Source organism: Lissotriton helveticus, chromosome 3_1, assembly GCF_964261635.1.
Source record: "Lissotriton helveticus chromosome 3_1, aLisHel1.1, whole genome shotgun sequence".
NCBI classification, from domain to species: Eukaryota; Metazoa; Chordata; class Amphibia; order Caudata; family Salamandridae; genus Lissotriton; species Lissotriton helveticus.
This window is the reverse complement of record NC_136061.1, coordinates 575,925,133-576,069,311: the sequence shown is the minus strand read 5'-3', so window position 1 is coordinate 576,069,311 and position 144,179 is coordinate 575,925,133.

Below are 144,179 nucleotides of genomic sequence, written 5' to 3'. Positions count from 1 at the left end.
CCCACACAAGTACAGTGCGATTGCCATCGCAAATGCAACTCATTCAATGGTGAAACGAGCCGTACACACGCACGTTCAATCGGGGTACCCTCTGCTCGCGTATAGCTACAATGCAATAGGGAAACAACCCGTGCACGTGCATGTTCAATCGGGGTACGCTCTGCTCGCGTATAGCTACAATGCAATAGGGAAACGAGCCGTACACACGCACGTTCACTTGGGGTACGCATTGCTCGCGTATAGCTACAATGCAATAGGGAAACGACCCGTACACACGCACGTTCAATCGGGGTACGCTCTGCTCGCGTATAGCTACAATGCAATAGGGAAACGAGCCGTACACACGCACGTTCAATCAGGGTACGCTCTGCTCGCGTATAGCTACAATGCAATAGAGAAACGACCCGTACACACGCACGTTCAATCGGGGTACGCTCTGCTCGCGTATAGCTACAATGCAATAGGGAAACGACCCGTACACACGCACGTTCAATCGGGGTACGCTCTGCTCGCGTATAGCTACAATGCAATAGGGAAACGACCCGTACACACGCACGTTCAATCGGGGTACGCTCTGCTCGCGTATAGCTACAATGCAATAGGGAAATAACCCGTACACACGTACGTTCAATTGGGGTACGCTCTGCTCGCATATAGCTACAATGCAATAGGGAAACGAGCCGTACACACGCACATTCACTTGGGGTACGCATTGCTCATGTATAGCTACAATGCAATAGGGAAACGAGCCATACACATGCACGTTCAATCGGGGTACGCTCTGCTCGCGTATAGCTACAATGCAATAGGGAAACGAGCCGTACACACGCACGTTCACTTGGGGTGCGCATTGCTCGCGTATAGCTACAATGCAATAGGGAACCGAGCCGTACACACGCTCATTCAATCGGGGTACGCTATGCTCACGTATAGCTACAATGCAATAGGGAAATGACCCGTACACACGCACGTTCTATCGGGGTACGCTCTGCTCGCGTATAGCTACAATGCAATAGGGAAACGAGCCGTACACACACACGTTCACTTGGGGTACGCATTGCTCGCGTATAGCTACAATGCAATAGGGAAAGGAGCCCTACACATGCACGTTCAATCGGGATACTGTGCGTTTGACATGCTCAAGTGAATGCATGTGTAGGCTGCGTACATAAGCTCATTCATGTCAACATTGGGAGAGTGATACCAGGAAATCACATGGCAGGGATGTAGGTGTAGGCTCATGTTGAGGATGTGGATGTCTATATTTGCATGGCATCCTTACATCAGCAGGCCCTATGTGTGGCAGACAGTCATATAGCACAGGGGATGTGATATTGTGGCACAGTGGATGTGGGAAGAGCTGTTCAGACATGTCATTAATCACGGTGCACATGTGTTCCACATACATTCAACACTTCTCACCTGAGTTACATCTAGAACATATTGTGATGCACATCAACACTGGTATGGCACAACATTCAGTACAGTCATCTGTCACATGATGACAGCAACATGCCCACTGTCACAGATGTAAAATTGACGCCCAGCATGACCGTGTGTGACCACGTCATGTGTGTGCCATGTGCGAAATTGTGCATGCTGTTTGTATACTGTCAAGTTCATCTGCTGTAGGAGCATCTATGATGGATCTTTGCCGTGATGGCAGGGTTACACATGTACGCACACCATGCCACTGGTGCAAATCATCCGCTCATATGTGTGATGGGATTATAGACCATTTGTCCCCAAATATACATATCTGCAGTCTGATAATGTACATGTCGTAGTTGTAGCAAATGTACACCTCAAGCACAATATGTCTGATATGTGCAAATGATGGCACATGTGATGTTTGTGTGTGCATTGCTGTCAGCTGTCTGGATGTGCAGATAACCTCCTCATGCAGTTCACATGACGTGTGTCACTGACATGAAACATGGTCCTGCTCACTCAGACCAGCCCAGCAGATCATTTGTATGCATGTCATGTCCATTCCACAGACAACAGGTCTATCAGTTATCATGGAGGAGTGGCAGCCAGCTGGCACATGTGTCCTCAATGTGTAGCCCACGCCAGACTCATAAATGATTAGATGTGTTGAAGCAGTGTTGCATGTGCCATGTCCATTGTAATTGTCTTTGTCTGAAAGTTGTACCCTTTTTTTCCTTTATATGTTGTGCAGGGCATCCCCTCTGGCAAGGCCATTGCCAGACTTGGAAGCCTTGAGGGAACGTGATTGCATACGGCGTTACCGCTTCACAAGAAAGTCGATTCAGTACCTGACGGACAGGCTGGAACCACATCTCCAACCACGACACAGGTATCCAACTGCGCTGACACCCAAGGTAAAGGTGATGGATACGTTCCAATTTACCATAGCTGATGTGGAGGGGATGTCCCAAACAATGTGCAGCAGGGTTTTACATGATGTATTGGCAGCCATGTTGGTGCACATAGATGAATTCATAACATTCCCTACTCCTGCACAGTTGACAGATGTCAAGGGGAAATTCTATGGCCTGGGACGCATGCCACATGTAATTGGTGCTATTGATGAAACACATGTTTCTCTGGTTCCACCACAGGCTTAGGAGCAAGCGTTCCGCAACAGGAAACATTACCACTCGATAAATGCCCTGGTGGTGTGTCTTGCCAACATGCTGATCTCTCATGTTTGTGCACGTTTTCCAGGATCGTGCCACGATGCATTCATCATGAGGCGTAGCAGGGTACCACAGATGATGCTGCAGCTGTGCAACCATTGGGCATGTCTTGTTGGTGGGTAAAGTCTGTTACTCATGTATGTCTGTATGTCATTATTTCCTTAACTGCATCATATTACACACTCATTTCAATGATGTCAATTTGCAGGAGACGCAGGATATCCAAACATGCCGTGGCTCATGACTCCGCTACGCAACCCCAGAACGGCTGCAGACCAGCGGTACAACAATGCTCATGGGCAGACCAGGCGGGTGATAGAGCGAACATTTGGACTCCTGAAGAGCCGGTTCAGGTGCCTCGACAAGACAGGCGGATTCCTCTCATACACCCCACTCAAGGTGTGTGACATCTTCACCGTGTGCTGCATGGCACATGGCAGTGGAGGAGGCCGTGCCACTCATCCTAGATTCTGATGAGCTGGAACATCCGCCTGTGGAGGATGAAGGACTTGGCCAGGATGCCAGTGACGAGGAGGTTAAAGATGATATCCGGAGTCAGCTCATCCGCAACTTCTTTTCATAATGGTGAGTCCTAGGTGCATATTGTTCACGCATGTACCATAGAGTTGAATGGGTAGCATGCTGTGTGTCCAACTGACTGTATGCAATGTCACTTTGATGTTTGTTGTGCAGTGTCACACAGGTGCAGATGTAATGCCCCACACAGACATGCTATGTGTGAACTTGGAATGTACAAGTGTAGTACAACCTTAGTCTATTCAACATGACCATGTCTGAATGAAATTATTATGTACTTGACCCCTTGTGTGCCTCTCATTCCCAAGTCGCCCTGCCTGTTGTCCGTTGGTGTCATCTTGGTCAGCCTGCTATTGCTCATGATGATAGCATCGTCAGCCAAATCAACGGACCAGGCACGGACATGTGGAAATGTCAGTTTGGGTAAGGACTCATATAAGGCTTTTTTGCGTTGGTGTGGTTTCAATTATGTGGTACATGTTCATGCGCAACATCAGGTTTCCAATTCCATGTAGCCCCACTCCCATGACAGGATAGTCATCTGTCGTTGAGTTTTGACTCTGGTGAATGAATCAATGTGTGTAAACATTGACACTGAAAGATTGCATATACCATGGTTGGACATTGTGTGGGAGATCACAACCACGGACTCTGTGGGGGATTGCAGCCTCACTGTGAGCAGCAGGATGTGTCTGGATCATCCCCTCAACCCTGTGGGCCAGTACACTTTGGTTTCCCAAAAACCATGTCGTGTAGGTGTGGGCCGGTGTATGTCCCTCATGTTAAGACAACTGTCGTGTGAGTCTGTATGCATGGATGCATTGCACCTAGTGCCAGTATGTCATGTCACTGTCATGTCGTTACCTAAGTGCAGGTTGAGAATACTGCTACGCTTGCTTTCACAGTGAGTTGAAGTTCACTTTCCATTCCCATGATGCCAGGTATGTTGGACTGATGACATTAGAATGGTGGGCTGATTCACATGTAAATTATTCCGTGGCACCAGTGGAGTGAGGTTAATCACATGATTCTCTAGTCCCGTGCAGCATCTCACGGTGACGGTAGGGTTCTTTCTGTGGCCTAGCTCCTCATTACTTGCTGTTGACTTAATTTCCAACTGCTTGTCATGTTTAGCACAGTGAGGCTCATTTGCAAGTGCAACAGACTGGCTCCAGAGGGGCTTCATTGGATTTAGGTCATTATCTTACTCATCATATGAGATGCTTACAGCTGTTGTGGGTGATGTCAAGTTTGCCTTCATGGCCCTTACGGATACACAGGGCCAAATACAAATATTTGACTTTGCGTAAGTAGCACTGCCATACAATTTGATGTCTTGTTTTGGGACACATCATCATACACTGTGACTTAATTTTTGTCAACATGGATCTCATTGCATAGTAGCAGACTTGTGAGCGTTACACAAGATTCTAATAGGTGACAGACTGGACTATATTTTATGTGTCTGTATACATGCATCTGATCTTATGTCATAGCATTATGTGTGATCTCAAATAGGGTACAGTGGTTACACTTCACAGGTGTGACTGGTACAGTTTATCTCATGAGGTATTTGTTGAAGCAGTGACATAAAAATGCAATCCTAATGCTTGTTTGTCTCTGATTCAGAGCTCCCTCCCTGCAGTTCCCATCCTCTCCTTCCCTCGCCTGATCACCCTTTTGGGTCTGTCATTTGTACTCAGACCAAGGGGCTATTTGGAGGTGGAACCCTTTCAGCATCGCACCACTCTGATGATCAGAGGTACGGACAGTCCCTGGCAGTCGTGTGGAGAATCTTTATGCAGCAATACAGGTGACATCATTGCATGACTGTTATTGTATTCAGGGCAATGCCAATGGCCATGTACATTGGATAATTCTGCATGGCCTCCCAAGGAACTTCATCATGTTGTGTATGACGTGTGATTCCCACTGAACATTGTGCCTCCTTGCTGTCAATGCACATGTCTTTCTAATGTGCATGTATTCAATATGGCCTAATGTCAATTAAGAGTTCATATGTGGATACGTGTACAGTGACAACATGCATTGTGTTGGTAAAGGCAAAAGTTCAATATTGTGCATGAGGCAGATGGCTGTGTAAGTGCTGTTTACCTTGCTACCCACTACGTGCAGACTACACCTGCTGACGCTGTGTGTCCTGTGCCCCACTTGGCCCTAAGGGGCCTGATCCTGTGACCGTGATATTTGGTGATTAGTCTGCCATTTTGCTTGCAGTGACCCAGAGTCACCCAGACACATCCACAGCCACAATGCAGCACCGAGTGGCCAGATCCTGGACACCACACACCTACAGGATACTCCTCCTTCCATCCATTTGTAGAGCATGCTCCTGCCAGCCTACACACAGAGAACATCAGACATTCATCCACCTGGTATCACGATACCTCAAACTCACCAATCACAGCTTCTCTGCCTGTGTGTGCAACACATACTGGCAAGACTATGCTGCCCCACATGACAGTGTGTCTACGTACAACCAGGCAATATGCCTCGTACAGCACACACACACCTTCCATCTGCACAATATTGATCTGTGTTACCTTGTCAACACCACAGCAGCACACCTCGCCTTCCTTACAGTAACGTGGCAATACGCAACCTCAGCACATCACTTCAACATGTCCGTCACAGACAGTCAAATAGCCACCGGGAACACATACCAAAACCACATCTCTTGGGTGTGGTGTGATGTGGCCGGTCTGGTGAAGAGATTTCTCAGACGTGGCAAGGCGTTCTGGATGCGTAGCACCCGTCACATGGGTTTGGTTGTTGTAGCTGCATAGGGGGCGGTCACATGAACAGGTGAGCTTGTTGAGAGTGCAACAGGCCATTGCCCACAGTTTGTCCTGCCACCCTTGGCCTGTGCACCATTCATCACATCCACAGTACAGCTGCATGCTGATGATAGTTCTCATACATCAGGACACAGATGTTGGTACTCCCTACGTGGACACCTACATTTTGACCCTGATCTATACACCTACAAGTGACTCTCCTGTGCCTGTCTGTAATTGCAGTATTTCAAGCCAAACCCCCCTACAGCATTTAGTAACCATCACGGGTGTGTATTGCCATCCATGTATCTTGTTATTTGAAAACTTTGACCTATGTGTGTCCTCAACCGGACTTAGATCCAAGTGTGTGGATGGCTGCGGTTTGTTAATTTGTCTAGCATTTCATACATTTCCACACACATATGTTTCAGACTCTGGGTACAAGATTACTACACCAATGCATATGATGTTTCACAGATTTATTTGGTGATCATGTGCAGGAAACGTGAGTAGGTGCTGTACAAAAATGGGGGAATCCAAAGTTCACAGCTGGAGATGAGATGCCTTACAGTTTCAGTCAAATGAGTCAAGGCCACAGTGCGTGGCATCATTGGGCAGACTGTGACCAGCAAGTCCATGTGGGAGAGTCAAATAGGTGATGCTGTTGCATCCAAGGGCAATATGCCAGGCAGGTGTCCTGGGAGTTGTGCATGGCCCATTGCCTCTCAACGTCTTCGCTGTGGACGACCCACCTTCCTTAGGGGACCCTCACATGCAGGCCTTGACGATGCATGGGACGCTCCATCAGACAGTTCCTCCTCCTCCTCCCTCCCTGTGGCTGGAGTAGAACTTTGCCTCGAGGTTTGTGGCCTGGTGACACAGGGAGGGTGATGCATGTTGGCAGACATCTGACGGAGAGATTGGCTCATATCCCGATGCACCGTCAAGAGCTCAGCCAGTGTTGCCTCCACCCATCCATGATGTCGTACTTGCCTGGCATGTTGCTCGGCCTGCTGTTGTTTCAGTTCGTTGAGGGCGTCCACTACCTGGCTGACCTCCCTGTCGTCCCGCCGATATGCCTCCAGGATGGTACTCAGTTGAGCCATACTGGTGCCTGCAGTTTCCTTGGCAGAATCTCGCCTCCGCCTTGCACCACTCCCACCACCCTGACCCACATGAGCATGGCCTGCGCTTGTGGGCACATCGGATCGACGGGACCCCCGAGTGTTGGCAGAGTGGATGCTGTCTGCCACCTCCAGGGTGCCCGCCAAAGGGTGTCCCTCATTTTCAGACTGGCTCTCTGGTGGATCATGGGCAGGGCTCTGACCTGTCTGCTGGGATGTGGTGGGAATGGGTCTGGTGGTTGCACAGATGTATCTGATCCGGTTGCTGCAGGGGTTTGGGATCCAGAGTGGCCAGGTTGGTTGGGGTCATCCACGGTGTGTTGTGAGGCGTCGCTGTCGGTGGGCTCAGGGTCCTGCTGAGCCTGGGACTTGGATCCTCCTCCCCCCTGGTTGGGGGGGGTTTCCACACGTTGCCCTGTGGGTGTGAGAGACAGACACTGTTAATGCACTATCATGACACATATTTTTTTGTTCTCCATTGTCAGCATCACAGTTCAACCTGCTTTATATTGTTGGCATTGTTCACTTGTGTATGTGTATGTAGTGGGATCCAATTAACAGGTGCTCAGGGGTATTAGCCATGTTCCATTTTCTTGAGAATTACTGACACAGCCATTGCTGTGGCTTGTGTTGCCGGCACGACACAGATACAGCAGTGCTCGGTTTGATGCAATATTCACAATACAGTGTCAATCCTTATGCCAGCGTCAAGCATGCACAGGGTTTGACAAGTACGTTGCTAGAGGATTGCGCCCACAGGGCCCGGCCCCCCGGCACCCGCCCCTTCATACGTAATCAGGTGTGCGGGCGGGGGGCCCTGGAGGCCCCCAGCTCGGCCAATTGCTTCTGGGTCTAATGACGCACTTCCAGGTGGGAGGGGGTGGAGAACGGGGCCTATTTAGATTCCGGTCACTGTAGCCCCGGTCTCTTTGTCCCCCTCCTACTCCGGAACGGCTGTGCTCGCTCGTGGTGCGACCCACACCCCATTCCTAGAAAGTGTAATTTAACTTTAACTTGTCCCAGTCCCTGTGAGCGGCGGAGTGCGTGCGAGCGTCGAGCCGGTACAGCTGAGTCCATGAACGAAGGAGACGGCGGTGAGAAGCGTGGCGTGACCGTCCAACTTGCAAGGTGCGGAGTTATGTGTGCTGGGGGGCCAGTGGGCAGCCGTGGGGAGCGGGCAGGGTATTATTGGTAGGGTGTCTGTTGGGTCCTTGGCGGCTGCTGGCAGGCCCCCGGGTGCGCTGATTCCTTGCCGAGCTAAGTGGCGAGTCTGGGAGGGGCCGGGTGCAGGCTGTGGGTGCGGAGCAGCATCATTGCGGGGCAGCAGCGCTCGGACATTTCAGAGTTTGTTTAGCGCGGGACACACCGGAAGGGAACAGGCAGAGGCGCATAGGGCGTATATAGCACGGGGCTGTTGAGAGAGGTTATTTTCAGTCATTTTGGTGCCAAGGGATAGAAACAAAGCTTGATAAGCAGCTCAGTAACGTGATAGGCACCAGGGCAGTGAATTACAGCGCTAGAAGAGCGGGAGGACAGGGCTATCATGCCAGCTAAGAAAGTGAGCTATAAGAGAAAAGACAAGGTCCCTGAGATTGCCCAGCTCCTTAAGTTGGTTCTGGCAAATCTGGGCAATAACAGTGACGAGAGTAGTGATGAGGAGACGGTGAGCCAGGAGGAACCAGTGCCAGGGGGTTTGGGGGACCGCCCACGCAGGGAGGGAGTACCACCCAGAGCAGCCTTCCCCACTTTGGTAAAGAAGCCTAAGGTACAACGCAAGGTGAAGGGGGCTAGTAGAAAGAAGGACAGAGCGCAGGGACCAGGAGCTGTGGATGCGAGTCCAGTAGGTCCCATAACCCCCCCGCCCCAAGTGGTAGGGCCGCCCCCTCGCCCCCGGCACCGTTGGCAGAACAGGGGATTAAAGGGGGGAGCGCCCCGGTAGACCCGGCGGGGTCAGACCTTGCTGGGATTAGGGGAGCCCTGAGGGCATTAGCGCCAGTCCAGACATCAGTAGTGCAAACCAGCAGGAGTACGGGGGGATGCCATGTTACTGTAAGAGACAGAGTCGAATTGTTCAGATTCAATTCAGCTACTTTTGATAGGTGTTGCTGTTCCATGATGGCCAAACCATGCCAACCCCCCATGACCTGTACACCCACTTCTAGCTCATGTGCAGTGTCACACAGGTGCAGATGTAATGCCACACACAGACATGCTATGTGTGAACTTGGAATGTACAAGTGTAGTACAACCTTAGTCTATTCAACATGACCATGTCTGAATGAAATTATTATGTACTTGACCCCTTGTGTGCCTCTCATTCCCAGGTCGCCCTGCCTGTTGTCCGTTGGTGTCATCTTGGTCAGCCTGCTATTGCTCATGATGATAGCATCGTCAGCCAAATCAACGGACCAGGCACGGACATGTGGAAATGTCAGTTTGGGTAAGGACTCATATAAGGCTTTTTTGCGTTGGTATGGTTTCAATTGTGTGGTACATGTTCATGCGCAAGTTGTTGGACCATGCGTACATGCAACAACATCAGGTTTCCAATTCCATGTAGCCCCACTCCCATGACGGGATAGTCATCTGTCGTTGAGTTTTGACTCTGGTGAATGCATCAATGTGTGTAAACATTGACACTGAAAGATTGCATATACCATGGTTGGACATTGTGTGGGAGATCACAACCACGGACTCTGTGGGTGATTGCAGCCTCACTGTGAGCAGCAGGATGTGTCTGGATCATCCCCTCAACCCTGTGGGCCAGTACACTTTGGTCTCCCAAAACCATGTCGTGTAGGTGTGGGCCGGTGTATGTCCCTCATGTTAAGACAACTGTCGTGTGAGTCTGTATGCATGGATGCATTGCCCCTTGTGCCAGTATGTCATGTCACTGTCATGTCGTTACCTCAGTGCAGGTTGAGAATACTGCTACGCTTGCTTTCACAGTGAGTTGAAGTTCACTTTCCATTCCCATGATGCCAGGTATGTTGGGCTGATGACATTAGAATGGTGTTTAGAACGTGGCACTTCTCCAGGACGCATCACCTTGTCAATACCCATGTCCATGGTGCAAGTTTAGTGCATCCACAACGTTCATGAGATGGGTCAAGTGCATTGTGTGAGAGGCACAATGGACTTGAGAATCAGCACTGTGCATGTTAATTTTGTATGCGTAATCAATTCAGTGATTGTTTTGTTCTTACATGACAATTGTGACAGTGTTGCACTCCATTGCCTGTCCCTAGGGGATAAGTTTCTGTAAGGGGTGTGTGTGACAAGCCATGCTAGTTGTTTGAGTGTGATTTGCAAGCGTCCATCCTTCGTGGTTTGGCTGTGCCCCCATGTAGAATGCTGCCATGATCATGGTTGTGGGTTCCTACACAGGATGTCTGACCTTGTCCTGGTGTTTGTGTTAGCACTGGTCACAGGAGGGCCTTGTGCTGCCTACACCAGGGCCCATTGTCTGCTATCATGTGTGTAATTTCACACTCCCTGTGCATTGGGCATTGTGCTTGGGTGTGTACCTGGGACATATGGGATGAGGGCAGCCTCCTACCCTACACCTTCCACACTATCACCCTCCCCCTTACAACCACCCCAGGGCACTGCTGGGACTCATATCCACCCCACCCCCATACCGTTGGGCACTGCTGGAACTCATATCCACCCCACCCCCATACCGTTGGGCACTGCTGGGACTCATATCCACCCCACCCCCATACCGTTGGGCACTGCTAGGACTCATATCCACCCCACCCCCATACCATTGGGTACTGCTCGGACTCATATCCACCCAACCCCCATGCCGTTGGGCACTGCTGGGACTCATATCCACCCCACCCCCATACCGTTGGGCACTGCTGGGACTCATATCCACCCCACCCCCATACTTTTGGGCACTGCTGGGAGCCCCCCCATATTACATGAGTTGTTTGTATACTCACCAGGCTCAACGGCTCCTTGTATTCCGTGAACTCCCACCGGTGGTAGCAGGCCCATGACTTTCTCCTCCCAGGGCTGGTATTGTGGAGGTCTGTGGGGACCACCACCTCCAGTGTGGTGTGCACAGGCGTAGTCCTGGTCCATCTTCTTCTTGACCATCCTCCGCAGATCATACCACCTGGACTGACATTCCTGCCTGGTGCGCCTGATGGGTGCAACAGCGTGTTTTCTAAGCTATGCTGGTCTGTCTGACCAATGCGCCAAACAGCTGTGGCTCCACTCTATTGACTTCATCTGTAAGGACCTCCATCTCCGGGTTAGTGAACTTTGGATTCTTTGGTGCAGTCATGGTGTGGGGTGTATGTGATTGAGGGGGTGATGGTGTGTATGGAAGGGGGTGTGTGGGTCTGATTGTGAAGGGGGTGTTGTGGGTGTAGATGAGATAGGGTGTATGTGTGAGGGTTAATGGGTGCAGTTGTTCATGTGCTGGCAGTGTCTTCTTTTTGCAAATAGGTATGTTGCAAAGGATGATGGGTTGTATGTGTGGACCCTTTTATTGGTCACTTTGTGGGTGTGGCTTATTTTGTATTAGTGGTGGGTGTGTTATATGGGGTGGGTGTTACTTGGGCCCTCTGTATGCCTGTTTGTATGTGGCCAGGACATTGTTTCACAATGAATGTACACAGGAGACATGTTTTGTGTTGTTGTGCGACTCATTTGCGGACTCCTTGTGCTGGTTTCGGGGTTCATGTGCGCTCTATAATTGGTATTGTGTGCGTGTCGTACTTGTTGGTGCATGTGACTTATGCGGGTCGTTGGGGGGGTTCGTGTACGCTTGATCGGGGTGTGTGCGTGTCGTACTTGTTGGTGCGTGTGACTTATATGGGCCGTTGGGGGGGGTTCGTGTACGCTTGATCGGGGGTGTGCGGGTCGTATTTGTTGGTGCGTGTGACTGATACGGGCCGTTGGGGGGGTTCATGTACGCTTGATCGGGGGGTGTGTGGGTTGTACTTGTTGGTGCGTGTTACTTATACGGGCCGTGGGGGGGGTCTTGTACGCTTGATGGGGGGGTGTACCAGTCATATTTGTTGGTGCGTGTGACTTATACGGGCCATTGGGGGGGTTCATGTACGCTTGATCGGGGGGGGTGCGGGTCGTATTTCTTGGTGCATGTGACTTATACGGGCCGTTGGCCAGTGGGGGGGTTCGTGTATGCTTGATCGGGGGGGGGTGCGGGTCGTACTTGTTGGTGCGTGTGACTTATACAGGCCGTGGGGGGGTCATGTACGCTTGATGGGGGTGTGCGGGTCGTATTTGTTGGTGCGTGCGACTTATACGGGCCGTTGGCTGGTGGGGGGGTTCGTGTACGCTTGATGGGGGTGTGCGGGTCGTATTTGTTGGTGCGTGTGACTTATACGGGCCGTTGGGGGGGTCGTGTACGCTTGATCGGGGGTGTGCGCGGGTCGTATTTGTTGGTGCGTGTGACTTATACGGGCAGTTGGCCGGTGGGGAGTTCGTGTATGCTTGATCGGGGGGGTGCGGGTCGTACTTGTTGGTGCGTGTGACTTATACGGGCCGTGGGGGGGTCGTGTACGCTTGATGAGGGGGTGCGGGTCGTATTTGTTGGTGCGTGTGACTTATACGGGCCATTGGGGGGGGTACGTGTACGCTTGATCAGGGGGTGCAGGTCGTATTTGTTAGTACGTGTGACTTATACGGGCCGTTGGCCGGTGGGGGGGTACGTGTACGCTTGATCGGGGGGTGTGGGGGTCGCACTTGTTGGTGCGTGTGACTTATACGGGCCGTTGGCCAGTGGGGGGGGTTTGTGTACGCTTGATCGGGGGGGTGTGCGGGTCGTACTTGTTGGTGCGTGTGACTTATACGGGCCGTTGGGGGGTCATGTACGCTTGATGGGGAGGGTGTGCGGGTCGTATTTGTTGGTGTGTGTGACTTATACGGGCCGTTGGGGGGGTTCGTGTACGCTTGATCAGGGGGGTGTGCGGGTCGTATTTGTTGGTGCGTGTGACTTATACGGGCAGTTGGCCGGTGGGGGGGGTTTGTGTATGCTTGATCGGGGGGGGGGGGTGCGGGCATACTTGTTGGTGCGTGTGACTTATACGGGCCGTTGGCCGGTGGGGCGGTTCGTGTACGCTTGATGGGGGGTGTGCAGGTCGTATTTGTTGGTGCGTGTGACTTATACGGGCCATTGGGGGGGTACGTGTACGCTTGATCAGGGGGGTGCGGGTCGTATTTGTTGGTACGTGTGACTTATACAGGCCGTTGGCCGGTGGGGGTGTTCGTGTACGCTTGATCGGGGGGTGTGCGGGTCACACTTGTTGGTGCGTGTGACTTATACGGGCCGTTGGCCGGTGGGGGGGTTCATGTACGCTTGATGGGGGGTGTGTGGGTCGTACTTGTTGGTGCGTGTGACTTATATGGGCCGTTGGCCAGTGGGGGGTTTGTGTACGCTTGATCGGGGGGGGTGCGGGTCGTACTTGTTGGTGCGTGTGACTTATACGGGCCGTTGGGGGGTCGTGTACGCTTGATGGGGAGGGTGTGCGGGTCGTATTTGTTGGTGCGTGTGAATTATACGGGCCGTTGGGGGGGTTCGTGTACGTTTGATCAGGGGGGTGTGCGGGTTGTATTTGTTGGTGCGTGTGACTTATACGGGCCGTTGCCCGGTGGGGGGGTTCGTGTACGCTTGATGGGGGTGTGCGGGTCATATTTGTTGGTGCGTGTGACTTATACGGGCCGTTGGGGGGGTCGTGTACACTTGATGGGGGGTGTGTGGGTCGTACTTGTTGGTGCGTGTGACATATATGGGCCGTTGGCTGGTGGGGGTTCGTGTATGCTTGATGGGGGGTGTGCGGGTCGTATTTGTTGGTGCGTGTGACTTATACGGGCCGTTGGGGGGGTCGTGTATGCTTGATCGGGGGTGCGGGTCGTATTTGTTGATGGGTGACTTATACGGGCCGTTGGGGGGGTCATGTACGCTTGATGGGGGGGTGTGGGTCGTACTTGTTGGTGCGTGTGACTTATACCGGCCGTTGGCCGGTGGGGGGGTTCGTGTATGCTTGATCGGGGGGGGGTGCGGGTCGTATTTGTTGGTGCGTGTGACTTATACGGGCCGTTGGCCGGTGGGGGGGGTTCGTGTACGCTTGATCGGGGCGCGTGCGGGTCATACTTGTTGGTGCGTGTGACTTATACGGGCCATTGGGGGGTACGTGTACACTTGATCGGGGGGGTGCGGGTCGTATTTGTTGGTAAGTGTGACTTATACGGGCTGTTGGCCGGTGGGGGGGTTCGTGTACGCTTGATCGGGGGGTGTGCGGGTCGCACTTGTTGGTGCGTGTGACTTATACGGGCCGTTGGCCAGTGGGGGGGTTCGTGTATGCTTGATTTGGGGTGTGTGGGTCGTACTTGTTGGTGCGTGTGACTTATACGGGCCGTTGGCCGGTGGAGGGGTTTGTGTACGCTTGATTGGGGGGGTGTGCGGGTCGTACTTGTTGGTGCGTGTGACTTATACGGGCCGTTGGGGGGGTCGTGTACGCTTGATGGGGAGGGTGTGCGGGTCGTATTTGTTGGTGCGTGTGACTTATACGGGCCGTTGGGGGGGTTCGTGTTTGCTTGATCAGGGGGGTGTGCGGGTCGTATTTGTTGGTGCGTGTGACTTATACGGGCAGTTGGCCAGTGGGGGGGTTTGTGTATGCTTGATCGGGGGGTGTGCGGGCATACTTGTTGGTGCCTGTGACTTATACGGGCCGTTGGCCGGTGGGGGGGTTTGTGTACGCTTGATGGGGGGGTGCTGGTCATATTTGTTGGTGCGTATGACTTATACGGGCCGTTGGGGGGGTCGTGTACGCTTGATGGGGGGGTGCGGGTCGTACTTGTTGCTGCGTGTGACTTATACGGGCCGTTGGCCGGTGGGGGGTTCGTGTACGCTTGATGGGGGGTGTGCGGGTCGTATTTGTTGGTGCGTGTGACTTATACGGGCCGTTGGGGGGGTTCGTGTACGCTTGATCAAGGGGGTGTGCGGGTCGTATTTGTTGGTGCGTGTGACTTATATGGGCCGTTGGCCGGTGGGGGGGTTCGTGTACGCTTGATCGGGGGGTGCGGGTCGTACTTGTTGGTGCGTGTGACTTATACGGGCCGTGGGGGGAATCGTGTACGCTTGATGGGTGGTGTGCGGGTCGTATTTGTTGGTGCATGTGACTTATACGGGCCGTTGGCCGGTGGGGGGGTTCGTGTACGCTTGATCGGGGGGTGTGGGGGTCGCACTTGTTGGTGCGTGTGACTTATACAGGCTGTTGGCCAGTGGGGGGGTTTGTGTACGCTTGATGGGGGGGGTGTGGGTCGTACTTGTTGGTGCGTGTGACTTATACGGGCCGTTGGCCAGTGGGGGGGTTTGTGTACGCTTGATCGGGGGGTGCGGGTCGTACTTGTTGGTGCGTGTGACTTATACGGGCCGTTGGGGGGTCTTGTACGCTTGATGGGGAGGGTGTGCGGGTCGTATTTGTTGGTGCGTGTGACTCATACGGGCGGTTGGGGGGGTTCGTGTATGCTTGATCAGGGGGGTGTGCGGGTCGTATTTGTTGGTGCGTGTGACTTATACGGGCCGTTGGCCGGTGGGGGGGTTTGTGTATGCTTGATTGGGGGGTGTGCGGGCATACTTGTTGGTGCGTGTGACTTATACGGGCCGTTGGCCGGTGGTGGGGTACGTGTACGCTTGATGGGGGGTGTGCGGGTCGTATTTGTTGGTGCGTGTGACTTATACGGGCCATTGGGGGGGTACGTGTACGCTTGATCGGGGGTGCGGGTCGTATTTGTTGGTACGTGTGACTTATACGGGCCGTTGGCCGGTGGGGGGGTTCGTGTACGCTTGATCGGGGGGTGTGCGGGTCGCACTTGTTGGTGCGTGTGACTTATACGGGCCGTTGGCCGGTGAGGGGGTTCGTGTACGCTTGATGGGGGTGTGTGGGTCGTACTTGTTGGTGCGTGTGACTTATACGGGCCGTTGGCCAGTGGGGGGGGTTTGTGTACGCTTGATCGGGGGGTGTGTGGGTCGTACTTGTTGGTGCGTGTGACTTATACAGGCCGTTGGGGGTCGTGTATGCTTGATGGGGAGGGTGTGCGGGTCGTATTTGTTGGTGCGTGTGACTTATACGGGCCGTTGGGGGGGTTCGTGTGCGCTTGATCAGGGGGGTGTGCGGGTCGTATTTGTTGGTGCGTGTGACTTATACGGGCCGTTGGCCTGTGGGGGGGTTTGTGTATGCTTGATCGGGGGGGTGTGCGGGCATACTTGTTGGTGCGTGTGACTTATACGGGCCGTTGCCCGGTGGGGGGGTTCGTGTACGCTTGATGGGGGTGTGCAGGTCATATTTGTTGGTGCGTGTGACTTATACGGGCCGTTGGGGGGGTCGTGTATGCTTGATGGGGGTGTGAGGGTCGTACTTGTTGGTGCGTGTGACTTATACGGGCCGTTGGCCGGTGGGGGGTTCGTGTACGCTTGATGGGGGGTGTGCGGGTCATATTTGTTGGTGCGTGTGACTTATACGGGCCGTTAGGGGGGTCGTGTACGCTTGATCAGGGGGGGTGCGGGTCGTATTTGTTGGTGCGTGTGACTTTTACGGGCCGTTGGGGGGTGGGGGGGTTCGCGTACGCTTTAGCGAAGGGTAAGCGGTTCGTATATGTTGATGCAGCTTGCTGTTACGCGATATTTTCCGTATGAATCAATGTTCATGCGCGACTACTTTGGTCCGTACTAATCGCGTACTGGGTTGCCGCAGTGCATCGTACTTGTCAGTTTGTACGCCGGCTTTACGAATCGTACGGTTTGATTCCCGACGCTTATTCGTACGGGTCTCCGACTGCGGTTTGTACGGATCCCTGAGAATCGTACGGAGAAAGACGGAAATGGATCGTACTTCGCAGTTCGGAGGGAATTTTCCCATTCGTACGGAATCGGCTACCAATACGAATCGTACGGCGGTATTTTTACCAGGATCGGAATCGACCCCATAATGTTAAAAATATATTTAAAAAGTTAATAAATGTTTAAAAATTGTAATCAATGAAAAATAACATTTAAAACTGTACAATAAAATACAATTTTACAAATATGTGTGACTTTTTTATTGTACTGAATTTGGAGACAATCTTGGACACTAAGGGGCTGATTACGGTGGGGGGTGGACCATAGCGGAAATAGGACCGCCCGACAGTCTGTTAGCAGTCCTGACATAGGCATAACTACCTCCACGGTGCATTCCTGTGGTGACGGGCTCATGGTGCTCCCTTTCAAAGAGAGCCTTAGAAAGACAGGTGGGCCCTCTATAGCGCATTCCAGCATGGTATGGAATGCAAAATCCTGTAACTGTGGGTGAATGCCGAAGGAGGGCACTCTGTGTGCATCCCTACGCCCAGAGGGAACAGGGGGCCCTGTAGGGTCCCCTAAGTTTCCTGACTGCCAACATTTTCATGGTGTGAGTACCGCCATCACACTGCTGGTGGTGAGGAAACTGGCAATATGCTTGGTGGGGCCGCAGCGGGACCACCAAGCATATTACAGAATTAAGACTGCTGTGCCAACGCCAGGGATCGCGGATCCCTGGCAGTCTCAGCGGTCCAATGGAGGTAATGAGGCCCTAAAGGTGTGACATGTACTACTCCCTCTCCAACCCAAACCAACTTGGCGAAGTCATTTGGGCACTAAAGGGGTGAGATTTACTAATCCCACTCCAATCTATACTAATTTGAGGGAAGGCACTAGACACTAAAACCTTCAAATATTATGAATCCAGTTCAAATTAAAATGTTTTACCTAGATTATTATAAAATTGAATTGTAACATGCTAAATTAATACTACATATTCTCACGTTTCAATAAATTACAAAGTTAACATTATTATTTAAAAACACTCTAAAAAACTGCTAAACATTATATATTTTTTTACATACAAATAAAAAATGTATATTTTAATTATTAATAAAAATTACAATATGTTTATAAATATTCTCTACCATTCAAAAACTTTAAAAAAATACAAAGTCATGGAATTAAAATAAACTATGGGCCAGATGCCGACTCACCAATTTGCGACTCACAATGGTCGTACATCTGGCCCTATATCTTATATTTTTACATTCTAAATGTATTGTAAATTGTTTTGTACATTTTCCAATTTTTGCAATTATAATGATTGCATACAAATATTGTAATATTTTTATTCCAAACATCAAAACAAATATACTACTTTATAAAATTCTTTAAAAACTTTATTTCATATTTTAAATAATTAATGTGTTCAATTAAAAAATTCTATAAAAATAGATCTTATTCATTATAAAGGTCAAAATATTTTTTTAAGTTCAATAAACTATAGTTAAAAAATTAAGCAGTCAATGTACATATCTTTCAAATAACTAACTTAGAAATTTTAAATTTAAGTACACATCTTTTTTAAAACCCTCCCCACCCTTACCCTCTAAAAACCCATCAAGCTACTAAAAAAATCAATAAGTAATTAAAAACATTAATACAATTTAAAATACAAATTACAAAAAACTATAAAGAAATATAATTATCAAAAATAAAAACAGATAAAAAAATTATGAACACTTGATAAAAAAAACAATACATTACATCCTAAATAAAACTAAAAAAATATATTTTATATACAACAATATTCACTGCATTGATATTTTTTACAACGATATTAAAAACAACACTAAAAATGATATGTTTAGCTTTGATTTTCCTGGCAAAGATATATTTGAAGTCCCAATATTCTTGACACGTTATTTCTGTAGCATGATATTTTTCATCCAACATTTTGTCCAAACATAGGCATAGACAGGTAAAAAAAAAAGCCTGGCTTGTTTCCAGTCCAGGGAGGACCTGGCTTGGCAGTTCGGGCTGGACTGTACCCATGAGGCACAGGGTCAAGACTGATTTGCATATGGGTGGGTTCAAACTGGAATGGCATGGTGAGCAAAAAAACGATGGATTTAGGCATAGATCTTTGTACTGGGGTGAATGTATGACATTGTTCTGCATTCTCTCCATCAACTATGAATTTGAATTTAAAAAGCTTGTATAGCGCAACATACACCATAACGGTTTCTTGGCGCTTTTGGAGGCACGAGGAGCAAAAAAAGAAAGGAGCCGTTAGTGTGGGAAGGCCTGAGCAAACAAGAAGGTTTTCAGGCCCTTGCGAAAGAGGGAGTATTGTTTTATCGCTCGTAAATGGTCAGGAAGGGAGTTCCAAAATACGGGGGCCAAAACTGAGAAATTGGAACCTCCCCATTGTTTCCTGGTATAGTGGGGAACCTGTAAAAGGGACTGAGAGGAAGATCGGAGTTGTCTAATGGGGACATAATCTGTTAAGAGGGAAGAAATGAAGGCCGGGGCCGTTCCCTGCCGTGCAGGTCAAGGTCAAGGACAAGGTTCACCACTTTTTCTTCCACTTCATCATCAGGATCATCTCCTGATCCCAACCAAGGTCAGCAAAACAAAAAGGGTTCAAATCAATCTTTTTTAGGAAGGGGCGGTCAACAAAACGTCCGCTTCAAAGCACCATGGGAAATGCGGACAAGGAACAGGTACTACAACAATTAGATGTGTCGACAATAGTCAACCTTTCCAAAAAAACCCTCACTGAGGACGAAAACACTATCCTGAAGTTGGGTCTCAAATTTGTACCAAATCGACGGACGGATTTCACAAAGCTTAAACTTGAAGCGTTGGATTTTTGCCGGAAAATCAGACTATAAACTTTTTTTGCTGGTGCTGAAGTCACCACGAGTTTTGAAGCTACAGGCCTCAGGGCAAAATCTAAATTTTTGCCTACTAGCAATATTCCTAAACAGGTGTACGCTTTTGAACAAGCGGTCCTGTCATCCCTTACAAAATTGGAAAAAACTAAATCATTTATTCATCACAATATCAGTAAGGGTCAACTCAAAGCCATAAAAGACTTGAAATCAGATCCATCAATCATTATCAAACAGGCCGATAAGGGTGGTGCGGTGGTTGTCTGGCCCCGCCCAATGTATCTACTAGAAGGTAGGAAACATGTAGACAATTTGGAATGGTATCGAGCGGTGAAAGATGACCCGGTGGCAGAAATCCAAGACAAGATTGCGTGCATTACCAAGGAGGCATCAGAAAGTGGGTTCTTGGGTCCAAAAGAATTTGAATTCTTAAACAAAAAGTCACCAAGAACACCTGTTCTTTACTTCCTACCGAAGATTTACAAAAACAACACAACACCCCCAGGTAGACCAATTGTCTCCGGTTGTGATTCAGCCCTTGAGCCGGCATCAAAATACATTGATTTTTTCCTGAAGCCTTTTTTGCCTGAGGTCAAATCGTATCTAAGGGATACTATTGACTTCATTAATAAACTCAATGAAATGACATTTGACTCAGAAACGCAATTGATGGTAACGCTAGACGTTACCTCTCTTTATACTCAAATTCCCCAAGAAGAGGCCCTTGAGGTGATGGAAATCTATTTGGAACAACGCGAAAGACCACATAGAGTTCCAACCGTGTTCATTCTATCTTTGGCCCAAATCACATTGAAAAGTAACTATTTTAAGTTTGAAAACGAATTCTTTGTCCAGGTCAAGGGCACAGCTATGGGTTGTCCCTATGCTCCTGAAATGGCAGTGCTGTACATGTCACAGTATGAGGAGAAATTCATTTATAAGGATAACCCCTACAGCACAAACATCAAACAATGGTTGAGGTATATTGACGACGTCTGGCTCCTGTGGCAGGGGAGCCAGACAGAGCTCATGGCCTTTCATGAATGGCTAAATCTGAGACATCCTGATATTAAATTTTCCATTGATTGTAGTAATCAAAGAATGACATTTCTCGACGTGGCGGTCTGCACTGAAGGGGGTAAGTTCACTACTACCCTATTCAAGAAAGCAACAGACAAAAACACAATCTTACACTATAAAAGTGCACATCCGCAGTGTTTGAAACAGAACCTTCCTTATGGTCAACTACTCAGGATTAGACGTAATTGTTCTGAACTCGATGAGTTCAATGCACACGCAGACACCTTTTGTGACGAATTAGCCAAAAGGGGTTACCCCCAAAAACTTCTGAAGCATTCTAAGAAAAGAGCTCGCTTTACTCCGCGAGAAGAATTGCTGAAAGTAAAAAATAAAAAGGAGTTGGAGAAACTTGTTTGTGTCACCACCTATGGGGTCCACACGAATAAATTTCGACAAATCATACTGCGTAATTGGCACTTGTTGGAGGGATTGGAATTTCCCTTACAAAAGCCAATTTTTGCAATGAAAAAAAATCCGAGCGTTGGCCAACAGATCATTAAAGCTGACAGTCACATACAGAAACCAAAAAGTGATCTGTTGGCTAAATGGAACCTTAAACCCATCACAGGCCACCATAAATGTGGTACTTGTGTGGCCTGCAATAATGTTGTAGAGGGAGATGAATTTTGCCATAATGGTAGGAAATGGAGACATAGCTTACACACAAACTGCAAAAGCAAAAATGTCATCTATGGGATTCTGTGTGCATGCAATAAATTGTACATAGGGAAAACATGCCAGCAAGTAAATGTCAGGATAACGCAACATCGTTCACGACTAAAGAAAAAAGTCCAAAATGCCCCAATGGTCGAGCATTTTTTGGCCGCTAACCACAAAGAAACAGATTTCAAATGGACAGTCTTAGCTGGGATGGACCCACAGCACAGATCGCCTAATGTTGAGAAGGCACTGTTGCGCAAAGAGGCCTATCTAATACTTCGCTTTGACACCATTAATACTGGCCTCAATTCAATTAGTGAAATCACCAGACTTTGAACGGTGCACAGCTACCTAAACTTCAAGTCCCATAATGCACCTTTTCGGAAGACCAACACGTGTTACTCGTGATTGGTCAAGAAAACAGCGGACCTTTTAGATAGGCCGGTGCAATTGAATCCCATTCACTCTGTGTGATGGAATGAGGAAGTGGAACGCGCTGCCAAACTGACAGGTACGTGCAGACAGTCCGACTGACTAAGGAAATGTGAGCCGGCGCAATATAACACACAGCGTCTGTGCCTCAGTAACAGAGAGGCAGCCTCCACATTATTTCTCAACTTGAGAGTGCCCCCGTTTCATAAATCCATTCTTAGAATCTGGATGTGAAAGTGCTGCCGCGCCGTTTGTAAACAATTCTACGCGCGCCTTTCATTACAACGATTTAAAGCCAAGACTCGTGTTCGGCTTCTAACGTTTGACAAGCCTTTCACAAGCACATTGAAAGATTGCATTACAAATAATTAGCGCCCGTGTTCCTTCATGTAGGATCACTGAACCCGATGGCAGCCTAAAGGGGGACCGGACACAGCCCGGTACGTCAGGAAACGAAGACGTTCTTGAGGGGCCCGCGAGCCGCCCACACTCACAATTTCAGACGACCATAAAAATAACGCAGTAAGTTACCCTATGCTCCGGCATACAACATCTGGGAGCAAGGTGATACCGAGTACTAAAAGTGAGTAATCCGCATTTAAAAATTCTTTTTTCAGTGCTTCATGTGAAAAAACGAGTGGCAAAATTTCAAAATAGGAAACGGCAGAAATACAACAGGCTCTCCCCTTATTTTAGATTCAGGTACGAGACAATTGGTCTTTTGTCTTTTCTATTTGTATTTTAACTTGCTAAAACTGCACACAATCAGTACCTGATGTGAAAACACGTTTTTTTAGAAAGGCGCACAGACTCTACGAATCCATGAAAGGTGCTTTGGATGAACTGAACTTACCTCAAGTCCCCTGAGGTATGTTCCATTTTAAAAGTTGTACATATGGGGGAGGAGCTTGGCGGGCATCCGAGATGGCCGCTTGAGCACAGCGCTCTCCGGACCCTCGCCGCTCCCGGCATTTTATCCTGACTGAATCCTGATTTCTTGCAAGAATCCGTGTGGAGGACGTTTGGCTGATCAGCCTGGCACCTTTCAGAAATTGATTTGGATCTCTTATTCCTGAGATATGATGGTCTGAACTTTTGGACTCCGCCCTCGAGGTGCGCCCGGGACGGGGTGCGGTTCTGTAGCCGTCCTGGAATTGAACAACAACGGCAGGAGATCTGGCCTTGTGGGTCCCCCTTCCTAAGTTTCGGTTTCGATTCTGTTCCGACTTGGGCCACGGGTGTGACTATCGAGTTGCGGCTGAGACCTGGAGGCGGATCGGCTGTTGGGTTTTCCTGCGGACTATTTGCTGGCTTGGCGACCTCTACCCGAGTTGTGCCCCTCATTTTTATGTACTTTTGATCCTGTGCTTTGGGTGTCGGGCCCGTCGACCCTGGTGGCTTGTCCTGTGACGCATCTTCAAAATGGCGGGCAGAGGGGACAGAGAGACGCGCAAGACGAAAGCACCTCTGCGCGGAGCTCCGGTTCAATCAAATGTCATGGACCGCTATACTCATTCTAAGGGGTCCCCCGGAGCTGCCCTGCCTGGTTCTAGTACAGCGTCCGAACGAGTTTTGGAAGAGTCGGCGGAGCCCTCCCTACAGGACATCATGGGCGCCATCTCGGGCGTGAGGGAGTCCACCGGCCTACAGTATGAGGCCTTGGCCCATAAACTTGACACCGTGGCTATTGAGGTTAATCTTATTCGTGCTGATCTCGGCAAGACGAATGAGAGGGTGCAATCGTTGGACATTAAATCGTCCAGCCTCACGAAGGACGTCTCGGAGCTCCAGACAGAAGTCGGAAATCTCCGTCGGGTGAACGACTTCATGACCCGACGCCTGGAGGATTTTGAAAATAGGGCACGTCGCTGCAATGTTCGCCTGGTTGGCGTACCGGAGAACCCTGAACCCCACTCGGTGGATCTCCTGGTTGAGGATCTGGTCTTGAACCATCTTGCCCCTTCCGGCCTTACGAAGTTCTTCACGGTGGAACGCGCACATCGTGTTCCAGGGGGCAAAGTTCGGCCGGGAGCCCCGCCGAGACCCATTGTAGCGAAGCTTTTTCACTATAGAGACCGGGACGCTATCCTGCAGGCCTCGCGGGTGAAGGGCCCGGTGGCCTTTGAGAATGCTACGGTGAACTTTTACCCGGACTTTTCTCAACAAGTTCAGAGACAACGGATGGAGTTTCGTGGGGCCAAGAAACGTCTTCGGGATCGGGGCTTACGCTATGCTATGCTCTATCCCACCAGACTTCGGGTCGAGTACAATGAGCGTACCCTTTTCTTTGATCGCCCAGATGCTGTTAATGACTGGCTGGACTCCTTGCCTGACCGTACTCCTGAGACTGAATCCGCCGCTCACCCTGGTGGTGCCGAAGGTGGTGTGGAGATCTGACTGTTTGGCTCACATGTTTTATTTTGAATACATTTTCAGGATTGTTGACCGGCGTTCCTCTGCATTGTGATTATTTTCTCTTTCTTTTGTTACTTTTCGTTCTTGATGTCTGTCAGGGGCGGGTGGAACGGAGACCTTTCCTCCTCCGGGGTCTTTGTGTAGACTAGGGGTTATGGGGCGACAGGCACACTGCAGGTTGGGGTGGCTCTTTAGCTTTTTGCAGGGGTGCAGGGTGGGGGGTGTTTCCTTTCAGTTTGGGGGAGGTGGGCTGGGAAGTTCTTTCTTTTTTGTGTGTTGTTTTCAAGGCGAATTGCTCCTGTGTCTGCTGCTGTTTCTGGTGTCTTGCAAGTGGATGAGGGGTCTTGGCTCGGGTGGATGGGATGGGGGGTAGAGGGTTGAAGTTTGTTTCCTGGAACGTTAATGGCCTGGGAGATCGTATTAAGCGCAGTGTGGTCTTAAATTGTATACGACGTTTGTCGCCAGACATTGTTTTCATGCAGGAAACCCATTTGATTGGTAATGTTTGTAATGCAATGAATAGGTGGGGCTACCGCCTTGTGGCGCACTCGGGGTTTACCTCCGGATCTAGGGGTGTGGGTATCCTTGTTCGAACCTCCCTCCCCCTAGCAATTGACGAGGTGATTCAAGATGACCGTGGGAGATATACTGTATTGGTGGGTAGATATGAGGGCCGCACCCTATCTCTTTTTAATGTTTATGTTCCCCCGGGTTTACAGACTTCTACTTTCACTGATTTGGGCCGTGTTTTGTTAGATCTCCCTGAAAGTACTCTCTTCCTGGCCGGTGATTTTAATTCGGTGCTTTCCGGCCTTCACGATCGCCATCCCCCTAGGGATACTCCGCAGGCTCAGCAGTGGTTGGGTGGGTTTCTAGATACCTTTGGTCTTGTGGACTGCTGGCGACTTTTGCATCCCACTCAGCTCCAATACACTTTCCATTCTGGGGCTCATGGCAGTCTGTCTCGGCTGGATTATTTCCTGATGCCCGCGGCCCAGTCGTCGGCGGTTCGTGAGATTTTGCATTTGCCAAGGGGTATTTCTGACCACTCGCCGCTCTGGCTTCGTTTCGAGGTTGGGGTGGAGGCAGCGGGCCGAGTGGCTCCAATTAACCCATGGTATCTTTCCTCCCCTGAGACTCGTACCCTCTTGCTCAAATCCATGGATGCATATTTCCTGGAAAACGAGGGGTCGGTCCCTTCGGCTGTGTCCCTGTGGGAAGCCTTTAAAACTGTGATTCGTGGACAGGCCCTTTCCTTGATTGTTGAAGCCAAAAAAGCCGGGAGGAGGGAGGTGGTGGACCTTGAGGGGGAGATCTCTGCTTTGGAGGACGAGTTGGAATCTGGTGTCACGCCTGAGAAACTCCATGCCCTGGGTCTAAAACAGTTTGCATATAAATCCCTGGTCACTGACGCTGCAAAGGTGATGTTTCGTGAGCAACAAGGCAGATTGTACGATGTGGGTGATAAGGCGGGTAAACTCCTAGCGTGGTTGGACAAGAAAGAAAGAGTTAATCGTGTGGTGCCTGTGATTCAGTCTGAGAGTGGTGAGAATGTGATTGATCCGACTGCCATTGTTGATCGTTTTGCGGAATATTTCCGTGTTGTATATGCTCCCGTGTCTGTGAGGGACGTGGCTGACTCCCGCTTACTCTTGCGCGATATCACTTTGCCCCGTGTCACCGACCTGGACCGTATTGCTTTGGACTCCCCTTTTACGAATGATGAGATAGCGACTGCTATCCGTTCGCTCCGTTCGGGCAAAGCGTTGGGCCCGAACGGGTTGCCTATTGAGTTGTACAAGCTACGCCCCGATAAGATGGCGCCGTATCTTCGCGCCATGTTTCTAGAATCTCGTGAACGTAACATCCTTCCCTATGATCAGCGCCTGGCGACAATTGTCGTCATCCCTAAAGATGGTAAACCACGTGACCTCTGTTCCTCATATAGACCCATATCCCTGTTAAATGTTGAGCCCAAGGTTTTGGCGAAACTTTTGGCGACCCGTCTCCTTTCGGTTCTCGGGGATTTGGTCCATCCGGATCAGTCTGGCTTTATCCCGCATCGTAACACTGCTTTGAATCTGCGACGCCTTCACGGCGTGATGGCGAGGGCGGGGCTTCTGACTGAGCCGGCCATTTTGGCGTCCCTGGATGCCTCTATGGCCTTTGATACTGTGGAGTGGCCCTATCTATGGGCGACTCTTGAGAAATTTGGATTCGGGTGCGAGTTTATTAGCTGGATTCAGTTGTTGTACGCGGAACCTCTGGCACAAGTTGTGGTAAACGGTAGAGTGTCGGCTCCCTTCTCCTTGGGCAGGGGTACCCGTCAGGGTTGCCCCCTGTCCCCGTTGTTGTTTGCGCTCGCTCTTGAACCATTAGCGGCCTGGCTCCGGTGGGAACCGTCCCTTAAAGGGATTCGCTGGGCCCCGGACTTCGAAGACCGCGTCTCGCTTTATGCGGACGACATCCTTTTGTACCTTACTTCCCCTCGCAAGTCTTTAACTGTTTTATTTGACGTTCTTGTGTCCTTTGGCGCTAACTCAGGCCTCGTCATCAATTGGACTAAATCCTGTGTATATGTTTTATCTGGTGTCTTGCCTCCGTTGCCGAGCAGACTTCCTCTTCAGGTGGCCAGGGATGGCTTCAAATACTTGGGGGTTTTTGTTACCTTGGACTCGTCCCTTCGTTTTGATCGTAATCTCCTTCCCCCGTTGCTTAGGCTACGTTTGGACGTTGCCCGTTGGCGCAAACTTCCCCTGTCTCCCCTGGGTCGGGCGGCCCTGTTTAAGATGATGTCATTACCGCGGTTTCTCTATGCTCTCCAGAATTATTATGATCCTATCCCTAAGTCCTATTTTCGGGAGATTGAGAGCCTTCAGAGGCAGCTTATTTGGGATGGGCGTCCGCGCATTGCTCTCGCGAAACTTTCCATCCCGTGGTATGATGGGGGCATGGCGCTCCCCGACATTAAGAGATATTACTGGGCTTCCCATCTGTCCGCTATCAATCACGCTATGTTTTCGCCAGGTCGTAACCCGGCGTTTGAAATGGATAAACTTCAGCTTCCGGGAGGTGACTTTAACAGAGTGCTTTATTCTCGCTCCGCTGGGCGCCATCTTGTGGGACCTACATTGACTGCTTTGACGGTGTGGCGTGCCGCGAATGTGAGCTTGGGCTGGGAGGATCGCTTGACGTTGGCGACGCCGCTTTATGCTTCAGAACGTCTGGGCGGTCTTTGGTCTTCCAAGGGTTTCGACCGTTGGGACATGATTGGGATTTCTAAGGTGGGGGATGTGTACTCTAAGGGTTCTGTGCGTTCGTTTCAGGCCCTCCAGGCTGACTATGGCCTGAGTGGTCGGGAATTCTTTCGTTATTTACAGCTCAGGCACGCCCTGGCTTCGGTGTTTGCTCCTGGTGAGATTCCGCCTGACTCTTCCCCCCTTGAGGACCGTATCCTTGATGAACATCTTCCTGATAGCACTATCTCCCTGATCTATAAAAAGTTGATTAACAATCGGACCGACTTATTGGCCCGACTTCGGGAATTGTGGATGGGAGATGGGTTAGAACTTGATGATGAGGATTGGCAATCAGCCCTCTCCTCCCCGAAGGAGGTGGCTATTCCGGCTCGTCTCCGTCTGGTCCAATTGAAGATCCTTCATCGGGTGTACGTGACGGGACCGCGACTGGTGGTGATGGGCTTTTCCTCCGATGGATTGTGTAAGCGTGGGTGTGGTTTGCGTGCTACTTTCCTGCATATTCTTTGGGAGTGCCCGATGGTGGCTGCTTATTGGGCGGCCGTGCTTGAAGTGATGGCTGTGGTGACAGGTGTGTCCTTGCGTCCGGAACCTCGTCGATGTCTTTTGAATGTTTGGGAGCCCACGGACTACTCGGTGGCACAGACTAGATGGGCCACCCTGGGCTATATGGTTGCGAAGCGAGATATTGCGCAACTTTGGGGGGCCTCCAGGCCCCCTGACCTCTCGCAATGGGAGGATAACATGGATTGGTCCATGTTCCGTGAGAAAACTGTCTATGTGGCCAGGGGCAGGCCCGGGGCATGGGTGAAGATGTGGGGTCAATGGAACGACTACCGTGGCGACATTTGTACTCCTCCCCTTGTGGGCACTATCGAGCTTGCCCTGTCTCCTTAGGCAAGCGTTCTTGGAACCTTTCATATAGGGGTTGTGCTGGTGTCTCCGGCCCTCCCCCCCCCTTTTTGTACTGACTTCTGTGTCCCTCCCCCCCCCCCCGAGCTCCTTAGTGCTTAGAGTTTTGCTACTGTACTTCTGTTGCTGTCCCCCCCCTTACGTCCATTGAGCTGACCTTCAGTAATACACTTTCGCCTTTTGTGTGTGTTTGTTCTTTTATATAAATAAAATCTGTTTTTGTCCTGTAAATAGTGATGAGTATTGCATTGTTGATTGACTTTTACCTCTGCGGGCATATATGATATGTGTCTACTCCTCTTTAGCGGCCGGCCCGTGTGGTTGTAGGCCCATCCTTGTACTTTTTTGCTTACTCAAATAAAGGTTTTTAAAAAAAAAAAAAAAAAAAAAAAAAAAGTTGTACATATGAGAAGGACGGAGTAGGTTGAGGGGAGCAATTTATAACGAGTGTCCACAATTTGTTTATGTTTTCACCATTAGGTTTAAGAAACGAAGGATAGAATTCATTTGGCCCTGAAGAGAGTTTGTGAAGAATCCTCCCAAACTCGAAACGCGTAGGCGAACAGGATCAAGTCCTAAGTCTTGAAATATAGATAAACCGCTTAGGAATTTGAAGCCTACTAACACTTCTACCGAGTGGTGGTTGTGTTTTCAGCAGACTCATTGGAAGTCCGCTTGTCGGTCAAATATTGTGATTAAGTGCTCATTATGATGTGATTGAAAAATACTTTGACATTTTCTTCCCTTTTGTGTGATATGGTATCACTTTTTTTGCACATTATTTATTAGTTATATGTTTCCACATTGTATATGTAATTTGATTTATGTTTCTACGTTGTGTTGTAAAAATTAGACATCGCGACAGTCATGGTCAGTACATGAAAGGCAATGGTATTTCTCTTGACTTAAAGAATATTCAGCAAAGGTTGTTTTTTACTGAATAAAACGGCGCAATTAATTGCCAAGATAAACATATTAAGTTTTGTTTATCTTTTTTCATCCGAAATTGAATGGTGTGAAATGTGAAGTGTGGGTTTCTTTCTTTTTTATAAAGTGCCTGGAAAACCATGCACCCAGTCTTGAAAAGAGACCGTTGCAGAACAGGCAACCAGTGCAGCGCCTTCAGCAGTGGTGTAGAGTGGTGGAAACGGGGGAGGCCATACACCAGCCGGGCTGCTTGGTTCTGCACAAGCTGGAGTTTACATAGGCTGTATGCCGGGATGCCGTTGTACAGGGCATTGGCATAGTCTAGCCGGGAGATCACCAAGGCAGACATGATAAGTTTAAGTGCCAGAGGGGAAAAAAACCGGGAGACTGTGCGGATAGTACGGAGCATCAGAAAGCAAGAAGAGACGACAGAACTGATTTGTGAGTGGAGGGTAAGTGGTTGTTAATTTTTATGCCAAGAGTCTTGACAGTGGAAGAGGGAACAGGAGGGGAACCAAGAGTGGAGGGCCAGAAAGAAGAGTTCCAGGGACTGGAGGAGCCACCAGTGAGCACCAACTGGGTTTTATCTGGGTTCAGCTTCAGATGGTTGTGGCTCATCCAGTCCCTGATGAAAATCATAATAGTTTGAAAATTAGAAATAGCGTGAGGGGAAGAAGAAAGGTTGAAGACAAGCTGGAGGTCATCCGCATAGTTATATACAGTGACCTCCAGCTGCTGAAGTGCAAAGATAAGAGGATAGATATAGAGATTAAACAATAGGGGGGACAGAGAGGAGCCCTGGGGGATACCACAAGTGATCTTAAGAGGGGCTGCCGTGAACTCTCCCAGCCGGACCACCTGTGTGCGATCCCGCAGGAAGGACGAGAGCCAGACTAGTGCTGAGCCCCCGATTCCTGCCGCTCTGATACGTGAAAGCAAGATGGAATGATCCACCGTATCAAAAGCGGCGGAGAGATCGAGGAGCACCAGGGCTTGATGTTTATTTTGGTCCAGGCCCTCCCTGAGGTTGTTCAGGACCGACACCACAACGGACTCAGTGGAGTGCTTGGGGCGGAAGCCCGCTTGGCAGGGCGCCAAGCCTCCCGTAGCCTCTACATGGGCACTGAGCACCGAGGCGACATAGTGCTCGAGCACCTTGCCCAGGTATGGCAACAAGGAGATAGGCCAATAGTTGGTTAGAATAGCTGGATCGGCACCTGGTTTCTTCAGGATGGGCACAATGGTGGCCGCTTTAAGAGCCGGGGTCACAATCCCTTGTGAGAGGGAGCTGTTAAGAAAGGTGATCGGGGGCTGCATGCAGACTGAGTAGATTTGTTGTAGGATGCGTGCCGGACAAATATCAGCAGGGGAACCTGATTTGACTTTAAGAAGTGTTTCCCGGAGCACTGCTTCCGTGATGGGGGGAATTGACATTAAACAAGGTGGCAGGGTTGGCGGGCGGGGGTCAACATAAGAAGCAGAAGGAGGGGGAATGTTGTTCTTGATATTAGAAATTTTATCAAGAAAATAAGAATTCAACGAATCACAGAGGGATTGAGTGGGAGGGGGTTTGGACATGCTCCTTTCTGAAAAAGCTAACTCGTGGACAATAGAAAAAATTTCTCGCGGTTGATTTTCTGCTGTTAAAATTTTCGCTGAGAAATAGGTGGTTTTAGTTTCTACGATAGCTTTTTTGTACTCCTGCCGTAATGTTAGATAACAGGTTTTCAGAAGGGGGCAATATTCCCTTCTCCATAATCTTTCAGCGCGCCGGAGAGACAATTTCTTTTCCTTTAAGTCTTTGTCAAACCATCGATTCGCCTCCTTAGCTCTTTTGATTGATATCCGGCGTAGGGGGGCTGATAAATTACAGCCTCCCGCAAGCCAGGTGTCAATCCCAGTGGCTTGTGATGACGATGGTAAGCCGGCTAAGTCGGGTGTAGAGGCTAGGAGGGAAGATGACAGTGAGGTCAGATCGACACGGTTCCAGTTCCGAGCCCAGATGTTTTTTTCCCGCGAGATCTTAACTGATGGACTAGGGTGAAGAGCGGAAAAAATAAAATCATGGTCAGACCATGAACAAGGGGACACTGTTATGAAGGAGATAAAGTAGTTAAGGGACCAAACTTGGTCTAACACGTGTCCACCAGTATGTGTGGGGACATGAATGCGGGAAATAAAATTTAACGAGTGGAGCGAATCGGTAAATTGCTTTGAAGCCGGGCATTCTGACGGATCGTTGGGCCAGTAGTTGAAATCACCCAATATAAGGATAGAGGCATAATTGACCGCCAGCGTGGCCACTAGGTCCTGAAATGCTGATGTGAAGTGGGGAGTGTTCTGGGGTGGTCGATAAGTAAGTAAACAGATAAGTGGGGGGGAAAAAGTGATAGAGCGAGCCACCAGGTACTCAACAGAGTCAATAGGAACGGAAGGGAGAAGTTGAAAGTTCTACTCTGATCTGGCGATGAATGCCACGCCGCCTCCTTTTTTCCCTGCAGGGCGATCGACCCGAAGGGCCGCGTAAGCAGGGGGAAGAGCCTCTAAGAGAGAGGGCAAAGACGAGTTGCAGAACCACGTCTCCGTTAAACACAATATATCTGGCTTCTGAGAGTCAAGTAAGATGAACAGATCCTGGTGGTGTTTCACAGCTGATCTAGTGTTCAATAAAATGAAGGACAGGGAGGAAGGGGGAGAAGGAAGGGAAGGGCGAGACACCGAAGTAGGAGGGCTGAGGCCGAGGGCAGAGATGTTACTGCTAATGTCAAGCGGTAGTGGCCAATTACCTTGTAAACGTTTTAAACTCTCCGAGGAGTAGGTGGTAAGAATGGCCGGGTGCCGAGCCCCTAGCCCCGGTCGGCCGCGGATGGGCGCAGACGGGCTTAACTCAGGCGCAACTCCGGCGCGCCTCCGTCGCGCCCGCTGCGCTCATCCGCTGCGCTGACGCATGGGGGACGTTTTAAATAGGCTGGTGACCAGGGTGGGCGGGGTCAGCAGGGCGGGTTGGGAGGGGTTTTAAAAAAATGTAGCGTTCACCGCTAGTGGTCAGCGGGACCAAGAAGCTGAGCGGCTAGTAGTCAGCCAAGGAGCAAGAAGGTATTTAAAAATTAAATTAAATTGCGAGTGCCGCCCGCGAGCAAGTCCTCTGCCACAGGGCTGCTCGAGTATAGCGAGAAAAAGAGGGCGGAGCCTAAATAGGCTGGTGACCAGGGTGGGTGGGGTCAGCAGGGCGGGTTGGGAGGGGTTTTAAAAAAATGTAGCGTTCACCGCTAGTGGTCAGCGGGACCAAGAAGCTGAGCGGCTAGTAGTCAGCCAAGGAGCAAGAAGGTATTTAAAATTAAATTAAATTGCGAGTGCTGCCCGCGAGCAAGTCCTCTGCCACAGGGCTGCTCGAGTATAGTGAGAAAAAGAGGGCGGAGCCTAAATAGGCTGGTGACCAGGGTGGGCGGGGTCAGCAGGGCGGGTTGGGAGGGGTTTTAAAAAAATGTAGCGTTCACCGCTAGTGGTCAGCGGGACCAAGAAGCTGAGCGGCTAGTAGTCAGCCAAGGATCAAGAAGGTATTTAAAATTAAATTAAATTGCGAGTGCCGCCCGCGAGCAAGTCCTCTGCCACAGGGCTGCTCGAGTATAGCGAGAAAAAGAGGGCGGAGCCTAAATAGGCTGGTGACCAGGGTGGGCAGGGTCAGCAGGGCGGGTTGGGAGGGGTTTTAAAAAAATGTAGCGTTCACCGCTAGTGGTCAGCGGGACCAAGAAGCTGAGCGGCTAGTAGTCAGCCAAGGAGCAAGAAGGTATTTAAAATTAAATTAAATTGCGAGTGCCGCCCGCGAGCAAGTCCTCTGCCACAGGGCTGCTCGAGTATAGCGAGAAAAAGAGGGCAGAGCCTAAATAGGCTGGTGACCAGGGTGGGCGGGGTCAGCAGGGCGGGGTCAGCAGGGCGGGTTGGGAGGGGTTTTAATAAAATGTAGCGTTCACCGCTAGTGGTCAGTGGGACCAAGAAGCTGAGCGGCTAGTAGTCAGCCAAGGAGCAAGAAGGTATTTAAAATTAAATTAAATTGCGAGTGCCGCCCGCGAGCAAGTCCTCTGCCACAGGGCTGCTCGAGTATTGTTTTTGCATTTGTCACCCCGAGTGTGAAGGGCATGCCCAGACGTGGGTCCTGTGCCCTCCATGTCACTGGAATCAAGCTATCCTGGCTGTGTAGTGTAGTTCCTATATTCCCAATAGGCTCTGCGCATTGGAATAATATAAACAGCAGTGTAGACGTAGGACTGAGGTCGACTAGGTCTCTACTGACTATATTAGACTGAATTAGTTTTACCAGCTAGCTCAGAGGTCACTAGAAACTTTCTCGAATAAACAAGGAGGAGTTTAACATCCCTGGATAGACAAGAAGGGATTAGCTTCTGACAACCATAAAACATGACAACTTTGCTCCCTCAGAATAAGAGTGTATCTCTAGAGTCGTGTGAAAACAATAGACAGCTATTTTACTCAGTCAATCGTGCATACTTAGTTTCACCAGAGTGCAGAGAATAGAGAGACGGGCGTTTTCAATAAAAGGTGTTATTTATTGAGCAGTATTCTTTCTCATGCAAGAGAAATGAATTGCCACAATTGCAATACTTAGTATAAAGTAAAGTGCGTACAGTAAAAGGAGTATTATAAAATAATACTGTAAAAGCATTAATTTGGTTTCTTAGCCATATGATACTTTAAAATAGATAAAATATATACATACATAAATACATTGACTAACGTATTCAACTGGTGCTTCTAAATACGCCTACCCCAGTGTACCTGACCTAAGCCTAATACGTGGGAAGGAGTAAGTAAGTAGCAGTTTAAGTTAAGTTGGTTTTGCCAAGAATCTGAATCAAGAATTCTCTTTAAGGGTTTAGTCAGCTCTGTACCTGGGTAATAGAAAGCAGGAGGTCTGGTATCTCTTTCTCAGGACTCGATATCCCAGCAACCCGCAAGGGCAGCTGGAAACACCGGAGCTGGATTTCTCGGCTGGAGAAAAGACAGCGTCTCTCTCAGTGCGTCAAAAGGGAGGGGCGGCGTCCGTGGGCTCTCGCATCACCTGGGCTCTCGGGCAAGTAGATAGCCGCTCTGCTCCAAACCACCGTGTGTTTGCTTAAGGCAATGTTGGTATATTTATACCTGAAAGGTGCCGGGTTTGACGTAAGGTTGGACATAAGACGTCAATAAAGATGTCACTAAGAACTGGCCGTTCTTTCAGTGCTCACAGTAGTTCTAGGACAAATCAAAACAGAAGCATGGGGAATTCCCAGGTTGCTGGAAGTTTGGTTTGTTTAAAGAACGCATTGTACTTTCTAGGAGTCTAGGGGAAATAGTCTTGCTTAATTTGGACTGCATGGGCTATGACTAAATATGGATATGATTCTTATGCCTTTATAAGGATATTATTTATTATAGCCATACAAGGGCATAAATTAGGAATATTGAATTAGGGTCCTAGATAGAAATACAACACCCACTCCACGATCTAATGTCCCTCATTACTAAAACTAAGCAATAGTAAACATATAATGGTGCATGTGTTTCCCAACCCACCCCAAAATACATAATTTGCATTTGAAATGGTATATGGTAAATACACAAAAATGAGTATTGGTACTGTACGCTTTTCAAGCAATGGTATCATTCAGTTAAAAAATGCATATATATATCAGCTGAATGAATTGCGAAAATTACACTTGAAATGGCTCCAAATACAGAAGAGAAGGTCGAGACCATTCCATCACATATTAATACAAATGCTGTACATGTGCTAGAGGATGAGGTAAAATATTGTTTCTAGAGTTCCTAAAATAGAAGCTCTGTTCTCTAAGAATAGTTCTACTTTAAACAGAGTACATGTGCCAGAAAAAGGTACATATTTTGGAAGTGAAAAAAAAAATGTTGCTTTCAGGGGAAAAAATAGTTCCAAATGTTTTCAGTAGCTTTTGTTTATCAAAGCTGAAGGCTGAATTCAGAGTTCAGGGAACGCTGTGTGCTTGTTGCTTAAAAAGTTATTCTTTCTGTTCAGGGGAGAACATCATTTTAGACAGACTCGCAAAAAATTGGTCTATGACATCAGGTGAAAGTTTGACAAAGTTTGAAAATGCTGTAACAGTGCATGTGTGCGAATGTACCTGTGTGATGCTGCTCTCATCTCGTACTCCACTGCCACATACTCGTAGTGGTGAAGTCTCAACGAATGCCGTCATCAGAATGGGTAGCCGCTGGGGACAACATGATGCATGAGCCGTTACAGGACCTAGCAAGGTATCTGTATCCATTGGTACTGCTGATGGTAGTGTAAGACAGACGTCCAACACGCATTCTTCTCCGCATAGCATACATCGAAGCACAGGTAAGATGCAATTTTGCCAGATTGGTCTGAATGAAAGAAACCAGGTCATATTCAGATCTCTTAGCCGGGCTAATCCAAGGACTTTAGTTATGCGGTGCCGATAGCGTATAGCTAGGATCGTTTCTTCCATCGTTGCTTGAGTCTTGTCTGCGACTTGGCTTGCCATATCGGAGCAGAAGGATCAAAAATAAAATTCCTGCCACGAGTCCCAAAAGTAGAGGTAGGCCGCCAAAGACAGAATGGGCAAAATTGGGAAAAATGCCCAGAACTGTTTCAAAGGGTGTTAACATTCCCGTAAAAATTGTCTTAAATACATGTGCGATGCCAATGGTATCTGACATGTTTAGGATTTGGCTCAACATTTCTACGAAATGCACGGGGCAATTTGTTGATAAAAGGGAATGTATCTCTGCTGTTGTCCTTGCGACTTGCAGATCATACGTTTCCTTGGACGAGGTCAAAGGCACAGTTGTCTGTAACAGAATAGACTTCATTCTGCTTAAAGTATCAATTCGAATAGAAGAGATATTCAAATAAGGCCATAATGCCGCCTCCATGTCTGGAGTGCTGTTTGGATACAATACTTGCATACAGCAAGTGACCATGGAACTAACGCTTACGAGATAGGCTTTCCCTGGCACCATGCCACAACAGCTGTGGTCATTTATTAGAATATAGCTCCCGTTAGAAAACTGTCTAAAGAATGGCTCTATCTGTGTTGCAAGAGTGCCGTGCAGGTGACATGAAAGGTTATTCGAAGACCCTTCGCAGGCTCCATGCAAGTTAATACATTGACACAGAAGTGTACTGCTTAGTGATCTTTTACAATTTTTACCACTAAGAAATACATCTTTTTTCTTTTCACTTTAACATGTGTGTGTGTAAGGTAATTTCCATGTTGACTTGATGTACCCTTTACCCAACCTTTCATACTGGCCCGCTGGTATATACTCTTGGCAATATTTAAATTGGAAAGTTGTTATCGGAATTGTAATTATTCAGTGTATTATCCATTCAATGACAGGTCTTTCTGACATTGTCAATGGTAATCTCTCAAGTTTTTCAATGCTCAGAATCGTATAGTCTGCTCCTTTTTGTGCCAAACTGATTTGTTTATCAGTAAGGTTAAAGATAGAGAATAATGACGTTGTGTTGATTAAACGCCATGGTACGTAGCCTGAACGCAGATTTTGCAACGTCCAGCCAAGCTGTACAATAGAACGTAATTGGGACCGACCATGTTCTAACATTAGTAAGTCCTGCTCTATTATATCGATAGCAGATGATACATTGCTGTCCAGTGAATATATTCTGGAGGACAGAGTCGTTAACCCATTGTCCACAACAGAAAGTGATTTTTCCAAATTAATACGATCAATTTCTCGTATTTTTTCTGCTGTTTCAATTTGCATTACTTTCCAAGCTTCGTTGTACGCTGCGTATATACCGGCCGCTATGAAACGTTTTTGACGCTGTTTGCGTGGTCCCAGAATGAAATCACGCAAGTCAGCACTGTCTTTAAGTAAAGTCAAGTGTTGCTTAATTTCTGCCAGTGTGGATTTTTGTAGCCATTCGAGGCATAGTTCCCCTACACTGTATGTTGTAACTATCCCTGGATGTTATCTCTGGGAGTATCTTGGGTCTGGCCTGGTCATTTTGAACCCCTGTATTTTGTTCAGGAATCTATCTTGACAGTTATTTGTGTCTGTGGGCCAGGTCAACCATTTTTTCCAATCAGGATGTGTTCTGTTTTGGTATAAAATATGGGATACGTCTATCTCCATATCAGTAGTGCTATTACTATCAGATATGGGCTTTGGAATAGACGGTTTGTTTAAGTCTTTAATCTTGGCCAGGCCAAGACAGGTAGTCTGTTGAATGGTGTCATTCAAAAATATCATTTGTTCTGGGATCATGCAGGCTCTAAATAATGATTCTAAACCTTGGACCTGCCAGTCTTTTGTACCTCAGATGGTTTTTGTTTCAATGTTGTTTTTCCAGAATTCAAAACCAAATGTAATCATTTTTTCATAAAATGTTTCAGAATAGATCAATTTAGTATTTGTCAGTATTGTTTTCGTTCCTGTCTTATTTAACATTTTAAAATAAAATGTTTCTGCATCACTTGTGTTAAACCCTGAGAAGTATGGGAATTTCTCATAAAACGTTTTTGTGCTGTTTTAGGTGGTGTTGCACAATGTTCCCATTGATTATAACTAAAAACATTTCTAGGCTGTGCAGATTTATGCAAATAGTGATGACCAAAGTGATTATAGCAGTACATTTCTTCATAATTTGATGAACCCTGTAAATAATTATGTTCTGTAAATTTTGCTGACATTACTAAATCCGACATCATATTATTAATATTTTCAAAGTCCCAATCATCAGAAAAAGTACTTGGTTTTACAAAGTCACTTAATGAAACCTTAAACTGGTGTGGATATTTCAAGAGCTCAATCGGGTCAAAAATGTCAAATTCAGTTCTGTCCCATGCTACCCCCACCGGGTATTGGATTGGCTGGGACGTTCACTGATGATAGTTCTGTTTTCTCGATGTGAGATGACTTGTGAGGCTTTAGGGCCAAGTTGATGTTCTGACTTGCTGTGTCCATTGTACTGTATTTTCCTTCAATGAATTTTCCCAAACAAAGAACCATGATGAGCCAAAGCAGGAGGAAAAGTACACCTAACACAATCCAAAATTCAATCCATGGAGAAATCAGATAGATTTCTTTGAGTTGATGAAAGAGTTCAGTTACTTTGTCTTTGAAAGTTTTTTTTGCTGGCGTTTCTTCATGTTCACTTGGATCATCAGAAAAGTCATCGAAATTGATGAAGTAGCCAGATGCAGTCTGTCAATTGTTGGAATTGCTTCCGAATTTTCATTTGATTTTGGATTTTTCTTTGTTTGATTAGCATAGTCTGAGGCTACATCGTTGTAGACTGGTGTTTCTTGACGAACTGTTGCAATTTGGGTTTCAAGAGGCATAAGTTCCATGGCTTTGTTGCATAGTCCTTTTGCATACACTGCAGGTTTATCAAATGTGATTAGTCTCTCAGTTTGAACCTCTTGTTTTGTAGCAAATTTTGGTGTTCTGCTATTTCTTGGGAGTCCACTGGGCCTACTACTTATAATTGGCCACATGATTGTGGTTTTACCAGGTCGATGGATACAACTCGGTTCTCCTTTTTACCAGCAAGGGGCGGTAGTACAACTGATCTTGTTCCGCTGACAGCTAAGACAGGTACTGCTTTTCTTTAAGAAGGCCCAAATTCCTTCTTCACCGCGATCTTCTCTCTGACCAGATCCCCAATCTTTGGAATCCAGACAGGTCTTGCTGGGACAGGTGGTTTTTCTTCAGTGGCTGTTGGCTGTTGCTTTAACTTTATGTTGCTCAGGTTTCGTCTTGTTTCATTTAAGTCCTGTAAAACAGCCAAACGGTCTTCGATATCAAAGCATTTTTCTTCTACCACTGAAGTGTGACTGTCCTGAATGTGCATTCTAGTACCGAACAATAGTTCGTACGGACTGAGACCTTTTAGAGAATTTCTTGGCAGATTATTAAGACTACGTTGGACACTTGTTAAATGTTGGACCCACCCGTCACCCGAACCTAATACCCTCGCCGTTATAGAGTGCTTTATTTCCCGTTTTTTTCTTTCCACTACCGCATTTCCCTCAGGATGGAATGGACAAGAGTACTGCAATGCAATGCCCATGCTGGTCATGGCCTCTTTGTAAGCTCGAGAGCTAAACGCAGGACCCTGGTCAGAATGTAGCATGCCAATTGCGTATGTGCCAATAAAGACTCGCAAATCTTTTATAACAGTTCTGGCGAAAGCCGAGCGCTGGTGTCTACATTTTAAGTGAATCTAGTCTTAAACATAAATGGGATGCATTTCTCCTACTGGATTTCTGCGTATAGATAGCCTTATGCTTTCTAAAAGAAGGGTCCTGGCAATACTGCGATCTCTGTTGCAGTTTGGACAGCCCATTGCAAATTTGTTATGTTGCAGGCTCATCCCCGGCCACCAGTATTCTGATTGTAATTCTTTCAGAGATTCCTTGATCTCTCAGTGCCTTAGACCCAATCCCATGTGTGCGTCTGATATTAAAAAGACTCTCCTGTTCGTGTTTGGAATTACTCTATCCCCACTCCAGGGATTTGAGCAAAAGGAACGGAGTTTGCATCAATTATGTATGTATAATTGAGTGGATAGTTCACAGGTAATGCTGCACAGTCGCCTTTCAAAGATGCTTTTACCGCCAGCATTGTTTCCCCGTCTATGTATTTTTCTGAACTTTTTTTGTGGCTACGGAAGCCGGTTGAGCTGCTTCCGCTGTGGCTCTGTGAGCCAATGAATTCCCTGCAACGTGAACGCCATCACGTTGATGACTCAGTGTATGTATCACGTGAGTCTTTTGTAGTTCTTTCTGCAAAAGAACTACCTGTTCCCAACGCTTTTTATGCTTTATTGTGGCACCTGTGTCATCTTTGTAATCGTTTTGAACCCAGTTCTGCAAGTCATTATTGTAAGACCTGACGCAGTAATGCAAATCGCACACTATTAGTGTGGGGAATTCGCGATCGGCATTTTCAAGCGCCATCTTTAAAGATCTTATTTCAGCTCGCTGAGTTGAGCAGTTTCTGAGTGATTCAGTTTTTGCAATCATCGGTCTGAATTTACCTAAGCGCCAGCGACCTTTAACAATCGTGCACGCTGCGTTGTAGGATTTTTTCTCTACATCGTAATGTTGTGCAAATCTGTCCATATAGATTACACATGTGTACTGTTCGAGAGGCAGAATTTCGATTGGCAGAGGATATTCTTCTTCATATTCTAGATTTTCTAGTTTTTTCATTTTCGGGTCAAAATAGTATTTCACGTCTTCTGCAGCAAGAGAATTTTCCCATTGTATCCATTTTGGATCTAATGCCACAGCAGTCAAATTGCGTGGGCTTGTTTATGCCTCAAGGGCTGATTCTGCTGTTAAAACAGTTATCCTTCTGCCTTGGGCTTGGGCTCTTTCTTTTGCTACAGCAGTTTGAACCGCTATTAGAATTTTTCCAGTAGAACTGAATTTCATTTCAGCTTGTGTGTACAAGTGTGATTTGTAAGCTATTGGTACCGTTTCTCCCTCATTAGAGGTCAGGTACGTGAATCCGCATCTTCCTGGGATGACTCGGATTACAAGGTTGCGTATGTTTTCGTGTGTTTGCAATTTTGTTTTAGCTAACATGTCTGTTTGCAATGATCTTAAAATTTCTGTGTGTTTCTGAGTCCTTTTGATTGGTTTGAAATCAGGTTTTATTAATTCATAGAGAGGTTTAACCCTCTCTGCATAATTTAGAATGTATGTTCTTCCGAAATTCAGGAAACCTAGTATTGATTGTAAGTTCTTCAGCGTTTTAGGTGCTTGGAGTACAGCGCACTTCTCTAAGAAGTTGTCTGCTAGGCTTTTGCCTTCACTTGATAATTCATATCCTGAAAACAGGACAGTTAGATGGGCAATTCGTGACTTTTTAAAGTTGAATTTGTAACCCTCAGCTGTGAACCCAAGTATTATGGTGTTCACTCTTTTCAAGTGAGTATCCAGGTCGTCATCTGTCAGATAGATGTCATCGACATACGATAATGCTTCATCATTATATATTTGTAGTAACTCTGTTACCCTTGCTGAGAATAATCCTGGGCTGTTCTTGAATCCCTGTGGGAGTCGACAGAAGTGTTATTGCGACCCCATTATTGAGAACGCGGTCAAATACCTGCTCTCAGGTGCTATGTTTTGACAAAAGAATCCATTAGAGATGTCTAATGTCGTTTTGTATTTTTTGCGCATTATGTTATTCATTAGTGCTGCATTGTGTGAGTTTTGTACTGCAAATGTTTTGCAACATGAGTTAAGGTGTCTGTAGTCCAAAACTAGACGATATGAATCTTCTGGTTTGGAGACAGGAAACAAAGGATTGTTCATTTGTGAGGTGCATGTTTCAATCCCCCCTTGGTATTCAAGTTGATCTAAGATCTCCCTGACTTGCTTTTTAGCTTCTTGTTTAACTGGGTACTGCCTTTGTGCAGTGGGTTGACATTTTAGCTGGATTTTGTGAGGAGGAGAGTCCTCATCCCATCCTACATGATTTTTATATAATGTACGAGCTTGGGCTACTGCTCATTTTCTTGCATATATGTATTTTCTATGAATTGGAATATGATTTGAGAAGGCAGGCATAATCATTTCTTCACCATGAGGGCACTCCCTGACTAACTCTGGTGGCCAGTCTTTCTCAGCTAACAGGATGTCATAGCCTTTCGAAAGGTTATCCCAAAAGAGACCCCTTACTTTCCTAGTCTTGTCTCCCTCTATACGCAATGTTATTTCGTATATTTTATGAGATTTGCTAACTCTGGTATCTGCAGTTTCCACCTGAATGTATTCATTCGTGTCCACTGTCTCCAGAAGATTCATCAAGATCTTGCGAGCTATTGTCACTTCTGCTGCGCTGTCTAGCATTGTCTGGGCCCACTCTCCGTTTTTCAGTTGTGTCCTCAGTATCCTCGGTATGTTTAATTATTTTAATACTGGCTACCTTCTTTTTTGGAAATTGTAACTTTTCACTTTGATGAGCAGGTTCCTTGTCTTTGGACTTGACATGCTCTTCCCTGTGTTCTGACCGTCCTCTTCTTTCCGATTTCTGCGAGGAAGTCTGAAAAGATCGAGAGGGACGTGTATCAATATCTTGATATCTATCAGGTTTTCTCAATTTATCCCTATCTCTAAGGTTGTATCTTTTCTCAGAGGGTCCCTCTGGGGAGACTTGTTTCCTTGGTCAGGAGATCTATCTCTCCGTAGGAATCGTTTTTCTTTGGGAGTGGATTGTTTATTTCCATCCCTACTCTTTTTAGGAGTGTTTAGATTATTTTTAATACATGTCTTTTCAGGATTTTTAATTAGTTTGGGTTTTACCGGTTTCCCTCCCAAACTATCTCTACCTAGTTCTTCATAGGATTTTTCTATGATTCTGACAAGTTCAAATGGTTGGTCTGCTATATCTGTTTCTTTCAATCTCTGGAGGTAAGTTATATCGTCCATTGCCAATTGAACTAATTCTCTATATGCCTTTGTTGATTCTTTTATTTTAACTATGAGTTCTTCGCTTGACATTTTATCAATGTCTGGATATGGTGTGTAGCTGGCTAGAACCGGCCACGTCGCTCCTGGTCTTCCTAGTGGACCGAGCCTGGTGATGTGATTTTGATGTTTTAGGGCGCCTTTAAACCAGAGCAGGTGCTCTTGGTAATTTAGTGGGATTTCAACATCCTCGAAAGGAGTGTATTCATCCGGAGGTTCCTCTATTTTGTAATAGTGGAATTCTTTTGTTACAGTGTTTGCTGCTGGAAAGTTTATCCATGAATAGAATACCTCTGTCTGCCGATATTCATGGGCCTCTACCACAAATATGACTGTACCACCTTGTGATGTCAGTCCATTTTCTATAAGTTTAATAGTTATAGTTCTTGTTATATTTGCCGGAATGAGTATAACATTCGGGTAATTTTCTCGGAGACTTTTGTCATCCGCTAGGAGTTGAGCTGTTATTCTAGCTGTCTCCCTTTCGTCTTCACTTTCCGTCATTTTTACTAACAGAAAGCTTTTTGTTGCAGATCAAGTTTCAAGGAAACAAAGATTAGGTGCACAATATTTTGGAACACTGTATCCTTCAACGTTGACTAAACCAAAAACTATACATAGGAATCTCTTCCTACTAAGTTCCGGCGGATTTTAACCTTTTACCCACTCCAGACGTCTTTTGGAGTTTTTACGGGAAAAAGGGTCTGTGTGAAAAAGCACGACTGAGTTACTCTAGTGTCTTGCGTTAGATTATCGCCTTACCAAACTTTGGGCACCATGTAGTGTAGTTCCTATATTCCCAATAGGCTCTGCGCATTGGAATAATATAATCAGCAGTGTAGACGTAGGACTGAGGTCCACTAGGTCTCTACTGACTATATTAGACTTAATTAGTTTTGCCAGCTAGCTCAGAGGTCACTAGAAACTTTCTCGAATAAACAAGGAGGAGTTTAACTTCCCTGGATAGACAAGAAGGGATTAGCTTCTGACAACCATAAAACATGACAACTTTGCTCCCTCAGAATAAGAGTGTATCTCTAGAGTCGTGTGAAAACAATAGACAGCTATTTTACTCAGTCAATCGTGCATACTTAGTTTCACCAGAGTGCAGAGAATAGAGAGACGGGCGTTTTCAATAAAAGGTGTTATTTATTGAGCAGTCTTCTTTCTCATGCAAGAGAAATGAATTGCCACAATTGCAATACTTAGTATAAAGTAAAGTGCGTACAGTAAAAGGAGTATTATAAAATAATACTGTAAAAGCATTGATATGGTTTCTTAGCCATATGATACTTTAAAATAGATAAAATATATACATACATAAATACATTGACTAACGTACTCAACTGGTGCTTCTAAATACGCCTACCCCAGTGTACCTGACCTAAGCCTAATACGTGGGAAGGAGTAAGTAAGTAGCAGTTTAAGTTAAGTTGGTTTTGCCAAGAATCTAAATCAAGAATTCTCTTTAAGGGTTTAGTCAGCTCCGTACCTGGGTAATATAAAGCAGGAGGTCTGGTATATCTTTCTCAGGACTCGATATCCCAGCAACCCGCAAGGGCGGCTGGAAACACCGGAGCTGGATTTCTCGGCTGGAGAAAATACAGCGTCTCTCTCAGTGCGTCAAAAGGGAGGGGCGGCGTCCGTGGGCTCTCGCATCAGCTGGGCTCTCGGGAAAGTAGATAGCCGCTCTGCTCCAAACCACCGTGTGTTTGCTTAAGGCAACGTTGGTATATTTGTACCTGAAAGGTGCCGGGTTTGACGTAAGGTTGGACATAAGACGTCAATAAAGATGTCACTAAGAGCTGGCAGTTCTTTCAGTGCTCACAGGAGTTCTAGGACAAATCAAAACAGAAGCATGGGGAATTCCCAGGTTGCTGGAGGTTTGGTTTGTTTAAAGAATGCGTTGTACTTTCTAGGAGTCTAGGGGAAGTAGCCTTGCTTAATTTGGACAGCATGGGCTACGACTAAGTATGGATATGATTCTTATGCCTTTATAAGGATATTATTTATTATAGCCATACAAGGGCATAAATTAGGAATATTGAATTAGGGTCCTAGATAGAAATACAACAGCTGAAGAGGGCTGAGACCCCAAAACCGGTCTTGGATGCTTGTTGCCAGATCAGGGAGGACCTGGCTTGGCAGTTCGGGCTGGACTGTACCCATGAGGCACAGGGTGAAGACTGATTTGCATATGGCTGGGTTCAAACTGGAAGGGCATGGTGAGAAAAAAAAACAATGGAATTATGCCCAGATCTGTGTACTGGGGTGAATGTATGACATTGTTCTGCATTCTGTCCATCAACTGTTGTTTTTACTATAATATTTTATCACTGCCACTATTGTCATTCCTCTGCAGCCCAGCAAGCCGACAGTAGTCAAACTCAGTAGGGAGGTCCAAATCCTGTGTACCTCCAGACCACTGAGTCTTTATCATTATCTATAGGAAGTTTTTCCAAGCCAAACTGGACTCCACACTCCATTTGTACCACTTTTGGATACAGTCTTCTCTACATCCTGTTCCTGCACTATACAATGCCTCATAACTGCTATGACTGTGCACCACAGCTCAGTATTTGTTAGTGGATTCTTTATTTTACCTACTTTTGTTCCTTGATTTGCTGTGTTCTCTAACCCTTTGGATTCCTACTGTTCTGGTCTACTCTGTTTCAGTTCTGCGCCTTGGCGTTCCAGTTTTGTCTAGTGCAAGAATCATTCTTTTGCTATGTCAGTCTTCACCCTTCTGTACCCTGCTTCTAGACCCTTTCCTCCTTTTGATGGGCATCTTAGTGGACACCTGTTTCTTCCATGCTTCTTGGTAGGTGTGCAAAGGCACGATGGATACAGAAAGGAGCAGCCCTTACACTTGGCATGGAAAATTATGAATCATGACATTACTGATATGTCCAGCTATTTACAATCCTCACTTGGTCCCATTATCACCACAAATAGTTTCTGACACCTCTGCCAGACTTGTATTAAAAGACATATCCTTTTGCTCATTACTGTAACGTTCGAATGCACATAAGTTTGAAGTACTGCAACCCTCAGACATTCTGGCCCCTATTATGATGTTGGTTGAATTTGAGTCCTCCTGACACCATTTCGGGATGGGAACTGACTGACTATAAGTCGGCGGTTCCACACCGTATTATGATGTGACCGCACATGGTGTGGTCGCAAACTCCCATTTCTCTATCTGAGTTTGTGCTGCAGGCAGTTTCCGCCTTCAGCACAAGCTCCCATAGAGAAATTGGACTGTGTGTAAATCCCTGCACCGTGTGGCAGGCACCTTTGGGTGCCTGCCACATGGTGCAGGGATGTATAGGAGGGCACCATAGGTGCTGGAAGTTACGGAGATAAGTGGGCCCTGCTAGTGGCCCCCAAATTTGCCTTCTGTCTTTCTTTAAATGTTGGAAAGCCCAACATGGAAAGCCTTTCAGAAACCGACATTATAATCCCTATGGCAGAAATGCTGTACGTAAGGCATTATGTGACAGTTTCTGACTGGCCAACGGGCTCTTTGAGCCCATCGGAAGCCAGCCGGATTGAACAGCTGGTTTGAATTCCAACTGGTGTAATCAGAATCCGGCGGTCCGAATTCAAACTAAGGATGCCGGTTGGAAAGCCTCCGACCTGTGGTTGGAGGCTTTGCGACCGGCATCCAAATTAGGACCTTTGTCTCTCATCATGGCTGCTTTCCATTGGGTTGGTCATAGGCATGTCAGTAGACCTTAGGGGATAGAGGTTGTCTCTTTTTAAGAACAACAGCTTGTCAAAGACATTTCTTGTAATATTGGTAACCCCCTCATAAAAACTTTTAAGACATTCAAAGCAAAGGTTCCTTAAAAGGTATCATTGTCTTATCCCTCAGTAGCATCAGCTCAAGACCTCCTCTGTTGGAAGTGGTGGGAGGTTAAAGGCTCAAAAAATCATCTGATGATTAGACATACCCCATTGAGAAACACCATGCCGTGCCAGAGGAGATGGGAGAGGGAGCTGGGGGGGACCTCTCACAGAAGGACAGTGAGGGAATTTATTATAGGGCAAAACACACAGCCTGAAATGTGGCTAGCACCGAGATGGCCATAAAACTAGCCACATATTGGTACCTCACACCTGCAAGGCTGCATAGGGGCAACCCAAATCATAGTCCAACCTGCTGGCGGGGATGCGACAAGGAGGGAACACTCTTACACCTCCTGTGGGATTGCCCAATGTTGTCCAATTATTGGACACCCATCCTGGAACAAGTAGACTGGATGTTCGACACGGAGATTCCAAGGCTCCCTGTCTACCTCATCTTATGACTCCCCAACCCTATCACTTACCCACTTAAGAGCATGAGGGGGCGCCAAATGGGGCTCGCACTGGGCGCAGCGCTACAAACATGCTATCACATTGGGGTTCTTCTACCTCTCCCACATATACGGGTTGGCTACACAGGCTCTGGTATATCCTGGGGATGGACTGCATCTCAGCTTCTCTGAACAATTCCGTTGACTCTTTTCAGAAAACTTGGAGTCCATTTCTAAACATACTCTTGTCAGAATTCCATGAGATTACCCAGCCCAAATACTTACGAGTGCTACATTTGTCGGAGCTGTGGAATGACCCGCCCACCTTTACTAATGACTAATTGGTGACACCATGATCACCGCAAAGGGACTTAATCAGGGGACACAGGGGATCAGGGCCGGACTGGCTTCCGGGCATTATGATGTGCTGCCGAGCTGGGGGCTAATTTAGTTGATGGGGACCTACATGTGCTGAACAAAATTCGTTTTGCTTTTTTTATTTCAAAGGGCACGCAGGTCCCCATCAACGAAATCAGCCCCCACAGCAGAGAAATTAGCCCCCAGCTTTCCAGCACACAAAAACCCCGGTAGCCAGTCCGGCCCTGCTGAGGGGGTGCGGACGGGTAGGGGGAGAGGGAGTTAATGTTTTTGGTTCCCATCAGGGGCAGAGCAAATCAAGATGTAATCCATCCAGGACTATATATCAGCTTTCTTTATTTTGGACTCTGCGTAGCAGTCAAGCTATGAGACCTTTTTCAGAATGCATAATTCACTGTATTGTGATGACAATCACGCCCCTGTCTGGTTATTTGTTTCTTGGAAAACCAATAAATACATTTAAACTTAAAAAATCATCCGAGCAAAGTAGTTAAATGAATACTAAATTCAAGGTCCAAACCAAATTCATAAAAAAGAAAAACTGTATTAACTTATCACCATAAAAACTATAAAGCAAAGAGTGTAGAAAATGGAGTTTGCTATTTCTAATAAATGTCAGTGACCACAAGGTATCTCTGTGAGTTTTTCAGTGGGAACTTGGCCAAAGCGCATCTGACACTTGAGGAGTGCACATTGTTGGAAAGGAGTTGTGGTTTAGGAGCAGTTGTCAAAATGATATTTAAATTTTATTTCTTTCATGTGGCAAAACGTTATCAGTCCAATGGGTCTCCAGTAGGGATGTGCAAACGTCACATGATTTGCTTTTGTGCCATTACACATAATTTTAGCAAAATTACATGTTAGTATGCAAAATACAAACCTGTCATTTTGTGCTATGTTTTAGAGCGAAATGCAACCTCATGTTGTGTCGACCCTGGTCTTATTAAACACAAAGGCCCTCATTATGATGTAGAATGGGCTTGAGTGTGCCCAAAACTGTTGCGGGAAAGGAACCGTATGACCATGGGTTGGTGGTCCCGCATTCCCAATTAGCATGTATCCACACTTAGGGGTCGATTATGATGGCGGTGAATCTGCATCCTCCGGGCCAGTGGAAGCCACCGCAGGCCCGGAGGATGCGGATTCACCGCCGTGGCATAGAAAACACCCACCGCCAGATTATGATGGCGGTGGGATCAGCGGCGGACAGCAGGTCCATCCGCCGCTGATCCACGGGTGTGGACCGCAATATTGTGGCGGTGTCTGCAAGACACCGCCAGCCACATTAGGATGGGTGCGGAAACATGCGTTTCCGCGGTGGCTTTTCCGCCTTGGAAAAGCATGTGGACCTTTGCTTCTGGGGGCCCCTTGCGGGCCCCCAGGGTGTTGGGGGGTGGAGGGTGCACATGGGGGTACCTATGGTACCCCCCTGCTTTGGCATGCACAAGGTGGCAGGCACCACGCGGTGCCCGCCACGTTGTGCATGTCAAAGAAAAACATGCATTTTTAACTCTGCGGTGGGTGCTGCTTAAAGCAGCACCCGCCACAATGTTAAGTAAACGGGATGTGACCGCCAGGGTGGCGGTCACATCCTAATTCCAACGGAGGGACCACCGCTGCCCCTGCGGACGGTCCCTCCACCTCAGGCCAACATGGATTGGCTGTTGGAAACCGACATCTTAATCCCGACAGCGGAAACGCCATCCTTAAGGGATTTTGGTGCCTTTCCGATTAACGGAACTGCATTAGATTCCCCTGCCGTTTTGAACTCTGACCGCGGTCATCCTAAAGTGGCAGTCGGACTTTAAGAATACCCTGTTGGCCGACATCTTAATCGTCCCCATAATATCTACCCTCTATGGGATTAATGAGAATTACATGCTATTCTGTTCTGGGTTAAAATGATATACCCTCCACGGTCCTCCAAAGAATGTACATTAATATATGAACAAGCAAGTCAACTCCATCTTCGAAATTTCAATTTCTATCAGTGCTGATTGAATTAGTTATATTTTATCCAACACTAAACAAAATGTTATTTAGAGATTAGATCTCCCTTAAAGAGCTAGATCTGAACGTTTCTGGAAAGGTTACACATATCTTTGCCAACTACCATCATGAACATTGCAAATAAAATGTTGTTAATTTTGCATGTTTCTTAACAGTAGAGCTGTAAACCTCATTGTGTAGGCATGTATTGGTAAAAGGCAACATCAAGGGCAGACATACATGCAGGAAAGTGTCATGGCATTAACATTTCTGTGGTTTTACCAAGAACTCAAGGCTAATAGTGATCTTGAGTATACATGCAAGTAACATAATTAAAAGATGCATGTTTAATAAACAAATATATATTCCCATGTGAAGACCAGTAAAGGTGACCACTTCCAGATCACATCTAGGGCCCGATTACGAGTTTGATGGTGTGGCAGCGAAATCGCTTCCCACCAAACCCGCTAGAGAACCGCCCACCATATTAGGACTTTTTTAGTCATTTTTCGTGTCAGTCCAACGGTGGTGCCTATAAAATAGGCACTGCAATGGGAACGTCAAAGCATGGCATGGGCTGTGAAGTCCTTGCCGTGCTGGAACTGTAGGTGCGTGCACAGAGGGGGAGCACATTTTGTGCCCCCCTGTGTGCATCCTCAGGAGTGAGGCATAAGGGGGCCCTGTAGGGCCCCCATTCTTTCCCGACCTTACTGTTTTCATGGAGGAAAGACCTCAATGAAATCAGTGGTGGTTAGGAAAGTCGTAATGTGTTTGGGATATTGAAGACTCTTGACCACTGCACCACCTCCAGGGAACAGTTATTATCCTCTCCAAGTCAGGGGTTCCAGGACGGCACGAAGGCCAAGCACTAGTCACCCTGTACAAAACAGGGTGACTAGTGCTTTACTTAGATCTTGCTTCTAGAGCAAGACCTAAGTAAAGGAGTAAGGTCAAAGTTAATACCTCCCGCCCGCCACCAAGGACCACACTGTAGCTCCAAATGCATACTCTGCCCATCACTTTATGATAGATAAAAATAGCTGCCACACTCAATATTCCCATACCGAAAATCTAGGGCATAATTATAAACCATACACAAAAGGCGATTTGTAGAAAAGAAGATTGCTAACACCTAGTCTGTTTCAAAGCGGAAGAAAAATGGCTTTGAACTTTGTGTGAAAACAGCACGTCCATTTTCATAGTCAGCGAACCCTCGCATTCAAGGGAGTAGCAAGGAAAATAAAATACCCTCACTTTAAACCATAAGGCATGACATAGCAACATGAGGAATCGCAACGTTTGCTATGAACGCCAGTAAGAATTGGTCCCCTGAGGAAAATTTGCAAAAAATGATTAGAAATAATGTATTTTACAGTATGATCTGATATGACTATGGCCAAAACTGCGTTTACCAGTATAGGCTTCTTTCTTTCATTCTTTCCTTCTTTCATTGTTCTTTCTATCCTTTTATTCTCCTTTCATCCTGCCCCTCTTTTGATCCATATTTCTTTCTTTCTACTTTTTTACCTCTTACCAATCCCCTTTCTTTCTTTCCATCTTTCTTTTGTTTGTTCCTTCCTTGTTTCATTCCAACTCTCTTTCTTTCAGTCCTTCTTTGTATTTGTATTTCATTTTCTTTACTTTTTTCTGTCTTTCCTTGCCCCTTTCCATTCATTCATTCTTTTCTTGTTCTTGCAGACGACACCCAGCTCATCTTCTCCCTCACCAGAGACCCCACCACCGCAAAAGTCAACTTCCAGGGAGGAATGCAAAAAGTCGCAGTATGGATGACCAACAGTTGCCTAAAACTCAACGCCGAGAAGACAAAAGTCCTCGTCCTTGGAACCACCCCTTCAGCACAGGACAGCACCTGGTGGCTAACCAACCTCGGAAGTCCCCCCACCCCCCCAGATCACGCAAAAAACCTTGGCATCGTACTCGATTCATGACTTGCCATGAAACGACAAGTCAACGCCGTCACCTCAAGCTGCTTCAACACCTCGGCAAGACCTTCAAATGGATCCCCACCAAATCAAGGAAGACAGTCATCCACGCACTCATTACCAGCAGACTGGACTATGGCAACACACTCTACGCCGGCATCAACAAGTTCCTACTCCGCAAACTCCAAACAATACAGAACACAGCAGCCCGACTCATCCTCGTTGGGGGAGCTGTGCGCTTTACAAAATACACAAATAATAAATCCTCGGCATCCCCTACACGAACACGTCAGCCAACACCTGCAGAGACTCCACTGGCTCCCCGTGGAGAAGAGAGTCACTTTCAAGATCCTCACTCATGCCTACAAATGCCTACACAACAACAGACCCAAATACCTTAACGACAGAACAAACCCAAAAGAAACCTACAATCGTCCGACCTCGTGCTAGCTGAAACCCTGTGCATCCACAGAGTCAGAGCAGGCGGAAGATCGTTCTTTCACATTGCAGCCAAGACCTGGAATGAGCTACCGGCAGACATCAAACGGCACCCCCTCCCTGAACACCTTCAGGAAGACCCTCAAGACCTGGCTCTTCGTCTGAATGTAGCTGCGCAACCCCCCCAGCGCCTTGAGACCCTAATGGATGAGTAGCGTGCTTATAATACCCTGATTGATAGATTGGTTCCTTCCTTTTCTTATAATTCTTTTGTCCCTCCTTCTCACCTGCATTCCATCCAGCGTTTTTGTATTGGTACGATTTGCTAATTATTTCTCTTCTTTCTTTCCCTCGCCCTTCCTTTTGTCTCTTACTTCTTCTTTTCCATTATTTAATTCCGTGTTTATGTACTCTATTTCCATCCTTCCATTTTTTTGGTAGTTCTTTATTCCTAGCACCTTTATTTCTTGCTACCGTCCTTTCCAGTTTTCAATCATTCTTTTCTAAGTGCTACCTTCTGTTCTTATTCTTCTTTTCCCTGCTTCTTTCCCTATTCCTATTCTTCTTCAGCGCCTTCTTTCTATCCTGCTTCCCTTTTACGTTTCATCTTTCTTTCTTTCTTATTTTTCTTCTACTCTCATTCGTCCCTTCAGGCTCTTCCACTCTAGTTGTCTCTCACTAACATTCGATTGCCATTTTGATTTCTTTTTCTTTCCGTTTCGGCTTCCTTTGCACTCTTTGATCCCCATGTGTCATGGTAATTATTCTTTCCTTATTTACGATTTCTGCTTCTGTCTTGTCACGACCTGCGAGCCACAGACCAAAGTTAGGATGGGCCAAACCAATTTAGCCTGCCCTAGTGGCACCTCTCCCCTCTTTAAGATGATGTAGTTGTGGGTGCTGGAAGCCCTGCAAACTTTGGGCAGGGTAGTAATCAGGAACTAAACAGGACTTTGCTCGAGTAATTCAGCCTTTACGCACTCGTAGTTGAATTTGGCTCTGAAAGGTTTTCTAGCCCCATAACGTCGAACCCACATGGGGCGCAGGCCAGACATTTTGCAAAATAAAAGTAAATGTTGGAAACGCTGCAAAAGCCTAATTCTTATTTAAAGTTGTCCAGAGCCACTGATGCAGACGCCAGATTGCAGAACCTGGTCCAAACATCACCCTCACAATAGAGAAAGGAAACTACAAGTAATCAGACAGGGATACTTGTTCTAATCTAGACCAACATGAATTTTCCCTCACCTATTGCATATCACCTGCTACCAAGATCTTACATTTGAGAGCATTTATTAACTGGGCAGGGATCGACCTGAGGTGTTTAATTAGTTTGCTGTGGCATAGGTTTTATACAGAAATGATAGAACTAAGGATCTTCCCAGCATGGGGTCATCCTTCCGTAGTTCCTTTGGGCTGGAACTTTATTTGCAAATGTAAACATTAAAAAGAATGGGTACCAAGGGCAAACCATGTCTTAGGAGCTTATTACGAGTTAGGCGGTCCATAGGACCTCCAAATCGGTGGTGGCCCACCTGTAGTATTACCAGTGTGACAGTCAGACCACCACTGGAGCGATGCAACCACCGCGGATCAAGGATCCCGTGATGGTCTTGCAGTGGTCTGAGGCTGAAATATGCTTGGCGGTGCTGCAGCGGCACCACGAGCATATTTCGAGTTGTCTCACCACCACCCTTTTCATGGCAGTGAGACCACCATGAAAAGGGTGACGGAGAGGCAACAAAGGTGCCTCTGGGCCTGAGGGTGCTTGAAGTAGATACATGTAGTGCTCCCACTCGGTTTACGCCCTTAGTTCCGGCACAGTGTGGCACACACTGTGCAGGAAGATGCAGGCAGTGCTCTGAGAGTGGGACTCTGCCTGTTAGGCTCTTCTATGAGCCTGACAGACTGCCGCTGTCAGACTGCCACACAACCGCCTGCACTGTCCGCTGGAGGACCACCAAACTCAAAATAAGGCGCTTACTTCATTTTCAATATAAATATTATCTATCAGTGCTCCGTGCAATTCGCATTTTACTGCCTCTTATAAGCTAAGCCTTGACTGCTCGGGCAGACCCACCATGTGAGAGCCAAGGAGCCTTTGGACCGTCCTTCTGTCATATAAAGCCTGACAGAACGTAAAGAGATCCATGAATTACCAGCACTGTGGGTGTTAGAGACAGTATCATAAACAAGCATTTACAATGCAATGGTTTCGCCTTTGGAAAAGTTAGAGCTATTGGCATTGTAAATGACAAAATTTGTATTTATGTGTTGGTTTGTTTTGAAAACAAATAAATAAATGGCATTGTCATTTACATTGCCATTAGCTTAATCTCTGCAGTCCCTCTGCAGTCACTCTGCACCCCCTAGCATTCTGCAGTCACTCTGCACTCCCTAGCATTCTGCAGTCACTCTGCACTCCCTAGCATTCTGCAGTCACTCTGCACTCCCTAGCATTCTGCAGTCACTCTGCACTCCCTAGCACTCCCTAGCATTCTGCAGTCACTCAGCACTCCCTAGCACTCCCTAGTATTCTGCAGTCACTCTGCACTCCCTAGCACTCCCTAGCAATCTGCAGTCACTCTGCACTCCCTAGCAGTCACTCTGCAGTCACTCTGCAGTCCCTAGCACTCCCTAGCACTCTGCAGTCCCTAGCACTCCCTAGCACTCCCTAGTCACTCTGCACTCCCTACTCAGCACTCCCTACTCTGCACTCCCTACTCTGCACTCCCTACTCTGCACTCCCTACTCTGCACACTCTACTCTGCACACTCTACTCTGCACACTCTACTCTGCACTCTCTACTCTGCACTCTCTACTCTGCACTCTCTACTCTGCACTCTCTACTCTGCACTCTCTACTCTGCATTCTCTACTCTGCACTCTCTACTCTGCACTCTCTACTCTGCACTCTCTACTCTGCACACTCACTTTGCACTCTGCACTCACACTCTGCACTCACTAGTCTGCACGCTCACTACTGTGCACTCCTTACTCTGCACACTCACTACTCTGCACTCACTACTCTGCACTCTACACACTCACTCTGCACCGATGGAATCACTTGAAGCCTCCTGATGCGCACATTTATTCTTTTTGAGTGATGTTGCAAGGGAGCTTCCAGCTAAGCTGTGAAGTGTGTGCTTTTAAAAGAGTTACAAAAAAATGTGCATTACCTACTGTCTGGGTACTACAAAAACATATTTTGGAAGCACTTTATCTTAAACCTTTCTACTAATTTTATAGCAGCCTATCTTATACTGTGTGTAATGCGGTTTAAAATAAGGATTTGCATGTCCACAGTCTTTTCTGTCACAGACTGGGACTTTGTAGCACTAAACATACACAAGTCACTATTATCCACTGCACCAACAGCATTTAATTGTGGCTCTGCTGCAGTGCATGAACTAATGTCGGAATAGAGGAATATATGGCAGCCTATGGGCCTGATTAGCATAACTTGCTTTTATTTTTCATTTAAGCTGTTATGTCGTTGTGTGAAGATGGAAGACCAAAAAAAGTTACAAACATTCTTTCAGTCCCACCTATGACCCCCACCCCCAAGTTCACTCACCCCGCCCCCACTGCACGCATCACAGTTCCCCTTTTTTATGCACTTCGAGAACTATCTAGGAACAGCTGCATACAGAGACCAACAATAGTAAACAGATTAGTTTTTGACACATAACGTGGAGCAAAATTACAGAAGCTGCCAAGACCAAGCTCAAGACCGTGTAGAAATGTTTTGCGAAGAGATGACAGGAAATTGCCGGCACCCGTCTGTCATCTATTTCCATTTTTCAATGAGGAGAGAGGAGGATTTGAGATGTGCTCGGCAAACAATTAAGCAAGGAACGAGAAGCCCCTCCAGGTCCCAGGTGAGATGCCATCCACCCCAGAGCCCCTAGGCAGACATAGCCCCGGGCTCGAGCCCAATATTCAGTCGCTTGAGGCAAGTAAGAATGATTTACACGTGTGCGAAGGACCGCAAGAGGCGGTGCAGTAAAGCAGGAGAAAATGGCTCCAGGGAGAGTGCGTCAAAGCAACCACCGAGACGGCTAATGGCCACTTTCACAAACCTACACTATGACAAATGCACAGGGCAAACCGCCTGGGAGGGAGCACACGTGGCTCGAGTCAGCAGCAGGCGCACGCGCCAGACTGACAACACAGGCGCGTGCTCCGCCGAGTGTACTTGCAACGCTGCACGCGCCCCAAACCAACAATATTACTGCTGCTGCGGATATCGGTTGTTGTCACCAAGCTTGCTTTCCAAGACAAACAAGTGGGGCCGGGGCCGGAGACACGGACAGCGGGAGGGGGGGGGCCAGGAACGGGCATAAGGACAGCGGGAGGCGGACAGCAGGAGGGGGGGCGGGAACGGGCACATGGACAGCGGGAGGGGAGGGGAGCACTCACCAGGACTTCTTCCGGCGGCGGTCGGCCGCGGAATGAACAAATGAAACCTCGACGACCCAAAAAATAAACCCCGCCCACCACCGCACTGAAATCCTAAAAGGGGCTGGATGAGAAAAACATCCCAGGAACGCCCACAAATCGCCTCGGTGAATGACGGACGCCTCTGTCTTCCAATGGCTAGCCTCCATTTATGGAGCTAGCCAATGGAAGACAGAGGCGGGAATAAGCCACATATTATTCTCAAAAGTTTTCGCCTTGCGAAAGTCTGCTACGCAGCTTTCGGCGAGGCGAAACCTAAAAAAACTATTCATTACTGGCAGAGGACGGTATTAGGCAGCTGTAAATCTTCCTGCCTGTATGTACTGCGTTACAGCTTGTACATTTAAATTTTAGAAGATTGTATTTTCATGTGTGTACTGAAGGCCTCAGAAGCATTTAAACCAATCTTGCACGTTACTACATCCAGAATGTAAAGACCCCTCAACAGCATCCGAAGGTACAGCCCTGCGGATATCTTGGGAAATACTTTGAACTTGCAGATAAAGTCTTAACGCAGGTTTCACTGGGGGAACGCCAGTAGTCTGAACTCGTCGATTGTTAGTAAAACTACTGTATTGCAGCTTAAGACGGAAAGTGAAACTGGGAACAGTGCGAAAGGCCTGCCTTTTCATTTTGTATTCAAACTTGTTCAGTTTACATTGTCTCCTCCTGATGGGAGATGTGGGGTAAGAAGAACTTTAAGCCACAAATCCAACAACCTCCATAGGGTGTTGCCCAAGTAAGAAAAAACATGACTACCGTAGCTAAAGGAAAACTTAAACAAACCCCTCACAAACGATACAAACAATGACAGCTATTAAAGAAAGAGGCTGTTTACTGGAGTGTACCAACTTCAGCAAGCACGTGTGACACTGAACACAAACAGCCTGATTCATGAAGCAAAATTGCACTCGCAAAGGGCAAGATTCTCAGAATCTTGCCTTTTGCGAGTGCAATTTTGGCATTTGGGATTCACAATCCCAAATGCAAAAATCGCTAATGAGGAATTAGCAAATATGCGAGGATTAGCATTTAAGGAATCTCTATTAGAGATTCCTTAAATGCTATTCATGACACTTGCAAAAATTGCGATTTAGCAAAATTGGGCCGCTATTTACCGAGAGGTCAGACCTCTCGGTAAATAGCAAAAACATAGAAAAATGCTTTTAAAAGCATTTTTCTAAGTTGCATGTTGCACACACACATGTCCTTTGGACATGTGTGTGCGCAACACCTGTTCAAATGTGCATTTTAGGGGTGCTACAGGGTGTCCTTTGGACACCCCTGGCACCCTTAAAATCGCTATCTGATTTGCGAGTAGCAAATTGCTACTCGCAAATAAGGGATACTCCCCATTCATTCCTATGGGCCTTTTGGCCCATAGGAATGAATGGGGAGTTATTCCTTTTTTTGCGAGTAGCAAATTGCTACTCGCAAATAGAGAACATGTAGGAATCGCTATTGATTTAGCAATTCCTACATGAATGCCGTTTTGCGTGTCCTCAATAGCGAGTCGCTATGATTCGCTATTAGGGCCACGCAAAACGGCCCGTACATGAATCAGGCTGTAAGTGTCTTAAATACTGCAGCATGAATACAAAGTGTCCTCCTAGGGACTATTGTTAATGTTTGCAAATAAACTACAGTTCCTGCTTGTTCTACACCCACAGGACGACCTACCAATAAGGTAAAACAAGGACAAATAAAGAAACAGCAAACATTCTAAACAAAGCAGTGCGTCTCATTTAACAGATTGTCAGATAGTTCAGCGTGTCAGCCAGGCAAGGCAGACATCTGTGTATATTCCTCTGGTCACAAACTCACATGCTGGACTGGCCAACTGAGCTTTCCGTCCTCTGGAATCGATTACGCGAGGTCCAAGGAGTCTGGTATTTGTAAAAACTATTGCCCAAGTTTCTTGGCAGTAGAATAAATCAAAAGGTGTTTGATGTGATCATTAGACAGGATACATGAGTTAATACAAATGGTTGGTGGGATAAATGCATTCATGCACCAATTGAATTCTTGCTGACACTGAAGAAAAGCATCAGAGGGATATATCTGTGTTGTATGGCACAAGGTATGCGAGCACTGAATGGGGGCATTTATTTGAAAGGAGGGAGGAGTGCATATCCTAAAGAGTAAAAGAGTACACCCCATGGGCGATAGTGCTACCTTTAAAACGTGTAAATGCAGTGAGCAATCTACAAACAAAACTCTGTATCTCCGATTCTGAAGTAAGTTCTATGCTGAAACAGAAACTGCCAAAATAAAGTTTGGAGAGCAGATATAGTGAGATGTCTTCTGCTGCTAACTATCCACAAGTGCGTGTTAAAATTCTGGTACTGTTTGTGTTCTTCTGTGGGGGTTTTTTGTTTGTATAATTAAACATCTTATAAAGGTTTTAAAAAATCTGGTGCTACACTAAGAAAGCAACCAAACGTCCTCCACGACCAAGTGTTGAAAGTAAACAACCCTCGCAGCTGCAAACTCCCTCTGGAGCAGTCACAGAGAATCCTGAAATAGGAGGCCAAAAGCCTTCCTTCTGGCATACAACCAGCCCGAAAGAAGCACTCAAAATTTTAGTTGGAGACAATTCAGACAACAAGCTAGAATGCAACAGATCACTTGCAAGAACCGCCATTGAAGAATACTTCACTGGTCAAAAACTGACAGCATAAATACCGAATACCAGCACAGATCAGACCACAAATGCATAGAGGTTACAATTTGTCAATTGGTAGACTTTTGGGAAACAGAAACACTTTCTTCTGCGTGCCCAAACTACACTTGAGCCATCTATTTTCCCATATTCCGAAAAGAAAATCAAGTATTTGCAGTTACATGTGAAGTAGGAAAACTGTCAAAACACCCAATAAAACAAATCTGCACACATTATCAAAAAGCCAGAGTATAAAACATGGAAACTGAAAATACCACTGTTGACACGACAGTGAGGTTTAAAGAATTTTACGCTCTTTGTCAAAACTTGTTTAACCTGCACCAGTGAAGTGTTTTGTATTGCATAAGGTGAGTTGGTATGCACTTTCTGTTCCGACTGTGGAAGACAGAATCGTAGGTAAAGAAGGATGTCTTCCCCTGAAGAAAAAGGGGCGGGGTGTAACAAGTGGGGCCGGGGCCGGAGACACGGACAGCGGGGGGGGCTGTCAGCAATAAATTATTAATATTACCAACCTCCTCGCAAGAATATTATCGAATACAAGGAACGGCAAGGGGAAGATATATCCCCAAAATTATTTTCAATAACTTTATTAGAGTCCGTGGCACTTATAGACAAGAGAGGAAGAGAGTGACAGTGCGTGCGAGTGTGAGAGAGCGCGAGAAAGTGACAGCATGAGAGAGAGAGAGCCTCTGTGCTGGCCCCGCAAGGATGGAAGTAAATGCGATTGCGGTGTAAATGCTTCGTTTATTTTTGCAGCAAATCACCAACCCGCTGAGCTTTGTGGTCGGGCTGCAGGGTGTTGCCCCGTGCACGAGGGATGTCACGTGCCAGGCTTTTACAGGCATTCCCGCAATTTCTGACGGTGTTTGGGTAGAGAGGCGCCAGGCCCCCCTCTGGGGGCCACGGAACGGCGGCCCGTGAGAGGACTGCGCTTCTTTCAGGGCCCCCCGCCGCCCAATTCCGTCACATTTTCCCCCACCTCTAAGACAGACTTTTTCGCATTATAATAACTGGCTTAGGGTTGGAAACGCAAACAGAGAGAGCCAGACACGGAGACGGGGGCCGGAGAGAAATGGATGGACAGAAACGATGCACGTGCATGGAGTGCCAGAAGAGCTGGGACACCGGCCGTCACGCGGGCTTCAGGTACATGGGTGGCAGAGAAGGTGTGGCGTAACGGCGGAGCGGCCGACTTTGACGTTATGGAATCGCGTTCGAGTCTGAGCAGGGATGCTCAAACATCCTGTGGTTCTGAGCAAATCACTTAATCTCCCTGTACCTGAAAAAAGAATGTGACCTGAGGCGCAGAAGCAATTCCAAACACCCCTCGGAAACCCGAGACGGCTGTCCCGAAGTGTAATCCAGAGTGCAGCTGGAGCCCGAAGGGTTTAAATGTTGTTTGTCCCCTGGCTTCTGGGGCCGGGGAGGTTCCCTTTGTATTTCCCATGGGAGTAGAAGAGCTGCTCGTCTGCCCCTTGGAGGACCCCCCACCCCCGTACTGTGACTGCAAACTTAAAGGCAGTCTCGTGGGGACCGTAGCTCCTTTATCAGGCAATTCAATTCGGGAGGTGTCTGGTCCTCTGAAAACCCTCACAATCACATACGATCACCGTAAAGTAATTATATTTAAGTGTGTTTACTAAAGGCTGGGTAGAAGGGCAGGCTGCACCCTTAGCGAGCAAAACCAACGCTTTCTGGGACCGAACAAAACGCACTCTCTAAATGGAAGCAAAAGTTGCGCAAATGGAAGTGGCACGGGCGGTGCACGAACAGCAGGAGGGGGGGCGGCGGGAACGAGCAAATGGACAGGGGGGGAAGGGGCGCAAATGGACAGCGGGAGGGGGGCGGGAACGGACAGCGGGAGGGGGGCGCACTCACCTGGACATTAATCCGGCAAATGATCAAAACATGGCGTCGGAAAAAATATATAACATCCGCCCACAGCCTCATGACGTGTCCAAAGGGGCCGGATGAGAAAAACATCCCAGGAACGCCCACGAGTCGCCTCGCAGGATGACGGACGCCTCTGTTTGCCAATGGCTCGCGTCCATTTATGGAGCTAGCCAATGGGAAACAGAGGCGGGAACGAACATCCATACTGTCAACAAAAGTTTTCGGCCTGGGCGGAGCTCTGCGAGCTCTCGCCAGGTCGAAACCTAAAAAGGGACAAAGAAGGAAGAACACTATATGAGAATCACCCAATAGGGGCAGCGAGCCGTGCAAAGGTCATAGAGTATATTGCAGTGGAAGCTCTGCCGCATTGACTTGGCGTCGTACCAGTGGTCGAGTACGGGAGAGTTTAGATTGAGGGTGAGCGGAATAGACTTTTCATAGTAAAGTGACGGATATATGTCTGAGCGCAGCGCATTCAGAAAGAAGTTCTCTGCACATTGGAGGAAGTGAAAAAGGAGGAACAGGATCCACCTTGACTGGAGTAATTTGTCGGAATTATAACAGCAGTGAAGCGCAGAATATTTTTCTGAACGGGCAACTCGGTGTATCAGGAAGGAAGGAGGACGGCGTCCACTACATTTCAGTGATTTTGATGACTAAAAGCTCCAAGCTTTGTTTTAAAAATATTCGTTGTAGCTCCTTCGAACTCGCAGATTCATTCCAATAGCAAGAAGTTGGTGAAGAAGGGATTTATTTCCGAAATGCATTAGGATTGGACAACAAGCATTTTCAAGAAACGAAAACTTCATTTGTTTAAACAATAGTTGTGTTCTAAGTAGAAAGGATTGTTTGTTTAGTTTAAGGAATTTATTAGTTGATGATGTTCATTGCAAAAGAATGAGTAAAATTTGTAGACAACTTTTCGTTTTGATGATCTTCAGTGTATTAATTGTGACATTAGAATATATAAAAAATGTTGAAACAAAATGTTGTTGATTAAGTTGGTCAGACGGATGTTTGCCAATTGCTGTGCGGGTAGGGTCAAGTGATCTTTGTTACTTAATTGGGTTAATCTAGCATTGACTTGAAAGGCAGAAGGCCCAGGACAGATCTTTAGGCGCCAGTGCTGAAGGGGAGTGAATGAGAGTTACCATTAGGCCAGGTGACAATGCAGAATGTTGGGAAAGGCAGGAAGTCACCCATGCGAGGACAGGGCGAAATAGAGGAGAGAACATTAAGAAGAATGGGGTCGTTCAACATTTCAAAAGTCACAGGTAGATGAGGGGAATCAGAAGGGAGGATAGTATAGCATAGCAGAACGATTTAAAGGAACTACTGGGAGCAGGTAGGGCAGTGTGTCTATCTTCGTATCTGTGTGTGTGGCTGTGTAACTATTTTTATGTATTTACAGACCTCTTTCAGTGGTTGTTGTGACCCGTTTTAAACCGGGGTGTTCACCCGTATTACTGAATAAGTTAATGCGCCAGGCTTTGAATTAATGAGAGGGGCTTTAACGTGTGTGTATGGATTTCTGTGTACACGTGATCCATGTGTGTATTGTTTTGCGAGGTGTCTGTCAGTGTGCAGAATTGTCTTTCACTCTTAGGTTTATGTGTGTTGGGAAACCTCTGTGCTGTTGGACATCTGTGGTGTACATTTGCATAAGGGAGCAGTTAGTAGGTTCATCTGATACGAACACCTAGACACACATCCAGAGGCACATACACATAACCTAGTGAAACAGGAAGGGTGTGCGTGTGGTAAATAGAGCTATGGGTTTAAGCCAGACATGCTGACATCAGCATATTGATACCTGAGCATAGGTTATCTATGCTGCCAGAACCCCTTTCAGAGGTCCACGAAGCATGCAGGAGCTACTGGTACAAACTGAGGGGGTTGAAGCCTTTTACGCCGGATGTCCTTGAGCCTGACCCACTATGGACCATGAGCAACAGGGCCATGTCCCTGTCCTTCATATTAACCCTCAGGAAATCTTGGTCTGAGCAGTCCAAGGCTTCCTCAGGTGTGAGGTGGACACAGGATAGTGAACACAAACTCACAACTCAAAATGTGCGCAGCAGCAGCAAAAAATCATTGTTCATCCAAATACTCACTATTATAAAAAAAAAGCGAAGCATTTTATTTCTACCACTAACCTAACAAGGGAAAACTATAACATTCACAGTTACACAGTCCTCCCCTGAGGTCAAGATGCACTGTTTCTATGACTGTTTCCTGAACCACTCACTCCTCGCATTAACAATAATGCTCACTCCCCATTCACTATTGGTAACATCCAGGGTATGCCCCACTAGTAGTCTCAGTCTCAAGATTCCACTATGACTTAAAGTCAATAGTGTTCCAGTGCTACTGTGCAAATTTAGCAGTAAGTTCCCCAGGGCCTAGAGGCCTTAAACCATTCTTACCCACACCAGCAGGTGCAAAGCATTCGAAGTTCCTGAGTGCGGCCCGCCGGCGTATGCTAGCAACAGCTGCGGCAAAGTTCAGCTGAGTCAATCGCAGGTACATATGCACCCAGCACATACATTTATCCTGCACGCTCTGCCCTGTACTACAACCTTCATGTACTGTACTACTCATAGGCACCCATATATCCAACACATGCATTCACCATGCACCCATAGCTCAGTACTGCATTATCCCTGTATTGCACACAGCAGGAGAACTTTAAAAGTGTGTGAGCCTGTAGGCCTCACTTCAGTGACAAATTTACCTATTCACTCCTACTAATCACTTCACAGTATACTGCCAACACAACACTTGTTCTGCATACTGGTGAAGGCAGTAGCCTTGAACCACTATGAAGGTAGCACTTTGGTTACCCTTCCTGATCCACCGACACTGCAGTCCGTGAGACAGGCCTATGTCATGGCGCACACACATGATCCGTGCTTACCTATGACAACAAAAATCATCATACGGGCTCCAGACATTAGTACAGTTGGGAATTCAGGGCAGGGGTGCACGTCTGTTACCATGTAGAAGACTTTTCTGTCTCAGCATATGCTAAGGTGTTATCATGTATGTACTGCCTCTTAAATCACCCTACAAAGTCATTGCCAAACATAACAGAAAAATTCCAATGGCAAACACTGAACCAGGTTGTACCAGTGCACTTAGGTCTCACCATTGTATACTTGACTAAACGGAGGTACCACTAACTTGTTTAGTAGGTCACTACACAGAGAAACAGAACAAAGCAGACTGTTACTCCCACCATTGAACACATCGGGCCCCCACGGTCCTGGTCTGAGCTCCATACAAGTTACTGTGTTCAAAAAACTATAACATGATCACATTTTTAAATGATATTTATTTTTTCAACAGAACCCAAAAAGTCAGTAGCGCACAGCTGACTGAATCACTGTCTGACATTCTAACACTACTTCAGTTGTATATTTTGGCACCGACCCACAAGGAACTTGTTCACACCTGATTGTTCACGGCCCGATCCCGGTTATGAGGAAGACCCCAGGAGGTCCAGGAGGGTGAAATGCACCACAAAGGATGCGGAAACTAAAAAACTCAACGGCAGGTACAAGGGACAGAGGACAGGTTTACAAATGATGTCTGATCCCTCCATTGTCCCCTCAAAAGACATCTTAATTAGGAAAAACTTTGAAGTCATAAAGAGTTTAATAATTTCATTAGAGGGGCCAATGCTTCATTGGGTCCCTTTATGTCCTTTAAGACATTGGCATCTCAACACATCATAGAACACTTTCACAGGTGTTCCAATGGTAACGAGGTAATGAGCAATACTGCTGTATTGTCTTGCCCTTTTGCACAACTTTACATTTTTATTGATGACGAATACTGTAAATAATAATTGCTGAAAGTGTGCACTAGAGTAGTTTTCTACAATAAGAGATTCAGCGCGACACACTGTGCAGTGCGTCTGTATTCAAGCATATATAAACAATTATTACCGAGACAGTACACAACTACCTTGTGGTTCCTTATGAACAAAGGGACTACGAACTGATGACACAGATGTTTCTTCACTTACTATTAGTATTCGATTAATGGCTGCATTTCTTGTTTGGAGGTATTTGATTGTACGTGTAGAGAATGTTCAATGATTAGTTTAGTAGTAATGTTGCTTGTTGTGAAACAAAAAAAATGTAATCTAACATATTTGTAGTAACTTATTTGTAAGAACGAGTGTTCTAAATTACTTTTCCATTTTTTTCCATTTGCTCTAAGTGGTGGATTGACTATTGTTTGGCCAACTAGAGCCTTTTCTCAACTGCGATTGGTATCCAGGTAGATAGGTGTGATTTGATGTTGTGCTCTTAGGGTGTATAAGTTCAATGCTGACTTTATCATATAGAAGGCTTTAGTAATGTGTCGTTTGCATGAGGGTACAAGAGATTTGCTTTCATTTTAGAAAGGCCCAGTGTGAGGTGAATGGAGTAATGGCGTGCAGTAGTGTGGATGGGTTGAAAGTGCCGTTGGATGTCTGACAGTAGTCAGATGTGGAATATCGGATGTGCGTTTGATGCGTGTGGTAATGTCAATGTGTATTTGTGCAGGCACGCGTGTTTTGAGAAAGGGGATTCTGAAGATTTGTCTGTGGAATGCGACTGACAGTAACCCAGCCCCCGCATTTCCAGCAGCACCGATATGCAATGAAATATCCAGATTTTACTACACTCGGGCTCACCTTGCCTTTGGCAAATTCATCATATTCAATAATGTTAAAGTCTGTAAAACGGTGTTAACACCTTTCAGAGTAGTTTTGTTATTGTACTCAAATACACTTCATATTTCCTATGGGCACTACTTTTGTGAACTTTATCTCTACACAGTTCTGCAATCTTCTGCGCGCCAAGTGATTCTGCAAGCACACATCCTGCTTTTTTTTGGTTCACAAGTAGGCGCATACATACATTTATGATATAGATCGCTTGTTATTTTTGAAGGTTGCATCAGATTCTCCACAGGCTTTGGCAGCCTTTCCCCGTTCAAGGCCAGATCCCAGAGTTTGAGAGGAATCAATAAGCACCCGAGCTGCATGAAGAAACGGGGCTGCCCGTCCCCTGCTTCTCGCCTCAGCCATGCCGTCTTATATCCTATAAGCCCCCTCCTGGGAGCTCTCCTCTCCACCCATTGCCCTACTGTCATACCTACGGAGGGGCTTTAGCTCTTTCATAAATAATATCCACTGTTTGGGTCAGAATTTCAGAATGAACGTCATGACGCGGGAGCGAACGCCCAGGGAAATAGACTTCTGGATCATTCTCTGCCAAAGTCCTTGCACGTTTTCCACTGCCAGTTTATTTTTATTACATGGATTATTGGTGAAGGGTTTTTAGCATTTGCAGGTGCTCTAATTACGAGACGACACCCCCTGCGTGGTTTGCAAATTGAAATTCATGCACACCTCAAACATAACACTGTGTTCTAAAAGACAGTCGGCGAGAGACAAGCAGTGGGAAAACCAATAGGTCTCGCCTACGCAAGAACTATTGGCTTTGCAAATGTGTTTCAGCCATGTTGTACACCAGTGTGGCTGTTAATCAGCATGGCTAAAGGTTAGTGGCGTAGAGGAAAGTGGCGAATTGTGAAGTAGAGTGTTGCATAGTTTAGTGGCACAGAGTGTTGTGTATTGGAATGGCATAGTGTGGAATCGCGTAGAGTGGCATACCCTGGAGTGGCAGAGAGTAGAGTGGACTGGTGTAGAATGCATTGGCATAGAGTGTTACAGTATATAGTGGAGTAAAGTGCAGTGGCATTGAGTGCAGTGGCATTGAATTCAGTGGCATACAATGCAGTGTTGTAGAACACAGTGGCGTAGATTAGAGTGGTGCATAGTAGAGTGCCATGGTGCAGAGTGGAGTAGCCCAGAGTGGAGTGGCGCGGAGTAGAATAGAGTTATGTAGTGCCATAAAATAAATTGTTTCAGAATAGAGTAAAGCAGCGTGCAGTAGAGTGGTGCAGGGTATATTGCATTTATGTAAAATGGCATAAAGTGTACTATCAGAATAAAGTGTTGCAGAATGTAGTGGTGCAGAGTCGATTAGAGTGGCGTATGGTGGATTGGCATAGAGTGCAGGGACTTAGAGTTGAGTGACACAGTTTGGTGTATTATACAGTGTAAACTGCATTGGCGTAGAGTGTATTGGCATAGAGTGCAGTGTCGCAGAGTACAGTGGTGTAAAGTGGAATTGTGCAGGGTAGATTGATGTGGTCTAGACTGGATTGTTGTAGAGTGCAGTGGTAGAGAGTGCATTGGCATAGAGTAGAGTGGTACAGGATAGAGTAGCGTGGCATAGACTGCAATTGTGTAGAGTGCAGTGGCGTAGAGTGGAATGAAACAGTGCACAGTCACGTGGAGTGGTGCAGTGTATAGTGAGGGGGTGCGGAGTGGTGCAGAGCAGAGTGGAGTATTCATGGTGTGGTAGTGCACTGCCATTACAGACAACACATTTCCAATTGAAATGACTACTGCATTTGCACAAACATACAGTTTTGCTAATAAACTACACAGTGCACAGACAAAATGTGCGGAAATGACATCACCTAATGTAATGATTTGTTTTGATCATATTAAAATATATATGTTTGCAGCACACTTCAGAATTAACAAAAAAGGTGCTTCATTTGTGTTCCTAATTCTGTTATATTCTGAAATACTTAAACACATTCATTTAAATGTTGTCGTGCGTTAGAAAAATCCTCTTTCCTACCCCTAGCATCCAGCAAGATTGTCACATAAGTCATCTCACTTTAAGGTCAGAGAAAGTAGAGTATACAGGAGCCCTTGAAGATAGTGTCTGATTTTTGTCCTCAGTCTTTGAATGCACAGCAAATGTGATGAGATAAAAACACGATTTTCAGGCCTGTTTACAGAAAGGTAACAATTGGAAACATACTGTTAATTAGATTTGGGCAATGGAGGATACAAACTCAAGCCGGACACCCTAAAACAAATAAAGCCAGCAAATGGAATGCAAGAAAATGTGAGTTATAAACCACAAAGCCAATGGCAAGCAACGGGCAGAATGCATTCCTGCACTTTCTGATAGACTGCGACCTAACAAGACTACTAACTATACCGTATGCCTCCATAGTTGCATAGAGTGATGCCTTGCACAGCTACAAACATACTATGGATATATCCTACCAATTTCCACAGACCAACTGACATACCTGTCAGCAGGCATACACAGACTTACTACATATACACAAAAAAAACGCATACACACATGTAATAGCAGCACATTTAAACATATGTTACACCTATGAACCGCACAAACACATAAACCATACATAATTGCACTTTGACAAACACAGTCTCCTTCACAAACAGACACTGTACAGATTGTCACTTTCACACACTCACAGTAAAAGAACTGCATTTACAGAGTGATTCAGGCATTCCCAGACTTCGTTACATACATCCTACGTGCACACATTACAAATCCCTACACAGTACATGCACAACCAAAAGTAACCATTCGAGGTTGGCACTATGTGCATGTATGCACAAATTTTCTATAGGCATACACAGTGTAAAAAATAAAAAAAATGCATGCACTGTCACTCATAGCATAGACAGCTGCTAAACCTTTATTGTCTTGTCGGATAGAAAGACAACTCAATTTTAAGGGGTATTCAATAGAGTGGGAGAAAGCAAACTGCTCCTTCCATGGGTGCTGTGTTCAGCCCACCAATTAACTGCAGTACACTAGGAATCACGAGAGGGGACCACAGGAGGAACTTTTTCAGTGAAAATAAGACGCAGTGAGTAATCATGGTGATGAGAATTTTTGTACTTATTTATGTAAGAGTTTTATGAAGAAGAATACATGCTTCATTCTTTTTAGGTGTTTGTGAAGACGACTACATGTTTCATTCTTTTTAGGTGTTTCTAACAAATTGAAAATTATTTTCTCACTGGAAAGATGGTTGTATAACACAATTTCAGGGGCAATAATTTTGATCTATGAAAATATGAAATCTTCTACATCGCCTATCACTTCTTCGGCAGGGTATGTATATGATTTCTATTTTTTACTTTCACATCTACTTGCCTTGTGATGTAGACACTAGTTCAATGCCATGAATGCAACGAGGGGATCCTGAATAGATGGATAAGGTGCACTGTGGAAACAAACAGCTTCTCTCATAGAGGTCTGTAAGTCTACATGATGGAGCATACATGGAGTACTCATGATGATGCACAAGCTCAAAAGCTGAAGTCGATGAGTCTGCTGGTCATAGGGTATTGAATCACAAGCATCATGATCTTTGGAAACCACTAATAGAGGTTAGTGGTGGACTTTGATGCAGTTGAGGATTGTATGGTAGCATTTATTCATTGCTCTATTTTGGATGCCAAAGCACCTCTCGAGGCAAGCAGCAAGCTACACCATACAGGACTCTGTGGTTGAAACTGTGCTGTCAACAAGAGTGTGCTTATGTGGGAAGTGTGCTGGTGTTGTGCATAAGTGATCAGAGAGGTGCTCTTCTCTTGTCTTTAGGCGGTAGGCTTAGTGATGTGATTGATGAAAGCTGAATAAGGGATAGGATCACAGGTTTATTCTTGTAGTAGGCTGATGGCTATGAGTTAGCTCTGCAGGTCAACTATTGTGATTTGTTTCTTTAGTACCTTTCTGTCCTTGTTCCAGCAGAAGGATGTCCATCCCGAGCACAGGTGGTGACTTGCAGAAGCAGACGTCTGCTTGGACAGCTTGCATGCAGTAAACGGACCCTTCTTTTGATTAGAATCAAAGGTGAGGGAGGATTAGTTTGGTACTGAACCTGCAGGGTGTTGGAGTCCTCCAGTTTACCAGCTGTGTGTGTCAGATCTCTTTGTCAAAGGCTACCTGTCCATATGGCATTGAGCGCTTAGAATAGAGTGGACTCATAATAAATTCATTTGGTAGAATCCCAGTATAATAATTGGATTTTTGGCTGGAATTGGTGTGATTGCATCATGCTAAGATGAATGACGTCTTACAGGAGAAGGAATGGTTGGGATTGCCATGACCAAATTACTTGTGGAGGAATATTTGCAATGCATCTACACAGAGGAATTAAACCCCCGTGTGGGCAGAGTCGCACATGGAACAAAAAGCAGCCCTTGCAAAAATGCTCAAACCATCCCTGCATTTCCTCGAGCAACCTCTCTTTTTCCATCCATCAGTTCTCTCTTACTCTCTCCATCTCTTCTCTTCTCCCCTCTCCTCTCCTTTATCTTTTTTTCCTCTCTGAATGCTTTCTCTCAACCGTATCCTTCCCACCCTCTCTTTCTCTCTCACTTGACGCCTCCCTGTGCCTGCTGCAATTAACCTCAGGAGCTGGGGAACGAGACAGAGGCATTAGGACTGACCCTGTGATTTCAAAACTGGACTCCAAAGGTTCCAGCCCACTGGGGAAATGCCCATCCATTAGAGGCCTATCCATCCTTGTTTGTGCGATACCTCATATTTAGGTAAGAGGAGCATATTTATCTCTCTGGTTCAGGTGATGATCACGGTGTTGGTATTTTCGTGTAATGGCTCTAAAATCATACGGGCATCTGATGATGGCGCCCACTGGCCCTGAGGGTAATTTAGCTTTAATGACCAATATTCTAACATTCTGGGGGATTATCCCCGGAACAGTCGACTTTTTCCTTCCTTCCTGAATTTCAGGTGTTCTTATACATTTAGTATTATGGCTGGCACAAATTCCAGGGTGTAGCTGCCTGGAATAAAAACACAGGTTCTCTGATAAGGATAGAGTCAGGAAGGGATCTGGGTGTGGATTGAGTACTCTTATTAGATTTAAGTTATTACAAGTAGGTTTAGGGCGGCAGATGGCCAGGCCAGTGGAAAGCAATCCAAGTGATAGTGAGTGGTGTGTGCATCATGTACTTCTGCGTGTTCTACGTAACACCACTTTTGTGCTGGGGGCTTTTAACTGTCATTGCAGCTTCAATAGCTGAAACAGAGTCTTAGATCTTCTTGTGCCTTCCTACATGATGCATCTACTGTTAGAGGCAGAGCAGGGTTTCTGTACAGCATTTTTGCTCTAGCGAGGTTGGCTGCCTGTATCGTCTATTCTGTATCAGATGGAAACTGAGGGGCAGTCAAACGGGGTGGTGCTAGCCCTAGTTATACTCAGAGCTTGAAGCACTAGTGAAGAGAGCTACTTGGTCTTCGCATGTTCTTCCTGCTTCCAAAAGGAAGTTGAATCATCGGCACAGAGGTGTGGATGCCAGAGACATCTTATTGGAGATGGTCATAGGTGGCAGCAGAAAGTAAGGGAACTAAGGGCCTGATTACAATCTTGGGTGATGGGATACCCTGTCACAAATGTGATGGATATTCTATCCACCGTATTACAAGTTCTATAGGATACAATGGAATTATAGAATGGCAGACGGGATATCTGTCATCTTTGTGATGGAGTAACCCTGTCCGTCAAGATCGTAATCAGGCCCTATATGTTTTCAACAGTGTTTTGGAGAATAAATAGGAGGATAACAGAGTGGTTTAACTAGAGATTAAGTCAAAAACTATGAAAATGTGCTGAAAGACAGAGAAAGAAAATGTATCCCAGCCTTCCCACTAGCTCCATGTATGTCTTGTCAGACGTTTCATTATCTGTAATGGCTTATTCACACATGGTCTTATTTATAACTACAAAGAGGGGAAAGTCCAAATTGTTCTCCTGTAGGGTCACTTATTCCGTAAGTCTTCAACATTTTTTGAAGTTGAAAGAAATTTCAGGAGCAGCTCTGGGAGACATGCGAAACATAAGCTTCAAGGGTTACTCAAACGTGTGAAATGTCCCCTTGTCGAAGTGTAGCCAGGTGAAAGATTTTAAAAACGTAAATGAATGGATTTGCACATTTTTAAAAATTTCTTGCTACATGGCTAAAATATTTTTCCCATGGAGAAACCAGATTCCCACTGAATATGATTTGTTTCCTTAATATTCGCACCCTAAAAAGGCAATTACTACAGCCCTTGACAGAAGTTATTTGGTACATAACAAACTGGAAGCAAATGTCAACAAATCGTTGCATATTTGTGGTTCAATCAATCAATCAGGATTTATAAAGCATAGCTTATCACCCGATAGGGTATCCAGGCGCTTGCTGGTATCGGAGGCTTAGTCGAACAGCCAGAGATGATTCCTACAAAGAGGGCATTGCCGCAGTCCAGTCAGCTGGTGATGGGGTCTTGTGTCACAGTGCATCTCCTGTGCAGGGGTAGCCACTTGAAGACCTGACCTAGCACGCACAGAGTGAAGAAGCAGTCAGAGCAGATGGCGTTGATCTGTGATATCATGGCGAGGTTGTTGTCAATGATGACTCCGAGGTTTCTTGGGTGGTTGCAGGGCGAGGGTGCAGGCCACCAGGAGTCATTCCATGTTTTGCTGCTGTTGCTAAAGATCAGTATTTCTGTCTTGTCTGTTTTCAGCTGCATGCAGTTGTTCTTCAGCTACCCCACGACGTTTGTCATGCATGTGTGGAAGCTGGTTGTTCACTTTATTTTGCAGGTTCATCACCATCTCCTGGTACACCTATATTGCCACCCGAACCATAAACTTGGGAATGCAATAATTCAGCTTTACAGGTGAGATTTGGAAATTTGGTGCCAATGACAGTTACAAAAATGGCATCAAACATTTCTTACACTCTGAATCACGACTGGAATTCTTCAATTCATAAACTCCTGCTTTTCCACCAAACTAGTTAGGGATGAGCAAAAATGTTAGCGAATCGGACCTAAGAGCTTGTTAGGATATGCAGTGCTTAATGCATGTTACATCTTAAGAAATGATTTTAGCTATCCTCTGAACATGTTCCTTCACGCAACTTTATAAAGTGCATTTGGTTACTGTAAAAACACAGTCAGGCACAAATGATGGTTGCTGCACATTTATTATGAGATGTGCATTGTGTACCTTAAAATTAATTTACAGAACAGGAAACATGGCTTTGTAAACCAGGGGTGAGTCATTTTCTGTTGGATGCTGCACTGCAATTGTTTGTGTAAGGGAATGTCTTGCTGGGAGCCCCCACCGGAATTCTTCGTTTGTGTACACACAAGCAATTACTGTAATTTCGCCTTCCGATCATTAACCATTATGAATTCATGTGGTGCTGATATATATTCAAAGGTCACTGTGACCAGCCCAGGGCCCTTCTAAAGCCCCAAGGTGTGCGCATGCCAATACACCAAATGCACAGATGTGAGGATGTGCCACTTTTAAATGGATGTTCTACTTTGTTCAGAGTCAGCATGGCCTCCTCACAAGTTGGTGTGCTGTACAGGTATGAGGTCCGGGCACCAGAACTCATCACAATTAGGATTTTAAATCATCATCTTTAGATCTCCCCGTGGGGATCATATCTATACTGCGTTAGTAACTAGACACATTTCAGAGTCATACATAAATCAACATTCTGATTAAACTCTAGTAGACCACTTAGTTCACAGATATAAACCTGTTTTTGACTGGTGCACATTTTCACTGTTGTGCTAGCATTACCATGGGACATACCTCCTGTTTATTGCAGTGTGTTTTATTGTCAAGAAAGATGGAGGGATCCAGGGGGACCTTGAAAAGTCGTACTTTTGTAATTTTTATGTTTATAAATGTTTTAGTATTATTACACAAGATTAATAGAAACACAGCAAAGGCAGAGGGACAACATATGGCAATTTCAATTATTTTTTCCCCGCTCTCTTCCAGTCAAGAGTTCATCTCTCCTTGCCATAACCATACGTTTCCATCCCCTGCATATTACTGCTTATATTTCAGTTGAGGTGGCGTTTCTTTTTATCGGAGTGCAACACCCTCATCTTCTCCTTATGTTATACTACTGCTCTTGACTCGGTATTACCTTATCCCAACCGATGGCAGAGCCAGACGGTATCCACCTTCCCGCTCAAAGAAGTCACCGTTTTGCCACACATTTGGCAGCGAAGGGATAACTTTAGATATATCATGTAGGGGCATATGTAGGTAATTTCCATTTTCCGATTCCCAAATAGCTATTTTTAAGGAATCGCTATTTGAGAATAGCAAAATGGAATGTAGGTAAAAATTCACAATTTTTTTGCGATTCTCTAACATTCCTTATTTGCGATTCGTAAATTGCGAATCGCAATTAAGGAATGAGTGTCCCATTCATTCCTATGGGCCAAAAGGCCCATAAGAATGAATGGGGATACATTCTCAAATTGCGATTTTCTGTGTGAAAATAGCAATTTGAGAATCGCAATTCCAAGGGTGCCACCTGTTGTACCCCTGGAATGTGCCTGTAAGTACATGTGGCGCACAGACATGCCCTAAGGGCATGTCTGTGCGCCACATGGCACTTTTTGAATTTTTAAAAAAAATGCATTTTTGAAGGAAATCACAAAATACCATCTACTTGAAGTAGGTGGTATTTTGCGATTCCTTATGCAAAAATTGCAATTTTTAAAGCACCTCTACATAGCATTTAAGGAATCGTAAAATTGTGATTCCTTAAATGCTATAAGCAAAATAAGGAATCGCAATTTTTGCGATTCCTTATTTTGCTAAGTGGCACCTGCATATCAAAACGCCGTTTGCGATTCGCAAACGCCGAAATTTGCCGAATTTCGGTGTTTGCGAATCGCAAATGGCTACCTACATATGCCCCTTATTCTCCATTTGCTCTCATAATTATAAGGCGCTGAGACAAGTCCACCTCATTTTCACAAATATCCAAAAGGTAATACATATCTTTATCTGATAATTGTGCATATCTAGGAATAATGCTATCATGTGAGGTACCTTTTTACGAGGATCTCACTGAGAACACACCGGGCCTAATTCACAAAGGTAAACGTATACTTTTGTGTAAGTTTGTTTATCTTGATACTCACAAACAAGGAATTAATACTAAGTTTGCACCTCCAGAAACTTTGCAGTCGGGGTGGAGAACTCTGCACATAAAAAGGTAGGATATACCTATCTTTTTATGTGCAGAGTCTCCACAGTCGTAAACTTACTGTTAACTCTGTTTTTGTGAATACCAAAACTAACGTAAGCTTACACAAAAGTGAATCAGGCCCACTGTGGTTTCCCAGCACCACCACAGATGCAGGACAGCTGTCATGGAGTATAACCTGCATGTAGTTATAAGTTGATGCATATTTACAATGTCAGTGGTTAATGACTCACTTGCCTTCTCTTATCCACATAATTGCTGTAGTTTTGAGATGATTGACCAGATCGTTCAACAGCAATATTTACTTCAGTCAAATCAAATTTGCAGGACTCTTTCTGGAACACTAGACTCAGATATTGGGGTTCTTGTTCAAGAAGAATAAAGATAGAGGGAAGCTTCCCATACATGAGTAAATGCTGTCTGATAGTAGAATATGGTGCTCTGAAGCATCACACATTCAGACATAATAAAGTTATAGTAAGTCTCCTACAGTGAAATTACTTTGGGCATCCTAACATCTTACTGTCATTCCTGTAGTATTTTGGAATCAAGGCAACTGTCATAAAGAAGTGTTCTATTACTTTTCCTATACATTAAATATACAAGCACTGTCCCTCCATAAGTAAAGCTGCTCTTTGGGGTTCTTGAGTTTCACCAGTTAAATGTCTTAGAAAGTAAGACACCTTAGAGTCTGGTTCTTAAATGCTATTAAAATTGTCATGTTGAGTTACACTTTCAATTTCATTGCTTGAACTATACTTTCGCCATGTCCGTTTGTTGTGTTTCTATCTAGGACCCTAATTCGATATTCCCGATTTATGCCCTTATGTGGTTATAATAAATAATATCCTTATAAAGGCATAAGAATCATATCCATATTTAGTAATAGCCCATGCAGTCCAAATGCGGCAAGGCTACTCCCATAGACTCATAGAAAGCACAACGTGTTCTTTAAACAAACCAAGCCTCCAGCAGCCCGGGAATTCCCCCTGCTTTTGTTTTGATTTGCACAAGAACTCCTGGAGTCCAGAAAGAACTGTTAGTTCTTAGTGACATCTTATGTCCAACCTTAAGTCAAACCCGGCACCTTTCAGGTATAAATATACCAACGTTGCCTTAAGCAAACACACGGTGGTTTGGAGCAGAGCGGCTATCTACTTGCCCGAAGCCCAGCTGATGCGAGAGCCGAAGGAAGCCACACCTCCCTTTTGACGCACTGAGAAAGACGCTGTCTTTTTCTCCAGCCGAGAAAATCCAGTTCCGGTGTTTCCAGTCACCCTTGCGGGTTGCTGGGAGATCGAGTCCTGAGAGAGAGATTCAAGACCTCCTACATTCTATTACCAAGGTACGGAGTTGACTAAACCCTTAAGAGATTTCTTGATTCAGATTCTTGGCAAAAAACAACTTAACTTAAACTGCAACTTACTTACTCCTTCCCACATATTAGGCTTAGGTCAGGTACACCGGGGTAGGCGTATATTAGAAGTACCAGTTGAGTACGTTAGTCAATGTTTTTATGTATGTATATATTTTATCCATTTTAAAGTATCATATGGCTAAGAAACCATATCAATGATTTTACAGTATTATTTCATAATACTCCTTTTACTGTATGCACTTTACTTCATGATAAGTATTGCAATTGTGGCAATTCACTTCTCTTGCATGAGAAAGAAGACTGCTCAATAAATAACACCTTTTATTGAAAACGCCCGTCTCTCTATTTCTCTGCACTCTGGTGAAACTAAGTATGCACGATTGACTGAGTGAAATAACCGTCTATTGTTTTCACACGACTCTAGCGATACACTCTTTATTCTGAGGGAGCAAAGTTGTCATGTTTATGCGGTTGTCAGAAACTAATCCCTTCTTGTCTAAATCTGGAGAGTTAACTCTTTCCTGAACATTCGAGAAAGTTTGTAGTGACCTCTGAGCTAGCTGGCAAAACTAATTAAGTCTAATATAGTCAGTAGAGACCTAGTCGACCTCAGTCCTACGTCTACACTGCTGTTTATATTATTCCAATGCGCAGAGCCTATTGGGAATATAGGAACTACACTACATGGCACCCAACGTTTGGTAAGGCGATTATCTAACGCAAGACATTAGAGTAAATCAGTCAGGCTTTTTCACACAGACCCCTTTTCCCGTAAAAACTCCAATAGACGTCTGGAGTGGGTAAAAGGTTAATATCCGCCGTAACTTAGTAGGAAGAGATTCCTATGTATTAGTTTTTGGTTTAGTCAACGTTGAAGGATACAGTGTTCCAAAATATTGTGCACCTAATCTTTGTTTCCTTGAAACTTGATCTGCAACAAAACTTTCAGTCAGCAAATGGCGTAAAGTGACGATGAAAGGGAGAAAGCTAGAATAGCAGCTCAACTCCTAGCGGATGACACAAGTCTCCAAGATGAAGACTCGAATGCTATACTCTTTCCGGTAAATGTAAGAAGAACTATAACTAAAAAACGTATAGAAAATGGAGTATCATCACGAGGTGGTACAGTCATATTCGTGGTAGAGGCCCATGAATATCGGCAGACAGAGGTATTCTATTCATGGATAAATTTTCCAGCAGCACACGCTGTGACACACGAATTCCACTATTACAAAATAGGGGAACCTCCAGAGGAATACGCTCCTTTCGAGGACGTTGAAATCCCACTAACTTACCAAGAGCACCTGCTCTGGTTTAATGGCGCCCTAAAAGATCAAAATCACATTACCAGGCTCGGTCCACTAGGTAGACCAGGAGTAACGTGGCCCATTCTAGCTAGCTACACACCACATCCCGACATTGAAGAAATGTCAAGTGAAGAACTCTTAGTTAAACTAAAAGAATTAACAAAGGCATATAGAGAATTAGTTCAATTGGCTATGGACGATATAACATACCTCCAGAAACTGAAAGAAACAGATATAGCAGAACAACCTTTTGAACTTGCCAGAATCATAGAAAAATCCTATGAAGAACAAGGAAGAGATAGTTTGGGTGGGAAACCAGTAAAACCCCAACTAACTGAAAATCCTGAAAAAACATTTATTAAAAATAATCTAAACATTCCAAAAAAGAGTTGGGAGGGTAATAAACAATCCACTCCCAGGGAAAAACGATTCCAGTCCAGAGGAAGGTCTTCTCAACGGAGAGATAGATCTCCAGAACGAGGTGGCAAGTCTCCCCAGAGGGAGCCCTCTGAAAAAAGATACAACCTTAGAGATAGGGAAAAATTGAGAAAACCTGACAGATATCAAGATATTGATACGCGTTCCTCTCGATCTTTTCAGACTTCCTCACAGAAAGCGGAAAGAAGAGGACGGTCAGAACACAAAGAAGAGCACGTCAAGTCCAAAGACAAGGAACCTGCTCATCAAAGTAAAAAATTACAATATCCAAGAAAGAAGGTAGCCAGTATTAAAATAAAACATGCCGAGGATACTGAGGACACAACTGAAAAACGGAGAGTGGACCCAGACAATGCTAGACAGCGCAGCAGAAGTAACCATAGCTCGCAAGATCCTGATGAATCTTCTGGAGACAGTGGACACGAATGAATACATTCAACTGGAAACTGCAGACACCAGAGTTAGCAAACCCCATAAATTATACGAAATAACATTACGTATAGAGGGGGACAAGACTAGGAAAGTAAGGGGTCTCTTTTGGGATAACCTTTCGAAAGGCTATGACATCCTGTTAGCTGAGAAAGACTGGCCACCAGAGTTTGTCAGGGAGTGCCCTCATGGCGAAGAAATGATTATGCCTGCCTTCTCAAATCATATTCCAATTCATAAAAAATATATGTTTGCAAGAAAATGGGCAGTGGCCCAAGCTCCTGCATTATATAAAAATCATGTAGGATGGGATGAGGATTCTCCTCCCCAAAAAATCCAGTTAAAAAATCAACCCACTGCACAAAGGCAGTACCCAGTTAAGCAAGAAGCTAAAAAGCAAGTCAGGGAGATCTTAGATCAACTTGAATACTAGGGGGTGATTGAAACATGCACCTCACAAATGAACAATCCTTTGTTTCCTGTCTCCAAGCCAGACGATTCATATTGTCTAGTTTTGGACTACAGACACCTAAACTCCTGCTGCAAAACATTTGCAGTACAAAACTCACACAGTGCAGCACTAATGAATAACACTGTGCGCAAAAAATATAAAACAACATTAGATATCTCAAATGGATTCTTTAGTCAAAACATTGCACCTGAAAGCAGGTATTTGACCGCTTTCTCAATAATGGGGTCGCAAAAACAATTCTGTCGACTCCCACAGGGGTTCAAGAATAGCCCAGGATTATTCTCAGCAAGAGTAACAGAGTTACTACAAATATATGATGATGAGGCATTATCTTATGTCGATGACATCTATCTCACAGATGATGACCTGGAGACTTACTTGAAAAGAGTGAACACCATAATACTTGGGTTCGCAGCTGAAGGGTATGAATTCAACTTTAAGAAGTCACGAATTTCCCACCTAACTGTCCTGTTTTTAGGATATGAATTATCAAATGAAGGCAAAAGCCTAGCAGACAATTTCTTAGTGAAATGTGCTGTACTCCAAGGTCCAAAAACGCTGAAGAATTTAAAATCAATACTAGGATTCCTGAATTTCGGAAGAACATACATTCTATATTATACAGAGAGGGTTAAACCTCTCTATGAATTCATAAAACCTGATTTCAAACCAATCAATTGGACTCAGAAACACACAGAAATTTTAAGATCATTACAAGCAGATATGTTAACTAAAACAAAATTGCAAACACACGAAAACATACGCAACCTTGTAATCCGAGTCATCCCAGGAAGATGCAGATTCACGTACCTGACCTCTAATGAGGGCGAAACGGTACCAATAGCTTACAAATCACATTTGTACACACAGGCTGAAATGACATTAAGTTCTACTGAAAAAATTCTGCGGTTCAAACTGCTGTAGCAAAAGAAAGAGCCCTAGCACAAGGTAAACGAATATTAATCGTTACACCAGTACATGCCCTAGAAGCAGTAACAAAAGCAAGCATTCCAAATGCTAAAGCACTACATCCGAGATGGATACAATGGGTTAATTCTCTTGCTGCAACAGACGAAATATACGAATGTGATCCTAATTTAAAAACACAGGAATTTCTCCAATATGAATATGAATGTCCTCTGCCGACCGAAATCCTGCCTCTGGAACATTACGGCTGTATAATATATACAGACAGATCAGCACAACCCGTAGTTGGGGGTAAACAAGCTTACAGTGCTGCGTGCGCGATTGTTAAAGGTCGTTGGCACGAAGGAAAATTTAGACCACTGGTCACTAAAACCCAATCTCTAGGAGATTGTACAGCTCAGCGAGCTGAACTATTAGCATTTAAGATGGCGCTTGAAAATACTGATCGCGAATTCCCCACACTAATAGGGTGCGATTCATATTACTGCGTTCAGTCTTATAATGAATACTTGCAGAACTGGGTTCAAAACAGCTTCAAAGATGTGAAAGGTGACACAATCAAGCATAAAACGCTTTGGGAACAAGTAGTTCTTTTACAGAAAGAACTACAAAAGACTCACGTGATACATACACTGAGTCATCAACGTGATGGCGTTCACGTTGCAGGGAATTCATTGGCTAACAAAGCCACAGCAGAAGCGGTTCAACCGGCTTCCGTAGCCACAAAAAAGCGTTCTATAAAACACATGGACGGAGAAACGATGCTAGCTGTAAAAGCCTCATTAAAAGGCGACTATGCAGCATTACCTCTCGGCTATCCACTCAATAATACATACATAATTGATGCAAACTCCGTTCCTTTTGCTCAAATCCCTGGAGTGGGGGATAGAGTAATTCCAAACACGAACAGGAGAGTCTTATTAATAGCGGATGCACATATGGGCGAGGGTCTAAGGCACCAAGAGATCGTGAAATCTCTAAAAGAATTACAATCAGAATACTGGTGGACGGGGATGAGCTTGCAACATTACAAATTTGCAAAGGATTGTCCAGACTGCAACCGAGATCGCAGTCATGAACCGGACCAGGCTAGTGCCAGGACACCTCTATTAGAAAGCATAAGGCTATCTATACGCAAAAATCCAGTAGGAGAAACGCGATCCCATAAATATTAAGACTAGATTCACTTAAAATGCAGACACCAACGCTCGGCTGACGCCAGAACTGTTATAAAAGATTTGCGAGTCTTTATCGGCACATACGCAATTGGCATGCTACATTCTGAACAGGGTCGTGCGTTTAGCTCTCGAGCTTACAAAGAGGCCATGGCAAACATGGGCATTGCATTGCGGTACTCTTCTCCCTTCCATCCTGAGGGAAATGCGGTAGTGGAAAGAAAAAACCGTGACATAAAGCAATCTATAACGGCGAGGGTATTAGGTTCGGGTGATGGGTGGGTCAAACATTTAACAAGTGTCCAACGTAGTCTTAACAATCTGCCAAGAAATTCTCTAAAAGTTCTCACTCCTTACGAACGATTGTTCGGCACTAGAATGCACATCCAGGATCTTGATTGTCAGACTTCAGTGGTAGAAGAAAAAGCCTTTGATATCAAAGATTGTTTGGCTGTTTTACAGGACTTAGATGAAACAAGAAAAAGTCTGAGTAATATAAAGTTAAAGCCAACAGCCACTGAAGAGAAACCACCTGTCCCAGCAAGACCTGTCTGGATTCCAAAGATTGGGGATCTGGTCAGAGAGAAGATTGCGGTGAAGAAGGAATTTGGGCCTTCTTACAGAAAAGCAGTACCTGCTTTAGCTGTCAGCGGAACAAGATCAGTTGTACTACCGCCCCTTGCTGGTAAAAAGGAGAACAGAGTTGTATCCATCGACCTGGTAAAACCACAATCATGTGGCCAATAATAAGTAGTAAGCCCAGTGGACTCCCAAGAAATAGCAGAAGACCAAATCTTGCTACAATCCAAGAGGTTCAAACTGAAAGACTAATCACATTTGATAAACCTGCAGTGAATAAAAAAGGACTATGCAAGAAAGCCATGGAACTTGTGCCTCTTGAAACCCAAATTGCAACAGTTCGTCAAGAAACACCTGTCTACAACGATGCAGCCTCAGACTATGCTAATAAAACAAAGAAAAATCCAAAGGCTAATGAGAATCCGGAAGCAATTGCAACAATTGACAGAACTGCATCTGGCTACTTCATCAATTTCGATGACTTTTCTGAAGATCCAAGCGAGCCTGAAGAAACGCCAGCAACAAAAACTTTCAAAGACAAAGTAACTGAACTTTTTCACCAACTAAAAGAAACTTATCTGATTTCACCATGGATTGAGTTTTGGATTCTGTTAGGTGTACTTTTGCTCCTGCTTTGGCTCATCATGGTTTTATGTTGGGTAGATTCATTGATGGAACATTTAGTACAATGGACACAGCAAGTCAGAACATCAACTTGGTTCTAAAGCCTCACACATCCTTTCACATCAAGAAAAGAGAACTGTCACCAGTGAACATCACAGCCAATCCAATACCCGGTGGGGTAGCATGGGACAAAACGGATTATGAAATCTATGGCCCGATTGAGCTCTTGAAATATCCACACCAGTTTAAAGTTTCCTTAAGTGACTTTGTGACACCAAGTACTTTCTCTGATGATTGGGACTTTGAAAATATTAATAATATGATGTCAGATTTAGTAATGTCAGCAAAATTTACAGAACATGATTATTTGCAGGGTTCATCAAATTATGAAGAGTTATATTGTTATAATCATTATGGTGATTACTATTTGCATAAATCTGCTCAACCTAGAAATGTTTTAAATTATAATCAATGGGAACATTGTCCAACACCGCCAAAAGTCAGCTTGAAAACATTTTATGAGAAATTCCATTACTTCTCAGTGTTTAACAACAGTGATGCAGAAATGTTTTATTTCGAAATGTTAAATAAGACAGGAATGAAAACAATGTTGACAAATACTAAATTGATTTATTCTGAAAAATGTTATGACAAAATGTCTACATTTGGTTTTGAATTTTGGAAAAACAACATTGAAACAAAAACCATCTGGGGTTCAAAAGACTGGCAGGTACAAGGTTTAGAAGCATTATTTAGAGCCTGCATGATCCCAGAACAAATAATATTCTTGAATGACTCTATTCAACAGACAACTTATCTTGGCCTAGCCAAGATAAAAGATTTAAACAAACTGTCTATTCCGAAGCCTATGCCTGATAGTAATAGCACTACAGATGTGGAGATAGACGTATCCCATATTTTACACCAAAACAGAACAAATACTGATTGGAAAAAATGGTTGATCTGGCCCACAGACACAAATAACTGTCAAGATAGATTCCTGAACAAAACACAGGGGTTTAAACAGACCAGGTCAGACCCTAGATACTCCCAGAGACAACATCCAGGGATAGTTACAACATACAGTGTAGGGAAACTATGCCTCGAATGGCTACAGAAATCCACACTGGCTGAAATTAAGCAACACTTGACTTTACTTAAAGACGGTGCTGACTTGCGTGATTTCATACTGGGACCACGCAAACAGCGACAAAAATGTTTCATATACGCCGGTATATACGCTGCTTACAATGAAGCTTGGAAAGTAACACAAATTGAAACAGCTGAAAAAATACGAGAAATTGATCGTATAAATTTGGAAAAATCACTTTCTGTTGTGGACAATGGGTTAACGACTCTGTCCTCCAGAATATATTCACTGGACAGCATTGTATCATCTGCTATTGATATAATAGAGCAGGACTTACTAATGTTACAACATGGTCAGTCCCAATTACGTTCTATTGTACAGCTTGGCTGGATGTTGCAAAATCTGCGTTCAGGCTACGTGCCATGGCGTTTAATCAACGTAACGCCATTATTCTCTATCTTTAACTTTACTGATAAACAAATCAGTTTGGCACAAAAAGGAGCAGACTATACGATTCTGAGCATTGAAAAACTTGACAGATTACCATTGACAATGTCAGAGAGACCTGTCATTGAATGGATAATGCTTGGAACGATTACAATTCCAATAACAACTTTCCAGTTTAAGTATTGCCAAAAATATATACCAGCAGGCCTGTATGAAAGGTTGGGTAAAGGATACATCAAATCAACCTGGCATTTACCATACACACACAAATGTTATAGTGAAAAAAGAGGTATTTCTTAGTGGTAACAATTGTAAAAAATCACTAAGCGGTACACTCCTGTGTCAAGGTATTAACTTGCGTGGAGCCTGCGAAGAGTCTTCAAATAACCTTTCATGTCACCTGCATGGCACTCCTGCAAAACAGATAGAGCCATTTTTCAGACAGCTTTCCAATGGCAGTTATGTTCCTAATAAGTGACCACAGCTGTTGTGGCATGGTGCCAGGAAAAGCCTATCTCGTAACCGTCACTTCCAGGGTCATTTGCTGTATGCAAGTATTGTATCCAAACAGCAATCCAGACTTGGAGGCTGCGTTATGGCCTTCTTTGAATATCTCTTCTATTCGAATTGATACTTTAAGCAGAATGAAATCAATTCTTTTACAGACAACTGTGCCTTTAACCTCGTCCAAAGAGATGTATGATCTGCAAGTTGCAAGGACAGCAGCAGAGATACATTCCCTATTATCAACAAATTGCCCCGTACATTTCGTAGAAATGTTAAGCCAAACATGTCTGATACCAGTGGCATCGCACATGTATTTAGGACAATTTTTTCGGGACTGTTAACACCCTTCGAAACAGTTCTGGGCATTTTTCCGAATTTTGTCCATTCTGTATTAGGCGGCCTGCCTCTTCTTTTGGGACTCGTAGCAGGAATTTTATTTTTGATCCTTCTGCTCCGATATGGCAAGCCAAGCCACAGACAGAACTCCAGCTACGATGGAAGAGACAATCCTAGCAATGCGCTACCGAGACCAAATCACTAGAGTCCTCGGACTAGCCCGGCTAAGAGATCTAAGTGCAACATGGTTTCTTTCATTCAGACCTATCTGGCAAAATTGCATCTTACCTGTGCTTCGATGTCTGCTATGCGGAGAAGAATGCGTGTTGGGCGTCTGTCTTACACTACCATCAGCAGTACCAATGGATATAGATACCTTGCTAGGTCCGGTAACGACTCATGCATCCTGTTGTCCCCAGCGGTTACCCATTCTGATGACGGCATTCGTTGAGACTTCACCATTACGAGTAGGTGGCGGTGAAGTACGAGAGGAAAGCAGCACCAAACAGGTACAACCTTCTGTGAGCATTGCTGATCCAAACATCGATGATAGCAATCATTCTCACATATGCACAATTTCAGCATTTTCGAACTTGGTCGAACTTTCACCTGATATTGTAGACCAATTTTTTGCAAGCCTGTCTGAAATGATGTTCTCCCCTGAACAAAAAGAATAACTTTTTGAACAACGAGTACACAGCGTTCACTGAACTTTGAATTCGGCCTTCAATTTTGATAAACAAAACTACTAAAAACATTTAGAGCTATTTTTTCCCCTGAAAGAGAAATTATTTTTTCCATTTCCAAAATATTTACTTTTTTTTTGGCACACAGTAATCTGCTTAAAGTAGAACTATTCTTAAAGAACATAGCTTCTATTTTTAGAGATACTAGAGACAATATTTTACCTCAGCCTCTAGCACATGTACAGTATTGTGTAAATATGTGATATAATGGTCTCGACCTTCTTTTCTGTATTCAGAGCCATTTCATGTGTAATTTTCGCAATTCATTCAGCTGATACATATATGCATTTTTTAACTGAATGATAACACTGCTTGAAAAGCGTACAGTACCAATACTCATGTTCGTGTATTTACCACATACCATTTCAAATGCGAATTATGTATTTTGGGGTGGGTTGTAAAACACACATGCATCGTTATATGTTTACTATTGCTTAGTATTTTCAGTAATGATTGACATATTACGTGGAGTGTGTGTTGTGTTTCTATCTAGGACCCTAATTCGATATTCCCGATTTATGCCCTTATGTGGTTATAATAAATAATATCCTTATAAAGGCATAAGAATCATATCCATATTTAGTAATAGCCCATGCAGTCCAAATACGGCAAGGCTACTCCCATAGACTCCTAGAAAGCACAACGTGTTCTTTAAACAAACCGAGCCTCCAGCAGCCCGGGAATTCCCCCTGCTTTTGTTTTGATTTGCACAAGAACTCCTGGAGTCCAGAAAGAACTGTTAGTTCTTAGTGACGTCTTATGTCCAACCTTACGTCAAACCTGGCACCTTTCAGGTATAAATATACCAACGTTGCCTTAAGCAAACACACCGTGGTTTGAAGCAGAGCGGCTATCTACTTGCCCGAAGCCCAGCTGATGAGAGAGCCGAAGGAAGCCGCCCCTCCCTTTTGACGCACTGAGAAAGACGCTGTCTTTTTCTCCAGCCGAGAAAATACAGCTCCGGTGTTTCCAGTCACCCTTGCGGGTTGCTGGGAGATCGAGCCTGAGAGAGAGATACAAGACCTCCTACATTCTATTACCAAGGTACGGAGTTGACTAAACCCTTAAGAGATTTCTTGATTCAGATTCTTGGCAAAAACCAACTTAACTTAAACTGCAACTTACTTACTCCTTCCCACATATTAGGCTTAGGTCAGGTACACCAGGGTAGCCGTATATTAGAAGCACCAGTTGAGTACGTTAGTCAATGTTTTTATGTATGTATATATTTTATCCATTTTAAAGTATCATATGGCTAAGAAACCATATCAATGCTTTTACAGTATTATTTCATAATACTCCTTTTACTGCACGCACTTTACTTCATGATAAGTATTGCAATTGTGGCAATTCACTTCTCTTGCATGAGAAAGAAGACTGCTCAATTAATAACACCTTTTATTGAAAACGCCCGTCTCTCTATTTCTCTGCACTCTGGTGAAACTAAGTATGCACGATTGACTGAGTGAAATAACCGTCTATTGTTTTCACACAACTCTAGAGCTACACTCATTATTCTGAGGGAGCAAAGTTGTCATGTTTATGCGGTTGTCAGAAACTAATCCCTTCTTGTCTAAATCGGGAGAGTTAACTCTTTCCTGAACATTCGAGAACGTTTCTAGTGACCTCTGAGCTAGCTGGCAAAACTAATTAAGTCTAATATAGTCAGTAGAGACCTAGTCGACCTCAGTCCTACGTCTACACTGCTGTTTATATTATTCCAATGCGCAGAGCCTATTGGGAATATAGGAACTACACTACACGTTCCATACTAGAAATGAAAAATTGGGTATGTATCTTCAGACCTAATTTGCTCACTCTGCATACACACTTGGAAGTTCATAGAAACTTGGTATCCACACTCTGCATCATCTTGAAAAAAGATTAGGGATGAAGCAAAGCAACAACCAAACTAAACAGAAAAAGGGATGAAGAACTACCTTGATAGTTTGGAAAATATATTACCCCAAATTTTCCACTGTTTTGCAGGGAAAAATAAGTATCACACACGTACTGCCCAAATTTGAGTTTTGCTCTTGTTCAATTTATATGCAGATTGACTTAAATTCTCTTTTGCCAGGAAAAAAAACCTGGGTCTAGATTATGTGCATGGATAATGGGATGTATTGCCATATAATCTGCAAAGATGGAATACTGTTGTAGATTGTGGCCTGTGCAGCATGGTGATAGGGCAGGATCCCCTAAAATGTATGTCAAAAGTGGTTCTAAGTGAAATGCAAACAATGCACGAGACAGCTGCCTGTTCAGTTATTTTTTTTCTAAAGTGGGTTAGGACTGGGGCTAAGCTCAATGGCCCTGTAAGAGGTTACAGGTACACGAGACACATCTGGCGAAGGATTGATATAGTGCTTCATGTAGTGGAATGAACTCCATTGTCTCCAAGCATAGGTGTGTTTATCATGCAAAACGTGTGTACCTGAATACATGTACATGTACACTGAGTTTCCAAATAATCCAGACAATTGTGTGATTTGCACCACCAGAGACAGGCAATCAACTCCAGTGTAAATGTTTGGATATGACCCTGCTTAAGATTTTCTAATAAACATGCATTTTACTGTTCTACACCCACAGTTTGTGAATATGTTCTTCCCATCTTCCAAATCTCGTGTAAGGCTCTGTTGTGAATATAGTGTGCGTTGATACATCAATTTTGTAAGGAGGAAAGTACACATCTCCTTGCCCCATATGTCCCATCCTGCCATTTGTCTTTCCGACCAAGAAGATTCCCCTGTGTGTTCCATTTTAATGCTAAGGTCTGGTGGCCCTAATCCCAGGAGAGACCCAGAATACCAACTCGAGTGCTACCTGATATCATCTTTGGTTTCTACTGACATAAGAGGGATTCCAAAAGTATTCACAAAAATGTGGTTTCCGTGACATAAACCACTCAACACCTTTCTTGCGTGGGTGCAAGCTCGTGGGAGTTTACTAATATTTTTGGATGCTGTGTGGTTGCAATTCAGAGTTAGTTCATTAGTTCTCTCATAGCAAAACAGTGAGTTTCTCCTTCTGCCACATAGACTTTTCTCCACCTCACCCATGATGTGTCACTTCATCCGGGTGTGGTTTGGTGTGTACATGTGCAAGATGGAGGATGGCTGCTTGCCCTCAAAATGGCGGGTACAGTGAATCCCTACCTTCTTCTTTCTCTTGAAGCTGTCTGGCTGAGATGTCCAAATGGTCCTGCTAGAGCAGCTGCCTGATGGAAGCTGCTTGACTAGCGACACAGGGCCAAGGTAACCTGCAGCATTCTTGGAGCAGTGCAAGTCTGCTCTGCCAAGCAACAATTCTTTGCGATGAACAGGATTCCATATTTGGTTTCCCCGGCAACTGGCATTCTACAGAGCTAACCTTGACCTGAGTTGCTACTTCTCAAACTGTGAGCATGGCATCCTAATTTATTGGCAAGAGGATGCTTCCCAAATTGATACACTCTAGGCATACAAGATGGAAGGCACCCAGTCCAGTGGAAAACCTGACCTCAACAAAGCCTGCGTGGAGCAAGTTGGTTCCAAGCTCTCCATCCCTTCTAGTCTTGGGTTAAGCCTGACACTTTGCCAGTGCCCTGATCTACTGACTCATTTGCTGCTTGAAAAGACTGTCTGCAATGAGAGCTTTAGCTTGCTACAGAGACATGAGATGCCAGATCCATTTTGCCCTCTACCACTCTGCATGAGTGCTAGCAGAGTGCGCCAAAGACCTTTATTAAAATATTGGGGAGCTACTCCTCTAGAACAGTTACTCTGTCTAGTAAGCATGCTACAGCATTTGTCAGTTTCCTTGTGACTTTAGATCTTTAGGGTCTGGCTTCTGTATCAGGCAAAGAGTCCTTAAGGTACACTTAGGGGGCGAGGTTGGGTGTCACAGCCCTGTACCCTTAAGCTTGTGTAAGGAACAGAAGGTCTTTTTGCGTGTCTGTTTGTTACCCCTTTCATGAACCACCAACCAATATCAGGGTTTTAGCAAATTCTACCCACTCTTACTTTTAAGAAAGACTCTTAGAGGACTGAAAGGTTGTCCCTGTCTTGAATAGGACTGAAATTACAGCCTTTCCAGACGTCCCAAACATTAGCATAGAGTTAGCCTGAGTTCCCCAGTATTGGAATGTTTCAGTCTTAACAAATGGTACTGAATAATGAAGTGTGTACACTACCAAGCCTATTGGTTGGCTAACTAAAGGTGTCGGTGGGCCACTGGAACAAAAATGTGCTGACGGAAGCCAGTCGATTTTGAGATATTTTTCTAAGTGGACCAGACACCCATGGAGCATCATAAAAAATCAACCATGTCTGGTAGAATCGAAAAAAGTGTACTTATATGTACTTTCGTTAATCCCTGTTTAGCAATGATATGGACTTTGATATGAACTTGTGGTTTATTTCTGGAATTAACCCCAAAAGGAGTCAAAACGTTATATAGAGTATTTCTAGTGAGCACTGCAGAGGTACTCTCTTCACCAACGTCTGTGAATGCTCTCCTCAGGGGCATATTTACAAGAACTGACACATCGGCATCGATGTGTCAGATTTTGTGCACCTGCCCAAATTCCCTAACAATGACGAGGATGCACTGTATTTACAATACAGTGCTCCATAGCACAGGGATTCATGATGAGTCAAAAATTCTGATACATGTTTTGGTGCTAAAGTGACTAATTGCTGGAGTTGGACGTAAGACTGACACAACTCCAGAAATGCGCCAGAACACAAAGGCGAGTCCCATGTTAAAAGCCTTGCATCAACCCTTATGCCTGGTTTGAAAAGGCATAGGGATTTAGACGCAGTCAAGTAGTAGAGTAGCGCAGTGAAAAGTTGTAAATTGCACTGCGTCAGTTCTACATGGCTTTTAACCTCGAAACACCTACCCTGCAAACATTATATCTAGCGCAGATATTATGTGACGCAGGCCTTTACAAACTGACACGTTAGGCCCAATGCATTAGTTTGTAAATATGGAGCTGTGTGGAGCAACTGATTGCACAACCGCTGAGTCAAAATATTATGCAGCAGTGCTAGCTCCTTGTAAATATGCCCCTCAGAGTCTCTGGCGTAGACTTGAATGGTGAAATATTTCAGCTTTCTAGACAGCTCTGAAGCCATCCATGTTGCTGAATCCTCATAGGCTAATATTGGCCAATTGTTTCCCAACAGGTATTCTGTAGCACTCCAGAACTATTCATAAACATGTCCATAAACTGGAACAAAATTCATGTTTAAAAACTTTTATTGAATTTGAACGATTTGGGCCAGGCACACTGGACTATCTGTTCTGAGAAACAACACTGGCTGCACTTTTATCTTAATTGAGATGGCAGTATGGGTGAGCCAACCTCGCAAGGACCCCTGCTTCAACTAAAGATGCTTGAAGCTCCCAGGGCAAGGACTCTTCTCAAGAAGCCACCTTTGTTGGAAGGATGCCACAAAGGAATTTACTTGCACCCCTGAATGAAGCTCTTTATCAGTGTGAAAGCTAAGGCTGCAACCTTATTAATAAGCAATGGAAAAATGTCATTTGTTTAGTTCCAAAACCTTTCATAACCAAGAATTCCAATCTATATCTTGTTGGCATTGAACATGTTGGATATTTGCTATTTATCGAGGCCTTGATGGCACACAAACCGGTAAAGAGAAGGCTTTAAAGTTCAGGCAGAATGCAATCAACTCACTGAATCAGCTGTGCATCACCAGCGTATTGGCCTGATTCCACTCAATCAATCAATCAATCAGGACATTTGTAAAGCGCTACCTACCCGTGAGGGTCTCAAGGCGCTGGGCGGAGGGGGGTGCTGCTACTGATCGAAGAGCCAGGTCTTAAGAAGTCTTCTTAAGGCCAGTAGGTCTTGGGTCTGCTGAAGGTTGGTGGGGAGGGTGTTCCAGGTCTTGGCGGCGAGGTGGGAGAAGGATGTGCCGCCGGCGGTTGTTCTTCGGATGCGGGGGACTGTGGCGCAGGTGAGGCCGGCAGAGCGGAGCTTGCGGTTAGGGATGTAGAAGCTGCATCGTCTGTTGAGGTATGCTGGGCCAGTGTTGTGGAGGGCCTTGTGTGCGTGGATGAGGAGCTTGAAGGTTATCCTCTTGCTGACGGGGAGCCAATGAAGATCTCTCAGGTGGGTGGTGATGTGGCTGCAGCGGGGATGTCGAGGACCCTTCGTGCCGAGGCGTTCTGGATGCGTTGTAGCCGTCTCAGGAGCTTGGTTGACGTTCCTGCGTAGAGGGCATTTCCGTAGTCCAGCCTGCTGGAGACGAGGGCCTGGGTGACTGTTCTTCTAGTTTCGGTGGGGATCCACTTGAAGATCCTGCGGAGCATTCGTAGGGTGTTGAAGCAGGATTGAAGAGATGGCGTTGACCTGCTTAGTCATGGAGAGGGTGGAGTCGAAGATGATCTCCAGGTTGCGTGCGTGGTCGGTGAGTGTCGGTGCTGTTCCCAGTGATGTCGGCCACCAGGAATCGTCCCATGCTGAAGGGGTGGAGCCGAGGATAAGGACCTCCATCTTGTCCGAGTTCAGCTTCAGTCGGCTGTTCTTCATTCATTCGGCAACGGCCTTCATACATTCGTGGAGGTTGGTTTTGGTGGTGTGAGGGTCTTTGGTGAGGGAGATGATCAGCTGGGTGTTGTTGGCGTAGGAAATGATGTTGAGGTCGTGCTGTCGGGCGACGTGGGCAAGGGGTGCCATGTAGATGTTGAGCAGCGTTGGGCTGAGGGAAGAGCCCTGGGGTACGCCGCAGATGAACTCGGTGGCGGTGAAGCGGAAGGTTGGGAGGCGGACGCTCTGAGTTCTGCAGAGAGGAAGGATGTGATCCAGTCCAGGGCCTTCTCTTGGATCCCGGCGTTGTGCAGGCGTGTTCGTAGTGTGTGGTGGCAGACCGTGTCCAAGGTGGCTGATAGGTCCAGGAGGATAAGGGCTGCTGTTTTTCTGTTGTCGAGCAGGGTCCTGATGTCGTCGGTGGCGGCAATGAGGGCGGTTTCGGTGCTGTGGTTGCTGCGGAAACCGGACTGGGATGGGTCCAGGATGTTGTTGTCCTCGAGGTGGCGGGTCAGTTGTTTGTTGACGATTTTTTCGGTGACCTTCGCCGGGAATGGGAGCAGGGAGATGGGGCGGAAGTTCCTAAGGTCCTTGGGATCCGCCCTTGGGCTTTTTGAGTAAGGCGTAGATCTCTGCGTGCTTCCAGCTCTCCGGGAAGGTTGCTGTCTCGAAGGAGATGTTGTTGACTTTCCGGAGATGGGGGGGTGGTGCTTGTGCTGGCTTTATTGAAGACGTGGTGTGGGCATGAGTCAGATGGGGATCCGGAGTGGATGGAGTTCATGATCTTGATGGTGTCACCGTCGTTGACGTTGGACCAGGCGATCAGGCGGCTGGTGGTCGCGGGGGCGGAGGTCTCGGTGGTCGGCGGGGCGGTCATGGCTTTGAAGCTGTCGTGGATGTCGGCGATCTTGTGGTGGAAGAAGGTGGCCAGTGAGTCGCACAGGTCCTGCGAAGGGGGGATGTTGTTGGTGTTGGAGTAGGGGTTGGAGAGTTCCTTTACGATGCTGAAGAGTTCTTTGCTGTTGTTATCCAGGCGGTCCTTGAATGCGGTCCTCTTTGCGGTTCTGATGAGTTGATGGTGTCTGCGGGTGGTGTTTTTGAGGGCCGTGTGGTTGTCTGGTAATCGTTTGCGTAGCCAGTTCTTCTCCAGTGTCCGGCAAGTACGCTTGGAGGTCTGGAGGTCATCAGTGAACCAGGTGGCTTTCTTGCTGTTGTGACTGTTGGAGGGTGTCTTGAGCGGGGCGAGAGTGTTGGCGCAGTCGTTGATCCACTGTCAGAGGTTGAGGGCGGCGGTGTCGGGTTCGTTTGGGTCAGCTGGTGGGCTCTGGGCGAGGGTTGTGGCTAGCTGCTCTTCGGTGACTTTGCCCCAGCAGCGGCGAGGCATCTGTTGGGTGCTGATGGTGTGTGTTGGGCGTTTTGAAGGTGAAATGGGTGCAGCAGTGGTCGGTCCAGTGGGGTTCTGTGGTGTGGTTGAAGGAGACGTGCGGGCTTGCGGTGAAGATGGGGTCGAGCGTGTGACCGACGGCAAGGGTGGGTGTTGTCACAAGCTGTCTGAGTCCGAGGTTGGCGAGGTTGTCGATCAGGGTGGCGGAGTTGGCGTGTTGTTCTCGAGGTGGAAGTTCAGGTCCCCAAGGAGGATGTAGTCTGTGGAGGCGAGGGCGTGGGACCTGATGAGGTCGGCGATGGAGTCGCTGAACTATGGTCTGGGTCCGGGGTGTCTGTAGACAAGTGTTCCTCTGAGGGTGGTGTTGGGGTCAGTGTGGTTCTGGAAGTGCAGGTGTTCGGCGATGCTGAGGGTGTCGTTAGTGTTGGTCGAGACTCTGAGGGTGTTCTTGTGGACAATGGCAATTCCACCTCCTACTCCGTTGGTGCAGTCTCTGCGGGAGATCTTGTAGCCTTCCGGGATGGCTGTGGCGATGTAGGGTGCTGAGGCGGGGTTCAGCCAGGTCTCCGTCAGGAAGGTGACGTCTGGGGCAGTTGATTCGAGGAGGTCCCAGAGTTCGAGGGCGTGTTTGCGGGTGGAGCGAGTGTTGAGGAGGATGCACATCAGAAAGTTGGGTTTGTTGGTTTGTGGTTTCGTGGGTCGGATGCTGGTGAAGCTGCAGTACCGGCAGGTGAAGGGCCCTTGGGTGTGCTTTGGGGTGGCCGGGGGGCAGGTGTGTTCTCCTCCGGGGTTGAGTTCATGGAGGGTGCAGACGGGTGTCGTGGTGTCTTCGGGATCCAGGGGTTCTGGCGCTGGGCGCGGTCCATGCGCGGACGGACGCAGACGGGCTTGCCTTAGGCGGGTGGGGGGAACAGACAAATGGGGGTTGGGGGGCGGGGCCGCAGGGGGGTGCAGCGGCGGGGAGCAGGACCAGCAGAAACAAGCACAGGCAGAGGCAAGGGAGCAGCGAGGCAACACGGCAAGAGACAAGGCAAGAACAAGGCAGCAAGCAACAGGCACAATCAGGACCAACATAAAGCACACTGCGGGCAGAAACAAACACAAACCTACGGGCCTACCACAGGCACCAGGGATGAGGCGCAGGTGGCAGCCTGCGGGAGGTGGAGGGCCTCAAGCTCAGCATCCGCTGGGTCAAGGGCAGGCGCAGTCCGGTGGAGCTGCGTGTCGTGGGGAGCGACCACCCTACAACAGGGGCAAGGGTCGCTCTCACTGCTGCGCAGCGGCCGTCATAAGAAGGGGAGGTGGGAGGGAGGAGCAGTTGAGTGGGGGGAACGGACGAATGGGGGAGGGGGGCTGGGCTGCAGGGGACGCAGCGGCGGGGAGCGGGACTGGCAGAAACAAGCACAGGCAGAGGCAAGGGAGCAGCGAGGCAACAAGGCAAGAGACAAGGCAAGAACAAGGCAGCAAGTAACAGGCACAATCAGGACCAATACAAAGCACAGTACAGAATTAAAACAGTGGGGCACAAAAACAACAGCACGGGCAGAAACAAACCTACGGGCCTCCCACTGGCTACCAGGGATGAAGTGCAGCCTGCGGGTGGTGGAGGGCTTCGAACTCAGCAGCCGCTGGGTCAAGGGCAGGCACAGTCTGGTGGAGTTGCGTGGCATGGGGAGCGACCTCCCTACAACAGGGTCAAGGGTCGCTCTCACTGCCGTGCAGTGGCCGCCATAAGAAGGGGAGGTGGGGGGGGAGGAGCAGCTGGGTGGGGGAACGGACGAATGGTGGCGGGGCCACAGGGGACGCAGCGGCGGGGAGTGGGACCGGTGGAAACAAGCACAGGCAGAGGCAAGGGAACAGTGAGGCAACAAGGCAAGAGACAAGGCAAGAACAAGGCAGCAAGCAACAGGCACAATCAGGATCAATACAAAGCACAGTACAGAATTAAAACAGTGGGGCACAAAAACAACAGCGCTGGCAGAAATAAATCTACGGACCTACCACTGGCCACCAGGGATGAGGCGCAGGTGGCAGCCTGCGGGAGGTGGAGGGCCTCGAACTCAGCATCCGCTGGGTCAAGGGCAGGCGCAGTCCGGTGGAGCTGCGTGTCGTGGGGAGCGACCACCCTACAACAGGGGCAAGGGTCGCTCTCACTGCTGGGCAGCGGCCGTCATAAGAAGGGGAGGTGGGAGGGAGGAGCAGTTGAGTGGGGGGAACGGACGAATGGGGGAGGGGGGCTGGGCTGCAGGGGACGCAGCGGCGGGGAGCGGGACTGGCAGAAACAAGCACAGGCAGAGGCAAGGGAGCAGCGAGGCAACAAGGCAAGAGACAAGGCAAGAACAAGGCAGCAAGTAACAGGCACAATCAGGACCAATACAAAGCACAGTACAGAATTAAAACAGTGGGGCACAAAAACAACAGCACGGGCAGAAACAAACCTACGGGCCTCCCACTGGCCACCAGGGATGAAGTGCAGCCTGCGGGTGGTGGAGGGCTTCGAACTCAGCAGCCGCTGGGTCAAGGGCAGGCGCAGTCTGGTGGAGTTGCGTGGCATGGGGAGCGACCTCCCTACAACAGGGTCAAGGGTCGCTCTCACTGCCGTGCAGTGGCCGCCATAAGAAGGGGAGGTTGGGGGGGGGAGGAGCAGCTGGGTGGGGGAACGGACGAATGGGGGCGGGGCCACAGGGGATGCAGCGGCGGGGAGTGGGACCGGTGGAAACAAGCACAGGCAGAGGCAAGGGAACAGTGAGGCAACAAGGCAAGAGACAAGGCAAGAACAAGGCAGCAAGCAACAGGCACAATCAGGACCAATTTAAAGCACAGTACAGAATTAAAACAGTGGGCGGGGGGCGGGGCCGCAGGGGATGCAGCGCACGGGGCACGACCAGCAGAAACAAGCACAGGCAGAGGCAAGGGAGCAGTGAGGCAACAAGGCAAGAGACAAGGCAAGAACAAGGCAGCAAGCAACAGGCACAATCAGGATCAATACAAAGCACAGTACAGAATTAAAACAGTGGGGCACAAAAACAACAGCGCTGGCAGAAACAAATCTACGGACCTACCACTGGCCACCAGGGATGAGGCGCAGATGGCAGCTTGCGGGTGGTGGAGGGCCTCGAACTCAGCAGCCGCTGGGTCAAGGCAGGCGCAGTCCGGTACAGCTGCGTGGCGTGGGGAGCGACCTCCCTACAACAGGGTCAAGGGTCCAAAAGACTGCATAGCTCTGGCCTGAGGCTGTAGGTAGATATTCAAAAGAGTGGAGATAAGGATGGACCATATAGCACCCCATACATGACAGACTTGCTTGGTGCGATAGGTTATGCCAAAGGCTGGGTTCACATCAGTGGTCGAAGTGGGGAAAAAAAAGTAGGGGAACTGTGGGCGGAGAATCAGGGGGGGGAATAAACAGAGGATTGGATCAGTGGGTGGAGTCAGACGTATGACATTTCACTGACCAGTTACAGCTTATAACGTTATTTAAATCAAACAATTGATAAACATGTTTATTTGAGGTTTAATATATAAGTTGTTAACATTTAATTCATTTACAATGTGGGACATGTTTCCAATCATAGAATATTACAAACACGCTTAGAAGTGGAATCATAAGCCATTTGTTTCCTAGTCTTCTTATTTAACATAACCAGGTTCGGGTCTGGCAGGAGGCTCAAGCATGCTTTGATTCTGGGCAAATCATTTAATGTCCTTTTGTCTGAAAAAGCAACAATTTGCAATGCAATAGGCCTCACATTACCGAAGGTTTGAGCTTTCAGTAATGCGAGACCTATTGCATTGCAAATGCTTGTTTTAATAGACCACATCCCTAAACACAGACAAAGCAGTGGTACACATTAAAAAAAGAACAATAAAACAGCAGATAAGACATGCAACATTTTCCGGTTATTTGAAAAAAATGCACCAGGTATTTTATTTTCCCAACGTACGTGATGTTTGTGGAGTTCAGAAGCAGTCCAGGCTCCTCTTGCAGGCCCCGGTACAGAGAAAAGAGCAGAGCTGTAAGGGAGGGTCCGGGGACCTCTAGGCAGGCACGGAGAAGAATTTTCAGGTGAGGCTGGGTCAGCTTAGGGCCTCTTCTACAGCCGCCGCTGTCCCCCTATTTTTCAGTTCTGGCTAGGTGGAGAGCAGATTTACAGCAAGTCACAAAGTCCTCAGTGAAGCCCTTTTTAGGTCTCGCCTGGTGTTAGCAGGGTGAATGCGTTGCACTAGCCATACGAGGGAATTTTGGAATTGATACAGTTTGAAAAGGGAACTTTAGGCCACGCCCTTCTTTTTAATTGGCTTGCATCAGTGTTTATGTTAAACGCTGGCCCATGATTGGCAATCGGGCTTTTGGGTTACCGCCTTGTCCACTTTAAGGACAGCCCATATCGACAGCCCGACACCAACTTGAATGCGCTGCTCTCGCCATGAGAGGGCCTTTTGGAATCGATACGGTTTGAGAAGGGGACATTAGGCCACGCCATTCTTTTTAATTCGCTTGCATCAGCGTTTATGTTAAACGCTGGTGTGTGATTGGCAATGGGGCTTTTGGGTTACCGCCTTGTCCACTTTAAGGACGGCCCATTTGGACAGCCCGACACCATCTTGGTTCCCGTGACTTGGGAGCTACACTTTCCTGAAAAAGTTCTCACCACCATCATGAGAATATGGGATGCACTAGGTGCTAAAGCTGTTTGTCCTACAGTACGTCACACACAGCATATAAATTCTGCAACTTGCGTTATCACGCCAGCTTCAGGATACGTTATTTCTGCAGCAATAGACGTTCGATAGCTCGGCGATCCATCTTGTTTGGGTTGCTTCTGTGCCTTCGGCTTTCGATTCAAACCGGAAATGCCTGAGAGGCTGGCTGCCAATCAACATATGAGCCTGTGGAGCAGTGGAAGGGAGAGAGATGCAGCCGGTCGGGACACTAACAGGGGGAAAAATACAGCCGGTGGGAACACCTACAAGTAAACCAGCAGGACTAGTGCACCGAGCCCCTGAAACTCGGTCATTAGAAAGGTTAGAATTGTGCTGGGAATTTGTCACTGTACACCTATTTTTGAGTTCTTTTCCGCTTGGGTATATATGAGCTTCTTCTTATCGCTGTACAGAGGTTCATCAATTAGGTCGTTAGAGAAAATGTGCTGTTCAAACGGAGGAATTGTGGTGGCAAGTGTGATATTTATGAAGTAGCCTGTCTCTTCAGTAAAGGGATCAGTGGACACATTAAGCTAAGCATTGGTCCTTGTTGGAGAAGAAGCATTGACTGCATTAGATCTGTGACCACAGAGCTTCTAGACTGAACCAACACCCAACCTATACATTTCTAGTCAAAACAATTACTATGATATCCCTAGGTATTGATGCCAGTGCAGCACCGCCTAATACATTTGAGTGGGAGGATATGGGTAATGTAGGATGGATTCAGTGACAGCCTCTGGGCTGTCTGTACAAATGCTAATATTTAAATTTTCAACCACCAAAAAAATTAACAAATAGAGGAGAAACGTTGTAACACAACTCTTCCGGTTTACTTAGTGATGTAACAAGCAGATCTTATTTTATGATAGTAGAGGGTTACACAGAATCCGCCCCTGAGATGTTTGTGTAGATTGGGATATAGTACTTTATAGAGTTTATGAAATGTAATCTGTTTATCGTTAGCGAAAAAGCAAAAGACGGTTCATTGTCTGCAAATACTTAATGTAGGAGAGTAGGATCTGCTTCCTATGGTTACCCCCACTTTTTGCTGCGATTCACTGGTTTTTCAACTTTAGTCTGGCTGTGGCCATGCTAATCAGGACCACAGCCTAGCTGTTATCTCTCTAAATTGATTGCATATACTTTAGGTACATACCAGATTGGTTACTGGGTGACCCTTGTGAGCCCCTAGTATATGGTACCTTAGGTACCAAGGGCATAGGTACCCCAGAGGCCTACCAGGGAATAGTGGACATCATATGCCAGGCCAACTTCTCACACTTAACTATAGAGAGTTTGATTATGATGCTTTAAACAAAAGAAATCTGCAGTTGAACCGCGCAACTGTGTGCTCTTCATAGAGTCATATGCTCTTTATCATCGTTTAATATTCTGTTACACATCGTCCGTAGTAGATTGGGATAAAAATATGTATACAAAACTGTGCATCATGGGTATAATGCTGCATTTCTTAAGGAGTGGAGATTATTTTATGTGTTTAAAAAAGCACACTTGCGTGACTGGCTACAGGTGAGGCATGGCATCCGATATCTTTGTCCATTAATGCAAAATGAACAATTGATAGACAGAATGCAGAACAATGTCATACATTCACCCCAGTACAGAGATCTGAGCCTAAATCCATAGTTTTTTTGCTCACCATGCCATTCCAGTTTGAACCCAGTCATATGCAAATCAGTCTGCACCCTGCACCCTATGGGAACAGTCCATACCGAACTGCCAAGCCAGGTCCTCCCTGGACTGGAAACAAGCATCTTAGGACTGATTTCGGGGTTTAACCCCTCTTCAGCCAGGATAGCTTGATTCCCTTTGGTATCGCTTTGTTTGCCCTAAGTTGGCAAGGTATGCCCAGACGTGGGTCCCTTACTCACTTTGCCACTGGATTCAAGCTAGCCCAGCTGATGACGGCTGATTAGCCAGAAACCGGTCCGAGGATGCTTGTTTCCGGTCCAGGAAAGATATGGCTTGGCTGTTCAGGCTGGAGTGGTCCCATGATGCACATGGTCAGACTGATTTGCATATGGCCAGGTATAAACTGGGGTGGCGGAGTGAGCTAAAGAATGATGATGGATTAAACCCAGATCAGTTGACTGGGGGTGAGTGATTGATTTGCTCAAACGCTCCGCCCATCATCCCCTTTGGTATCATCTTTGTCCACTAAGACCGTTCAAAAGTAGCCTTGGACCTTAGTTAGTACACATTTTCATTATAGCAGTATTTATTCGCATATTTTGAGTGAGCTTTGCATTATTAAGGGGCAGTTTTGATACTTATCAACATTTGTGGTTACACTACATGATCCAGACCCCCTTGATCAAGAACCTTTGCTTTTGCTACTCCCTTATGTTGGATTAAGGCCACTAGCATTGTACACCCTTTTGTGGAAAAGTGAACAAATTAGACATATTTATGACCCGGTGATACCAGCTATTTGGCAATTATCTGTACGTTCAACTATGGTTTCTGGCTTGCAAAATGATGACAAAATTGAGAGAGTTTTATTTGCTGAAGTGGAAACTTTCCTAGGGTTTAGGGTGAATCAAGCCTGTGCTGATGATAGTGCAGCGGTAACTCTTAAGTTGTTAATAAATTCCACATAAATGTGATGAAGTTATAGTGAAAAAAACATATATCTGTGTCTTTTGAGATGTGTGAGATTTACGTCTGATTTTTAATTGCAATAGACTGTTAAAAATGGTAATTGTTTTAGTTCTAAGTACAAAACTATGTTACTAATTTTAATTTATAAAATCATGGATACCCTTGCGTAAAATTATACCAATCACAAGAAGATCACTCTATATCTGTGTCACTGCAAGGTTGGGGTCCTTCACCCATCTCACGCTACTATATGTGTCCCAGCTGCTTATCGTCCTGCACGTATTGTACTCTTATAACACTATAATCCGCTACTCAGTGCACTTCTGATCTGCTAAATAGCTGTGTGCCCATGTTATTCCTTATTGCTTACGTTTTTAACCGCTGTAATAACTAGTGTTTGTGCTGCCTAACTCAATAGTATGCTTTTTAATCAATCTTCCACGAAATATGTAATAGTCCTGCAGTATTATTATTTGTATGACTCACCTGCTTGGTGTTACATTGTTATCTACATAAACCTTTTTGGACCTGTTTCTGCTTATTATATTCCAAATATTAATAATTAGTGAAGTTTACTTATCATTAGGATTCACAGGTGAGGTTTTGCTAACAATTAGCTTCTTAAAACCTACACTCAATTGCTTCCCGTTCTAGTCAACACTTATTTTGTTTTCACAAGGGAGTGAAGAGATGTCCTGACGTCATATTAACATCAAGAACAAAAAAAGCATTATTTTAATAAACAATGCTCATAACTTTGTTCGCCCTCCCTTCCACATCGCTCATAAAATGCAGGTTAAATCGCAAACAAAAACACCTTTGCATCTTTCACAGCACACAGGCTAGCACTGTTATAATACAGTTAATAAATGAAATGATACTCCACTCATTCTGACACGTTTTATCAAGTAGGAAATCTACTCAACAAAAAACCGGCAGAATAAGCACTCCACTGCAACCAAAACTCCTAATTAAAAACATTATTTACCATTGCATTGGTCACAGTGGGGGCAGGCAGGTAGCCTCGGCAGTAATGAGCTGTAAATCACTGCAGCTTTCCTTTGCGACTTGCAAGCGGTGTCCTCACTAAATGAGGGGTGAATCGCGGCAGCAGCAGGGCTATCAGAGGTGGCAGTTTACGCGCCATGCTAAGACTGATGGCCCATTCAGTGTCACTTTGAGGCCCCCAGACTCAGAGGGGAACGGGGTGAGGCCGGGGGCACTGCAGAGGCCTTCCTCGATGTGCATGATGCACCACACTGGCTGACAAATAAAGATGTCATTTTAAAGTATGGCTATTCCTGCAGTCCCGGGACGCTGTTTTAAAACAAACAAGTAGGGGAACGGACTGAGATCATTTTTAAAAGTAGGGGCACGCCGTGCCCTTCCGATCCCGCCCACTTCTAACACTGGTTCACATGGACAGAAAGGAAGATAACCAGCACAAGACCACTCCCCATAGACCAACTGCTGCAACATGGTGAATTAAGATCAAATGAACCACCTTGTGAATGGCAGCAGAAAGACCAAGTAAACAAGACACTCTGGCTTGTCCTCATTCAGCTCCATCCTTAACTCAGTAAGAAGACGAACAAAAGCGGTTTTGATACCTGTCCTTGGATGGACGCCCATCCTGTAGAGATTGAGCAGTTTGTGGTCCTCTGGATGGTCAGAGATCCAGTGTTCCTGTAGCTCTCTCTAATGTTGGTTACCGCTGAAAATAAGGGTCAAACCCCTCCCACGACCCGATGGATTAAGGGCTGTTGGACGTTTGCCTGTATATCCATCCACCTAATTCAGATGGGAGAGCATACAGCTGATTTTCAATGCTGGTCACCACCAGGAAAACCCTGGAAGTAAGTGTTCAATGCATCCTTACCACGGGAGGAAACTCCATGGCAATGGAGACATCATTTTTTTATTTTAAAAAAAAAACTTCCGCTTTGAGATTTTCTTCTTAAAAATAAAAGAAATTGCAAGTTTGCAGTCTGGCTCGATCATGCTGATGGAGCCGCCCGTCACACTGACAATGCATTGGCAGGAACCGCTGTGACAGTGGTTCCTGTCAATGCTAGAAATGTCCGCCGGGCCAGCTGACAATTCTAAATTTGGCAGGTGGCACCTGCTTGCCATGGTGGGGAAACGGGCCGTCAGCCAAAATATGAAGCGCGCCCTTAATTACCCCATCAGTGTAACCTGATGAGACAATCTTCACTTTAAAACAGAAGTTAATAAACAAAGCCACAAAAGGACAAATCCTTTTGTCTTTTGGGCTAACATCTCAAGGGCTGAGACTTGGCCGACATAATCAAAGTGGTGTGGTGTATAAGATTAGGCTCCATTTGAATGCTGTCATATATAAGCTAGTTTTTCACACCTACTACCATGTGCTATGCATTAATTGCTTCACTAAGCTACTCAGGAGAGTCCTGTAGACTTGACTCACACCCTGTAACTATATCCTGGTCAATGGAGAATGCACGTAACTCCCCTTTGATACTGCTAGATGGTCTCTACAAAATCATGTACCTGGGAAAATGCCTATAGACGTCTGATCCCACAAGGCTTTTGGTTTAGTTTCTAATACTGAGGCCCATGTCTTTATGTGGGTCTGTAATTTCAAATTCCTAGTACCTGTATTACCACTTATTGCCTCAATGCTGTGTGTGGATCTGTACTTCTAATCCCACAAAGAGAGACAGAAATATGGAGAAAGAAAGAGTTATCTGCATTTATGAAACATTCACATCTCTGCCACTGAAATCGCCTAACATTGAAAAACAAAGAAAAAGAATACATAAAAGCAAAAGTACAATATTTTTTATATTAGGTCCCCGTCAGAGCTACTACATATCGAGTTTGATTAATGGCAAGTGTGCCCACTGCAGCAATCGTTCTGACCTTATTGCTGATGCAGCTACTGCATCAGCACCATTGCTTTGTAAAGTGCTTCATTGTTCCCCAGCTTGATTTGCACAGTGCTAAAAAATACCAATACATGCTTTTTTTTAATAAGCAGCTTTCTGAATTCGAGAGAGTGATGGATTTTGAGTCAGTCATTAGCAGTTTGACCAGTCCTGCTTTTTTCTTGAATTCTGGTACTTTTAGTTCTTTATTCATAACAGGACAAAAAATACATGGCCGCAAATTAAAAGAAAAAACAGGACTGGGTAGATTATGTGTTGTCATGGGTCAGCTAGAGAGTTTATGCCTCTACTGGCTGGCCAATGGTGCATAGTACTATACACGGACATGCTTCTCAGATCAAACCCTACTGTTCACTTCAGCTTTAATTAATTTTCCTGAAGTAAATGGGCTTTTCATTATGGGCTAAGACTGATATGCATATTACAGTATCCCATCTGTAGTCACACAGATAAACTAAAAAACAATAGTTTGCATGTGGCATAGATTAATGACCAAAACATGTGAATGAGATTAATTCAAGCATTCATACATCATTTCTAATGCTATTTTATGTTACAAAAAATGTGCTACCTTGCAAGTGGAGACTGTGCTGTAGTTTATCATTTTTTGAAGGCTTAGGTGACAGCAAAGCTGTCAAACTCACCTATTGCTTACAATATGAATAATGTGGGATGGGTCTGCCACCTTCATCCATTGGCTTTCTTCAACCACGAGTGTGTGTGGATGTAAGGTGATATTCATCTGGTATAATCTTTTCGGTAATTTGACATTTTAGGTGACATTGTAAAGGACATGGAAGTTCGTTGCAAAATGACATCCAATAATAGTCTACCGAATAGTTCATCCTTTGCAAGGGTATAATAATAATAAAATTGGAACCAGATTAAATTATGAGGTACAAGGAAGGAGTAGTAGTCTGTTGACTAAGTTGCCAACTGTAGGATCCTGTGCACCTCCTTGTATCAATGTGATATTCAGAATGGATAACTGCCAACAATTTGGAAGAATTCAGGAACCAAGTTTACCATAGCGTTGTCCTATACATAGAACTGGGAGATTGCAGGTTACCAAGCACCTCATTGTAATCTGTTTCAGAACAGGTCCTTAATAAGAAGGTTGCATGTGACTATCATGCACCGGCCCTGCTCGTCGGTCAGAGGCTTTGGCATGAAATTCACATACTATTCCGGATGTTCGGCCAATATTAAGAAGGATCACAGGTTTTTTTTTAGTTTGAAAAAAGAAAGTTTATCGAAGTAAAAGGGAGAAGGCGAGAATAGAGGAAAATGTATAAGTACAATGCAACATGAAAATGAATAATGACATATGAAATCATATTTACATCATCAATAAGAGGAAGAAATAGGATAGGGAAAAATACAATATTATAAAAACATGTCTGGTTACATATTAAAAATATAACAACACATTGCTATAGAGTAGAATTAAACTCTGTTAAAATAGAAAACAGAATGTCAAGGAGGTTTTAAGGCATGTGCGTGTGAAAGCTTAGAATAGCAATCAATAAACTTCATAACTGGAGACCATATTTGTAAACGTTTTACCGCAAGACACACAGTATATACATAGACAGTATCCAATCTGTGGTTATGGCAGACCGCACACCACCAAGCCTGGTAGGACAAATCGGATAGAGATTTCCAATGCTTGGTAATCTGATGAAAGGCTACTCCCAAAAGTAAGTCTAAAGTGTGTATGTTTATATGTAAATGAGGCCAGTCATCAGAAAGGGAGCCTAAAAAAATATTGGAAAGTGAAAGGGATACTGCTTGACAACGGCGAGACCGCAGCACTCATCCTCCTAGACCTCTCTGCTGCCTTCGATATCGTCTGCCACCGCACACTATGCGCATGCCCCCACACCGCAGGGATCTGAGACAAGGCTTTGGATTGGACCACCTCCTTCCTCTCCAGCAGAACTCAGAGCGTCCGCCGCCCCCCATTCCGTTCCAAAGCCTCCGAGATCATCTGCGGTGCACCCCAGGGATCCTTCCTCAGCCCGACGCTGTTTAACATTTACATGGCCCGCTCGCACACGTAGCCCGACAGCACAACCTCAACATAATCTCCTACGCCGACGACACTCAGCTGATCCTCTCACTCACCAAGGACCCCATCACCACCAAAGCCAACCTCCATGAAGTAATGAAGGCCGTCGTCGACTGGATGGAGACCAGCCGTCTGAAGATGAACTCGGACAAGACGGAGGTCCTCATCCTCGGCTCCAACAATCAGCCTGGGCGACTCCTGGTGGCCGACAGCACTGGGGGCAGCCCCGACACCCACCAACCACGCACGCAACCTGGGAATCATCCTTGACTCAACGCTCTCAATGACCAAGCTAGTCAATGCCATCTCCACCTCCTGATTCAACACCCTCTGCATGCTCCGCAAGATCTACAGATTGATCCTGACAGATACAAGAAAGACAGTCACCCAGGCCCTCGTTGCAGCAGACTCGACTACGGAAACGCCCTCTACGCGGGAGCCCCGACCAAGCTCATCAAACAACTACAACGCATTCAAAACGCCTCAGCACGACTGATCCTCAATGTACCACGCCACGGCCACATCACCCTCCACCTGAGAAACCTGCACTGGCTCCCCGTCAACAAGAGGATAGCCTTCAAGCTCCTCACCCACGCACACAAGGCACTCCACAAGACCGGCCCAGCCTACCTCAACAGACTCTCCTTCTACATTCTCAACCGCCAGCTACGCTCCGCCGACCTCTCACGCATCCGAAGAGCAACCACCGGTGGGAGATCCTTCTCCCACCTCGCCGCCAAGACATGGAATACACTCCCACTGAGCCTACGACAGACCCAAGACCTGCTAACCTTCAGGAGGATACTCAAGACCTGGCTGTTCGATCAGTAGCCCCCCCTCAGCGCCTTGACCCTCACGGGTATGTAGTGCGCTTTACAAATGATTAATTGATTGATTGATACCGTAGAATTAAAGATTAAGGTAATTTGCTTCCAGGCACATGTCCAAAAATCATGTACGTAAGGGCAAGTGAAGGGCAAATGGTTTAAATCAGCATTTAAGGAGGAGCATGACCAGCAGGTATGAGGTACATCTTTATTTATTTTATTAAGAAATGTGGTAGGAAGGAGTAATCTATTATAGATAAATAAGAGTGTTTGCGTGGTGTTAGCTGCTCTAGAAGATTATCGTATCGTAAGCAAAAAAAGTTCCAAAAAAAGATGGGCCAGTTTACACCCAAATTGGGCTCCCAGTCCAATTCCACTTTAGTTTTATCTCTAAGAGACTGCGCAGACAAGCGTAAATGTTTGACGCTTTAGGATACGAGCAGAGGAAGTCCCGGGGAATACTGGGAGAAGTGCTGGATGAGACTGGAGTGCGAACAGTACGATCAAGGACTAGGGTCAAAGCATTGTGAAGCAATAAATAGTTATTATAAAAGGAAGTAGGGAATTCAAAAATAGCCTGAGCTTGATGGAAAGATATGAGTGTATCATTTTGGATTAGTTGGTTGACCCAAATAGGATCTTTTTGTCACCATGATTTCCAATAAAAACATTTACCATTAATCAATATGTGTTTGTTATGCCAAATAGTGGACTGCAAGAGTGAACTTATGTCAGCGGAATCACCTAATAAGAAGGGATCCAATATTTTGTTAGAGTGCTGAACAACAGGATTAGAAAGTTTCTGGGATTTGTGAGTAAATGATTAATATTCTTGAAAAGAGAAAGGGGTGATATATGAAAGTTCAAGTGAAACCCATAATGGAGAGTTCGACTTAGAACCAATTAGCCAATGAGATATTTGACTTAAGATGAAAGCTGTGTGGTAGGCAGAAAAATCAGGAAAGTTAACACCTCCTTCAAGTTTGGGGCAAATAGGTTTTAATAATGACATACGGGCCTTCCTGTTGTGCCAAAGAAAAGATGTTAATAGGGTTTTTTTTTTACTTTTGAGGTATGGCATCGTGAATATTAGAAATAGTGAAAAGAACAATCGGGGATAACATCATTTTTATTGTGTCCAATCTTCCCCACCAGAAGAGATATAAGGGGTGCAATTTGTCTATTAAGGAAGAGAGTTTCAAAAGGCATTCATCAAGAATAATAGAGACTGACGAGTTGATTGATGTAGAGAAGTACATGCCTAAGTACTTTATATGTTGGGAGTTCCATTTAAAATTGGCTACTTGAAAAACATCTTCAAAAGTGAACTTAGTCAGGGGTAGAATTTTGCATTTGTTATTGTTGAGTTTATAGCCGGAGACAGAGGAGTAAGCCAGTGTATCTTTTAGGAAATTAGGAAGGGAAGATTGGGGTTTCGAAAGGAATAGCAGAATATCTAATGCAGCTAACTTAATATGAGTGTTCCCAGAGGCAAATCCAGAAATAGCAGTGTTTTGGTGAATTTTAGAGAAGAAAAGGTTCTAAAGCTAAATTGAACAAAAAGGAGGATAAAGGACAATCCTGTTGAACACCTCTTTCCAAGGTAAAATAAGAGGAGGTACGGCCATTTGCAAAGATTGCCGCCATGGGGGAAGAATAGAGGAGAGAAATTAGATTGATACTGTTAGGGCCAAAACCAAACCATTTGAGTGTGGAAAAATTAAAAGGCCAGTAAACTCTGTCACATGCTTTTTCCACATCTAAAGCACTAACTGCTAAAGACTCGGAAAGATGAGAGGATTTAGAGAGTATATCTTAGAAAAGACTCATATTGTCTGTCAGGTAACAACCCTTAACTATACCCGATTGTTCTCTACCAAATAGGTTGGGGAGAAGTGATTCTAATCTGAGAGCCAAGGACTTGGAAGTTTTTTTTATAATCAAAATTAACTAAAGAAATTGGTCTGTAGTTTTTACAGAAACAAGGGTCTTTATCTTCCTTGGGTATGAGACAACTGATGGCTTCTAAACAGGAACCAGAGGAAGTTCCTGCTTGTGAAAATGAGGTTAGAAGTTTATGTAACTTAGGAAGGAGAAGCTGGGAAAAATGTAGGAAAAATTTGTCAGTAAGACCATCAGGGCCTGGGGCTTTATCCTTTTTAAGCATGAGTAACGCAGTATGCAATTCTTTCAGTGAAATATCAAGTTCCAATAAATCAAAGTTTGAGTGAAGATCAAAAGAGTGATGAACAGAAGAAAGATATGCTGAAATGGCTTTGTCTTTAGGTGAGACTTCAGGTGTATATAGGATTCAAGAAAATTATAAAATTCTTGCAGAATGTCAGAAACTTTATATTTGGGTAGGTGCCGATCATCAAGTACCGACTCAATGTTAGACTTATGTTTTTTAACTTTAAGGTAATTTGCTAACAGTTTTCCAGACTTATTTTTGGCCTCCATAAAATTTGGCACTGGTTTTGAGCAAGTACAAGGAGACATTTTCAGTAGAGTCCTTATTAAATTTTTACGCTTAGTAGCTATAGGTTCAGCCAAGCAATCATCTGGCCTGGTGGAATAGTAGGAATAATCCAATCTCTTTATTTTTGAAAAAAGGTCTGTGTCCATTTTGCGAGCAGTATTATGTTTTTTGGAGACATAACTAATAGCAAAATCGCTAGCCGAAGCCTTAAAGGTGTCAAAAACATGGAAGTATTCTTCAAAAAAAGAAGTAAAAGAGGGGGTAAAAACAGGGTCAAGAAACAATGAATTATTAAAGAGCCAACGTCTGAGGGTAGAAGGTTTATGAAGTATGTCTAATGAAATAGAAACAGGGTTGTGATCGGAAATCAATATTGAGCCAATGTCAGCAAAGTGTATGGATTGAGTGATGTTGTGAGAAATAAAAATATGGTCAATATGAGACTGTGTCTTATAAAGTGGGGAGAAATAAGTATATTCCCTCAGGGTGGGATTGCATAATCTCCATGAGTCAATCAAGTGTCTGTGTTTATAGGACTGTAGAAATTCTTTATGAGCTTCATAAGGGATACAGGGCCAGATGTAGGAGCCCAAATACCGGTCGGTCGACCGGTATTTAGGAATTGGCATGTAGGGGGCCAATTTTACCGATTCGGTAAATTTACCGAATCGGTAAATTCCAGATGTAGGTGGGACTCTTCTGAGTCCCAAAGGCATTTCAGATTCGGTATTTTACCACCCAATCCAACTGGGTGGTAAAATACCGAATCCAGGTGTGCATGCACATGTGTGCACGTACACCTATGCCATGTGACAGACAGACATGCCCTTAGGGCATGTCTGTGTGCCACATGGCACACATGCCTGTATTCGGGGTGCTAGAGGGTGTCAAAGTGACACCCCCTGCACCCTTGCTGGATTCGGTATTTACCGAATAGGTAAATACCGATTCGGTATTGCCCATTGACTCCTATGGGCTTCAAGGCCCAAAGGAATCAATGGGCAATACCGAATCGGTATTTACCGATTCGGTAAATACCGATTTTTACAGAATCGGTAATTCAATTACCGATTTTACCTAAATCTCCCTCCTTCTATTTTACCGATTCATAAATACCGAATCTGTAAAATACGGTATTTATGAATCGGTAAAATAGAATTACCTACATCTGGCCCAAAGTATGTTACAGAGTATCGGTCTATGAAGGGGTCTATAATTTGATTGCAATTGCCAGCTAAGATAAGGTTGTCCTGGGAATATCAACGTCAAAAAGAAATCCCCTTTGGGCAATGTTTGTGTCCTGGGAATATAGCATCAGCTTTTGTTCAAAGTGAGTCCAAAAGAGGAAGTCATTGGCAGTTGTTTCATAAATATTGAGTAAAGAGAGTGGAACCTTCCCAATCAATAAATCTGTAAACATCCAGCGACCAACATCATCATTCTCTTGAGAAATAAATTTGACATTAAGAGATTTGTGACACAATGTAACAACACCATTGCGTTTGCCATAACCCGGAGAGAAGAAGACATCACCAACCCAATCTCTCTTCAGTTTTAAGGACTCAGAATCCGTGAGATGTGACTCTTGAATCATTGCTATGTCTGCTTTCAATTTAGATAAGTGTTTTAAAACACGTTGTTTTTCGATCGGTGAATTCAAACCTTGGACATTCCAAGTAACAATATTCAATTACATAAATGAATCATGGAACGAACTATGTGAACAAGACCAGACAGAATATAATGCTGCTATGAAGAAGACCACAACATTATGTAAGTGAGGAAAAAAGTAACATGAGTTGTACTAGGAAGAGAAAGGGAGAGTGTCAAAAATAGAAATTTAGAAAAATAGCAAGTAAAGGAATAAGTCAGCAAAGGGAGGAAGGGGGAAGATAAAGGGAAAGGGAAAGTGACAGAGAATGAAAGAAGAGGAACATAAAAGAAAAAACACATACTTATAAAAATCCCAAAATGAGGATGAGGGGGGGGGTAACACCACATGGAAGAACGGAGCATCAAGATCTCACGGAGGGGGACACAGGGGCAACTGGAAATGACATGCTGCGAGACAACGGAGAAACATACAGCAGGGATGCCTATAGAAGGAAATAGAGATGATTAGATTGTAAATTTATAAAGCCAAAGACCTGTGCACACATAAACCAAAAACAGTGTCTCTTCATATTCAATACAATTGGACAAAAGAAGTTCGCCACAAGTTATTCTTGTTTCATTGAATTCTTATTTGTATAAAGACCAGCCAGCCGACACGTGTTTCGTCAAAGCACAGTCATTTTTTTTCATTTCAAAAGCTTTATTCGATCATTTAAAAAACAATCATAAAAGCACACAAGAAAATACATCAACATACATAACAACTGTAAAATTTAAAAATAAAAATTAATTACAATCACAAAGAAGGGAGAGGTACAAGTGGACAATAGCAGCTAATTTTACGGGAAACGGTACATTCACAGTTGGGTTGTAAAGTCCATACTTTTCCTAGCGGACACGGATTTCAAAATAAATGTCGCTACAAAAAAACACACATCTGGTACATCAAGTGCAAATAAAAACCTCATGGCAGTTTTAACAGTTGGCACAGAGTATTTTTTAAAAAGCGGTTTAAGGTAGGTAGTACGGAGATACAAGTACAAAGGACAAATGAGCAAAAAGTGCACAGTGCTCTGCTTCGAAGTCCCGTCACGTGGACAGGGACTCGACGTATGCTTATTAGTCAGGGAATAGCGCAGAGAAAGCTGATATTTACAGAGACCAACAAATAGTCAATGACAGAGGCTGAGTTCCTCCCTACAAAGGTAGGGACAGGGTTGCCCTCGCTATCATTTGCCGGCTGATGAATTAACAGATCTAATTTAAGCATAAGTATATTGAGAGATTCTCCATATGGGGTGTGAACAAAGTGGGCCCGGTCCTCCCCTCTAGCCCCATCAAAACCACAGACATTCATAAAGGAGAAGGGGCACGTAAAGATATTGAAATCCCCCCCCAAATGATATCAAAAGGGACAGGGTTGGCCCTACAAATTTGATCAACTGCAGTCTCGAGTTCATTAACAACTGTGGAGCAAGAGGAGTCAAACACATTATTATAATGGTTAATTAGCAGAATGTCTCGACCCCCACTTTGCTGCAACCAAAGCACTTGTGAATGGAATCCAATGATGGTATGGGATTTAACTCGAACCGTAAAGTTCACAGACAATAAAATCACCAACCCACCTTTCGCCCTACCCATGGTTGATTCCTGCGCCAAACAGTTATAAGACACATATCCTTTAAAATGTATGTCTACCGTGGACCACGTCTCTTGGAGGCAGAGTATGTCGTAATTAATAACAGTCTCCCTTCAACCAAGAGTCTCTTCCTTTTTTCGCCAACCAGCAATATTCCAGCTCACTAGTTTATACCCAGTACCATGATGGCCGTCCTCCACTCCTATAAACTCCCCTGTGGGCATGAAAGGGGGTGCCTTTTTTGATAGGGCCACTGAACTATAGGATCGTTTATCACAGCTTGTCCTTGATTGAACTATAGTCATTAGCGGGTGCTCCAAAGGGTTATCACACAAGGGAGTAATGGAGACCAACTGGTAATTTGTCCCCGGTCGAACCACAGCCTTTGGCAGATGCTCCACAGGGTCATACTCCGATAGGTCAATACTTCCCACGAGTACTTCTTTATTCAAGTCTAGGGTTCCTACCATGGGTGGCACCTGGGCAACAGGAGGTAGTCAGTCTACTGCATCAAGACAACTAAACCGAATTAAATTGCAAAAGGGAGCGCAGGTTGGCATAGGGGCTAGTCTGCCGTCAAATCTTCTGTTTCTTCCCCTATGGTCAACCCTTGTCCAATCATCCGTGCCTCCTCCGTAGGCCATACAGTTCGGGAGAAAAAAGAAGGACAAAGGCAGTGTCTGGATGGTGGAGTCAAATGACCTATTAAAACCAGCACAAATATGGGAGACAGTTCGGGGGTCTCTAAAATTGACTGCTATACAGTCCCTATTTATGGTCTTAGCTGTCTTACCCAACCAGGGCAACCTTCTTACCATAATAATTTCATTAGATAAGTGAGCCGGCAAGGGTCTATTCCAGTTTAGCCATCTGACAGCCTTATTTTTTTAGTGAGCTAAAAGATTCTCCTTCTCTCTCTTCTAAAGCAGGGGCGCCCGCCAAAACCACCATAAACGATTAGCTTCAGGTGGGAGGTCTGGTAGTCTGGGTCTTTTAACTCTACACTCTTTTATTAACGCTGGCGGTGCAAGGTAACAAACATCAGCATTCCCCTGGTTAACACTACCACTGGGCAAGGGGGCAGGAGTCTGCTTAGGGGGTGCCTGGTGTACAGGATTAAAGCCTGGTGGACCAGGCGGTCTACAATTAGGAATGGGTGCTCCACCATCTACAGAGGATAATGTCCCCCCAGTCTGACATGCAGGGATTAAGGCTACGGCTACGCCCGGCTTGTTTGCCATACTTGAATTTGGTAATAAAGCAGATGTAACTTTCTCAATATTTGCCAATCTAAGTTCAATTTGTTCCATTTTAGCTTCTCAGGGGAATAAAATAGATTTAAATAGCACTTCCAGGCTTTCAATGGACAAATTGTTGACGGGCTGGGTCCGCGGATGGATAACAGGGGGGGGGGGCATAGTTAAATTGACCGACCCATTCGCAGATTCTTTTAGCCCCACCGTTGGCCTAGCTGATGGATTGCTATCGCTCTGTCGCTTTGCTATTTTAGCTTTACTCCCATCTTTCTTGTTATAGACCTGTTTCCTTTTAGGGAAAGCCCCTTCTTTGGGCCCTTGAGCCAGGGTGCTATTAATGATGTCCCCGGGGTCAGAGGGTGTAATTATAGGATTATCAAGGATTAAATTAATTTCGGGCAAGATTTCATTAATTAGAATGTCCAAGTCCTGCAAATCATGCTCCTCCACTCCAGAAGTAATGTCTTGCTCTGCTAAACAAGGCACTGGAATGGCGGTATCCAGATTCCTATCTGGCGTTTTGGCATTAGCAATTGCTCCCAGAGAGGATCTTTTATTTACTGTGATTTCCTGTGACAAACGTTTTTTCAAGACAGAGATTTCAGTTTCAATTAGGGAGTGAGTTCTAATTAAAAAAAATTCCATACCTCCCACAATTGAACCTCCAACAATCGAAGACTTGCTCCTCAGTTCGCGCCCAGACATGTTTCACAAAGTTAGTAATAGATTTACTATGCCTGAATCAAGAGAAAGGGCCCGGTCCGGTGCTGACCGGTCCGGTGCTGACCGGTCAGGAACGGGCAGAAACGGGCCCGCCCTTGGCCCAGGCTTCGCCCGGGTGCGTCTGTGCGCGTCCCGCGGGCCGGATATGGGGGTGTAGCTTTGTAGAAGGGGGAGCACACCCCTTGCAGAGCGACACACAGGGAAGCAGAGTCCAGCCCCCGATTTGAATGCTCAGGGAGGAGGCGGGAAGATGACCAGCTGTGGCGAGTTAGAAGCACTGCCCGCTGGTCCTCGCAGTCCCGCTACGGGCCTCATTGGTTTTAGGCTTAGGTCCTGTGAGCAGCAGACACCGGGACTCCCTAGATGGCGAGCGGCTCCCGCGGAGCGGGGGCCGCGAGGCGTGGGGACTGAAGCCAAAAGTAAAGATCCTTGCAGAAAACAAAGTCCGGGGCCAATGCAACACACCCCTTGCAGCGCGACACACAGGGAAGCAGAGTCCAGCCCCCGATTTGAATGCTCAGAGAGGAGGCGGGAAGATGACCAGCTGTGGCGAGTTAGACGCACTGCCCGCTGGTCCTCGCAGTTTACTCTTCCTCAGCCCTCGATTGAGTGAAGTACTTTCCACGTTGGAATTTTTTATTGATCGGATACACTCATCCTATCGTCCTTTGTAACTTGGATTAAGCCTATATCAGTATTTGTATGAGTGAAGAAACCTGAAAATTAACTTGCATATGGTTCGTTTCCTGTTATCCCAGACCTCGACTGGGTTGGAATTATCACCGGCAAAGGGATTACTGATTCCGTCTATTACGACGCGGCCCTGAAGATGAAACACGTGTCGGCTGACTGGTCTTTATGTAAATAAGAATTAAATGAAACAAGAATAACTTGTGGCGAACTTCTTTTGTCCAGTTGTATTGAATATGAACAGACACTGTTTTTGATGTATGTGTGCACAGGTCTTTGGCTAGTTAAGGGGTTCGTAGGGTCACCCCTTTCCTGTTAGCGCCATATTACCTAGTCCTATATCCACTTGACAACCGCTTATCCTGCAGAGCGCAATTGTTCCATTTATGCTAATACCCTTCCCACCGATATTACTAGATTGTAAATTTATGAAATAACAGTCGCAAGTTATATAAGACAGCAAAAAGAAAGATTTGAGAATAACATTCACAATGTAATCATACAACAGAAAACTGAAATGGTTTGAGGAAAATGACTAAATAGTCAAAAGGGTATGTAAAAGTGAAAACAACAGTATAAAAAACAAAGTCAAACGCTCAGATAAACTGAGAAGTTGAAGCTCAGGAGGTGTCCATAGTTTCAACTCTGCATGTACTGAGGAAACTCTTCAGCTTAATAGGGTTGTTGTAGGAGGTTGTCTTGTTTCTGTATGTGACTTTAAAGAGGCAGGGATGGAAAAGGCCGAATCAAGCACCAAGAGCACGAAGATCCGGTCTTAAATCAAGAAATTCTCTGCCTCGTTCTACAGTACTCTTAGCGAAGTCCTGCAAAAAAAATTATGTATGGCCTAACCAAGAGATAAGAGGTGATTTCATAGAGGCTGAGAGACTTTGAGAAGATCCGTATATTCCAGGAAATTTAGAATGACACCTCTGGGACGATGAGGGCAAGAAGTGTCGAGAGAGCGACGCCCTAATCTATGTGCTCGTTGAATGTTGAAGGTAATATCATCGGGTAGGCCCAACACTTTAGGAATTTTGAAGAAGGTGAGAGGTTCCGCACCCTTAGTGTTTTCTGGTAAGCCATAGATGCGTAGGTTATTCCGTCGATTTCTATTTTCTAATCCTCTACATGCTTCTGCAGGGAGGATACTTGTGACTGAAGAGCTTGAGCTTTATTTTCAGTTCTGTTATAGGAAGAAACACTCTGTTCTACTATGAGAAGTCTTTCGTCCAACTGGGACCACCGGTCTGTCAAAAATTTAAGTTTAGAATTTGTCTCTTGCATAAAGGGTTTTAAAGAGCGTATTTCTTCTAATAACAGATCAAGTGAGACAGAAGGTTGTGACTTTGCAGGAGACAGAGGATCTTTTTTGAGGCGCTTAGGGTTAGCTTTGGCTGTATTTGTCAAAACAGGCACAAATGATGACATAGGTGAGGGGGCGCCAATCTTTGGATGAGAAGCGGAGGTAGCCTCCATTGCAGCAAACTTTGTGAAAACTGTAGTTTTTAATGAATCTACGTATGGGAGATGAAGTAGAGGAATTGAGTCTCTGAAACCTCCCCATAAACTTTGGGAGGATATACTTGAGAGAAAGGCAGTGGCCTTAATGTAAAATACTCAAGATTGGTAGCAAACAGACAACAAGGTTCTAAGTAGATGCAGATAACTAGCACAAATGATGACAGCATGAGACTTGGGAAAGGAATCAAAGCAAGAGACATGTGATTGAGGTCCCTTAATCCGGTTCTCGGACCCAGTAGCATTTTAGAACGGACATTGAAACGCTGCCTGTCGGGCACTATATTCATGTCCTTAACATGACTGTGAAAAACATTCACCATTTGTGAAAAATGAATGTAATAAGTATCCAGGTGACCCATGGCAGTGATTTAGTTCCAGTTTTTATTTAACATATTTTACTGAATGTTTCACTCTATTAGAGTTTTAGCTGTTCCCAGGATTTTGCGGTTTGGGATTTTTATTTTGGGCAGCATTACTCTTGTAGAGTGCCTGCTTAGTTAGAACTGTCGCCTCAAGGTGCTTGGCTTTCGGTGCTCCTCTGCTGAATACCTAGCTAGTGAAAACTCTCCTGGGTTCTCGCGGGCCTGGCCTTTGCTTAAAACTTGGAGTTTGCTGCACTTTAGACATTTTAAACTCTGAAGCCACATTTTGAAAGATATCACCAAGTTCCAGCAAGGTGCGCGTGACAAGTTTCAGCCCTCGCCCTCCTGACCCTGAGATGAAAAAGGCTGTTCGCGGTACTGTATTTACAAATGTACAATCTTTAGTCACCTCTGCAAAGAGCTAACCCTGCTGTGAGAACTGGGCCTCCCATACTTACCAGAGAGGAGAAAGTATTTGGAATCAGTCGATAGCCATAAATATCATTGATGGATAAGAATGTTTTTAGAAAGGCGAAACTACTTATTCTACAATGCCTATAAGGCCTAGAATTTTTTTTCTTCTGTGCAGTGAATAAAAAGCAGTTGTCAAGTAAGCATCATTTTCAGCCACGTTTAACGCAGGCAAAAAAATATTCTTTGCAATGAATGCCCTTTTATATGTTGTAATCTGGAAATTTACATTTGTTTACAGTCATTGAAATTCATTTAAGTCATATAATGAGCAGGCAAACCAATATAATAGATTGTGTTAGAGCGGAATGCCACCATGCAGCTTAAGTCCAGGCCTTGCCTCACTTGAAGACCATCCTTAAGATGAGATAAGACAGGTGCCTTACAGTGCTAATAGATAGCAAAAGGGTACTGTGTTGCATCTGGGAAGTGAAAATGTGACTATTTTGCTGGTAGGGAGGTGCCAAGGACAAAATGCATTTTGGCTTGCTGTTCCAATAATTCTAGTACGGTTTTTGTATACAACTGCATGAAAAGTGAATATTGTGTTGTGTAGTGATAACGTACAAAAGAGTTGTAAGTCTGTCTCCCCTAAAAAAGTTGTGAAAGATCACCAGAATTCACTGTGTCCCTGACTGCTGCTTGCTTGAGTCTCTGGTGGTCTATTTGCTGCTGATAAAGGTTTCTTTAGGCCCCCTCATATAGTAGAACTAGTATTTTTTACCATATGGGGAATTAGTGACATCTCTTTATTAATGTAATAACTGCACTATCACAATTGCTTTATTAACTTTACTGCTTTCTCCAAATTGCTTGTAAATGCACCATTTACCCACTCTTTTTTCAAAATTTTCTCAGAGGGAGAACTCCCCATAGGTTGGTCTGGCTCACTCTCTACGCTTGCTCGCTGCGGTTCAGTATGAGAATAATTTTACGCCTCACCACTTTCAAATGTCACCAGCCGCCCCTCGAACAAGTGGCTTTTTATTATAAAATGGAGGGGCACTGGTAGAGATGTAGCTGTGTGGTGAAAGGGTAATGGATGTCAGGTAAAGGTGCATTTATAGAGCTGTTACAATCAGTGATTCAAAGCACTGTTTGAGTTTTATAGAGTCTGTCCGCGCGCTCTCCTTAGATAGCTGAGCTCTGGGCGATAATTGTAATGAATTAAACAAATTCTTAATTAAAATGAACTGGCAATCGTTTACAGGGCCAGTATGCATCACATGCGTGACATGCACTCTCACGCTCTTCTAACTCGGCGGGTTTATGTGTGACTGCGTGACGGTTTGAGTCCTTACTTATAATGTTAAAAGCTAAACTATATTTTCTTAATGCAATTTACTGCTGGTTAAAAAGCCAAGACTGACTAAAGGTGAAATGTTTGTTAGCCAATGTCACCTAATTTCCATTTTTGCATTAGGCAGAAAGTGCAGCATTTTCACCCCTTCGGAAAAGCACATTTTCACACGAATTTTGCTTGCTGAAGACTGGCTTGAGTAGAAAACGTCTTGGCGAGAAACATCTTTTCTTTAAACTAGATATTTTATAGTTGAACCAGTCTTATGTCTGTATCTTGTGTGGCTTTTCTGAGCGAGACATTCCCTGGTGAAAAAAGATATACTCAAAGTACTGGCAAATGTATTTTCCGTGAAACGTGCAATTTAGCGAAAATTACATGTACTCCCCCCCCCCCCCAAAAAAAAGAAATTGTACACCCAAACACATGATATGGAACCATCAAATAGCTATGTAGGCAAAAAGAGTAGAAGGGTGCAGCTCTGAGGTTGATTGCAGAACCTAAATTCGTCAGTGTTATTATTTGAGGACCTGCACCTTTAAGGAGTTCTGGGCTGAGGCCAATTTACACAGGCCAAACTTAAAAAGTGCAGAAACTACACATGTGATGTAGAGGTAGCCCAGTCACTGACAACTTGGATTTTTAGCATAGCAAATAACAGTAACGAAAAAGAAATGCTTGCCTGATCCCTCACTTGGGTGATGAAGTCTCTCTTTATGAAGCAGTTGACTTTGTTGTGGCCCTTGTTAAGAAGCAACCACCATCTTCCTCAATCCACCTAGCAATCACTTGATTCTGCCTGATTCGGCTTACCCTCTGCTGGCTTGCTCCACTAATATATACATAGCTGTTGTTTGAGATTGTGAACCTGGTGGTTGCCTATCACTTAAGACCAAACTATTCTGCACTCCAGCAAGCGATAGGTGTGCTGAGAGTAGAGGCTAGTAACACTGCCCTCCATTCACAGTTACTGCTCTGGATATTGATACTGTCCAGGGCCTCCAACGTGGCTGCCATGGCACAGTTTCTTCTTGTGGCCTGTGCTAAATTGCAAAAAATATATTCTGATCCAATATCACCTGAACTCCACTAGAATTTTTTCTTACAGCTGCGGGAAGGGGTGTCAAATAGCAGGGATCTGAGGATACTTGGGGCGAAACTCTTCAGCGCTGGAGGTTCTGCTACACTATTGCCTCGAGCCTAGTTCCTCATGTTATGAAGGTCTCAACACACAGTTTGAGAGAACTGTGAAGTGGTTATGGCTGCATCCGTGAAGGGTAATCTGATGTCCACCTGCTTGAACAATGGGCTCAAACATTTACTGGTCTCTCTTTGAACTAGGCCACACCAACACCATGTGGGCCAGCTGAGGGCTCTATTTCTTACACAAAAATTACTGTAAAATTTCCTTGTTCCCAAACAATTTTCAGGAGGATTACACACTCATGAGCAACCTAGGAAATTATGTTTCACAAAAAAAGCGGCTGATTTCTTGGGACCTCCTTAATTCTGGCAAAAGGTTCATGAACTTAGGTCTGGCCAGGTGTCAGCAGTGCTGGGCCAGAATTAGAAGTCACAGGAAAAGGCCATCAAACTTTGGTGAGAATAACTTGGTAAAATTAATAAGTGCCACTACCCCAGCGGCGACTTCCATAGCTCATCCACTTGTGAAGGTCTTCTATGGGGCAACAAAGGTAGGGAGTAATTTTAAATCAAGATCCTTGCTGGTACTTCCACTTCCTCCTCCTCCTTCATCTTTCTCTTCCTTCCCCTACTCCTGGACTTCCACCTGCTCCTCAGCCTCCTCAGGAAACAGCCAACAGCAGTCTAGTGAAGTCTGGAAATTATTAGAATGGGAGCAAACAACCAGAAGGGCATTGAGGTGCTTACAGGAAGCCTCCATCTAGAGGGAATTATGAAGACCTGTCTCAAGTAGTCAGGCTCCGAGGGCCCTATGGAAAGTGAGATAATTGTCAATATTATGTAGAGAAAAAGAGGACCAGATTGTCTTTCCACTGGTATGAATATGAGCTTGCACCGATGGTGTGGGGACAGACTGAACCCTTGAGGTGGCTGATCTGACAAAATGTGTAGGAAGATGGCGATACATTTATATTCATCACTATCAAGCCTGTGGGCGACCAATTATATCAGGTAATGCACCTTGAGGACTATCTATTTGGAGAAAGGCAGCCAATGTAAACAAAACTGGGAGACTTGTTAGCAGCGCAGAAACTGAGAGATGAGATGGACACCTGCATTCTCGAATCTCTAAAGTAGATCAAGAAGAAGTGAAGGGAGCCCTAGGAAAAGAGCATTACAGGGGCCTGGATAAAAAAGATTTACATCCTGGTCCTTTGTTTGCCTGGAGTCCAGACAGAAAAAAGGAATTATCTTTCAAAGCAGGTAGATCCAATGAAAACAAGACTCGGAGAGCCTGCTGATCTCAGAAAGACATTGCACAGTCCAAATAGAGGCCTAAATGTCAGGCTTTAGAGAAGGAGGTCAATGTCGCTTCAAAACTGTAGGTCCACCCCTGTGAGGTCCTCCAAGAAGGTTGTTTACCAATCACTAAACTCTAGAGTCTTGTCAGCTTTGAGCCTGAAGCTCTGACAAAGCAGGTCTCTTTTTTGTAACAGTGATTAGCTTTTCGTTTAACGCCACATTTCCTAGATGCCAAATCATAGTACCAAACTTGCTCCAGTTTATCACAAAAATGTTTGACAGTTGATGAATCGCCATTATACTAAGGTTTAGAGGATTAGGAGGGATGGGATTGGCCCAGTTTAGCAGGTACGATTGTATCACTCGCAGTCGAGACCCACCTGCTAAAGTTATCTGAGAAGTTAGAAAGAGGAAATAGAAGCCAACGACAGGCATTGTAGAATGTCAAGGAAAACTGGGAATAGGTAACAGAAACCAACAAACTTTTCGGCAAGGTAGGGCTACTGTCGAGGGGCATGGGCGGCATATTTTTGCGGTGTGGACCTGGCAAGCTGCTAGGTGTTTGGCCACAGGGCCTGATGGTGGTGGTGTGTGTGTAGGGGGTGGAGGGTTTGTTAGCTACCTGGAAATTCCAGTAGACATTGATTAAGAAATGCTCAGTTTACGGAATATGAGGGGGAGATAGGGAATTAATGTGCATGCTATTGGTGAAAAGCAAGTCTAGCTTTTTCCCAGCTAGGTGTGTGGGAGCCAACAACAGGAAAGGGAGAACAAGACTCTATGAGGTTACTAACAACAGGGTGGAAAGACCGATCCGCCGAAATGTTATAACCACCCTGGCTCTCAGAGGAAAGAACAAGCGCCACTCTCCCAGATGCAGCAGAGGCTAAGAATTACCATTGACTTCCTTTGGGACCAGATGCACTCTTCAGTTCCATCTAAGGAGGGTGCTTCAGCATAGGGTGAGCTTTCCCTACACTTTTATTCATGTCTCCGTGGTAAAGAAATATTTAGCTCTAGTGCTCTACAGCTTCCTTGGTACCGCAATGTAGCATGGTTTTACTGCTGTTTATGTGTGGTGTTTATCTCTACAGAGAACCTTCAGGGAAGAAAGATGAGCCCAGCAGGGCCCTGATACTCACTGTAATTGATTTATGATTTTCAGGGTACCATCAGAAATTCTCCTTGGTGTCATCTTAAGCTATTTTGAACTCCTGGGGCAGCGTTATGGATTGTGAACTGGCGGAGCAAAAGGCATGAGCTCTCGCTGTGTGCACCCCGGGCACTATGTTATTACTGTAGGGGCCTCAGACGCTTGTACGGGCCCTTCTGTGTGAAGTGAAGGGGTTGCACATGATCAAGGTTGTAGAGCCATGGTAGGATGGACCCCATTGCACCAGTTGCAGAATACCAGAATACCTAAACCACAACGCTGAGACCACATGGCTCCTGCCCACCCTGGGGCTACCTGGATGGGATCTGTCAAACGTCGTATATGTGTTGAGCCGAGTGTGCCACAGGCCACCATGCACCTTAATCTCCGGAGCGAACCAGCGTAAAGCGTGTAACTGGATAACATACGTTGTTGGCAGTGGCACAGCTATGGGCCGAATTAATGGGCCTTCTAATACCCACATGCCCTTCAGAACAAAGTATATGTGCTACGTCAGACAGATGGGGTGGCGCAGTGGACGGACACAATCACTTACGCTCTGACCCGTGCACCATGACAGATGGGAAGCCCCGTCGCTGAGCGTGAAGGTAATTCCATCTCCTCTTTCTGCGGACGGAAAGACAACACGATATTGCCTCCTTTTGTCCATGAGACCGCGCAAACCCTTCCCGGTAGAAAGGAGGCCTCTTTCGTTGGGGTTACGTCATCTATTATTCAACAGCCCCAAACAGTGCCATTTGCGTTAATATTTGTACTGCCACCGTTCAAAGATATCCTGTTTGCATTATTAGACTTCATAACACGCTTCTGTGGCTCCGTGCAATGCCTGCCATCCACGAAGGATGCAGTTAATACAGCCTAGGGCCTATTACCTAAACTGTCCAGGTGGGCCTAATCTGTACTGGGGTGCTATATAGCGCTAATTACATTACGAAAATGTGTGCTTGTTTGTTTTTTCACAGGAGTCCATGTTTTTTGCAGAAACTAAAATAATTTGTCATTTTGCCACTTCGGGAAAGGCGCAAATAGTACATCCTTACAGTGTTTAATTGGGTGCAAAACGATGTCCTCGGTTCAAATCCACTCTGTCAGGGCAGTACATCTAATTGGACCTCTAGGTGTAATGGTAAAGACCCTCATCCAAATTTCCCCGTTGGAATTATGAGATTTTTGATGAATCCATCGATTTTATATATTTAATTTACCCAGATAATCCACAAACTAAAAGCAGGTGGACTATCTGGCTGAAATTCTGGGAGGAAACGAAGAATAATCAGGTGAATCAGGAACACAATTTCCAGTCCCCCTGGTAATTCCTCATTTTTACTGGAATCCTCACTGTCCAATCCCATGTACCCCATTATCAGTAAGTTTGGGGGAGGTGGATCACCGGGGGAAACAGCTTTTACCATGCCTGCATTACTACAAAATGACTTTACCACGCATTGCCTTTACTATGCATGTTTTACCATACATATGCCTTTACAACAAAATGGTAAGTGTATGTATATATATATATACATATATTTTGCCCAGTGGCAGTCACCAGTAGGTAGTTATTGTTATGTCATCTGTTCAATAGTAACAGCTATTTTTGTGTTGCTGATAACATTGGCCCCGTCTGACAAATCTACCGGAAACTTTCCGAAAAGGTGCTGTTTTTTAACTAGTTTGTGCATTGAAAGATTCAAGGTGATGCATCAATTGGGAGCGGAGAAAAAGGGCGAGGGAGTTCTCAAAATCCCAATGCATTTTCCATAGACTTCTTTAGGAAGAGCTGAGCAAAGACTGCTGAACAGAATTAAACCAAATTTGACAGAAAGCTAGACCTTGGTCTACAGATTGTGCTTTTTGTGATTTGGTGTAAATCCATTCAGTTGTTCTTTAGAAATTAAGGGTAAAAAATATTTGTATATCTATACGGTTGGGTCCTCCAGAGACTCTTGCGGGAGCGCCAGTTCAAAAACTGAGCATTCTGATTGCCCCAGGTAGTTTTATTTACCTTGGACCAATTCACTCCCACAGGAGCGAAAGCTCTGATTGGCTGCAAGCAACATAATAAAAATGTTGCTGGCAGCCATTATAGGAGTCAAGGACATAGTCCCCTGTCCTGGGGGATAGGGTCCCCAGGGCCTAATAAGGCTCAGAGAAGGGGGCTCTGAGGCTCCTCTTTACTTTGAACACATAATACCCTGGGGGTGGGATCCCCAGAGCCTAACAAGGTTCAGGGAGGGGAGACTCCTCTTAAATATAAAAGGCCCTGGGGATGGGGTCCCTAGGGCCAAATGAGGTTTGGGGAGGTGTGCCACATGATGCCCCTCCCCTTTAAAAAAAAAGTTGTGGGGTATAGTGTCCCATGGGTCTAATGAGCCTCAGGGAGAGGGGCCACATGACCCCTCTCCACTTTAAAATACTTAAGGCCCTGGCGGATGGGGATCCACGGCCTAATGAGGGTCAGGGGAGGGGGTTCATATGGCTCCCTCCCCTTTTTTGTTGATATGGCCTTAGATAATGGGATCCCAGGGGCATAACAATGGGCTGCATGGCCACCCTTCCCATTTTTATTATATTTGGCCCCAGGAGATAAGGTGCCCGGGACTTGGATGCCAACCCTATGCTGCGCAAGACAAAGGCTCTGTGTGGTGTTGTCGTATGGCCATTGGGGTAATTGTCGACATTGCTAAATTAGCATGAGCTCTGCTGCTACAATGCTTCTTTTGTGCATGTTACTACATGGCTTTGTTATGCAAGACTCTGTTTGGGCCTTTCACATGAGAATTGTCTGCTTTCTGCGTTCTCTGCCTGTCCTGGAGTTTAGTATGAACACACTGTGCAAGGTCAATAAACAATGCCCCTTGTTATTCTGTTCTGGTCAGTCCTAGCACTTAGACAAAACATAGGCACTAAGGTATGGGGTCTGCTGACAAAGCCCAGAGATTTACCTTTATATAGTAAAACTTCTTCTAGCAAAGGGGGGGCGGTGGTTAGGCCTTATAGTCCTTTATCCAATGTCTGTATGCAATGATTTCCCCTTTCATAGTCTGTGGACTTACTACAATGCTCACTGTGTTAGGTTTATGTGGTTTGCTGCTGGTAGTGGCTCGCATACTGCATTATAGAGAACGATAGTTTAAAACAAACATTTTGAGCTATAACAGTGACTCTGTCTAATCTTATTGTGAACAAGTACGGCTTAGTGAGTGAAATGGTACGTCTTGCTACCGCGATTCCTGAGAGAGTCTGGAGTGTTGTGTTCTGGGTTGTCTAATCATTTGTAGCTGCGTGATTATGTAGGAGAACGAATGAGACATTATAGCTAGTCGGTTTTGGGATTTTGGGTACTGAGGTGGTAGAAAGGCTTAGCCCCTACACACCGAGGTCCTGTTTTCCTGCGCATATTTCTGTGTATGTGTAGAATCCCCTCAACAGAGTTGGCAGCCTGCTGTGGTCTTGGTGGCAGGCAAGCCCTGTTATCAACCCCCACGGGATGCGCCCAAAAGCTGTTCACATCATGGGGTTAACTGCCTGTGGGAAGTTGAAAGCAGGGTCTGGCTGCCACAGGTCATGCGGCTAATGCCACGCATTAGCAACGGTTTTGCGTGGCGTGGAGTTGGCTGCCCCTGGGTGGCCAGCAGGGAGTTGGACACAGGGCCTGTCTTCAAGTCACACAGTAGAGGTGCAAAGATTGAAGTTGTGTAGAGTGTAATAGCATAGAAAGGAGTGGCGTACAGTTAAATAGTGAAGAGGAGAGTACAGTGGAATTGTGTAGAATAGAACAGCGTAGAGTGTAATAGCGTAGAGTACAATAGCATAGAGTGGGGTGGTGTACAGTGGAGTGGTGTAGACTGCAGTGGTGTACAGTGGATTGGGGTACAGTGAAATAGCATAAAGTGGAGTGGTGTAGAGTGGAGTGGCGTCCCATAGACTGGCATAGAATGGAGAGGAGTGGTGTACACTGGAGTGGCACAGAGTGGAGTAGCATATTAGTGGAGCGGCATACAGTGGAATAGCATAGAGTGGAGAGGTGCACAGAAGAGTGGCAAAGACTGGAATAGTGTATAATGGAGCAGCATGCAGTGCTATGGTGTCCAATGAAGTGGTGTAGACTCGTGTGGCGTACACTGGAATGTGATAAAGTGTAATAGCATATAGCGGAGTGGCAACAGTGGAGTTGCATGCACTGGAGTACTACAGAGTGAAGTAGCTTACAGTGTAGTGGCAAACAGTGGAATCGCATGGAGCAGCATACAGTAGAATGGCGTAGAGTGGAGTATGGTAAAGCAGAGTGGCATACAGTGGTCTGGCATGCACTGAAGAGGTGTAGAGTGGAGCTGCATACAGTGTAATAACGTAGAGTGGACTGGTGTAGAGTGGACTAATGTACAGTGTAACATCATAGAGTTGAGTGGCGTAGAGCAGAATGGTGTATGGTGGAGTGGCATAGAGTGTAATTGTGTATTGTCAGACCCCAGGATTTGGTGATTTGCAAAAAATCGTGAAATCAGTACTTTTGTAAAAAAAAATGCCGCAAGTTTTAAAAAGTGCCTGGAAAATTTGTTTGAAAAAAACCTGCCATTCACCCTCTCTTTAATGGCTATGTGCTGCCACTGAGCCAGTAAAGGGTGGGTGAGGAACAGGCCAGCAGGCAGCAGAGTTGTTAAATTATTCTGTTGCCTGCCTTTGAAATGCACCTAGCCCCCTCCTGAACAATTAGCCTGCAGGCCACCTCACACGTTTGTGTGCCCCCTACGGACCCTGCAGGCCATTGAAAGGATCCTATCCCCACCTTCCATGGCCCTTCTCTCCCTCGGCTCCCCATTGTCTCCCATTAACACCTAACCTCCCCAGGTCCACCAATTTTTTTTATATACCCTCAAGCTTCTCTGTCATCACCCCTTAACCCCGCTCCACCCCTGCTGCCCTGCACGCATAGGTTGTCTGATGCCAAAAAGAGCAGATTTCATGTTGTAATCTGCTCTCTTTGGCCTCAGACACCCTCTCATTCCAGGCATTGTGCTGCTGAAGACTCGGCAACGTTGCAGACTGTGACATACCACAGTCTCCAACAGTGACAGAGCACAAGGCTACAGTATTTTTATGGCGGGCACATTTTTTGCCCACCACAAAAAATACAGCAAATTTTAAGGTTGAGGCGCACATTTTGCTTTTTATGGCCGTGAAATTTGACACCCAAAGCCACAAAATCCTGTGGGTCTGTATAATGGATTAGCATACAGTGGAGTGGCGTATAATGGAGTGGTGTAACCTGCAGTAACATATAATGGTGTGGGGTAGAGTGTACTAAAATACAGTGCAGTGGTGTACAGTGGAGTGGTGTTCAATCCAATAGCGCAAAATGAAGTAGTGTAGAGTGGAGTGCCATACACTGATGTGGCACAGAGTGGAGTAGCGTAGAGTGGAGTGGCATACAGTAGAATACTGTTCTGTGAAGTGTTGTAGAGTGGAGTGGCTAGGAGGAGAATAGAGTAGAGTGGAGTAGAGTATAGTACAGTAAAAATGGCATAGTGTGGAATGGCGTAGAGTGGAGTAGTATCCAGTGGCATTGCGTACAGTGTAATAGAGTAGAGTGGAGTGGCATAGTATCGAGACTCATACAGTGGTGAGGCATAGAGTGGAGTGGCATAGAGTTGAACATTGTATTGTAATAGGTAGAGAAATGTATTTATATTTTTTAATATATAATAAGTTTACGCTCATGTACCGCAGGAGTTTTACCAATTTTGGTGACAGATATTGCTAAGTTTAAATGCCTTGTAACTTAAAACGTACTTACCCTAACTGCAGCACCCACAAAGTAGATGAATAATCCTGTCAAATTTCATGTAAATCCATTCAGCCATTTTTGCGGTACGTCAAATACAATAGTCTATGGAAAATACATTGTGGGATCCCCTTTTGTCTTTTCACCCCACAAACGATTCAACAAAAAATTGACATAATCTCACAACGTAGAAAATGCTATAGGTCAGGAAAGTTTAGTCAATCAATCAATCAAGAGTATTTTAAAGCACGCTACTCACCCGCTAGGGTCTCAAGGCGCTGGGGTGGGGGGGCTGCTACTGCTCGAAAAGCCAGGTCTTGAGTTGTTTCCTGAAGGAGAGATGGTCCTGGGTGAGTCGTAGGTGGGTGGGGAGGGTGCTCCAGGTCTTGGCCGCCAGGTAGGTGAAGGATCTTCCTCCGGTGGTGGTTCTGCGGATCCGTGGGACGGTGGCGAGGGTGAGGCTGGCGGAGCGGAGGTGGCGGGTTGGCGTGTAGAACGTGAGGCGGTTGTTGAGGTATTCGGGGCCCAAGTCGTGGAGAGCCTTGTGTGCGTGGGTGAGGAGTCTGAACGTGATCCTCTTGCTGATGGGGAGCCAGTGCAGGTCCCTCAGGTGGGCGAAGATGTGGCTGTGTCGGGGGATGTCCAAGACGAGTCGTGCTGAGGCGTTCTGGATGCGCTGGAGTCTTTTCTGTAGTTTGGCGGTGGTCCCAGCGTAGAGGGCGTTCCCGTAGTCCAGACGGCTGGTGACGAGGGCCTGGGTGACCGTTTTCCTAGTTCCAGTGGGGATCCAGCGGAAGATGTTACGGAGCATGCGGAGTGTGTTGAAGCAGGAGGAGGTAACGGCGTTAACTTGCCTGGCCATCGTGAGGGAGGAGTCAAGGATGAAGCCCAGGTTGCGTGCGTAGTCTGTGGGCTTGGGTGGGGGGCCCAGAGCAGGGGGCCACAAGGAGTCGTCCCAGGCGGAGATGGATGGGCTGACGATGAGGACTTCCGTCTTGTCTGAGTTCAGTTTCACGCGGCTGAGCTTCATCCAGTCTGTGATGTCTTTCATTCGGTCCTGGAAGCTGGCTCTGGCGAAGGTGGGGTCGTTGGTGAGGGAGAGGATCAGTTGGGTATCGTCGGCGTAGGAAATGATGTTGAGGTTGTGCTTGCGTGCGATGGCTGCGAGGGGGCTCATGTAGACGTTGAAGAGGGTGGGGCTGAGTGAGGAGCCTTGAGGTACGCCGCAGATGATCTTGGTGGCTTCTGCGAGGAAGGGCGGGAGATGGACTCTTTGGGTTTTCCTTGGATCCCGGCGTGGCGGAGGTGGGTTGGCAGACCGTGTCGAACGCAGCCGAAAGGTTGAGCAGGATGAGGGCGGCGGTTTCTCCGTTGTCCAGCAGAGTCCGGATGTCGTCGGTGGCCGCGATGAGGGCAGTCTTGTTGAAGATATGGTGTGGGCAGGGATCGGCTGGGGAGCCCGAGTGGATGGTTTTCATCGTGTGGGTGGTATCTTCCGTGCTGACCTGAGTCCAGGCGCACAGGGTGGTGGTGGGGGGTGTAGGTTTGGTGGTGGGTTACGAGTTTTGAGCGCCGAAGCTGTCGTGTATGTCGACGATCTTACAGTGAAAAAAGGTGGCCAGAGAGTTGCAGAGGTCTTGAGAAGGCATGATGTCATAGTTGCTGGCGTTGGGGTTGGAGAGCTCTTTCACAACGTTGAAGAGTTCCTTGCTGTTGTGGGTGTTGTTGTACAGTCGTTCTCTGAAGGATGACCTTTTGGTGGTGCGGATCAGCTGGTGGTGCTTGCGGGTGGCGTTCTTGAGGGCTGTCATGATATCCGTTGACTGGTTGTGGCGCCAGGCTTTCTCGAGGTCACGGCAGGATTTCTTGGAGTCTTTTAGATCGTTGGTGAACCACGCGGCTTTCTTGCTGTTGAGGTTGCTGGGAGGGTTTTTCAGTGGAGCAAGGGTGTTGGCGCAGTCGGTGATCCACTGTGTGAGGTTGAGGGCTCCTTTGTTGGGGTCCGTGGTGTTGCTGGGAGGGTTTAGGCTCAAGGAGGTGGTGAGTCGGTCGGTGGTGATCTTGCTCCAGCATCTTCGAGGGGTTTGTTGAGGGCGGTGGTGGGTCGTTGTTTTCCTGAAGTTGAAGTGTACGCAGCTATGGTCGATCCAGTGGAGCTCGGTGGTGTGGCTGAAGGAGATGTGGTTGCTGGAGGAGAAGACGGGGTCGAGCGTGTGGCCGGCGTAATGGGTGGGGGTGTTGACCAGTTGCTTGAATCCGAGGTTGGCGAGGTTGTCTAGTAGGGCGGTGGTGTTGGTGTCCTGGTCGTTCTCCAGGTGGAAGTTGAGGTCTCCTAGGAGGATGTAGTCGGGGGAGGCGAGGGCGAGCGGGCTGATGAAGTCTGCGATGGCCTCGCTGAAGTGTGAGCGTGGTCCCGGGGGTCTGTAGATGAGGGTTCCTCTGAGGGTGGTCATGGGGTCGGTGTGAATCTGGAAGTGCAGGTGCTCTGCGTTGGCGAGGGTGTCGTCGGTGTTGGTCGTGATGCGGATAGTGTTTCTGTGGGCGATGGCGATGCCTCCTCCGGTCTGGTTGACGCGGTCCCTCCAGATGATCTTGTAGCCGTCCGGGATGGCAATGGCGATGTCGGGGGCTGAAGATGCGTTCATCCAGGTTTCCGTGAAGAAGGCGACGTCTGGTGCCGTTTTGTCCAGGAGGTCCCATAGTTCGACGGCGTGCCTGTGGATGGAGCGGGTGTTGAGCAGGATGCACTTGAGGTGGTTGTTGTTGGCGGCTGTTTTGGCTGACGGGGTGCAGGACCGAGTGCAGGTGAAGTAGCAGGCGTGGCAGGTGAAGGCTCCGTGGGTGCGTTTCGGGGTGGCTTGGTAGCAGGCTGGATGTCGGCCGGGGTTCTGGTGCTGGGCGCTGTCCAGGCGTGGACGGGCGTAGACGGGCTTGCCTTTGGTACGCCTTTGGCGCGCAATCGGCGCGCCCGCTGCGTGTGGCCGCTGCGCGTACGCGCGGTCCCCGCCATTTATGGCCAAGTGGGAGGGAGGAGCAGCTGGGAGGCGGGAGAGGGGCGGCGAATGGGGAGCGGGAGACACGAGAAGGGGGCGGGGCCACAGGAGAGCAGCGGCGGGGAGCAGAGGGGGGGTTGGAAAGAGCGGGAAAGCAGAGCGGGGGAGAGAGAGGGCAAGCCTGGACAAGCCTGGAGAGTGAGGGCAAGCCTGGGCAAGCCTGGAGAGCGACGGCAAGCCTGGAGAGCAGGGGTCCAAAGGAGAGGCGGCAGCAAGAGGGTCAAGCAGGCAGCGGCAGCAGAATCCGGGCACACGGGGGCCGTGCGGTAGTGGAGTGACCGGATCAAGGGTCACTCCACCCTTGGGTCAAATGGGTTTACAGTTATTAGGGAGCTAAAATCTGTGGAATTCCTATCTTTGGGAGTATTAACTACAACTACAGAGTGGCAACCAGATTTAGGGCATGATTGTGACTTTTGGTAGTGCTGGAGTGCGCAGAATGCCACTGCTGCGCCCCTACTCCAGCCGCTGCCGCTGCAGGTAAGAGCGCTGGGGCAGTGAGGCCGATGGGGGGATTTTGAGAGACACCCATGAGGGAAAATTAATGATTAATTTAATTTTCACTTGTGGTCGTCTCTCAAAATCCACCCCCAGCTGGCCCCACTGCTCTTACCTGCAGCTGCCATGGCTGCCCCACTCTGCCAGGAATTACTGCCACCCGCCCGCCCGCTAGATTACAAGTAATGTTGTGGTCTGGTGGGTGGCATGGCGGTCCAGTGGCCATGCTGTTAAAAGGCTTATTGTGAGCCTTCAATAGCACCGCCACAGGAACGCCAGTGCACGTTTTTGCACTGGAAGGAGTGCACCATGTCATGAATTCCCTCCCGTGCAGGAACCGGGGGTGCAAAACTACAGGGGGGCACAATATGTAGCCCCTTGCAAGCACCCCCGTGCACCGGGGCAAAAGGGGGGCCAGTTGCTCAGGGATACATAAGAAAGATGGTTTCAGATTCGCTTGTTTGGCCAGTTTACTTTTTTAGCCAGAGAGCATGCAAAGAAAACGTATGTAGATTAAGATGTATTCTATTCGTTATGTATTTGTTTATAGGTTTCCATTAGCATGTGACCATAAATGGGCTTTTCAGCTGTAGTAAATCTGAAACTTTACATATGCAGTCTAGTGTTTTTTTTAGGCTTCCTTGCTACTTCTAGTTGTATTGTGCTACAAGCTATAACTAAGTTGTTTGCCCTTATAACTTCATAACCACTTCATAACATCACTTTCAATAGCAAAATGAATCATCTACATAGTTTAATGTACATTGCTGTGAAATTTCATTGCAATCTGTTCAGCTGTTTAGCGGCTATGTAAAATACAAAAGTCGATGTAAAAATACATCGGATTTTAAGCGTGTTTTGGTACTCCTCTGTTTTTTCTTTGCATCCCCTCGATCAAATGCAGTGAAACTTTCAATCCTTCAACAATGTAAAAGGTGCAACAGGACTGCATAGTTTCATGAAGATTAGTCAAATGGATACAAGGGTATTAATGGGACAAAAATCCAAGAAACCCCTATCTCTGGCAACTCTAATATATATATTCACTGGAAAATGAAAAGGTTACAGGGACGTTGCAGAAAGGCAAACTTTTACACACACACAAAATATATAAATGTAGCAGAAACATTACCTGAGCTAACTATTACTCACGCCACCACAATGTACTGCTTATGACCTCATATATTACATCACTCATGATATGGTTAGTGACATCAATGATGACATCACTGGTGACATCTCAAATGATATCACTGATGACTTCCTCCAATGAGTGTGTTTATATAAAGGTTTCTACTAGGTTTATACTAAGCAACTGCATAAGTTAAAATAGTATTCTTTCTGCACTACGAACGAGTGATACTATTCCTAACAAATGTCATCAGATCTATAATCCCGTTTTTAAAGCAGGTGTACTATTTATCAGTGAACTAGCCTCTACAGTTCTCCAGTTTAGGCAGCTGCTCAAGACGTGGCTCTTTGTGCATACACCGGCGTAACTCCTCTATTTTCTGTATTCCCTGGATTTAGTCTCCAGTGTTGTCAGTTAGCGCCATGAAACCTTCGGGTGTACGTGCGCTGTACAAATTCTGGATAAGATAAGATAAGATACAGTGACACCTGTCCCCTTCTGATGTATGTGTGTGGTAGTGCATAGTGCATAATAGAAACGTTTATGAAACACACTCACTGGATGATGTAATCAGTGATGTCTTTTGAGATGTCATCAGTGATATCACTGACCATGTCATGAGTGATGTAATATGTGACTGTCAAAATTGCCTTACTCTGCTGCAGCCTTTCCCTAAGTGCTACTCATGCTTGTCTTCAAAATGATCAGAGTCTGGATCGTGGGGCATAGTTTTGTATTTTGGGTTAGATAAAGCACTAGAAAGAGTAGCATTGACAGGGACCTAGGTTTACCCAATGTAGACATTGCTTGGGTTGTATATGTAGTAATTCCTAGGCAATTAGGATAAAAACAAAGGGAACTAGTATGTGGAAGGGGAGGACATTCAACACAAAAACTATTAAAATCATATAATGTTTAATAGGCAACTACAAATTATACAGTTATCACTCAAATATAACATACATTACAATATAAAATACACATAATGGTTGAGACTAACATTAAACAAAAAAAGACAATAATCAATAATCAATAAGACATAAAAAAGGTGGCAAGAGAATATTTCTCGACGCGCGTTTCGGCGTACAACAACGCCTTCTTCAGGAGCCACACAAAATTCTGTAACATATAACAAAAGGAAAAAATTATTTTAAAAATGTTGTGTGTAGTAATACAATTACATTTGTAAATATGTCCTCCACAATAAAAATACTAATCCCTAATAATGCAGTTAATAAGTTAAAATAAAAGGAACAGATATAACATCATCAAGCATAATATTATAATACATAACAACTTAGGACAGTCTGTCATATAGCGACACAAGGATTCAGCATCTAGTTTCTTTAGATTATATTTCATTACACCTATGTGTAAGAAATCAATAATGGATGTAAAACATAATATTGCAATGCATATAGAAGTCATAGTCTATCAGATGGTAACATAAAAATTAAGCATAAGGTTCCTATAGGTGACAGTTTATTACACCTATGCATGAGAATACATGTATAAAGATTCAATTTCATGCAGGTCTCTAACAAATTGTTTCATATAGCGACACAAGGATTCAGCATATAGTTTATATGAATTATATTTCATTACACCTTATGTGTAAGGAATTATTCATGGACGTAAAACATAATATTGCAAGACATATGGAAGTCATAGTCTATCAGATGGTAACATAAAAGTTAAGCATCAGGTTCCTATAGGTGACAGTTTATTAGGCCTATGCATGAGAAAACATATATAAAGATTCAAAATCATGTAGGTCTCTAACAAATTATTTCATAAACCGTGCATTCAACATTGTAAATATGGACTGACTTACTTACTTTGCTTGGGTTGGCCAGAGAGGGTTAAAGTGGCATCAATTGCTGCCTTTGGCTGAAATCATTGTGGATTGCCAACACGCAGAGCTCATGATATTGGACTGTGGTGGCAATGACCTAGGCACAATTACTTTAGTAGAACTGGAAATCCTAATGAAGGATACCTTTGGTAAATTAATGTTGCATTTCCCACATACTTCCTTAGTGTTCTCCAACATTTGCCAAAGACAGAAGAGGCAGCGGTCACCCAATTTTGTCGCAGATTGAAAAAGCAAGGAATTATGTCAATAAAGCTGTTTCTGCATTTCTCTGAGACCACAAAATGAGGATCTTTATACCATTATAACTTATGCTTTGACATGGAGTAAATATATGGAAAAGACAGAGTCTATTTCACAGAATTAGGCAACAAGGCGATCCTCAACAACTTAAAATACTGCATTCTGATCTGAGTGTAGGTATCATCTATGCACCATAAACACACAGGCCCTTTTTAGAGCCAACCCATTTCCCATAAACTGTTTCTTTTTGTTTTAATTTTTTTTTCTATTTTCTCACTTGAATATGCAAATCCATCGTGGACACTCAGCCAAATAAAGGGTCTGCCAGCTATGTTGCAGGTGGATAAGCAGCAGATCCGTAGATCTGTTCCTACAAAAAACACAACAAAATGTCAAGAGGGTGGGACAGGGAACTAATAGGAAGAGGAAAGATCCTGTACCGATGCTCCCAAGGACTGACGTGGTAATCACTAAGTGATAACTGTTCCTAAAAAAAAGAGGGAAAGACAACCTATTCTGGTTGAGAAAAAATGTCAGAGTGGTCTCTCAGAACGGTTGGGTTCAGATGAAAATGGGGGAATTTCTCCTTTTGAATATAGTACCCTCACACACCCTTGCGAGTGTCATGCTTCATTATCGGGCGTTGCTACTCATGGGGGTGGCGCTGCTGTCCTCCATGGGCCCCGCAAGAAGCCTCTTTATCGGAGATCTTTTAAGGAAACGCTGCAGTTGTGCATGTGGGTATGTGGGCCTAAACAAAGTGAGTGAGTTAAATACACCTTCGTGGTACCCAGAACCAATTTGTATTCAGGGGTCCAGAAGATATGGTTTAAAAACAAGGGATGGGGAGCATCTCCCTAAAGCAATTGTGTCGGAGGGATGAGTGTCTTCCTGTTGCTCTCAATATCCATGTAAGTGTGTGATAGGTGAAGTTTCGCGCTTCGGGGTGGTCACTAATGCATCAAAGAGCGCTTCGTCAGGACCGTGAGGTGAAAAACATAAGAAAGTGAGACTAGGAATCAGTGAAGAGGCACCATATCTTCTTACTGTACCTATAATCAGGTGTCACCAAGAGTGACTAGACTCATCCTCATTACCGCCAATCATTCCAAATAGAGGGTTTGTGTAAAGGAACTAGATCCAGACGTTCCAATTAGCGCGTACACACTCTGTTTAGGCCCACATGCACAACTGCTGCATCTCCTTAAAAGCTCTCAGATAAAGAGCCCTCTTGTGGGGCCAATGGAGGACAGCTGCGCCGCCCCCACAAGGAGCAGCGACTGATGATGAAGCATGACACTCCCAAGGGTGTGTGAGGGCACTAAATTCAAAAGGATAAATTCCGCCACCTTCTTCTGAACCCAACCGTTCTGAGGGCCACTCTGAAATTTATTCTCAACCAGAATAGGTTGTCTTTCCCTCTTTTCTTAGGAACAATTACCACTTAGTGATTACCCAACCAAAAACACACATTCAATGCAAAACAACAACACATTTACTACAAACATATCCTATTACAAGTTATATAACTGTATCACTGCCTGTCTGTGTATGTGTAACTGTGTAAGTAACTGTGTGGGTGTTTGAGTGGTTATATGGATGTGTGAGTGGGTGTGCTAATGGTTGTGTGGGTGGGTAACTTGAGTAAGAGGGACTGTGTGCGTGTGTGAGTGAGTGTGTTACTGGTTGTCTGGGTCTGTGAGTGGGTGTGTGAGAGGTTTGGTGGTTCTGTGAGTTTGACTGTCAGTGGTTGTATGGGTGTGTGAGTGGGTGTAGGAGTGGCTGTGCAGGTCTGGGAGTGTCTATGTGAGTGGTTTTGTGGATCTGTGTATGGGTATGTGAGTGACGGTATGGGTGTGTGAGTGGTTGTGTAAGTGAGTGTATGAGTGGGTATGTGAGTAGCTGTATGGGTCTGTCAGTGGTGTGTGAGTGATTCTGCAGGTCTGTGACTGAATGTGTGTGTGTGTATTTTTAAGTAGGGTCTAGATCCATAATTTGCTGTAGATTTGCACGGGGGTCCACGCAGATCGATGCTGTGGATCCACGGATCTTAGCGCAACAAAAAATAAAAAACATTTGGACAACCGTGTCTCGACTGACAAAATGGTAGGTGCAACTTTTCTTTCAGGTTGCCGCCAGCCAATCACAGCATTGCTGTTAGTGTGTGGATCCCACGCGATGGGTCCCTGGTGGATCCTCATCTCTAGAAAAACATAAATATTGACTCTAAAATGACTTAACAGACTTACACCAATTACAAACATCACTCTTTCTGGACTCAGGTCTAGCTTTCTGCCAAATTTGGTGTAATTCAGTTTAGCAGTTTGGGCTGTAGTTGTGTCTACAATCTCTATGAAAAATTGCTTAGGGAAAATGCATTTTGGTATCCACCTTTATCTCGGTCCCCACTTGATGAATCACTCTGAAACTATCCAGATAGTAGGTGAAGTGAGTGGCAAACTAGTTCTGAAGATTTCATGAAGATTCGTCAAATGGCACAAGAGTTACTTGCAAAAAAAAACTGCTTATGACCTCACATATAACATAGCTCATGGCATGGCCAGTAACATCACTGATGACACCTCAAATGAAATCACTGATTACATCATCCAATGAGTGTGAGTGTTTTCTAAAAGACTGTGGGTTATATTTACAAGAACTGCCGCTAGCGTTAGTTAGCAGCAGTTTTCTTAATGCGGTCTATCACCAAAAACTATCACCCAGTTACCGATGTATTTAAAATACGTCGCTACATGGCAATAGTAACAGCTAGCCGCGGTGAAAACAGCTGCTAACACTAGCGCCAAGGCAATAAAAATGTTGACGTTAGCGAGAGAAAAGTGACGAAAGGCCCATTAGCGGCAAAAAAAACTCACATTAGTCAGCCCAATGTGACTTTTTTTTTCCTCTAGAGGCAAAAATAGCCTATAAGACCACCTCCAATGAAAAATAGGAAATAAAACCAATGGATTGCAGGATGAAGCAGCCAGGGCCAAGTGTAGCATAGATCAACAACCCGCAACAGCCAAGATGACCAGCCAGAGTCCTTGGGGAAGATTCAGGGGTACAGTTATGAAACGTGGCTCATCGCTGGGAAAAACCAGTGATGCATCACTTTTCATAGCACCTTCCTTGCAATACCATGGCAGCCAAAACCTTGAAAATGGGGATAGTCCTTGGGGCCCGGAGTTCTCAGTGGGCCTGCGTCTGTGACCCGGAGTGGGAAGCAGAGGTGTTGTGGAGTTGCTGGGCCGTGGCAGTAGACATTGAGGCAAATGCGATCGTACTTACCTGGTGGTGAAGTCTGGCAGGTCGTATGGAGACACCTTGCTGACCTTTGTGAGAAGATCGCCTGGCGCCCCTTGGAGCTGTGAACAGTAGAGGCGCTACTGTGCATCAACGTAGGAAGGTCTGCATCACATACCAGGTGCCACCAATACACCGGGGTGCACGGAAGAGACTACCAATGGTGGGCCGCGCCTCTCTGCATCAGAGGCCAAAGGATGTTGCGCTGGCCAGACGCTGTGGAGGGTGAGACCCCTGAGTTGCACCAAACTTGTGTGGTGGGAGCACTGCAAATTCACTCCCAAGGGGTCCCTGTTGCATCACCTGCATCGGGAGGTTCCTCAGCGGAGTTGGCGGTGACTGCTGTACCCAGGCTTGTGTAAAACCACCTGGCGGAGGCTCCTGCTTGCTTAATCACAGATTTGGAGAGAATGTAGCGCATTGAGCCCCGGTGTCAGTGTCCAGGTGAGGAGAAGGGGGGGCGCATAGCGGAGGAGGACGGAGGGCGATTTGGGCCCAGGCATAGCTCCGGTGGGTGACGCGCACCATGCCCTAAGCAATCCCTGTGCTGCAGCTGACCTACATCACCGAAGCCATCACACAAGACTGGTGGGGGACTCCACTATCTGGCTCAAGTTGCTGAGATTAGCCTTTGGTGGCAGTGGGTACCATGGGTACGGGCCAGTTCTGGCCCAAGCTCTTGGGTACGCAGCTTGATCCGCCGTTACTCGCTGGGGAATTGGGGAACACAGAATCTTGGTTGCCACTGTTAGATCGGAAGAGGCAACCGAGTGGTTCTGCATTTCATTCTGCCCTGTTATTTTACTTTTAGGTGTAAGGGGGACTAAACCTTAGTAGACTTCCTCTTCCCATAGCACAGCGACATCTTGTTGCTTCTGCTGTTGTCCCCATCTGCTGCTACTGGTTCCTCTGACCTGGAGGTCAGGTGTTTGAGTACCTCCTCCACTCACAGGCTCCTACCTGCGCCTCTTCCTTGGTGGTCCAGTTGTGGAGCGTCACTGCTCAGCAGCTTGACTGCCCTCCTGTCCCTCTTTTCTGCTGTTCCTGTTCATCTTTCTGATCTTCTCCATTGCTTTTTTACCTATGTCTTTCTTATAATCTTTGCTTTGTTTGGCTTTGTTTTTCCTGCACTTTTTTGCAGGTCCTTGTTCCCTATCCTCTCCCTTGTTGGTGCTGCAATCACCTGCGTCCTTGCCCCTCCAGTGTCCTTTCCCGAGTTTCCCACCTCCCAACTGTCCAGCCCCCCTGCAGCAATGCTTAATGGCAGACGCTGTGCAGCTAAGCGCAGTGGGGGTGCCACTGGTTCGCCAAAGGCAAGCCCGCCTGCCTCCACTTGCCCTGTACCGTGCCCAGCACTGCCTCTCAGACAATCCCCCACTGCAACATCAGCTCTGTCTTGGCCCTCAACCCTGAACGCCACACCGCCTGCCATCTAGCATCACTGAAGAATACAGTTGCACCCTGCGCCTCCCGGAACTGCAAATGCACCTCCTGCCACATCAGCACACGAGCACCTCTTGCTGCCCAGCCAACCAAGAGTGCACCCAGCCAGCTCAACTGCATCCTCCTCAACGTGCGGTCCCTCCACAAATACGCCACAGAAATCTGGGACCTTCTCAACGCCACCTCTTCAGATATCGCTTCTTAACGGAAACCTGGACCAACCTCTGCTTCAACCAGACATTGCCATCGCCATCCCAACAGCTACAAAATCACCTGCAAAGACCACCCCGACCATCCAGGAGGAGGCATTGCCGTTGTCTACTAAAGCACACTACGACTGACCACGCACCCTAATGACCCAATGGCGAACATGGAACACCTTAACTTCCAGATCCGGACCAACCCCAACACCACCCTCCACGGCACCCTCATCTACAGGCCCCCGGGCCATGACCCCCATTCACCAATGCCATTGTAAACCTCATCGCACCCCAGGCTCTCCCATCCACAGACTACATCCTACTCTGAGATGTAGGAAACCTCTTAAATACGAATTTGCATGAAATTCGGTATTTAAGAGTCGGTATTTACCATGGATTCAAATCAGGTGGTAAACAGGTGCAGGGTATAAAAAAGGCCCCAAAATGCAACATTTTCGATCTAGTTTCAACTCTAGTTGGCCCAGGTGTAGCGTTTTACGATGCTAATTATACTTCGTGCAGGATTTAAAAGAAGGCTTTGCGTGTGGTCTTTTGCATTATCGGATCCCGACAAGGACAGCGTGGTTTGGAGTTTGGCTAAAGGAATCAATTATTCGAGGTAAGCAGGACTGGGCAGTGGCGGTCCGTCCATTGGGGGCGTTGGGGCGTTGCCCCACTAGCCATGGACGACCGCACTTGCATTGAAAGCCAAGGGTATCCATCGGATCTGTGCTGTCTGCAGCTGTCAGCTCAGCTGATGAAAAAATAAATCCGAGCGCACTGTGCGCTACCAGCCCCGGGACAAGCCTGACACAATCGGGCATCGTAGGAAGTGGGCCTTGGCCGGGGGGCGGGGCTGCAGCAGAGAGAGTGACAGGCAGCGCACGCACAGGCAGAGTGAGAATACTAGCTGAGACAGTAAATCAGTAATGCGCATGTGGGATCCAGGAGTAGTAAAAACTCTGATTGGCCCGCGCATGCGCACAGTAGACCTTCTCCCCCCCCCTTCCCGAGACACAGGCACAGTCAGGTAGGGACCCGGGCCCCCGGTCTCATAAATGGGCAGATAGTATCCTGCTCATAGCCCAATCCTGGCGCAGTGTTGCTTTAACGCTGCGCCAGGATTGGCTGCTGCAGCAGGATGTGTCCGGGCATTGGTATTGGCTGCTCTGCTGAGGGGCTGCACTGTATGGCCAATCACCATATGGCTATCCAGCCATGTCGAGGGGATTGGCCATTTTCTACGCTGTCGGGGACGTCACCGTGCGTGGTGAACCCGGTCAAAACACAACACAAGTAAAGAAAGTGAAAGTGCAGAGTCTGTGGAGAGTCACGCGTGACCACCAGTCGTCCTGACCTTCGTCGTCATCGTGTGCTCGCAGCTCGCCTCCTCCGGAGTCTGAAGGTAAATAAATATTATATTGTCCTTTCGCTGCCCTTTAAGCTGGTCAATGTAGTCGTTACATCCAATACAAGAGAACATAAGCAAGGGTACCCACAAAGTAATGTTACAGTGTAATTGACTGTCACCTGACCCGTTTACATAATTTCTGCTATTAGATCGTAATACACTATTGTGACGCCAGAAGATCCGGACCACTTTCCTAGTGACAGAGTCACAGTCACAACCGGCCGACAGGCCCTTGGACCGACAGAGACAGGCTCCTGGATTCACATAGACAGTCTATTGCACCCACAGAGACACGCTAAGAGAAAAGTCTACTGAACCCACACAGACAGACTAAGGGACCGTCACTGAACCTAGTGGCAGACTACCTACCAGCTCCAGGGTCCTTAGAGACAGCCTACTGAATTAATCAAAAGAGACTGGCGGCTGCACCCGAAGCACTAGACAGTATTGGCTTTAGGACCAGAGGCACAATGCTGAGTCTAAAGAGACTAATGCCAGGTAAAGAGGCTCCGGCACCCACAGGGAAGAGTGCAGTTCCTGCGGAGACATGCTTCTGCACCCTGAGGAGACTGCTGCACCCAAAGAGAAGGGTACCCGCAGAGACCAGCTTCTGCGCCCTGAGGAGACTGCAGCACTCACAGAGAAGAGTGCAGTGCCTGCAGAGACGTGCACCCAGAGGAGACTGCTGCACCTAGAGAGTAGGGCACCCCCAGAGACAAGCCTCTGAGTCTGCACTGCACCCACAGAGCAGAGTGCAGTGCCTGCAGTGAGAGGCTTCTATGCCATGAGGAGACTGCTGCACCCACAGAGAAGGGTAAAAGTAGAGACAGATTTCTGCACCCACAGAGAAGAGAGTTGTACCCGCAGAAACGGGCTTCTGCACCCACAGGGACAGACTACTGCAGCCACATAGACGCAGAGACAGTCAGCAGAGACAGACAGCAGCAGAGACAGTCGAATGGGCCCACAGTGACATGTTCCTGATGTCTGTAAGGCAGATATCTCTGAGGGCTCCGAGGCGGCCTCTCATCCCTCAGATGCCTTACTTCGGTGGGGCAAGTGAAGAAACTGGAAAAACAACAGCAGAAACAAACCCTGCCTGCTCCTTCCTCCTCCCCAGGGCTCCAGGGCCTAGAGCTCGCAAACAGCAAACTAACACTGCCACAAGCAAAACTCTCGGACGCACAACCAACCATACCTTGGTACTCTTCGCTGCTCAATTTTTGTTTTTTTCCCTCCTTCCCTTTATCGCCACCCACTTTTCTCATTATCTTGCTTCCCCTTCTTGCCTGGTTTTCTTTTCTCTTGCTCGAAAACCACTCTCCACTTTACATCTTTTTTTGTTATTTCCCTTGCTGCCATTCTCGGTTTCTTTTCAGTATTTATCTTGTTGTATTGGTCCTCCCACTTGCATTCATGATTTATTTTTTGTTTTTATTTCTATGACTGTATGTGCCCAGTGATGAATCGTTGCCATTATCTCTGTGACAAATATATCTTTATATATGTTTGAGAACATAATTATATTTGCTACTTTTCAGTGTGTCTCTGTAAGCAGCCTTCTAATTCTTGGCGAGAGATAAATGCCCCATTTCCACTCTCCTTTACACTTAATATTGCTGCTTCAGTGTCCCTCTGAATCCCCCCCGCTCCCACTCACACAGTGCCCCTAACACTTACTGGCCCCTCAGTAGAGGAGCATGCAGCTGTGGCATAGGCTAAGAGGTATTCTTTGGTAATGGCTGCGACAAGGAGGATGCATACTGTATCGGTGCTGGAACAAGTGTCAAAGAAGTCTGTGGCTATGGATGTGGTGATGGAGTCCCAGGCTAAAGGCAACTGATTGTCTAAGAGTCAGTTTTAGCAAAGGTGAAGACATACGTAATCTTTCTGGATTTGGATTTTGAATGTCATGTTGAAAGCTATCTGTTTATAGTGCAGCTGTCACTCGTGCGTTTTAACTTTGGAGCATGCATACAATTATAATAATTTTCCTATAAATCAGAATTTTGTCCCTAAACCACTTGGCTCACAGCGCACTGGCAGCACTTTCAATAATTTTCCGAATGCAGCCGTATACAAATAGAATAGTGCAGTGACAGTAAAACAGAGCTTAGATCACCCCACCCACTGATGAGAAAAGATAACACATGTTTCTCAAGAAAGCGTGAAACTTCACTGTAAATAATGATCAAAGCCATCCTAGATCTGCTTGAGAGCGAGGGGGAGTAGTTTAAATTTTTGTTATTTGGTATGTATTGTTGTATGTTCCCAAAATAAATGTTCTGATGTTTATTTAAATAACTCAATGTTATGTATTTTATTGGCATGGCAGCAATGGTGCTTTACACCACCCAGGGGGAAAGGCATAGCATGGCATTGGAATGGTGTTTGATACACAGGGAAATATTGAAATGTGCATGTTATTGTGTAATTTACTTATTAGGTGAAATGTGGACCTCCTTAGATCGTTCGGGCTCTCTCGCTATGCTCGCTAGACACAGTCGTGTGCTCCACCACTAATTTTACGCCTCACCACTTTCAAATGTCACCAGCCGCCACTGGGACTGGGGGCTGTGTAGGGAGTTTCTGGTGCTATTGCTTCCCCCTCGCCTGGCATCCTGATCTTAATCTAGCGGATGTTATGTTCCTTTGTTTTGCTTAGGATTGCGTTTATCGTGGAGGGAGACAGATCGACTAGTTGGTCTCTCCCTTTTTTCTTCAAAATCAGAACAGACCATCTTTAAAAGACGTAGTTCTGGTAAGTCTTTTTCTGAGGAGCCCTGGCTTCGTTGAGTTCTGTGTTGCATCGGATATATACTCTGTTTGGTCTTCTGATCGGTTAGGATTAGTTTATTTTTCTTCTTAGCGTTTTATTTTTTTTTGTCTAGGAGTTTACACCCTGACCTTTCACGCTATGAATGGTGACCCGTCCTTGTTTTTCTCGGCTGTATTATT